This window comes from Oreochromis aureus, linkage group 9, assembly GCF_013358895.1.
Source record: "Oreochromis aureus strain Israel breed Guangdong linkage group 9, ZZ_aureus, whole genome shotgun sequence".
Taxonomy (NCBI): domain Eukaryota; kingdom Metazoa; phylum Chordata; class Actinopteri; order Cichliformes; family Cichlidae; genus Oreochromis; species Oreochromis aureus.
Window position 1 is genome coordinate 40,004,322 of NC_052950.1, and position 141,192 is coordinate 40,145,513.

General features: G+C 47.0%; 5 protein-coding genes and 2 long non-coding RNA genes across 17 annotated transcripts in view; 6 read left to right on the top strand and 1 right to left on the bottom strand.

Annotated features, from left to right (window-relative positions):
* Positions 1-10,071: 10,071 nt before the first annotated feature.
* Positions 10,072-29,453, bottom strand: LOC120441793. The gene is made up of 3 exons (XR_005614290.1): positions 29,329-29,453; positions 11,493-11,661; positions 10,072-11,144 (listed from the first exon to the last, which is right to left on the bottom strand). It is a non-coding gene; the product is annotated as an uncharacterized LOC120441793 (long non-coding RNA).
* Positions 17,785-26,660, top strand: LOC116336527. Of its 3 annotated transcripts, none has more exons than XM_031760432.2 (7): positions 17,785-18,268; positions 19,230-19,413; positions 21,294-21,584; positions 21,809-22,371; positions 22,445-23,128; positions 23,779-24,867; positions 26,014-26,660. In XM_031760432.2, exons 2-7 carry the CDS (start codon positions 19,239-19,241, stop codon positions 26,545-26,547), a joined length of 3,336 nt encoding a protein of 1,111 aa, XP_031616292.2. In that variant the 5' UTR covers positions 17,785-18,268; positions 19,230-19,238; the 3' UTR covers positions 26,548-26,660. The 3 variants fall into 3 exon arrangements, with proteins under 3 accessions (XP_031616292.2, XP_031616293.2, XP_039473139.1); XM_031760433.2 differs by having other exon boundaries at positions 17,786-18,268; positions 22,445-23,092; XM_039617205.1 differs by lacking the exons at positions 17,785-18,268; positions 19,230-19,413 and adding an exon at positions 19,423-20,161.
* Positions 27,496-30,622, top strand: xrcc2 (X-ray repair complementing defective repair in Chinese hamster cells 2). Its single transcript, XM_031760434.2, has 6 exons — positions 27,496-27,687; positions 28,825-28,906; positions 28,990-29,025; positions 29,097-29,246; positions 29,350-29,611; positions 29,973-30,622. Exons 1-6 carry the CDS (start codon positions 27,667-27,669, stop codon positions 30,304-30,306), a joined length of 885 nt encoding a protein of 294 aa, XP_031616294.1. The 5' UTR covers positions 27,496-27,666; the 3' UTR covers positions 30,307-30,622.
* Positions 30,623-30,768: 146 nt separating this feature from the next.
* kmt2ca (lysine (K)-specific methyltransferase 2Ca) lies at positions 30,769-87,006 on the top strand. 8 transcript variants are annotated; one of them, XM_031760429.2, is made up of 78 exons: positions 30,769-31,568; positions 37,782-38,012; positions 39,335-39,414; positions 42,772-43,297; positions 43,746-43,925; positions 44,052-44,074; positions 44,164-44,247; positions 44,326-44,435; positions 44,618-44,762; positions 44,832-45,006; positions 45,113-45,227; positions 45,314-45,477; positions 46,206-50,812; positions 50,895-51,065; positions 51,232-51,980; positions 52,059-52,160; positions 52,732-52,857; positions 53,503-53,619; positions 53,706-53,807; positions 53,904-54,008; positions 54,090-54,271; positions 54,550-54,714; positions 54,803-54,912; positions 54,999-55,058; positions 55,708-55,810; positions 55,886-55,986; positions 57,411-57,539; positions 57,630-57,740; positions 57,822-57,934; positions 58,042-58,216; positions 58,405-58,482; positions 58,569-58,604; positions 59,110-59,253; positions 59,341-59,373; positions 59,748-59,870; positions 60,200-60,517; positions 60,631-60,704; positions 61,130-61,336; positions 61,826-61,939; positions 63,431-64,819; positions 64,895-65,161; positions 65,257-65,630; positions 65,716-65,891; positions 65,974-66,426; positions 66,552-66,904; positions 66,995-67,106; positions 67,214-67,618; positions 67,718-67,829; positions 67,919-67,985; positions 68,070-68,133; positions 68,758-68,990; positions 69,154-69,573; positions 69,936-70,043; positions 71,805-72,725; positions 73,130-73,390; positions 73,473-73,673; positions 73,753-73,914; positions 75,314-75,449; positions 75,594-75,717; positions 75,804-75,979; positions 76,059-76,171; positions 76,252-76,389; positions 76,478-76,523; positions 76,596-76,711; positions 76,787-76,885; positions 77,136-77,348; positions 77,429-77,556; positions 79,428-79,623; positions 79,710-79,919; positions 79,999-80,378; positions 80,691-80,803; positions 80,953-81,089; positions 81,163-81,290; positions 81,452-81,653; positions 81,748-81,864; positions 82,077-82,150; positions 85,852-85,960; positions 86,031-87,006. In XM_031760429.2, the coding sequence occupies exons 2-78, from the start codon at positions 37,783-37,785 to the stop codon at positions 86,121-86,123; spliced, it is 19,413 nt and encodes a 6,470-aa protein (XP_031616289.2). In that variant the 5' UTR covers positions 30,769-31,568; position 37,782; the 3' UTR covers positions 86,124-87,006. The 8 variants fall into 8 exon arrangements, with proteins under 8 accessions (XP_031616289.2, XP_039473132.1, XP_039473134.1 ...); XM_039617198.1 differs by having other exon boundaries at positions 57,630-57,934; XM_039617200.1 differs by having other exon boundaries at positions 57,630-57,934; positions 75,317-75,449.
* A 241-nt stretch (positions 87,007-87,247) lies between these two features.
* Positions 87,248-100,876, top strand: LOC120441853. The gene is made up of 7 exons (XM_039617302.1): positions 87,248-87,741; positions 93,575-93,627; positions 93,756-94,040; positions 95,768-96,131; positions 97,026-97,210; positions 98,764-98,887; positions 100,624-100,876. Exons 2-7 carry the CDS (start codon positions 93,582-93,584, stop codon positions 100,874-100,876), a joined length of 1,257 nt encoding a protein of 418 aa, XP_039473236.1. The 5' UTR covers positions 87,248-87,741; positions 93,575-93,581.
* A 24,174-nt stretch (positions 100,877-125,050) lies between these two features.
* LOC116336534 lies at positions 125,051-130,036 on the top strand. Its single transcript, XR_004200707.2, has 3 exons — positions 125,051-125,090; positions 126,014-126,187; positions 129,837-130,036. It is a non-coding gene; the product is annotated as an uncharacterized LOC116336534 (long non-coding RNA).
* A 5,569-nt stretch (positions 130,037-135,605) lies between these two features.
* The window catches only part of galnt11 (UDP-N-acetyl-alpha-D-galactosamine:polypeptide N-acetylgalactosaminyltransferase 11 (GalNAc-T11)), an 11,228-nt gene continuing 5,641 nt past the window's right edge, over positions 135,606-141,192 (top strand). The window contains exons 1-10 of one of the 2 annotated variants that reach the window (XM_039617596.1): positions 135,606-136,131; positions 136,449-136,705; positions 136,953-137,076; positions 137,381-137,547; positions 137,628-137,753; positions 138,399-138,648; positions 138,733-138,850; positions 140,122-140,274; positions 140,365-140,580; positions 140,667-140,771. In XM_039617596.1, the coding sequence (XP_039473530.1) occupies positions 136,483-136,705; positions 136,953-137,076; positions 137,381-137,547; positions 137,628-137,753; positions 138,399-138,648; positions 138,733-138,850; positions 140,122-140,274; positions 140,365-140,580; positions 140,667-140,771 (1,482 nt within the window). In that variant the 5' untranslated portion in view covers positions 135,606-136,131; positions 136,449-136,482. The remainder of the gene's footprint in view (positions 136,132-136,448; positions 136,706-136,952; positions 137,077-137,380; positions 137,548-137,627; positions 137,754-138,398; positions 138,649-138,732; positions 138,851-140,121; positions 140,275-140,364; positions 140,581-140,666; positions 140,772-141,192) is intronic. The other variant, XM_039617594.1, reaches the window with a different exon arrangement.

The following is a 141,192-nucleotide window of genomic DNA, read 5'->3' on the forward strand; positions in this document are numbered from 1 at the left end:
TCAGTTACTGAATATGTTCAAGGCTACTTTACAGACTGAAGCAAACACAGTGACAGGAAACTCATCTTTTATTTTCACGTTGATCAGAGTTATAGAAAGAAACATGAAACAGTCTGACCCTCTGCTCTCTGACACGTTTGACAACATGAAAACAGCCAAAATCCTCATTAATCTGTTGGTTTCTTTTATTCTAATCAGCTCTAAAATGTTTCCATAAAATCTAATAAACTTCCTATTAACATCAGTGTCCAATGAAAATTCTAAAAATAAAGTCATTTTCCTGATTGTTTTGTCAGAGATCTTGGTTTCCATCCAACCTGAAGGTTTTCACAGAGCCGACTGTTCAGGTTTGACTCAAAGCCTCGTTTCTGGAACACTTTAGTCCTGAAACCTGCTGAAACTCTGACATGTTCTGCTGTTTGAACGTCTTTGTTTGTATAAAGATGCGGAGAAAATCGTCTCTGTGAAAACCTGTGATGTGAAAACCAAACCAAATAGACAAGCCAACCTTTGTGCTCGTGTTTCTGTAAGTGGATTGGAGGATTGGATATTGAACTGTATCAGCTGCTTGTGGGTGTTACAGATGATTCCTAATTTGCTCTCCTGTGAGTGCTGAACATCTGGCAGTGCGTCACATCAGCTGCAGCTCCCGTGAAAGGCACGGATCCACCTCGCAGAGAGCGGCGATCAGAGCCGAGCTGGCCTGGGATCCTTTTCTCCGCACCACGTCGATCACCTGTCGGGCTTTATCCGCCCTGCTCCTCACTCCACCTAAATCCATTTCATCATCGATGATGACGCGGCGCTCCAGGAGTTTATCCAGCAGCTTCCTCAGGACGGGTTCGGACACTCTGTCGATAAACTGAGAGCGAACGGCCGTCAGCTTCTCCTCTGCTGAGGAGTCAGCGGCGGCTTTTGTCGGCTCGGGACCTGGAAGACCTGTGAGAGAGAGGAGGATGGATTAATGCCGAGGTCAGAGTGAGCCCGAAGACCTCCAACCACGGAGCCTCAGCGTGAGCCCGAAGACCTCCAACCACGGAGCCTCAGCGTGAACCCGAACACCTCCGACCACGGGAGGCTCAGCGTGAGGCCGAAGACCTCCGACCACGGGTGGCTCAGCATGAGGCCGAAGACCTCCGACCACGGGTGGCTCAGCGTGAGGCCGAAGACCTCCGACTACGGGTGGCTCAGCATGAGGCCGAAGACCTCCGACCACGGGAGGCTCAGCGTGAGGCCGAAGACCTCCGACCACGGGTGGCTCAGCATGAGGCCAAGACCTCCGACCACGGGAGGCTCAGCGTGAGGTCAAGACCTCCGACCACGGGTGGCTCAGCATGAGGCCGAAGACCTCCGACCACGGGAGGCTCAGCGTGAGGCCGAAGACCTCCGACCACGGGTGGCTCAAGGTTTCTTAGAACATCCAACAAACATGTTTAATCCAGCAGCTCCGACTCGGGCGGCTCCTTCCATCAGCTGTTTGCTCTAAATGCACCTTAAAAGGGAGAGAGGTCCTGTCACAGCGTGACGCTGCGTGTGACCTCTGACCCTGATGATGTCACCTGACTGTCAAACGTTCAAACAGGTTAAAGGAAGTGCATGCCTGCCTACAGCCTCACTGACCTGCAGGTTGACCCATGAGCTGCAGCTCCTTCGCCAGGTCGTTCCTGTTGATCTTCTTAAAGACGCTCTCCATCACCTGCACGGCTCCGTCCATGTCATACTTCTGCACCATCAGATCCACGGCGTCGCACCTCTCCGCCTTCGACAGCTGGTTCACTTTGATGGGCTCGATGTCTCTAAACCGCTCGTTCTTCAGGTTCCACTTGAAGGTCTTGAATTCCTCATCCGTTATGTCATCCAGGATGTTGACGAGGTCCTGCTCCGTCATCTCGGCTTCCTGCTAGCATCAGAAAACACTGTGATCAGACTCTGATGCATCATGGGTAATGAGCGACGCTGGACAAAGACGCTAACGCAGATCCAGCTTTACACTGTGAGAGCACCGACGTGAAACACAGTCAGTGTTAGCAAACATCTCCAGTAATAAATCAGTGCATTACAAACACATGGACGACTATGACAGAGGCACAGAAAGAGGCGGGGTTTAGTTCAGGAAGGAGGCGTGACCTAGAAGTACCTGCCCTCATCAGTGCTGTCTGAATTCCCCACATGTTACGGACTAAAGGCACTTCAGTGCTTCCTTTATTACCTCCTTTAGCAGAGGACACACTGGAGCATCCTTTGTGAAAGGGGAGGAGCAAACGGCCTCCCCAAACGAACACGTAAATATTCATCCATGACCTGCTGATACTCTCTGAACTCTGCAATAAAAACTACTTCCTGTTGTTGCATGAACAACATGGGTTCATACAAAGTCTGTATTAAGTGATGGCAACGTGTTCTGCGTGGTCAGTTTGCATTAATGTTCTTTAAACTGGTCAGGATCATCACCCAGTTCGACTGTGGGTCAGCTGGGATACAGGATCGATGGAGGGAACTCTAAATCCCGTCCACGGCCGACAGTCCCAAACCCACAGAGAGCCTCTTCAATAAGCAGACGCCAGCAAGGCGGAGTCTAAAGGTGCCTCAACTCACACACGACTTATCTTTCACAGGCTGTTCTCGTTTACTCGGCCTGCACAAAACAGTCAAAACGCAGAAGCAGCGGACACCCCCGACACCAATCAGGAGTCGGGAATGTCAGCATGCCCCGCCCTCAGCTGTTTCCTGTCACTGCAGCTCAAACTGGTTTGAACCTGATCTCAGATTAAAGACTAAGGGACCACAAACAGCTGACTGATGATAAAGTGTGAAAGAAGGAGCAAACCCTGCAGATGTTCTCACAGCAGGTTTACAAAGATGGCCTCCAGCTGCTTTTATTCAACACCAGCGAGAGCACAGACGTCAGGCTCGCAGCAAGGAAACCTTCTGTGGCGCTCGGCCTCAAAGGCCAAACCAGAATCTCCCAGCCGACCCTGAAGCTGACGAGGAGCTTCAGGTAGAAACGTGAGACACACTCACCTTTCAGCTCAAAGACGGAGCGATGACAGAGAAAGGAGCGCTTCCACTCGCTGGCGCCTGTCAGACGGGCTTCAGGGCTGCTGCTCTCCCACTGTCAGGAGCTGCTCAGACTGACTGATGTCGGAGGTTTGGCCTCTCCTTTCATGCTTCCTGTGTTAATGTGACACAGGAAGACGACATCCGCTCACCGTCAACCTCTCTCACATCTGTCTACGTCAGGCATGTTAAACATAAGGCCTGGGGGCCCAGAATGGACCCCATAAAGATACCAGTCTGGCCCGCTGAAAATCTTTGGAAAATGTGTGTGAGGACATCGATGTGTGACTTTTGACTATCGCACAGCTTTTAGTTTTCCTCACAGATAAAGACCCCCCCCCAAGCACTCACATTAACTGTGCAGGCACCTCTACACTGACACAAAGGGCAGCTGGTTCAGCCCACTGGAGGTGGAAGTGGGCTGTATGTGGGTTAGTGAGGTTTGCACATGTGTCACTGACCTGCTTACTTTTCAGGTGCAGCAAGGACGGCCACTAAACCTGAAAGCAAACATTTGAGCTGCTGAAAGAAAATAACAGACTTTCAAAATAAAACATTTGAAATGAAATAATTTCTATTTTCAGTTTCAGTTTTATTTATACAGCGCTAAAACACAACAACAGTCGCCTCAAGGTGCTTTATACAATGATACATACAGACAATCACATGACCCCCTATGAGCAAGCACTTTGGTGACAGTGGGAAGGAAAAACTCCCTTTTAACAGGAAGAAACCTCCAGCAGAACTTAAAGAAAAGAAATAAAAGCAACAACAAAACATTTGAAGGCGTTTTCAGGAACAGCAGCCTCAGAGGGGCCGCTGTGAGGAAACGCCCTGATAAACACGGCGATGTTAGAAACGACTGACGCTGACAGGAAATGGCACAAAAGCTGAAACGAACCCTCCAATGAACTGAAAGACTGTGCAGAGCCTTGGCCCAGCAGCCTCCACGCTGCTGCTTTCACATGTCTCTCTGAGGACTTTAGCTTCGAGCTTCGGGGTTTCACAACCTGAAACATAAACAGACCTCAAGTGTTCATGAAGAAAAGTGGATGATAGTTGAAGCTAACGTGACTGGAAGCAGAGAGCTCTGCAGAGAAACCTGAGGAGGGTGATGAAGATCAGGCTGACACACCAACAGGATCAGCTGCTTTACTCACTGATCATTGAGCCTCAGCTTTCATTCATTGTTTTTTCTCCAGCTCTCGAAGGAGGCGGTCACATCTCTCTCCCTCACCTTATCTTTCCTGCTTGGTTTCTATGTCCTAGTCTAGTCTCGTCTAACTCTAACCATCATCAGTCTCCCAGTCTTGTTCTCTAAAACTAAAGAATAGATCAACTGGTGTCTCAACGCAATTGATACACTTTCTCTACGAGAAGCCTGGGCTCAGGGGAGTCCAACTGTGCTACAGGGACGTTTACTGCCGGTTACACGATGGGTGGATGGGAGAGTGGGGCGTCGTGTGCTTGGTGGCACTCTCGATGGAGGACATTGAAGACATTTGTTTATTCAGAACCATGATAACAGGGTTCTTGGTGTTCAGAGCTGGGTCAGCCCTGGTTTATCGAAGAATAAAGAAAGCAGTCACAGAAAGTGGATAAGATCTTGGAAAAGCTCACAGCTCTGCAAAGGGATATACCAGTGATGGACATGAGATCAACTGCAAAATTAAATGCAGTCTGTTCGCCCTAACCTTAAACCAAACAACCATCAACTCTTTCAGGCACCCCGTCGCCATCTGGACGGCTTCAAGGCCGAGGCTGGATGGAACGACAAATTCTTTTCCCTGATTACAGGACTGTGCTTTAAGTCTCTGTCCATGTTTGCTTAAAACTGGGTGAAAGGACACAGGATACACACACACACACACACACACAGATATACAATCACCCCCTCCACACGCCTCGGATGCACGTCCGTTATGTTGTAAGGTGTGAAGATCCATGTGTTGTCTGTGCTGACGTGTTTGTCCTCCTGTAGGAGCTCAGTCTGAGTGGAGATCTTTATTCTCCTCCTCCCTCATCTGTTGTGCATTTCATTGTTTCCAAAGCTACCTGTTCTGACCTTCTCCCCACTCTGATGTTTGTGTAATGTGTGGTCGGATGATTCGTTCATTTATTCATTCATTCACCGCTCTGATTAAAGGAAAAGATTAAAGGATAACCCTCTGCTGCAGGGTTTTCCTTTAATCGGACTGTGTGAGTGGGGCTCTGTGGGAAAACTAGTGCGTGCAGCTGCAGAGGAAGGATACGAGTGTAGAGCACATTGACTGTAGAAAACATGGACGACGCGACTCCGCCTCCTCCCATTGTGCAAAAATGAAGCCAAAATATCCCGCTTGTGGATGCTGCCATCTTGCAAATTTGGAGCCAGAGTCTGCGCAGTAGTGACTTGAGGTGGAGCGACTGTGTAACGCTCCCGCCCACACACCCGCTGGATGTGACCGCAAACACGCCCCTCTACACTTTTTACGTAGCCCGGCTGCTCCAGTTTTTTTGCTGGTTTACCGCGACTGACAACTCGTTTAATTAAGGTAAATACAACCATGTCACTGTTATAAAAAAAGACACACAGCTTATCATCTTATAGTTCTAAAATCACTCTGTTGTTAATTCGTTTGCTAGATTAGCCGCTAGCATACGCACTGTGTTGGAGGCTTGTTGTTAGCTAGTTAGCGATGCTACACACCTGCTACTCTAATAGTCTGTGTTAGTGAAGGATTCAGCACTTCTTATGTTTGTTATCCATTTTTAAGACAGCGATGAGATCATCTGCACACGCTACAGAGGCCCAGAGTTACTGTTAATATCAAAAATATAATGCTGTCCTTTGAGATTTTAACATAAGACTGTGAGTGTAATGGATCTAAAACTGTTTAAATCTTCAGAGCCCTCTACAGCCTGGTAACATGGAGACTTTAAAAACATCAGCAGAACGTTTCAGTAGTGTAGTCTAATTTCTTCTTTTCATTTAATAATAGAGTCCATATTTTATCAACCGCTACATTCACCCTGGAGAGAAACTAGTGAGGGAGACCATCAGGACCAAGCTGGGTTTCCTGGGTCCAGAGGTTTGGAGAAACTTCTTGCCTTTCTTTCATCACAGCTGTCCTGTGCCAGAAGTTCTGTTGACCCACTGAGAGAGGCTTCATTTAAGAAACACCAGGAAGACTGAAGCTCATCGCATTGATCAAGCAGGACTCATGATCTTCACCAGCAGCTCCCTCACAGGGAAATCTTCAGCACTCCTCCGTAGGCCCGATCCAGGAGATGGATAAACCCAGCATTTCATGAACACTGTGATGGAGACCTTTGCTTTGTGTAATGTTATAAATACTCGGATACTCCCCAGAGGCTCCAGACTTTTACATAAAGATATTATATTCAGTCCTGTAGAAAGTTATATATTTAAAAATATATGATCCTCTCTGGTTACTCTGGTATGAATAACTCTGAATCACTTTATGGTAAATAAGACCATCTGCAGAAAACTGTGAAAGAATTCCAGATGACAAGTTTGTAGTTCAACATACAAGTGATGACCTTTGACCTTCATCAGGTTTTATTTAATTGTGCCAGAGAAAATCTCATATGCTCTTCATGCAGCTGAGTACATCAAGTGTTTAAAACAGAAGCTGTGCAGGTCTGAGATCAGCAGCTTTGTGAAACATCAAACTGAGGTCCTGTTAATGCTGATATATAGTGACACAGTTACATGAGTGATTAATCCTTTTGTTTTTTTTGTCTTTAACTTTATCAATAAAGCTGCAGCTTTCACTACAGCACGTGTGGTACTTTAACCTTTGCACTGTTTTCATCAGTTCATTTTGCAGTTAACATGTGAACATGTTGGATGATCTGTCTGCTGTCACTGGGTGGTGCTGAGGTCTGAATCTGAGGGCAGCTCCTGTAATCACAAAGACAACAGAACCATCAAACTCAAATATAAATTTTATCCCTCAAAATTGAAATAAAGCTGATTCTTCTGTCCTCACACACTCAGGATCTGAAGTTCTTCTCTTACATTTTTTCAGTATTACAGTACACTACAGTACTTTAATCCATAGTTCCTGATTAATGAGGAGTTACTGAAGTACAAGCTTTTAAAAAAGATGTTACTGTCTTTACAGATGTGGCAAGAGACTGAAAACATGCTGTTGTTTGCATATATTTGATATTCAGCTCTGCACAGGAGCTGCAGCAGGGTGCAGCCTGTTGCTTTTACAGTATAATACTTGTAATAAAAGTACAGTAACAGTAATTAGTGACTGATTAGCCCGGAACGTTTCTCTTAATTTCTTTAGTAAATTCATTCACCTGCACTGATTAGCTAAACGAACCCTGACAGCCGAGTGCTCATTTTAGCTAGCTAGGTCTCGGGACATAGCTAAGGACAGTAGTTACGGATTAGCTTACAAATACGATTAACGAAAAAAAAAGTGCAGCGGGGCCTCGGGTCCTTCTGTCGGGTAGTCCAGTTTACTGAAGAACACCTCAGGCTGTCAGGTTAAAACACTCGGTCGTGTTTTCAGAAGCGTAAACGCTGGCCCTCCTCTCAGAGCCTACGCTCTATCTGCTATTCCCGAACACAGATACGCAAGTTTCTCCGTGACTGCAGCTGCCAGTCAAAGCTGCTATGATGACGTTTCACCCCAATTTAACATCACCGCGGTAGGAATTAGAATCAAACTTATGGGAAAGGAGACCTCTTGGACATCAATCAGCATGATGAGAACTATTGATAACAAAAGAAAGAATCTTTGGAAAAAAATTATCTAAGGAGAATAAATTTATTTTAGTCTGACCCCAGTCCCATCCGCTAACATGGAGGAGGCGGGGTTTATGACCTATACTGCAGCCAGACACCAGGGGGCGATAGAGACGTTTTGGCTTCATTTTTGGGGAGCTGTGGCGTCGTCCATGTTTTCTTCAGTCAATGGTAGAGCACCACGATTGGTCCAGACGAAGCTGACCTGTGTGATGTCACAGAGTGCCGAGACGACACGTTTCTGTGAAGAACTTAATGCAGCAGCACAGTTACAGAGCTCACTAATAAAACTGCAGTTAAAGAATATTTTGTAGAAACTGGATATGAGCGCCTCGGTGCTGACATGTTCTGTTTACACCTGTTTAAACCTGTTAGCTGTTCAGCTGGTCCCAGAGGAGGACAAGTGAAGCCAAGAGCACCTGGCTGCAGCCACTGTGGAGCTCCACAGTAACCGGATACACGTGACCTCCACAGTAGCCGGAAACACGTGACCTCCACAGTAGCCGGAAACACGTAACTTCAGTTAAATTCAGTTAAAGACTTTAGCAGCGAAAACTAAATTGTGTTTTTGCTCCTATTGATGCTGCTGAGAAATAAAAATGGTTTTAAGTGGGGGGTTTTTAACACTCTGGGTTTGTTCAAAAAAATTCAACATCCCCTAAATTGTTCGTGGCCAAAAGTGTACAGTGGTCCCTCGCTATAACGTGGCGCACCTTCCGCGACACTCGCTGTTTCGCTGATTTTTTTTTTTTTTTTTTTTTTTTTTACAGCACATCGTGTTGTGTGTTCTGATTGCTGTAGACCATTGTCAGTCAATCTAGTCCAGTGTCTCCTGTACAGGAGTGGTCCCTAATAGGCCCACGGACCGGTACCGGTCCGTGAGTCCTTTGGTACCATTCCGCGAGAGTTGAGGCTCCGGTGTGAAATGTATGGTTGTAGTTGTGTGTCTTATTTTGAAAGAACTATTTACGTGTTACCATAGCGACCAGAGAGCATTAAGAAGCAGAGAGGAGGATGTCACTGTGTTGTTGGCGCACAGCTCAAGTCACCTTTATTATTATATTTACAAAATACCACAGTTTCTTTTATTCTTTTGCTGTATTTATCCCATGACACCTTAAAGGTCGTTTCCTGAAAATATTGTCTCACATTAAAGTGGTCCGTGGTGCAAAAAAGGTTGGGGACTGCTGCTGTACAGTACAGAATGCGTTTAGCTTGTCGAATTTACATAAATCTTCAATCGCTAGCAGTGTAACTCTGAAGTGCTGTACTGTATGTTTGTAAGTTTTCTCCCAAACAAACACAACAATGCCGACGAAACGTTTTGCACCCTCAAATGCACCTTTTGGTTTCATTCCATAATACTGGACTTATGTTTCTACAAAGGTTTGAACTTTAAGAGTGTTTAAACAAAAGAGAAAAGTGTGACAATGTTCATGCCTGTCTGAGAAAAGTGTATAAAACATGTGGTGAGGGGTTTTACAGTCTTAACATCTATAATAATCTTAAAAAATAAAGTTGGCTACTTCATGAATTTCACCTACCGCGGGTTATTTTTAGAACCTAACTCCTGCGATAAATGAGGGACCGCTGTATTATTAATAGTAGAGTCTGGGACATCTAATTGATTAACATCAACATTGATTATGCACTGTTATTTTTGTTCAAGGAGAGCAAAAAATATAAAACTCTCTCAGTTTGTTCGTTGCCAAAAATGGCCACTTTTTGTGTATGTTCACAAAATGCTATAAAATGTATATTTCTTAAAACATTTATCTACTTTTACCGACGTGACTTTAAATTAGCACCAGTCCTTTTCATCAAAATCAAAATTGTATCTAAATTTTTTACTCTTTATAGCCAGTTAGGTTATATATTACCATTAACTTTTCAGATAAAACGGTGATAAAGTCCTAATGTTTTCATGAAACTTCCTTTTTTTCCCCATATGAGCATCGGGGAAAAGGCTGTCTTGCAATTGGTGAGGTCACTAGTGTGTGCCCCATTTCTTCCAGGATCACTCTCTTTATAGGTTTTAGTGGACTCCTAGTACTGTGAAGTGGTTTCATGGGACAAAGGCTTGTATTCCAAGATCTGGGAGATTGTAGAAATGAGCAGTGATGCCCTTCCTACCATCTTTCCAGAAAAATAAGTGATCTGGAAGCTGTTAGGCTTACTTACAGCAACAGCACTTTCTGCACCTGCATAAACTCCCGGACACATTTACTAACAGTATTTGTTGCTGTATGTGCTGCAGCTTTGAATTTTTTATTAATATATATTTTGTTAATATTTTGGCTATGGTGTCTTTTTATGAAATGTACAAGAGTAAAAGTGTTTTTAGCATGTGCTTCAAAGCTAAGTTTGACTGGGAAACTCAAATCTCATTAGCCAGTATCAACAAAAATTCACTGCAGCCTGTGTAATATTTGATGAGTCATTATTTATTTCAGTCTACCTTGCAAATACATATTTGCGTTGCAATGTCATGCACAAACACACAGAAGTATTAGATCCTTAAGATCAAACCTGCATCATTCTTTTGGTCCACTGCAGTGTAGCAGTCAAAAAAAAAAAAAAAAAAAAGAGAGGTCAAGCCACAAATGGCCAGGATAGAGCCCAGAGGGGTAATGCGTAAAATATATAAAAATATTATTGATTACAGGGTAATATATTAATGTTAATATCAACAAACAATGCTGTTGCATTTACACTTAATTTTTTTTACTATAACATGGAAACAAGTGAATATTTAATAATAAGCTTAACTGGAATTCTGTACACTGAAAAACAAACAACACATAAAAAACACAAACAAACAGCCAGTGCCTTCATCTGTCCATTAAATGTCAAACATCGCATTGACCCGTAGTCCCTGCTCATCAGCACAAGCTTTTAAAAAGAGCTCCATGTCCTCTGCAAACTGAAAAACAAAGAGGAAGAAGTCCCTCTACACAAAAACACTGCAGATGACAGGCCAGGCAAACATCTATTTGAATGCCTCCTCATCATGAGAGCCTTGAAGTTTTTTTTAAGAAGACTAAGACCACAGTGAGGGCGTTTCATTTTCAAGGACTTTCCACAAGCCACAGTTTCATTTAGCACAGAGGGTCGAGCACATGAATGTTCTACTGAAGATTCAGAAAATGGTTTAGATACTGGAGACAAGACATCGAGAGGGAGATGGGGCTCCTCGGAGAGTTCAGTGGGGAGCAGTCCTGAATGCTGACATGAGAAAATTTGCCTTGCCATATCCCAACGCTGTATGACTGTCATGTTACAGACAGGGCAGTGAAAGTGCACCGGTATATCATTTTGTCTGTAAGAGAGAGAAAAAAAGAAAACAAACAACAACATGTAATTTAAATGTAGTTGTATAGAATGCAATCAGTTTATCTAACAATCGGATTGTACATATTAACAAAAATATCCAAGCCATCCTCAATAATGAAAGCAAAATGGTGTGGATCACAAGAGCTGTCAAGAAATGTGGTGAACAGGAAAAAAAAAAAATTTAATGAAAACACGCTTTTTTCTCTCGCTGATGAATGCACTGAACTGTACAATGTGAAAAGCAACTTTTAAGTCAACAAAGAGACTGCAGAAGTGCTGAAAAGAAGAGCATATTTATAACTTTAACTATGAGGTATATTTAATACCAACATACCTTTGAAAGGCAAAGCATTTTTAATGTATCCATTTATTTGCTCCTCAATCTTTGCCTTGACAGTAGGGCTGAGAGTGGGGCACAGAGGGCAGTGAAAGAGTCTTCTGCAACACGTGGTGCATTCCTGCAATTCTGGCTTGGAGGCAGAATTCCAAATTGATATGTGCATCTAAAACAAATAGAAAATCAGATAAACACCATATACACATTTAAGTTCAGGTTTTAGCAGAAATAACACGTTACAGTTAGCATGTAAGAGATTTGGTGAGAAAATTCTTTACAAAAGCATAATTTACAAAACACTTTTATTTGTGGCATACGTATCTATTGACATATAACAGACAATTTAACAAAGGCTAATTAAAGTCTGGGCAATAAAAAAGCAGAACAGAATGGAATAGAGAATATTAGTATTTATACATATATAAACCTCTTTGTGACGACCTTGTTACAATGTTTTTGCAGGTGGAATGAAAGACATGAATAAAGTGCAATATGCAGTAAATGGAACAATGTGCATTGATGTTACAGATAGTGAAAAGTAGTTCAATAACAAGCAAAAAATAAATACGTTTGAAACTGACCACTAAATGCTAACCAGAGGTGTCAAAGGTACACACACTCCTTGCTAAAGTTTAGATACTTCGGAGGCATGACCGTTTTTGTAACGCTAACGAAGTGCCAAAGTAATCAGTGTAAGCAAACTAGATGATTCCTAAAATTATATAATTATTAACGGCAAAAAAAAAAAAAATTATACATGAAAGACTCTGTCCCAACCTTTAGGATCCACTTGCAAGATTTCCACAGTCGATGATCCACGCAGGAACGTATTTCTGCCTACTGTGGAGGTCACGTGTTTCCGGCTACTGTGGAGGTCACGTGTTTCCGGTTACTGTGAAGCTCCACAGTGGCGCTGGGCGTTTATCAATATGCGTACTTGTGCGTACTTGCGTTCTCGTGTACTCGTGATACGTCATCAGTCGGAGACCAAGTACTGTTCCAATTGGCACGCATCAAGCCGAGAACGCGAAAAAGTCCCGGATGTGTTCTCGATCCGCCCGCTTTATCGAGCATGCATCGGTGTGGACTTGGGACAGCTATATATCCCAGAATGCATTTCGTCCAAAACTCAACAGCGGACTCCCGGCACATCGCCCCCCCCCGCTCGCGGACTTCTCACTACTCAGGTTAAAGAAACCCCAGCAGCTGTCTATAGTATTGAGTGTCCACTAAAATAGAAATAAAAGCGTTCTAACATCTCACCTGCTTGTTTTTATTAAGGTATGTACACGTATGTACATGTACACTATTTTTATTAATAGAGGTTTCACTACTGAGGTTAAAAATGATATATAAGTCACTTAGATCACTTCTAAATGTTAATGTTTGGTTTATTTCAGTGTTTTATTTGTTCCTGAGTAAACCGGTTTGGCTGTGATTAAAGTTAAGCTTCATAACATGTTACTCACAGTTAAATTAAGAGGGGACGGCAGTAAAACCTCCAGACCTGTGACATCATCACGTACGCTGGTGTTCCGACTGTACAAATCACGAGTCCGTGCTCGCGCATTTGAGAATTGAGAAACGCCCCACGAGTCCGTGCTCGCGCGTTCTCGGCGGGTACGTACTCACCGAAAGCATGCGTACACGCGTGCGCATTTGGGCATTGATAAACGGCCGCTGTGTCCCAATTCAGGGTATGCACGCTGAAAGCGCATTTCAAGTGTGAGTACGTCACCGCCACGCCGACGACGGCTGTCCCAATTCAAAGTGTACTTCAAATGCATACTCCAAATGCGTCGTCGATTTCGCCAAATATCAAGCGTGGTCCGTGCACGCTTGCGTGGCCCCATATATCCCACAATCCATAGCGGCGGTGGGTGTGGATAATTTTGCCGCAAAATATGGCAGAAGGGAGCGGCCGAAGAGTGAACTGTCAAAAGTAAGTACTGAATAATATGTCACTTATTTATGTGTGAATGTTTAAGAACATTAAAACATTACTGTTGGCCACATGTCGGCAAAGTTATGTGACATTAGTGATGTTTGTACTTTCAGCGGTAACTTGGTTTTAAAGCCTCTACTTCTAAATATATATATAGTCGACCTTAATCTTACAGAGAATGTGATGATTTTATGGATAATTAAAGTCAGTCATATATCCACAAACACAACAAGCTGAAAGTCAGTGATGCTGCTCGGTTTGCAGTCCTGAATATGACGGCACAAGCAGGATTCACTGCACTGTTAATGTTAGCTATGTTATATTGCTGCCTCTGTTCGGTGGTGTCGAGCCAAACGGACTTTAACATGTGTTTGAACGAGCTGACGGTTCACTCGTTAAGCTGAAAGAAAGATGCTTTAATCACAGGAGTCACACATGTGTCCACTGGACCATCTGGAACTCTTCTTGTTTAGCACTCGTAATAACACAAACACTAAATCCTCCTTCTCTTGTGCTGTTTTGTAGCAGTGTGTACACCTGAGACTGTCACCTGTCTGTCTGTCCTGCACTCTCTCTCTGTTTCTTTCTTTCTGATTGTGGAATAAAAGTATGAACATGTATTTATAAGTTACACTTGTGTTTGAATCCTGCAGCTTATCACACATTTGATTTCCATGTGTGACAACTGCAAGTGTCCAGAGTGAGGACAGACTGAGGGACCCACTGCTGCACATCATCTGTGAGGCTTTGCACCCTGATGATCCACCAGGACAAACTCAGCAGTGTGTGAGGAAGAGGAGGAGGAAGAGCCAGCAGCAGCTGACAGATGGAGAGAATAGACAGACTGTTCCCTGTTTGTGAAGGACTGCTAGGAAAGTTTAACATAACTAATTGTCTGTCCTGAATCAGTCTTATTCGGTAATGTTCAAATAATGTTATCATCCCAGTGTTTTCAGTGTGGGAGAAAGTACTCAGGGCCTTCAAGTTACACACTATGAAAGGCAGCAACAAGTTTAATGTTCAGAAACCTAAAGTATGTATCAGCAGCAGGATGGAGCTAAAAATAAATGTTTGTTTCAGTTCTATGAAGCTTTGAGTATTTTGGATTAGTAGCACTGCTGTGTTTGTTGCATCATATTGCTGTAATTGTTTATATGCTTTATATATTCTGAGCTAAGTTGATCTATAGTGTTACATCATATTCTATAAGGATGTTATGTGTTTGTAGACTTTCTGCCCAGTTTGACCCATTTAGCAGAAGTCAGCCTGTTTAAGGCTCTGATATCTATTCTGTATGACTTAAAGCAGTTATGACATGGTCTGATTTTCTCCCCCAATAAAGGAATATTTCATATATCAGTCTGATCTTCATTCTATCAGAAACAGTTATCACAGCTCGTACATTTTCTTTTTACACATATATGTAAGCATTGAGCCAAATTTAGTAATGCCAACATATTGAAAGAACAATGTTTGTCTCTTATATATAATACATCTGTATTAGGGCTGGGCGATATATCAAAAATTTATCGTTACCGAAATTTATGACTCTCATCGACGTCATTTTGCCCATGTCGGTAAATTCGGTATTTAAAAAAAAAAAGAAAAGGCATGTGCAGGTTGGCGATGTTCATGTCCCTTTAAGACGCTGTGCTACGTTACAGACTTGACGGGGTGGAGTCACATGACTCTACTACCTGTCAGTGTTGCCAACTTAGCGACTTTGTCGCTATATTTAGCGAGTTTTCAGACCCCTTAGCGACTTTTTTTCTAAAAAGCGACTAGCGACAAATGTGGCGACTTTCTGGTGTTATTGGAGATTTATTCATGACGACTTTTTGACGTGAAAGTGGGTATCGCTTTTACTCTCAACAAGCAGCGGGTGCTGCCGTGGGCACCTCGCCCGTACCAAAGCGCTCACAGGCGGAGGATAGTCCTCCCCCAGCTGCTATCAGGGCAGACGATGTTCACACCTATGCGTCCGAACTGCAAATGAATCGCGCATGAGCGAAGCCGCTGCTCCCGCACTGACTGTAACGCAGTCAGTTCTTCTTTTACTGTTATGCTGTTTTGTGGATCACGAGGTTTAAAACTACTTATAAACACACACACACACAAAGTAACTCCACCAGAGTGCCTATTTCGGGTCTTTTTTGCCGGTCCAAGCCCGGATAAAGGAGCAGGGTTGGAATTCTGACTTTAAAAAAAACAATAATTGCTAAAATAAATTTAATTTGTAGTTCTAAATAAATTCTAAATGCATTTAGGACGTTTTTTACTCACTTTATGTCTCTTCCACAATGTTATTTCTCTCTCCAACAACGTAGGTTACAATTATATTAGCATGACCAATTATGCAAATTAGGCGATGATGTCATTTAGCGACTTCTGGCGACTTTTAGGACAGCCAATAGCGATTTTCCTTACTGAGGAGTTGGCAACACTGCTACCTGTAACAAGATGATACACGGGTGAACAAATGGAGGACGATTTAAATGTTGAAGCAGCAGCGACGGAGGTAGAGCTGGTGGAGGAGGAAGAGGAGACGCTTGTTAACAAAAAAAATGCATCATCAATCGTTTGGCAACATTTTGGATTCAACAAGGATGATATTGATCAAAAAATTGTTAAATGTAAACTCTGCAAAAAGACTGTTGCGTCAAGTCAAGGTAACACAACCAACCTCTTCCACCACCTGCAGCACAACCATGTGATTCGTTTGTTTCAACGTTTGTTTTTTTGGCACTTGGGGTGGTTATCGTCCATTTATCGTTATCAAGGTTAACTGCTCAATTTATCGTGATATTGATTTTAGGCCATATCGCCCAGCCCTAATCTGTATAAAGGAAATATAAATAACTGCTACTTGCATCTTTGACCCAGAGTTCAAGCTCATAGATATATATATATATATATATATATATATATATATATATATATATATATATATATATATATATATATATATATATATATATATATATATATATATATATATATATATATAAACACCCAGCACGCCCCTGCGGGCGGGTTTATCCTTCAAGCTCGGGTCCTCTACCAGAGGCCTGGGAGCTTGAGGGTCCCTCTTGCAGTATCTTAGCTGTTCCCAGGACTGCGCTCTTCTGGACAGAGATCTCGATATATATATATATATATATATATATATATATATATATATATATATATATATATATATATATATATATATATATATATACATATATATATATATATATATATATATATATATATGTATATATAATCTGACAATACATATAATATTGTCCATATTATATTAACATTACCACATTACTAACTAATCTTGAAATGACTGTTCAGTACAGAAATGAAGCCCAACTATCATGTTTTACAGTCCTGTGGTCTCAACTAATCAAAGTGATGTCATGACAAAAATGAATGACCAACAAAACATTTTTTCTCCTTCATTTCTGTCACACAAAGCTGTTTGAAACATTTTTCGCGGTTAGTATCATGGTTGCTAGGCAACCTGAACAGCGCGACGAAGGCTAGACCGTCCCATTTCACAAGCCTCTCACTTCCGCACTTCCCGTACTTGTAGTACGCACCGTACGTAGTACGCGTAGTGTGCGTACTTCAAGCGTGCAGACACGGGCCGTTTATCAATGCCCAAGTACGCGACTACGTACTCGCGTTCTCGGTGAGTACGTACTCGCCGAGAAGGCACGGGAGTACGTACCCGCCGAGAACGCGAGCACGGACTCGTGGGCCGTCTCTCAATTCTCAAGTACGCGAGCACGGACTCGTGATTTGTACCAGCGTACGTGATGATGTCACAGGTCCGGAGTTTTTACTGCCGTCCCCTCCTAATTTAACTGTGAGTAACATGTTATGAAGCTTAACTGTAATCACAGCCAAACCGGTTTACTCAGGAACAAATAAAACACTGAAATAAACCAAACATTAACATTTAGAAGTGATCTAAGTGACTTATATATCATTTTTAACCTCAGTAGTGAAACCTCTATTAATAAAAATAGTGTACATGTACATACGTGTACATACCTTAATAAAAACAAGCAGGTGAGATGTTAGAACGCTTTTATTTCTATTCTAGTGGACACTCAATACTATAGACAGCTGCTGGGGTTTCTTTAACCTCAGTAGTGAGAAGACCGCGAGCGGGGCGGGAGGGAGGGGGGGACGATGTGCCGGGAGTCCGCTGTTGAGTTTTGGACGAAATGCATTCTGGGATATATAGCTGTCCCAAGTCTACACCGATGCATGCTCGATAAAACGGGCGGATCGAGAACACATCCGGGACTTTTTCGCGTTCTCGGCGTGATGCGTACTTCGAATTGGAACAGTACTTGGTCTCCGACTGATGACGTATCACGAGTACACGAGAACGCAAGTACGCACAAGTACGCATATTGATAAACGCCCCCTGAATTGGGACACAGCCAGTGGCTGCAGCCAGACCCTCTCGGTGAAGCTGACGGTGAGAAGAACACGAAGAAGTCGGTGTTTGTTTGTCCTGGTGCGCAGGCGTCATGTGAGGGTGCAGTTCCTGCTGCGGCCTGCGGAGGCGGCAGAGCGCGGCACAGCGGCGAAGAAGAAGAAGCAGCGGCGCCAACAGCGAGCTGCTCGGTCCCACTCCTTTCTCTCCGCTTCAAGCCGCTTTAAAGACCGCAGCATGAGGCCCGGACCTCCACCCTGACCGCCACCCGGAGCAGCCCGCGGAGCTCACAGCGCCGGTGCACAGCCGCCTGTTAACAGGTCCAAGTAACGGCTAACGGCGGCTTCACGGAGGAGACGAGGCGCTGTGACGTCACTGAGAATCAAGGTTTGTTTTTGTTTTTTTGAATGAATCTTTATTGGAACAAACAACAGGGGCAGCAGCTACCTCAGTAATTAGATTAACGGAAGCCTGCTGAGAAGTAAAATCAGCCCAAACAAACAGACTGAAGTTTGTTTTCTATTGTTTGCGAGAGTAGAAGAGTGACGTCATCAGCGTGTAAGGTTGGAGGTTGATCGCGTGAGGCTGTGAGCAAATCTGCTCTCGTGTTCACAACGAAACCAAACACAGAGTTACATGAGTTCAGAGAAGAGCTGTTGAGGACGTGGTGTGGGTGGGTTGGTGTGCAGCAGGAGGCTGAGGACGCAGCCTGGGGGGTCCACAGGTGGGGGGGCGAGTCCGACTGGTTGAGGCGGGTCAGTGGGGAGGTTATCCACAGGTTGAACAATAAAGTTGTGCTCTGACGTATTTAAACTGTAAACGTTGTTTCTAAACCAAAGCCTGCTCTCCTTCTTCCTGGATCATAGAAAAGCACCTTTACTTTTCTTTATATGAAGATCGTCAGGTTTAAACAGCTCTGCGTCTCCACAGGCTGCTCCTGCAGGAGCTCCGAGACTCCCTGTGGGTTTGAGCCCATCTCATGGCTGCTGTCATTGGTGGACGGCTCCGGTCTCTGCAGTGATGTCACCGTGTTAGTATGACCCCAGCTTACACGGGGACACTTCTGTGTTTCCAACTGAGCTGAGTGAAGTCATTCCACCTTAAATCAGCTGCAGTTACAGTACTGAGGGAGGTAGCCAATCAGATCTGGTCTATTCAGGTCTATTCTGATGTCATCAGTCGCAGACCGTGGTATCGTGCTGTCACAGTGGCTCCACCCACAGATGCTGGGTGGTGCAGTCGGCTCAAAGCTGGTTTGAACTTCCTCCTGTGGCTGATTGGATGTCCAGCTGTGTGACGCCCTGTATGATGTGATTATGACGCTTGTTCTCTGTGGTGCCCCCTGCAGGTGTTCCAGATGATTGTTGACGGTCACAGGAGGGAGGAGAGGAGGAGCAAGGAGGTGGGCTGCCAGTGGGAGAGCCCCGAGGAGGACAGGAAGGAGGTGGGCTGTCAGAGCCAGGCGGTGGAGAGGAGGGACGCCGCCGTCCAGGTGGATCTGCTGACTCAGCAGCTGAGCTGGAGACACTCAGGTGAGACTCGGTGGGACGGGGCCTCCGTGGCTGAGACACTCTCTGATTTATAACTGGGCTCTCTGAAACACGGAGCTTCAAACTCAGGTCCAGTCCAACGTGTCTGTAAAGCAGCCTAAAAACAAACCAGCTGCACATGAAACACAAACTGACTCAAACACAGGAAGCCTGCCAACACACAGGCCGTTACGCTGGTCGCTATAGTGATGCGCCATAGTGCAGCTGTAATAACAGTGTGTGTGATGAAGGGCTCGACCTGAGGAAGGAGCAACCTGATTCCACAGGCTAGACCTGGGCCCAGGTCCTCTGTGGCACCCAGAGGCCACGCAGATCCACACATACACAGCAGTGAAATAAACGGCAGAGGGAAGAGAAGCAGGAAAGACTGAGCCGGCTGTCTGCTCCTGCAGCTCTGGGCCTTCCACACAAGCTTCACTTTCACGTGGAGCTGATGAAGCTGAGGGTGGAGAGTCTTTGGCTGACGCAATGTTTCTGATGGAAACTGGCTCACGGTGCGTGTCTCTATGAATGTTGGATAAAAGGGTGTGTGCCTCGTCGCCGAGCGCCGCCTTTGGGTTTAGAGCCTGTCGGCGTGCCACTCACCCGGCCACAAACGTAGAGTCATGGGTGGAGTCACAGGTGAAGTCACGGTCCACGGGCTTTGTACTGAAGCCACCTCACAGGTGAGAAGATGGTGAACTTCCTGTTCCTGTCCCACACCTGCTGATTAGAAACACCTTCTGCCCAGGTAAACACACCTAAGCAGACACGCTAGCTGTGTCCCAAAACGTCGGCTGCATCCTCCGGAGACGCATTTGAAGGCCGATTACGTCACAGCCAGGCGACGAAGGCTGTCCCAATTCGTCGACTCCTTCAAATGCGGCCGACAAATGCGTCCTTCATTTCCCCGAATTTGAAGGATGGGTCGGGTGTGTCCTTCGTGGCCCACCATATCCCAGAATTCATAGCGCGGCCCAGCCAAATTTCAGCTGCCAACAATGGCGGCCGCTACTAAGTTTTAAAATTAGTCTTATTAATCTTTCTGGGTCACAAAATAAACTTTTAACATATTTTCAGGTGAGAAAGTGGCGGTGTAAATTACAAATATCTGCTTGGTTTATCAAGACATCGCATATTTGCAAAAGTGCGCCGACGTTTTCGGAGACGTCCGTTACCCACCTGCTCGATAGCAAGCCGGGGGGTTCAATGGTCACTCCAGCCGGTGAGAGCAGCGGACTCCCGGCTTCATCGTTTTCAGACCCCCGCTCTTTCGCTACTCAGGTTAAACATGATATATAAGTCACTCGGATAACTTAAAAATGTAATTGTTTGGCTTTTTTCGGTGTTTTATTTGTTCCGGAGTAAATCTGTTTGGCTGAGATCAAAGTTATTAGATTATTAGATTAAAAAAAACTTTATTAATCCATCGGGTGGGTTCCTCCGGGATTTTCACACAGCTGAATAAACGTCAAACAGAAAACTGATTAAACTGAAGTGTGAGACGGTCGAGAATTTACGCCAGTGTCCTGTTATATTTTAGATAGCAAGGAGCAGACGGCCGAGTTTATTAAACTCCACCAAGACACAGCGGTGACGCAAATCTGAAGGCTAGACCGTCCCATTTCACAGCCTCGCACTTCCAGCCTTCTTGGTCTTCGAAGTACCCGGCCCACGTAGACCGCGAAGGCCGGGTCCTCCGAAGGATGCAGCCGACGTTTTGGGACACAGCTGCTGTTTTCTCTCTCACAGATGTCTAAATTTACCCAGAATTCATTGCAGTGCTGACATCGAGACCGTTGATGGCTTCATGGCCAGGTGCTGTCTGAGTTATTAACTGTTTGAAGCAGAACGCGCTCACAGGTACGCCTCCCCCCTCTCAGGTGTTTCCTGGCACTGCGGCGCCATCCGGGTGGATGAACCAGCAGGGGGCATTCTGCTGCAGCTCTGCAGGGGTCACACGTCACGCTGTGGGCCCTGCGCCACCGACCGCCCTGCCCTGCTACCCAGTGTGCCTCTGTTCTCCGAGCACGAGTCGTCTCCTTCAACCAGCATGCCTCCCCTGACTCCTGTGGACGTCTCGGCTGCTCCTCCTGGACTCATCGCTCCCCTGAGCCCGGGGCTGGCCGAAGACGAGGAGCAGGAAGAGGAGCAGGAGGTGCACGTACCTGAGGGTAAGTTTTGTAACAGTCAGGTTAAATGAGATGTTTGAAGATCGAGTCCTCTCGGAGCAGGAAGTCTTTAATCTGCTCAGGTGTTCTTCAACTCCCAACCTGTCATCCTTCAGCCTCCTCTCATCAGCTCTCTGCATCAGTCAGTATCTGGGTTATTGATTAGTGATCAGTTCTTTGTATTAATCAGTATTTGAACATTAACTTCCTTTTCTCTTCTCCTGCAGAGGAGCGACTCTGCTCTGAGAGCATGGCATTTAAAGAAAAGACGAAGATGGAGGGGGGGAGGTGGCCTGATGGAGGTGAAAGACAAAAGTCATCACTGGCTGACAAATCGACCAATCACATCGCAGGAAAACCACCCGGGAAGAGGAGGAGACTAAAGATGAAACTTCTGGAGAAGGATGAGGAGTCCCACACCAGCAAGCGAGGAGAGAAACAAACAACCTGGATCCAAGAGAGGAAGAAGAACGAGGGGCAGGAGGAGGAGGAGAGGGGAGGGGAGGAGACCATGAAAGAAGGGGGAAGAGTCAAATCTGTCATAATGAAGACTGAGGAGGCGGAGTGTCAGAGACCGAGGAGGAGAATGGTCGGTCCGACAGTCAGATACCTGCTGGAGTCTGAGCAGCAGTCACATGGGCCAACAGAGGCCAATCACAGCAGAGCAAGCAGAGACGTGGGGAGGAGGAAGACGGGGAGGCCGAAGAAGGAGCAGAAGGAGCTGGATGACAGCAGCACAATGGAGTCCTCAGCAGACGGAGGAGCAGAGAGATGGTGGAAGCTCTGCCAGGTCAGTCCTTCACTTGAACATCACATCACCTTCGTTTCTCTGACCTTTGACCTTCAACTTTACCTGTCTCCAGGTGTGTGGTCTGAACTTCACCAGCCAGCCGTCTCTGGATCTCCATCTGTCCGTCCACAGACCGGCTTCGAGCTGCGCACAAGCTGCTGCTGACCAACAGCAAGAACAAACCAATGACGCGAAGGGTGATGCAGAGGAGAGGGAGGAGCCTCAGAGGCCAAGGAGGACAGTCTGCCAACCAATCAGGTACCTACTGGAGTCATCACATGGTTCTGTAACAGCCAATCAGACCAATCGGGAGGCAGCTACCAAACCCACAAGAAGGAGAGGAAGATCAAAAGATGCTGTTGGGGGCAGGGCTTCAGAGGTGATTGACAGGCCTGAGACTAATGCTAAAGACACAGGTCACATGGTCACAACAGGAGGAAGAGAGGAAGGAGAGGAGGAGCCTTACAGGCCAAAGAGGACGTTGGTTGGCCTCCTGGAGTCAGAGGAAACATCAGGTGGTCTCAGAATCTCCAATCAGGACGCAGAAAACAAACCCACACAGTACAGGCGAAGATCAAAAAATGTTTTTGACTTCAATGAGGCTGGGGGCGGGGCTTCAAAGATGACTGACTGTTCTGATACTGAAGATAAAGAAATGGGTCACACGGTCTCAACGGGAGGAAGACAGGAAGAGGAGGAGCCTCAGAGACCAGGAAAGACGGTCAGTCCACCAATCAGACGCCTTCTAGAGTCAGAGGTGATAACACATATTTTAGAAACATCCAATCAGGATACAGAACACAAGCCCATGTCTTCTGACCTTTACTTGAACTTTACCTGTTACTACAGCCTCTTTTTCATTAGTACCTACTCGGATCGACTCGCCGTGGTTTTCGGGGTTGCCCATTAGGTCATAGTTCCTGGTACCGGGTGCTGTTTGGCTGGCGTTCCAAGTGATTCGAGCAAATACTAAAATTTCCCCCCAATTGGCCGGTCAGTTGCTTCCCTCGATGAGTCGTGACAGCGTCTCATTCGCAAAAAATGAAAAGCGCCATTTTTGAAGTCGGGCAGCAACAGAAATGGCTACAAAAGCAACGCTGTGTACCTGAGTCTGACGCCACAAACCGAGTAGCAGGTCCATCATCGCCTGGACATCCACCGTTATTGGAGTTGCACATTAATCACGTCAGGGGACACTCGGGCACGTTGCTATAACAACAACCACGTACATTTGGTACTTACCAGATTGTAGTGGAAAACCAGACGTGGCGAGTGGTTCCGAGTAGGTAACCATAGAAACCTCTTCTTTCCCGACCTTCAGCCAGACTTTTCTGCACCTTTTGTCTTTAGTTAGTTTTAATTAACCCAACGCTCACATGACCTTTGCCTAACCTTTCCCCTCTCCAGGCGTCTGTCTTCCACCCGTCCGTCCACAGACCAAAGCGACTGTTCGGCTGTCACCTCTGCAACAGGAAGTTCAGCCGTGCCAGCAGACTGTTCCGGCACCAATGTAATCAGCACCACAGCAATATAGGTGGTCTCTGCGGCAATGGATGTGGGTCGGCCCTGAGCAACGCCCGAGCTCCTAAAAACAAACAGGAAAAACAGACCACCCAGGATGACAAGGAGGAGCCTCAGAGGCCCAGGAAGCCCCTCTTCACAGCACCCACCGGGGCTCCTTATTGGTCAAGAGACATAAATCGTGTGAGAAAAAGTCCCAGCTGGTTGGTCGACTACTGGACCCTGAACAAGAGGAGGAATGGAAGGAGGGGGACGAAGAGGAGCAGAGTGGAGGAGGACGACGAGGAAAGGGAGGCGCAACAAGTCTGTGTGGAGAAGGAGGAGGGGCCTCAGAGGCCAAGGAGGACGACTGTTGGCCCACCAATCAGGTACCTGCTGGAGTCAGAGGTGACAACACGGGGTTCTGGAAAAGCCAATCAGACCAATCAGAAGGCAGCTAACAAACACACAAGGAGAGGAAGAGCAAAAGACTCTGTTGGTGGCGGGGCTTCAAAGATGACTGACTCTTCTGACATTGAAGATAAAGACACAGGTCACATGGTCTCAATGGGAGGAACACAGGAAGAGGAGCCTCAGAGACCAGGAACGACAGTCAGTCCACCAGTCAGGTACCTGCTGGAGTCGGAGGTAATGTCACATGATTCTGGAACAGCCAATCAGAATGATCAGGAGGCAGTTATCAAACTCACAAGAAGGAGCGGAAGATCAGATGCTGTTGGCCTCTGTGAGGCTGGGGGCGGGGCTTCAGAGATGATTGACAGGCTTGACGCTAAAGATAAAGACAGAAGTCACGTGGTTGTAAAGGGCAGAAGAAAGGAAGACGAGAAGATGGAGGAGCCTCAGAGGCCGAGGAGGACGATGGTCGGCCCACCAATCAGGTACCTGCTGGAGTCAGAAGAGCTGTCATGTGGTCAAAGAACAGCTAATCAGGACACAGAAAACAAACCCACACACAGCAGACGGAGCCCAAAAAAGGTTGGTAGCTACAGTTAACTGATCAATCTTGAGGCAGCTAACAGCACCTGCCATTAATTAATGCTTCAATCTTAAATATGATCAACCTATCTCTAATAATCAGCTATGTACCACAGGCCTTCAAGGTGGCTGTAGTTAAACCCTTACTTAAAAAGCATCTCTAGACCCAGCTGTCTTAGCTAATTATAGGCCAATCTCCAACCTTCCTTTCATATCAAACATCCTTGAAAGAGTAGTTGTCAAACAGCTAACAGATCATCTGCAGAGGAATGGCTTATTTGAAGCGTTTCAGTCAGGTTTCAGAGCTCATCACAGCACAGAAACAGCTTTAGTGAAGGTTACAAATGATCTTCTTATGGCCTCTGACAGTGGACTCATCTCTGTGCTTGTCCTGCTAGACCTCAGTGCAGCGTTTGATACTGTCGACCATAATATCCTATTAGAGCGATTAGAACATGCTGTAGGTATTACAGGTACTGCACTGCAGTGGTTTGTATCATATCTATCTAATAGACTCCAATTTGTACATGTAAATGGAGAGTCCTCTTCACACACTAAGGTCAATTATGGTGTTCCACAGGGTTCAGTGCTAGGACCAATTCTGTTTACATTATACATGCTTCCCTTAGGCAGCATCATTAGAAGACATAGCATAAATTTTCACTGCTATGCAGATGACACGCAGCTCTATCTATCCATGAAGCCAGGTAACACAGACCAATTAGTTAAACTGCCGGAATGTCTTAAAGACATAAAGACCTGGATGGCCGCTAACTTTCTGCTTCTTAATTCAGATCAAACTGAGGTTATTGTACTCGGCCCTGAAAATCTTAGAAATATGGTATCTAAGCAGATTCTTACTCTGGATGGCATTACCTTGGCCTCCAGTAACACTGTGAGGAACCTTGGAGTCATTTTTGACCAGGACATGTCCTTCAACGCACATATTAAACAAATATGTAAGACTGCTTTCTTCCATTTGTGCAACATCTCTAAAGTTAGAAATATCCTGTCTCAGAGTGATGCTGAAAAACTAGTTCATGCATTTATTACTTCCAGGCTGGACTACTGTAATTCATTATTATCAGGATGTCCTAAAAACTCCATGAAAAGCCTTCAATTAATCGTGACCTTTCCTCTCTGCAGGCGTCTGTCCTCCACAGACCGAAGCGAGTGTTCGGCTGTCACATCTGCAACAGAAAGTTCAGCCGTGCCAGCAGACTGTTCCTGCATCATTGCGATCAGCACCGCAGCATCTTAGACAGTCCCCACGGCAACAGAGTTGGCATGGCCATGAGCAGTGCTCGAGCTTCTGATAGCAAACTGAAAGAAGGAACCCAGGGTAACGACGAGAATGGGGAGGAGTCTCAGCGGCAGCGGAGGACTAGAGTTGGCCCACCAATCAGATACCTGCTGGAGTCAGAGGAGCCGTCACGTGGTCTTAGAGCAGCCAATCAGAGTGCAGCAACCAAACCCACACAAAGGAAAGGAAGAATGAAGGCTGGTGGCCTCACTAAGGCTGGGGGCGGGACTTCACAGATAATTGATAGGTTTGAGGCTGCTGTTGCCACAGAGAGACAGACAGGTGTGCACAGACAGACTTACCTGGTTCACAGAGACCTGCAGGATGGTCAGGTGACCATCTCCCCCTGCTCTGTCACAATGCAGCGCCTCCTCTGATTGGCTGATGACATTCTTGTTAACCATGTTTGTTGTAATTTTTTGGTTTGGTTTCAGTGATTTTAGGTGTGTGTCACACTCTTTGTTTTTGAACAATAAAATGAAATAATGTCCAGCTCCTTTTTTCTGTCCTGCTGTTCATGGTTTCTAATAATGAGGTCAAAGGTCAGGCTGCACCACCCATGGAACTGCATGATGTTAGAGAGGGGATATCTTTATATGGTCACGTCAGGCTCTGATTAATCTAAATCAGTGTGGGCCATGACTCCCTGGTGGACGTCGCAGGTACTGCAGGTGGTCTGTGAGCCTGGAGCCATCGCTGCGTAGTAAAAATATCACAAGTGCTACAATCAAACCGAAGTAAAAGTATTTGAGTGTATTTAGCAGTAGTTCCAGTCCTGACAGAGAAAGTCCTCCCTGGATGGCTCCTGTCAGTCCATCATCATCATCATTGTCAGTTTTCAGATTATAGAGCTTAAAGTGTCACCATGACGATCAACAGGTGAATCTTCATCCTCACAGTCAGGATCACTGGAGAACGCCGGACTGCAGGACAGGTGTGGTGCAGATAAAATCGGCCTCACTGAGCACAGAGCTGTTTATCATCTAACACAGCACATAACAGGCGAGGCACGATTGTCCAATCAGCAGCCTCCCTTGTAACACCTTTGTGTTTGTGATTATAAGCTAGACTGATGCTGCTGTCCCATCTGAGTTGTTCGGGCGTCTCCTCCACTGTCACTGCTAGCTCGCCTCACCTGTTAGTGTCACTAACCTCTGACTGCCCCGCCTCAGTAACGTGACCTCTGACCCCTCGTCTTCCTCACTAGTTCAGCCCCTCTTGGTGCCTCAGGGATCACTCACATGCTGCTGTTAGATTCACACAGGTGAAGCACACCTTCAGTTTGTGACGGGCAGCCAATTAGACAGACGCTGGCTCAAAGGGGGAGGGGCTGCACAAATTGTTCCAGTCAGAGGGGTGCAGGTCGAGTCATTCTGCTGCGCGATGTTATAAACATTACGGTAATGCTCCAGCTGCGGTCTTTACGGTGAAACGGCGGAAACCGGAAGTCAGTTCAAAACAGCCGTGGCGGCCCCGAAGAAGAAGGAGCTGCTGAGATGAGCGAGAGCGGCGCTCAGGTGAGAAACCGAAGCTCGTGTTTACCTGTGTGTCACGTGACCGCGGCGTTGTGTGAGTGCGCTGTTAGCACCGCGCAGTGTTGCCAAGTTAGCGACTTTGTCGCTATATTTAGCGAGTTTTCAGACCCCTTAGCGACTTTTTTTTTTTTCTAAAAAGCGACTAGCGACAAATCTGGCGACTTTTTCTGGTATTATTGGAAACTTATTTATGACGACGTTTTGACGTGAGAACGCGTATCGCTTTTATTCTCAACAAGCAGCGGTGCTGCCATGGGCACCTCACCCGTGCCAAAGCACTCACGGGTGGAGGATCGTCCTCCCACAGCTGCTATCAGGGCAGGAGATGTTCACACCTATGCCTCCAAACGGCAAATAAATCGCGCATGACCGAAGCCGCTGTTCCCGCACTGACTGTCAGCTCTTCTTTTACTGTTATGCTGTTTTGTGGATCACAAGGTTTAAAACTACTTATAAACACACACGCACGCACGCACGCACGCACACAAAGTAACTCCACCAGAGTGCCAATCTCGGGTCACTTCCAAACCTGGATAAAGGAGCAGGGTTGGAATTGTGACATTAAAAAAACAATAATTACTAAAAGAAATTTAATTTGTAGTTCTAAATAAATTCTAACTGCATTTAGGACGTTTTTTACTCACTTTATGTCTCTTTCACGATGTTATTTCTCTCTCCAACAACGTAGGTTACAATTACATTAGCGTGACCAATTATGCAAATTAGGCGATGACGTTATTTAGCGACTTGTAGGACAGCCAATAGCGATTTTCCTTACTGAGGAGTTGGCAACACTGGCACCGTGTGACGGTGACTGTCAGAGGTTGTGTGTCTGCTTTCAAATGATGTAGGAAGAAAACAGCCAGTTACCTGTTCGAGTTTGGTACAGGTTGTGTATAGGTGGGTTGCTGTGACCTTCACTGAGCAGAGCTCTGCACAGCTGGAGATGCTGCCGGAAAATCTGCCAGACCTCAAAACACGTGTTTAGTTTGTAGTGTGGTACAGTCTACGTGCTGGAGCAGTGTCTAATGATCTGTACAGTGTATATCCTGGAGCAGAGTGTAATCTGGTACAGTGTATATCCTGGAGCAGAGTGTAACGGTGTGTGCGTCTCCTCAGCTATTAGCTCGTCTGGAGGCGCGGCGCTGCCTGAAGGATATTGAGCCTCGTCTGTTTCCGGAAGATGGAGGACCCGACCAAGGTGACTGACCACGCCTACCCAGTCACAGCTGACACATGCTGTCAGGTGACTGTCTCACTGTATGTGTTGTTTCTCGCTCTCAGGTGCGGTGGTGGAGCTGTTCGGGCTGGAGGGCACAGGTGAGTTCACGATGCAGGAAGTGCCTCCACTTTTAACCTGCATGTAAACTCTGTGTGTGTGTGTTGCTCAGGTAAGACGGAGCTGCTGTATCACCTGCTGTGCCGGTGCGTTCTGCCGGAGGCAGCCGGGGGTCTGGAGGTGGATGTGGTGTTTGTGGACACAGACTACAGCCTAGACATGTTACACCTGGTCAGCATCCTGGACAGCAAACTGAGCGCAGGTATATGCACACGCACACACACACACACACACACACACACACACACACACACACACACACAAACAGGAAGTTACACACTAACCCTGTCTCTCCGGGTCCTTAGCGCTGTTGGCCGGAGCAGACGAGGCAGCGCTGCGCTCATGTCTGTCCCGCCTCCTGGTCGTTCACTGCTACTCCTCCTCACAGCTCCTCCTCACGCTCCACTTCCTGGAGACCACCTTGTCGTCACGGCCCGCCCTGGCGCTGATCCTCATTGACAGCATTTCCGCGTTTTATTGGGTGGATCGCTGCGAGGACGGGGTCAGCTACACCAAACAGGAGGAGAAGCTCAGCAGGTGTGCGGAGCTGCTGGGACGCCTGCTCAGGTGGGTCCATCGTATCCTAGAGTTAGACTGATTCAGGGTGCTCACAGGTCATGTGTTACAGTGCGCTGCGTGACATCACCACCACTCTGAAGGTTTCCGCTGAGCTCTGATATGATCACGGTGTGCAGCTTTTTTCTCCCAGGCACGCCAAACAAACACATGTGCAGAGTGCCCCCTGGTGGTCAAACTGTGCAGTGTTGGCACTGTAGGTCAGGGTGTTGGCTGATCAAGTGTTTGTGTAAAATGTTGGTTTGTTCGTGTTTTGCTGGGTCAAATACCGGACCTGAGTGGAGCCTGTGGTGGTTCTGTTCTGGACTCTGGCTCACTAATATTCTGATTTTTGGCTCCTCCTACTCCCCAGGGACTATAGAATCACCGTCTTCGCCACCTGTCATGCCATCAGGAGGCCCGCCGTCCCCTCCTCCTCCTCAGACTCCGAGCGGTCGTACCTCTGCCGCTCCTGGCAGAGGCTGGTGACCCACCGGCTGCTGTGCTCCAGGCAGAAGCCAGGAAACAACGTGGCTGGTGAAGGAGGAGACGACCAGGAGCAGAGGAGACATCAAATCTTCACCGTCCACTGCACCACCTCCTCCTCCATGGTCAAGGCCTCCTGGAGCAGCTCCTTCTGTGTGACGGAGGCAGGAGTGGAGTTCCTGTTGGAGTCGGAGGAGAACAAATGTGCTGCACGTCAGTAACTCAGACTCTGGTCCAATCATGGATCAGGGAGATGTCAGTCATCTGGCTGGGGGACCAATTACATTTGAGCCCTTGCCGCGGGCACGCCCCTCACAGCACAGACTCTGTTTACTTCATCTGCGTGTTTTTCTGTGTGATTTGATTCCGTGTTCTGTCTGCTCGACCCACAGTGGAAACAGGAGCAGACTGTAATGAGCTGCACAGGTGGGACTGTACAGGTACAGGGAGAAGGGAGGGGGTGGGGTCAGGATGAGGTCATCGCCAAAGGGTCAGCATAAATGTTTGTGTTCAATAAACTGGACATGTGTGTTGTGACCTGTGTGTTTGTTTCCACTCAGACCCATCAGCAGATTTTAGATTAATCTAATTAATAATAACTCTGAGGTGGGTGTGGCCTCAGCTCCAGGTGCGGCCTCAGCTCCAGGTGCTGTCAGGTATTCTGTTACTGTGGGCGGAGCTTATCTCTCCTGTGTAACATACATAATCCATGAAACAACCACCATAACCATCGATGTTATCCAAGATAGACACGCCCACCACGTCAGCATCCCTGTGATGAAGCCATATGATGATGATGAGGGTGATGACGTCACTGTCACGGACAGTTTGGCTCTTTTAAACTTCAGCGGCTAATAACCGGATCCTCTTCCTGCAGGCGTGGCGCCCTCGGGTCGACACTAACCTGACCCTTCACCCCGGCCCTCCGCTCCGTGCTCGGGCACGTGTCTGGCGCGGTCCGGATCCTCGCGCTCCGCTCCGGGACTTCCAGGTCTGCTGACAGAGCCGCTTCACCAGAGCAGTCCTCCAGCTGATCCCTCCGCGGGGTCAGACACACTTTTTACACAACACAAACAAATAATCCCGGTGCCCGCGTGGAGGCTCGCACACCGGCACTTTTCACAGGCCGACCCTCGGTGCACGCCGCCCGTGTCCGGGTCTGACGGGAGCGTGCGGCCCGGTGAGGCGGGACGTGTTTTGCGGGACCTACTTCCTCTGCTGGCGCTGACAGGCGGTGCTTCGGTCGCTCCCAAACATGGCCTCCGTGACGGAGCGACCGCTTCAACTTTAATTTTTCGCCAGTTTTCGGAGTAAAAACCGCGCTTTTCCCTTCGTGCTCCACCGGGAATGTTCCGCCGGAGACCCGGCCGTGCCAGGCGTGTCAAACGGAGGCTGAGGTTGGCAGAAGTTTGCTGTTGGCTTTGAAGTCGTCGCTCTAAGTTGGCTGAAAGCTGGAGAGGAAAAAGAGAATTGCATCGAATCAGTAAGGACGCTTCTTCCCTATTCTCTCGACACTCCCGCGGCTCGCTAAACGGCCCGCTTCCTGCCGCCGCTCCCGGCCCGCCGCTAGCGCGCGGCGGACCGGGCTGCTAACAGCTAGCCTGCACGCTAATGTTAATAGAGAAGTGATCAGTCAACTGGGCGGTCCGAGCGAGCTAACGGCTAATCGCTAGCCGCTCCGGGCCGGGGGAAAGCCTTTAAACAGCGAGTTAGAACCACCGAGCGGCTCCCGGTACCCTCACTGAGCCCGCACCGAGCGTGTGGGGCTGTGAGCGCGCTCACAGGCGGCGGTACCGGGCTCCACGGCCGCTGTGACAGGCGAGCTTATAAGCATGCTAACCAGTAGGTTACCCACACACAGCCACCCAGCGAGGCTCACTTGAAACCTTAACCTCACCAGACACAACACTGAGCTCTCACCTGGTGTCCAGCGGCACACCTCGGCAGGTACACGCTGGAACACACAGCAGCTAGAAATGAGAAAAACACAACAAAATATGCACTAGGTCCGTTTAGTCAGCACACTGTAAACACTGTGCACCTGTGCAGGTGAGCACTCTGACCCAGCTGACACCAGAGAGCTGCACCTCATCGGTCCCGGGTTAAAACAGCTGGATTACATTAATCTTGGAGATGGCACACAGAACAGAGCGATACTACCTAAACAGGCAACAGCAGCGCTCACCTGTACCAGTTCCATCCGAGATTCAAACCTAATCTGGTTCTAATAATCCCACAGGTGCTGATCGAGTCAGTCAGTTCATCTGCTGGTTAGTTTTCACTGATTGATCAGTTTGTCTGTAAACAGTCAGAATATGGAGACAGGTGTAGTTTACAGTCTCAGGTGGAGGTCCATGGGTCAGGCAGCTGTTGGTGGTGTGGATCAAAGATGAGACCGGCGTCCTTAAACAGGTCACATTCTCCTTGCACCGTGTCTGTTGCGCTTGATGGTGAATTCACCTGACCATAGATGTTTGCCTGCCCACACAGCTGATCAGCCAGTGGGATTAAAGATGAGCTCATGTTTTTGTTTACTTCCTGTGTCTGAACTAACAGCGCCGTAAATCCCACACCATGTTTCCGCACGGTGTTTGATGGTGCTCCTCCTCAGCTGCTTTTCTGCCATGCTGGCCGAGCTGAAGGGACCCCGCCGCCCGTCTGGCGGAAGCGTGGACGTTAGAGGTTAATTGTGTTTTAATGTCAGCTGTGATTTTGTGCAGATGATCACTGTGTTCGTTCCTCAGCAGAAGCTCAGACGCACTCGCTGTTTAGTTCAGGTCGAGCCAGCTGGGCTCTTCCCACCCCTGATTGGATGTTTAGAGGGCATGTGATCACAGGTCATTGAGCGGAACAGAAGCTCACAGAAATGAAGATTCAAACTTTTCAGTGAGCACCTGGATCCTGGTGACGTGAGCACCTGTGCGGCCGTTGGCTTTGACTCTCTGCAGCTCGCCATCCGGCAACAGTAACCGAGGCTGATGTGTCTCCATGGGGGGGAGGGCCCTCAGGATCAGTAACCTGGGTCGGGTTGGTGATTGGTTGGTGGCGGTGAGGCTAGTCTGGGCCTGCCGTCCTCTGCGTGTCCCCGTTTGTCCTCCCAGGTTTAATAAAGTTCAGGTGACCACGGTAAATAATCCAGATTAGGTCAGTGAGTAATGGTTTGTGCCATTGTCGAGCCGCGGCGGCATCAGACTGAAACCAGGTCTGGTTAGTGGGGTTTCCTGCAATGAGACAGAGTGGTGCTGGCCTCCACCCGACAGTGGCACAGCTGAGTGTACCTCCTCAGAATAAAAACATTTTTAATGATCGTCAAGTTTAAACAACAAAACGTCCCACGGGAGCGTCTCAGGTGGCAGCACCTGTCTCAGGGTCCTTTAACAACGCAGGACGCTGTGACACTGGCAGGCAACAGGCAGTCAGGGTCAAAGGTCGCTCGGCTTCATGTTGCCTGAGTGGCTGGATGAGCTGCTGTGAGGTGGCGGCGGCTTTGTTCTGGTCCAGGCGGGCACATCAGTTTTGGTTTCTGTTTGCACTCAGAGAGACACAATGTGGTTGCACCTCTGGAAGCTCACAGGAAGTGGTTTATAGGGGACCGTGTGGCGCCTGGCAGAGGTTCTGCGCGGCCGGCGTCACTGAGGAAGCTTTTCTTGTCGGTAACAGTCGCCTCTCGGCCCGCCTGCTGGGCGCTTTAACCTTACCTGCTGCTTCAAACACCACTTACACCTGCCGTTCTGATTTTAGGGTGAGCTGAGCGGCGCTACGTGGGTCGCATACACCCGTGTGCAATTATGGCGCCGCATCTGTTAACGGGCAGAGAAACTGACGGGTAGAGCAGGGCGACATGGCCAAAAATATTTATCACGATATATATTTGAAAATTTGCAATAACGATATAGCTGACAATATAACTGATGAGAGACAAAATACAACTCCACAACTTTACTAGCGCAAAAACCCCCCCATCCATTTATTTTCACTTAAACAAGCAGCTGTTTTTTATGTGCATTGAAACTATATAAAAATTTAACAATGCAAATGCAAATTCCTTGCTGAAAGTTTAACCAAAGGGCATTTCCAGTAGAAATGGGCTGACATATCCTCAGCATAACCATGTATAATATCCACAAAACTTAAAATGAGAGTATACACACACAATACGGTAACATTGGCCCTGTCTCAATATGCGTACTTGCGTTCTCGTGTACTCGTGATACGTCATCAGTCGGAGGCCAAGTACTGTTCCAATTCAAAGTACGCATCAAGCAGAGAACGCGAAAAAGTCCTGGATGTGTTCTCGCTCCGCCTGTTTTATCGAGCATGCATCGGTGGTGACTTGTGTGGACTTGGTACAGCTAAATATCCCAGAATGCATTTCGTCCAAAACTCAAATGCGGCAATGGCGGACGAGCAGGGCTAAAAACTTTTAAATATTACTCTTTCTGGGTCACAAAATAAACTTTTAAGTTATTTTCAAACGAGAATGTAGCTGTGTAAGCTTCAAATATCTGCTCGATTTATCAAGATATCATATATTTCCAAACGTGCTCCGACGTTTTAGGAGACGTCTGTGACCCGCTAGCTCCATAGCAGACAGCGAGGTCGAGGATCACTAAAGCCGGCGAGAACAGCGGACTCCCGGCACATCGTTTTCAACCACCTGCGGTCTTTTCGCTACTCAGGTTAAACACACCCCAAACCCCAGCAGCTGTCTATTGTATTGAGTGTCCACTAAAATAAAAATAAAAGCGTTCTAACATCTCACCTGCTTGTTTTTATTAAGACATACATGTACACTATTTTTATTAATAGAGATTTCGCTACTGAGGTTAAACATGATATATAAGTAACTTAGATCACTTCTAAATGTTAATGTTTGGTTTATTTCAGTGTTTTATTTGTTCCTGAGTAAACCGGTTTGGCTGTGATTAAAGTTAAGCTTCATAACCTATTACTCACAGTTAAATTAAGAGGGGATGACAGTAAAAACTACCTGTGACATTATCAAGTACGCTGGTGTTCCAATTGTACAAATCGCGAGTCCGTGCTCGCGTTCTCGGCAAGTCCGTACTCTCGTGCGGTCTCGGCAAGTCCGGTCTCGCCGAGAACGCGAGTACGTACTTGCGTACTTAGAATTGAGAAAGGGCCATTATGTTGAAGCAGGGTACGTATCACTCCGCGAGGCTCCTGCCTACGATAGCTGTAATGCTCCGACAATCCATCAAGCGGTGCGGCTTCGTAGCTTAGCAAAGTCGTACTGAAACGTTTGACAGATTTTCGAGCGCCGTGTACCGCATAAAATCGTTTCGAGGTCAGTAAACACAACCAGAATTCATACATAAGGCACACGGGATTAGAAGGGGCACTGTCGATTTTCAGAAAAATCAAAGGATTGATTTTAAGTGCGCGCCGTATTTTCCAAACAACACGGTAATAACGACGGCCCGCTAGCATGGGCTACCAAAAATAGTGGTTTTTTGTGTATCTGACGGACGAAAGCTAAACCAGTTCCACACCACTGAAGTTGCAGCATTTTTACAAACCAGTTCTGGTTCATCCGTTTCATTTAACGATCCGCTTTCGTCCTTCTCATTCTGCGTCGCCGCCATGTGCATATGTAAACAAAGACACTGCGCATGCGTGTTTTATCCATATTCTATCGCGATATTTCATTTTCCTATCGTTGCCCAACATTACACCGGTATTACCGTGAATGGTATGATATAGCCCAGCCCTAGTGACAGCCAAAGAAAAGCCGACCACAAAACGGAAAAGTTATGACAAATCAGACTATGAGGGAAAAAGAAAGTGCAGCTTTATGGTTTCATGGACAAAAGAATTTCTGTGGCTGGAATATGACAAGCTAAATAACCAGGGGTGCACATAAGTGGTCCGCAGGTGCGCATTCGCTGTCAAAAAAAAAAGACGCGCACCAGAAGAAGAAGTTGCAACTCGCGCCTCCAGATTTTCTGGAGGAGGACAGACATTTGTTTAGAACTCTTAAAGCTGTTGAAGAAGCTCCTTTAAGCAATTACTCTGGTGTTCCTCCACCTCCAAAGAAATGTCAGAAGGAGTCCGAATCGCAAAAGAAGCGCGTATTCTCGGAAAAGTGGTTGCAGGAGGTGAGCTGGCTTCAAAGAAATGATGAACGCACAGAGATGTGGTGCAGAATATGCCGTGAAAATCCCACTCTAGCGGAAAAAATCAGTGCCTTTTATATGTACGCAAACGCGCGTTGCAACTTCTTATCTGGTGCGCGTCTTTTTTTTTTTTTGACAGCAAATGCGCACCTGCGGACCACTTATGTGCACCCCCTGTAAATAACAATGTTCTGCCGGGTGTCTTGTTGGTTTTCCCTCGATTTCTGAGTCGACAAGCGCCTTTGTTACTGGGACCAGTAATTTTCAGAAAGACCCCATTAGAACCCATGAAAATGCAAGAAATACATTACTGCTCAGTCTGCAATGTCTTTCCCAGAACAAACACCAACTGCAAAGAACATACTAAAATAAACCTGAAAAATCTGTTTAGAACAGCGTACTGTGTTGCAAAGAGCGAACTGCCATTGGCAAAATTTAGCAGTCTTTGCAAACTTCAAAAAGCAAATGTCCTCGATCTTGGTTCCACTTACCTCTTACCTGTGACTTCAGTGGAAATTTCAAATTCAGGATCTGACACAGACTGATTCATGTTCTACACAGTTCTTACAAGTTCATAGAAATTTCTGTTCAATTAGAACCAATTATTTGAGTTGATGATTGTAATTTTTATACAATGTTGTAATTTGTGTTTCAACAATTTTTTGATTAATGTTTTGTTTCCGTTACAATATTATACTTTAATGTATAATATTGTAACGGAAACAAAGCAGGAAACAAAACATCAATCAAGAAATTGCTCTCTTTTTTATTCGGGCTACTTAAATTTATTTTGGGCTACCACAAACTGAAGAGTCCCTGCCCGAAGGGCTACCAGGGATTTTGAAATTTTGCGAGCCCTGCAGTCACCTGATCGTAAAGTTTGGTTGTGCAGCGTTTAGGAGCCGCTGAATCGTCGTAGTGGCGTCTGTGCTTCACCTGAGCTCACAGGCCGCTCAGCAGCTACGCTCACCTGGCACAGCGCGCCCTCTCTGTGTGACCTCACACACCGAGTTGCTGCTCTTCCTGGGGGAGTCCCTGCAGGTGTCCAACATCTGGCTGTGTGTGAACTGTGTGCGTGTGCGTTGTCATGCCTGAAAGTTTTGAGTCCTTTACGTCAGGTTTGTAAACTTTGTGAGGTGTGACTCGTTCTCGTGTGAAATAGCAGGTTAACTGTGGAGCGGAGCGTTTACGTGAGGAAACTTCTTTTATGCATCAGATGCGCTCATGTGTGAACACTGTACACACACAGGTGACACACCTGATGGCTGTGTGGCTGTCCTGAGTTATTCAGCTGTGTTTATAGCGTCTGTGTTCTGCAGTTCACCGCCCAAACACCAGGGGGCGGTGCAGTTTCTCTTCTCTTGTTTATTTTTTCTTTTCCAGCCGATCACTAAAGTAACAGTAGAAGAAGAAGGAGGTGGCGGGGTGCAGTCAGGTTAGGGTATAGGTTTCAGAGGGTTTGTGGGTGTGGCTTATGTGTAGTGTGGGTTTAAAGGGGGAGCATAAATCCCAGCTCCACCCTGCTCCTCACCTCTCACCCCCTCTCTTTTTTTACCCAGAATGCCATCTGAGGCTCAGCCTCAGGAGCCTCGGGACAGAGGGCCACCCCCTCCCGTCACTCGGGCCGGCCGCAGCGCTCAGCTGGCCAAGGCCGCCGTTTCTAGCCCCGCCCCTGAGAGGCGGCCCCGTGGGCGACCGCGGAAAGATGGGAGCAGCGGGCGCCCTGGACCTCCTGCCCCGCCTCCTCCACCACCTCCTCCTGCCCCTCCGCCCCCCAAATCAAGAAAGAAGTAAGTGTGTGGGTGTGATGTGAGTGTGTGCTCAGGTGTGCTCACCTGTTCATGCAGCAGCTTGATCCGTGGTCCCGCCTCCAGCTGAACAACGTGGGCTGCAGGTTAGAAGCAGCATGTTTGTTACTCCCCTGCTTCCCCTAAATGAAGCAGGGGAGTCAGAGGGAAGGATCCTGGAGTCAGAGCATGGTCAGCACTGATGTTCTAGAGCTTCACGTTCCTGATCCAACACGGTGCAGACCACCGCAGGCCACAGTCGACTTTAAACACCTGTAAGAAGGCCGAGCAGCTCGGCAACAGCTCTGTGTGGTTGCACGAGGCTAATGCCACCTGCAGCAGGGCGATGATGTAAAAGCATGACATTAACCGTGTTTAGAAACCACCATGCTCCATTTTGACTTCAGAGTAACTGAGTCCTTATTTTAGGACAGAGAAGCACATCAGAGGTCTGGAGTTTGGGTCAGAGGGTCAGAAATGTGTGGAAGCTAGCAACGAGATGGACTGAGGTGGACCCAGAATCCTCTGCTCCATCAGGGCGAGCCTGGACCTGATCCACACTCAGTGTAGGGAAAGTGATGCTGGAGGTCCTGAGACTTTGACTGTGTGTGTGTGTGTGTGTGTGTGTGTGTGTGTGTGTGTGTGTTGGAGAGGAAGTAGTTGAGTTGCATGCTGGGTAACGAGGGAGAAGTCTGACAGGAGGCACGTGCTGGACTCTGCTCCTGGTTTTACCTCCTGCCACACACACAGAGTCCAGCTCTCTGTTGTGATGTCATCATGTTTACCTGATTCAGGTGTTTCCTGATGCTCATTAGCCAACTGCTTAGAAAGAATACACACACATGTCTGTATATCTGTCTTTGTGAGGACCCTCACTGCCACAGACTGATCGGGCCTCTGCGGTTCAAGCAGTTGTGGGTCTCAGCTGTGACCTGCTGGGCTACATGCGTGTCGGTCCACTTCCTGTTTCATCAGGACCTTCAGGCAGCTCTCTGAGGAGCCAACACTGTCCTTGTTTCTGTAGGCGGAGTCAAACAGCTGTTAGAAAGCAACGTCGGGGTGTTAAATGTTGTCTTCCTGATTTCATTGACTTTTTTGGGGGGGGGGGGGATTCTGTGATGCTCGTTTCGCAGCAGCTGATCTCCTCCTGCTGTAACACACTAGTCAGGCATGGCACTCACATCGAAGGGATCCAGATGTGCTGCAATGGCTTCAATGGGGACACAGCTGGAGGAGGATCCAGAGGGTTAATGCTGCTCCTTCACTGTGTTAACCTCGAACTGCACTGTGTGTGTGTGTGTGTGTGTGTGTGTGTGTGCACGCAGGGGGCGGAGCCGAGGACGAGCTCAGGTAGAGGATGAAGAGAGCATGGACGCCACAGAGAAGAAGCCCCCCCAGAAGACAGGTGTGTAGAACTAGCTGGATGTAAAGTGTCTGTGTTTGAGGCTACGTCCACATGTACACGGCTATTTTTGAAAAGTGAGATTTTCCGTTTTACAAGAATCCTGTCCACACGTCAAGTTTTTAAAAATATCTCTGTCCACCTGTAAACGCCAAAAACGCAGTCAAATGTTGTCAAGAACATGCCAAATCCTAGCCGTGTAGAAATGTTGGCCAATCAGAAGTCTCGAAGCCTGGGAGGGAAAGAGTAAAAAGGGTTTAAGGACTTCTGAAAAGTTTTTGTTTTTCTCGAAAGGGAGATAAATTTGTGTTACTTTTCAAGTGTCTTCATCATTTCAAATGTGAGTAACCAAAAACAGTATTCTAGCTGGTGTAGACTCACAACTCAGGATTGAACAAAATGCAAACAGATAGACACGTTGTAATTTAAAAAATTTAAATTTATTCAAACCCGATGTCAGGATTTGGGCTGAGAGAGCGTCTGTGTTAGGTGGAGAAGTTCACTCTGACATCTCTGTCTGTGTAAATGGAGGGACAGTAACTGTGTTGGTGTAAGTGTGTAAAAGCTGCAGATGGTCAGATTAACAGCAACATTTTCTCTATCCACCACTGTAGAAATTCATCTCATGTAAGCAATAATGTGACCAGGGTTCGTACGGGTGCTTGAAATCCTGGAAAGTGCTTGAATTCTAATGTCCTCTTTTCAAGGTTTGGAAAGTGCTTGAATTTCAGATGTGGTGCTTAAAAGTGCTTGAAAATGTAACTGTATTTCATTCACAATAAATAGCTATCTGATTGAATAGTTTTCTTATCAGATAGAGAAATAAAAATGAGTTGCAAAAAGCAAAAGCAAAATTTCCCCGCCTGGGCTGCCTTGCGTCTGTTTCAATATGTGACCCCGCCCCTCCCTCAGACAGTCGGGGATGAGTGCGCTAACATATCTGTAGGCTGCTGTTTTAATGCTTTTAATGATGGAAAACAACAATGGCGGAGTTTGCGCTCTCTGGTCGCATGATAGGTGAGTCCTAGTAAATAATTTTCCAGTACGCCTACGTTACACATGCTATTTTTAAAAAAAAAAAAATATGATTATTGTTTTGCTAGCTGTCAAACTCGCTGCAGAAATGATTGAAATGCACTGAGTGTGATGCAGTATGGCAGCGCTATTACGGAATATTACTTAGCAATAATATGAGTTAATTTACTCAAGTGAAAGCTTTAAACATTAGCCCGATACATAACTAGCTAACTTAAGGCTTTCTGATTAACCCTCTGGGGTCGACGGACCCAGAGTCTCCATTTCAACTTGGGTCGAATGTGCGGACTTCAAGCTATATACCAGTTTTAATTGTGTTGATAGGTACAACAGTGGCGTTTACTCGGGAAGAAACGGTAAAAGCGGCGCTTTTTTATGGAGAGCGCTAGCAAAGACGCTTTGCTTGTGAGTGAAAAAAGAAAAAACACTCCTTCCCCATTGGTGGAAAAATGTACCATGTCGACCAATCAAAAAATGATACGGCAACATGTGGCATTTGGTTGTTGGGAAGACAGAGAGCGAGTGAGCGATAAAGAGAGAGAGAGAGTTTTGATACGAGATTTGTGACGTTTATCGTGTTTGTAGTCTCAAGTTAGTGTGTTATCTTGTGTCGTTAGTGTGTAGTGTAGTCGTTTTGTTTTGTGTGCCAGTTCTACTAGTGAACGTTACAGTTGCTGCAAAAAAGCCACCAAAGGCAGATTGCAGTGTAAACGCTGAGTGACACACCTGCTGTCAGACCTGCAGGATTCATCCCTGTGCTGTTCTCATCTGTGTTATAGTGGACACTAACTAGTTTTTGGAGTTGCATAAATAATTTGTGTGCCTTCTTATTTGACGAAGAGCACCTGATTGTTCTGTAAATAGTTTTGAATGGTTATATAAAAAACGTCTGAGCCTTGGCTGCATTTTTAGGTAAATAGTACCATATAACTTTGTTGTTTGCAAAACTTGTTCATATTTTTTAAAAATGTCCAATTTCTATTTGCATTTCAAGTTATGAAAATGATTCGTTAAACATGTTTGTGGGTTTTACAGTCAAAAATACCACTTTCTACTTGTATTTTAAATTTTGTCTGAATTTAGATAAATTGTGATGACACATTATGTCAAAATGAGTAAATAACAGTTTGGCAAGTAAACAGTTTTTAATGGTGAAATATAGAGGCCAAATCAAAAGTAGTCGAAAACGGCCAATTATACCCTGGAGCCCAGAGGGTTAAAGGCTAGAAGCAAAGTTGTCACCAAGTACTGTTTATATTTGTGTGTATTGCTGCAGGTTTTTGAGTATTAATTTGGTGCCTTTGGGTGAAATAATGGTAATATGAGGGACCGATCCATATGGTCACAAAGAATAGCCACTTGTTTCTTTGCTACCAAGGTTCCCCGGCTTTCATTCAAAATGTGTTTATCGCCACCTACACATTAAACTACTTAAACAGTCAGTGCTGTTCTCCATGCCTGTCTGACATGATGTTATTAGCACAAACACTTTAAAGGTGATCATTTAGGACTTTAGCAATAATACAGACAGCAATCTAGTTGGCAATAAACAGTTTTATTGGGAATTAACTTAAAAAACAAACAAACATCTGTCTCCTATCTTTTTTTGTCACACAGGAAAGAAGCATCAATATCTGATCAGAAGACTTATTTCTTTATTTTTCGTTTTTCTTTATTTTTTTTCAACAGGAGAAGAATATCTGTAGCAAGTTGATTTGTTCACATTTGCACATCTTAATTTTTAAGTGAAATGTGCATTTTGAGTTTATACACTAAGTATATAAGGTGACCGTTCCTTTTGCAGTATTTTTGTGTGGTGCGTTTTCCTATGTCTGAACAAAAGGGGAGCTAAGGTGTCTTTTCACATGGTCTTACTGAGGTGATGCGAATTGAAACAGGCATTCTTTTTTTTGGCGGGGGGGGCGTGCTGGAAAAGCTTAAAAACGGATCTTGAAAGTGCTTAAAAAGTGCTTGAATTTGACCCTGAAAAAAGCGTACGAACCCTGTGTGACGCACTGCGTGACGTCAAAAAAGACGCAAAAACAGAGTTTTTAAAAATCTCAGTTTTCAGTGATCGAAAACGCCGTGTACGTGTGGACGTAGCCTGAACCTCACCTGCTGAGGTACGCCCACACGAGGACATCTACACCTCCACCAGTGCTGTTCACCCGCTGGGACGTAAAACATGGTGTCATGCTGGAGATTAAGAACGTGTGATGATGCCTATGTTACCCACAATGCACCTCCTGTGCCCTGCATATGTTTGTGACTCTGTGTGTGTGTGTGTGTGTGTGTGTGTGTGTGTGTGTGTGTGTGTGTTCACAGAAGTGAAGGAGAAGACCACACGACGGCAGCGCTCCACCTCCAGGAGAAAATCCAAAACAAGCTCTGAACCGGCCCAGGACCAGCTCAGTCCAGATCCTGATCCTGATCCGGATCCAGGACCGGGGCCCACCGACCCTGAGCCGGCTCCCAGTGCTGAGGAGGAGGAGGGGGAGGCGGAGGACAGACTCGAGTCTGAGGCTCCGCCCCTAGCCTCTAGCCCTCTTCTCCCCCCCTCCAGCCCCCCACCCCAATCCCATCATCCTGTTCCTGATCCTGTGGAGGAAGACCGGCCCAGTCCGAGTCACAGTCCCACCCCTACGGATGTGGACTACAGCCTGATTCCCATAGAAGCAGAGGAGGCCGGCCCCGTGGAGCAGAGTCCGGCCGTCAGCTCCCACTCCAGTCCTCCGGTGTCCCCCTGTCTGCGGTCGGAGGACGAGGACTCGCTGTCCCCGCTGTTCCAGCGGTCTCTGTCGGAGGACTCCGAGGACTCGCCCACCCCTAGCCTGGGACACACCAAAAAAAGGTGAGTGCTTGTGGACTGCTCTGCACACCCACAACGGCACTCAGCAGGCAAACCAAGGAGGCTTTTATTCTCCAGATTTAATGTGTCTCCAGTCAGACGATTCAGGCTACGTTCACACGTACCCGGGTATTTTTGAAAACGCAGATTTTTCTTTGCGTTTGCACCTTTCGTCCACACGTAAACGCCGTTTTCAGTCACTGAAAAGAGATTTTTAAAAACTCCTGCCAGGGTGGAGATTTTCGAAAACTCAGTTTTTGGCTTTTACATGTGAACGGGATTTTTTTTTAAAAACTAAAGTGGAAAATCTCCGTATATGTGTGGACGTAGCCTCAGTGTTTCCAACATCTGACGTGACTTTGTGATGAACCTGACTTGTCACAAGCAAAAAAATCTCTGTCATCTGTCAGGTGACGCCTCACCTCCTGAGCGCATCGTTTTTTCTCCCCAGGCTGAAGCAGTGTGCCTTCTGTTACCACGGCGACGAGCCTCCTCTGGGCCAGGGCCGGCTGGTGGTATTTGGCCCGACGCCCGGCTACATCCCGCTCCACATCCTCAATCGCCGCACCTCCTCCGACCGAGACAACGACTGCCACGACCACTGCTACCGTGGCCGCCAAGCCCCGCCCACGTAAGTGACATCACTTCCTCTTTCCCCTCTCCTTCCAGAGACACCACAGTCACGAGCTAACCATAGATCTGTGTGTGTGTGTGTGTGCGTGTGTGCGTGTGCGTGTGTGTGTGCGTGCACGCGCAGGTGCTGCAGTCCAGAACAGTGTGGTGAGTACTCTCCGTTCACTATCTCTGACACAGTTCGACCTGATCGCTGTTATTGATGTTTGACTGTTCACTGTGTGCTGGTGTTTCAGAGTCTTCCTCAGAGTTCCTTAAGCAGCTCGGACCCATCGGCCTTCCTCATGACATCAACGTCCAGTCACTGTTTGACCCCACAGGTACCTCCGCTTCCTCTTCTGTGTGTGTGTGTTTGTGTGGGTGTGTGTTAACCCTTCTCTGTGTGTGTGCGTGTACAGGTCAGTGCTGTGCTCACCTGCAGTGTGCCACTTGGTCAGAGGGGGTGTGTCGAGGCGAGGGCCAGTCACTGCTCTACGTGGACAAAGCCATCGACTCAGGAAGCACACAGGTGGGTTTTCACGGCATCTGGTCAGTAGCCCCTCCTCCTTGTGTACCTCAGGTAGATGAATACTGAGCACCAGCTGAAGCGCTCGGTTCCTGGGTCTGAGTCAGACTGAAATAAAAATAGGAGAAGACAAAGGTTTACCCACAGTTTCCTCCCTAACCCCCATCTATCTCTCACCTGTCCAGGTGTGTGTGTTCTGCCGGCGGCTCGGAGCCTCGCTGCGTTGTCAGGAGACAGACTGTGGGCGGTGCTACCACTTCCCCTGCGCTGCTGCTGCCGGAGCCCATCTGGACTGGAACCAGAGACGCACACTGTGTACAAGACACGCAGGTAAGTGGTCCTGACCGAGGCAGGTGTGAGGTTGTGATGTCATAACGTGATGTGATCATGTCTCCTCAGGGTCCTCGCCACCCTGTGCTCTGTGCTCTGGCGGCGGTGAGCTTGGCAGCCTGTTAATGTGCTGTTGTTGTGGTAACCGTTACCATGGCAGCTGCGTGGACCCCTCTGTAGCCCCCTCCCCTTTCTGCCGGGCCGGCTGGCAGTGTCCTCGGTGTCGAGTGTGTCAGAGCTGCAGGTAACACACACGCAGAGTTATTGACTGGGGTGAGCAGGTATTTGTAGATGGAGTAAAGAGGGCGTGTCCTCAGTGTGAACCTCCACCTGTGCTCTCTGTGTGTCAGGCTGCGAGACGATGAAGCTGCGTTATTGGTGTGTGAGCGCTGCGATAAAGCCTACCACACACACTGTCTGACACCACCTCTGGATCACACGCCGAGCACCAGCTGGAGCTGCAAGGTGAGATAAACACACACGTACACACACTGCTGTGTGTTGAACTTTGGATGACCCTCATAAACCCCTCCCACCCCCATCTTCTCCAGAACTGCAGAGTCTGCCGCCGCTGTGGTGTCAGGTCATCAGGCCAGTGGGCCAATCACCCGTTTCTGTGTGAGTCGTGTGACCCAGCATTGCCCTGCCTTCTCTGTGGCCACGCCCCCGACCTCTACACACCACAGGACTGTGTGACCTGTATCTGCTGCTATAGGTACACAAGCACCACCTGTTTGACTGAGGCTGCTTCACGATAAAATCCCTGAACTGAAGAGAACCAACATGGCTTTTATTGTGAAACAGGAATCCAGTGGTTCTCATATATGAACTTTATTGTGTGAATACCGTGAGGCTAATGCCAGCTATATCTTTTGGTCCTCATAACTTTTATACTTTTTGAGATATTAAGCTTTTTATACCATTTTTTTGGCCCATTTTGCTGAATGGGACCACATTATCAGTGTGATCACCAGTTCAGCTTCCCGGGCTGAGCCATGTTTTAGCTCAGTAAAATGAGCTGCCGTTCTCAAAGCGCAAGGCCCGGGTTCGAATCCCGCTTATGACAAAAAAAAATTCAGTTAACAGTTCAACTTTTTTTTTTTTTTTTTTACTCTTTTCAACACAAATTTCAACTTCTTCACCTCTTTTCAGCAGAATTTTTAGTTTTTCAGCAAAAATTTCAGCTCTTTCACCTCTTTTCAGCTGAAAGTTCTGCTTCTTCACCTCTTTTCTGCAGATTCCACTACACGGGATTCACACTGCATTTTCGCAGGAAATGCAACTTTTTCTAGTTTACTTTTGTGCCCTCACTGCACGCCCTCTGTGGTCCTCTCTGGGGGGCTGTCCCAAAGTTTTTAAAACCACTGGTGGCAGCTTTTATTAAAACGTGCTTTTATTTTGATAGTGATGAAGAGAAAACAACAAAACTATTTTGTTTTGCAGGTTTGTCCATGCAGACTGCATCATCCAGGCTGGGGAGGGGAAGGTGGGGTCGGAAGCTTACATCTGCTCCACATGCAGACCTCAACAGGATGAGCCAAACCCACACAGTCCCACATTGGCATCAGCTCCCGCCCTTAGCTCCTCACAGACTCCACCCAGTAGCATTCCACAGCCATCAGTTTCAACGTGCACAGAGGCTCCACCGGCCAGTCCTGTTGGTCAGCTCGTCCCTGAGGAGCCACCACAGAGAACAACAAAGTCCATCAGTGCACCATCACCACCAAGTCTTACGTCATCTCACCCTGATCCCATTGAGCTCCAACAGAATCCTACACCATCTCACACTGACTCCCAGGAGCTCCTGAATAATCCACTGTCAGTTCTTCCTCAGTCTACAGGGCTCCGACAGAGTTCTACAACATCTCACCCTGAAGCCAGTGAACCCCAACAGAGTCCTCTACCATCTCATCCTGAGGGTATGGAGACACAACAGAGTCCTCCGCCAGTTCTCCCTGAGTCCACAGAGCTCCAACAGAATCCTCCATCAGTTCTCCTAGAGTCTACAGAGCTCCAAGGAAGTTCTGTAATGTCTCACCCTGAAGCCATGGAGAGATTAAAGAGTCCTCCATCCGATCTCCATGAATCCACAGAGCTCCAACAAAGTTCTCCACCAGTTCTCCCTGAATCCACAGAGCTCCAACAAAATTCTCCACCAGTTCTCCCTGAATCCACAGAGCTCCAAGGAAGTTCTGTAACATCTCATCCTGACGCCATGGAGAGATTAAAGAGTCCTCCATCCGATCTCCCTGAACCCGCAGAGCTCCAACAAAGTCCTCCATCGGGTCTCTTTGAGTCCACAAAGCTCCAAGAAAGTCCAGAAACTTCTCACCCTGAAGCCACGGAGCTCAGACAGATTTCTCCATCAGATCTTCCCGAGTCCACAGAGCTCCAAGAAAGTTCTGTATCATCTCAGCCTGAAGCCACGGCGCTCCAACAGAGTCCTCCACCAATTATCCAAAAGTCCACAGAACTCCAAGAAAGTCTGTTATGTCAGCCTGATTCTGCCAAGCTCCCAGAAACTCCCAAAGTTCTCCCACAAAGTGAATGGAGCATGGAGTTGGAACAAAGCCCTTCACAATGTCAAACTGATCCCACAGAGCTCCAACAAAGTCCTCCACCATCTCACCCGAATCCTTTGGCAGTCCAGCAAAGTTCCTCACCAGCTCTTACAGAGCTCCCTCCTTCTGCAGAGCTCCAACAGAGTTCTTTACCATCTAGCCCTGTTCTCAAGGACCTTCAGCAAAGTCCTGCATCATCTCCCATGGAGCTCCAACAAAGTTCCTCGCCTACTCCTGTAGAACACCAACAATTTTCTGCATCCTCTCCCAAAGAACTCCCAGACAGTCCTGCACCATCTCACCCTCTTTCCACAGAGCTGCAGCGAAGCCCTCAACCATCTCCCAAAGAGCTCCCATCTCAACTTGTTTCCATGGAGCTTCAACCAAATTCCTTACAAATGCTTGAAGAACTCCAAAATCCTGCACCATCATGCCCTGATTCCACAGAGCTCCAGCAAAACCCTCCACCATCTCCCAAAGAGCTCCCACCTCAGCCTATTTCCACGGAGCTTCAACCAAATTCCTTACAAATGCTTGAACTCCGAAGTCCTGCACCATCTGAAAATGCAGAGCTTCAACAAGGTCATCCATCATCTCCCATAGAACAAAGTTCCTCACCACCTTCAGCAGAGCTCCAGCACATTCTTGTGCTGTCTCACACTGATTCCACAGAGCTCCCACAGAATGCACCATCTCCCAAAGAACTACTGTCAAGTCCTGCACAATCTCACACTGATCCTTTGGCGCTTCTAAAAAGTCCGGCACCTTTAACTGCACATACCCCACAAAGTCCTCGACCATCTGTCATGGAGCTCCCACAGAGTCCTGTAATTTTCCATCCTGATCCCATGGAGCCCCAACAAAATGTTGTACCTTTGACTGCACCTTCTATCATACAATTCGAGCCATCTCCCTCTTGTCAAACAGCATCCCATGGTAATCAAGAAGAGCTCCATCCTGATGCAGCCCATGAAAGTTACTCAGCATCCCACTTGGATTCCACAGATGACCAGAAAAACTGGAACCCATTACACCTTCAGCAGAGTCCTGCACAGTCTCACTATAATCTGGCAGAACTTGTGGAAAGTACTGAGCAGAATTCCACAGAGGATCAGCTTATGGACACAGAATCTCAGCAGAGTCCAGTACAGGGTGGTCCCACTGCTTTTACCCTTGCACATTCTCTACACAGCCCTTCAGCTCACAGTCCTATCAAGTCAGGGCCAACTCCTCCCAGGGTGGAGCTGAGGACAGAGGAGCCTCGGCGCAGCCTTCCACCACACAGTCCTGCACAGGACAATGCTATGCAGCTCAGTGGATCATGTAGTCAGGAGAACATTGTCATCTCACAGCCTCAGCAGAGTGCTCTACAAATGGACTGTAGTCCTATGCCACATAGTCCTGTGCAAGTTGGCATATCACGTCCTTGGAACCCCTCACAGGACACTGAATCTACACTGGACCAGGAGAGCCCTGGATTGAGCAGCCCTACTCTGCAGTATGGGGCTGCACAGGACACGTCTACACTGGACCAGGACCTCTCATCGCCAGCAAGATACGCCTCAGCTCCATGTAGCCCATCGTCACCACCACTCAGACCTAGACGGCGTAGTCTGTCCCAACCTGCCAGCCCTGCTCAGGCTCTCAGGTCTTCACAGCTTAGCTTACATACTTTAGAACTTGCTGCACATTCAACAGTCACACAGAAGTCCACCCATGCCACACAACCTGTCTCCTTGAAACATTGCCCTTTGCAAAAGAGTTCTAACCCTGATGGCCAAACACTGGAAAATAACCCTCCTCCCCTAAACCCCACCTCTGGCCTGGCCACAGTGCCCCCTGAAAGTAGCACGCTCAGTCCCGATCATTCCAGTCCCCCTCATGTCCCAGATTTCCAGACACCAGAAAGCCTTTTTCACATTAGCACTTCAGCCAAACACAGTAGCCTAGCTTGTTCACCTTGTGCTGGTGAAATGGAGGAAGCTCCTCCCCCAGCTAGCCAAATTCATCAGAATCCTCACAACACCCCATCACTCTGCATGGAAGTTGTGGAGGGAGCTAGCCCCACACATATCCAGGCCAGCCCAGCTTGTGCTAGCTCCACTCATGCTTACCAGATGCCTACAAGCCCAACCATGTGTCTTGAAGGCCATCCTAGCCCTGTGCCAGGGGAGAGTAGCCCATCAGCAGCGCTGGCTGGACTCATCTACCTTGTTTCCTGTCAGGATGAGGAGATGCAGGTAGCTACCATCCAGCCAAGTAATGGTGTTCAGTCAGAACATAGTCCCAGTCAACCAGACAGTCCTCAGCCTGACCTTGCTTACTCAGAAGCCACCGGTGGCATTATTTTGTCAGGTCACCAGCATGCTCAGGAGACAGAAAGTCCCCCTGGTCAGTCAAGTCGGCCACATATCCAGATTTCCTTCAGTACTTCACACCTGGCTGCAGTACAGCCGTCAAGCCCTCGACCAGCTTCTGGTAGTTCAAGTCCTCCACACTGTACACTGAGTGATACCGGCCCAGAGAGGAGTCCTATTAGTGCTGAAACATATCCCTGCTCTGCTAGTGTAGCTGATGTTCACACCAGTCATAGCCCAGTTAGTCCTGCTGGTCAGGCTAGTCCTGCTCATGTAGTAGTAGCTCACTCAGGCCCAGTGCAGACAAAAACTTCCTCATTAGCTAGCACAACTCACAGCAGCCCTGCACATGCTGCTTTTGCCAGTGTTAGCCCACCTCACAGTCCAGCTCCTGACACTGAAAGTAGTACTAGCCTTACTGGGGCATCACTGAGCCCCACTAGTCCTGATGTGGACACAGTTGCTCTTTCCGGTGGGGCTCAGCCTGATATTGGTGCTGATGAACCTGCAGACTGTGTCAAACAAACAAGTCCTGCTGCCTCTGTACCCGACGACTCAGCTGCTGTTAGCCCCAGCCAGACTAGTCAGAACCAAGTCAGCCAGTCCCCAGCTGGTACTGCAGTGATCCCCAAAGAAAACCACCAATGCACTGCCTCGCCAAGCTCCCTGTATCAAAGCCCACTCATCCCCACTGATGCTACTTACACTCAGGCCAGTCTGAGTCCTGCTAGCCCTGTCCATGCTAGTCCCACTCAGGATAACACTGCGATGCCTAGCTCAACCTCTCCCAGTGAGGCACCTCTTAGTCCCACATGCCCCGCCCCCTCACAGATAGATCCAGGTTTTAAACAGATCACCACAAGTCCAGGCCCCATGAGTCCTGTGCAGGCGGAGCCTGGTCCCGGTCCCAAGAGTCCTGTGCAGGCGGAGCCTGGTCCATGTCCCGAGAGTCCTGTGCAGGCGGAGCCTGGTGTCAGACCTGCTTCTGCCAGCCCATTCCACTGTGAAGCCAGTCCTGCTTGTGATTCAGTTAACCCTGCTCCCTCAATAACCAGCGCAAGTCCTGGTCCTGCTAGTCCCGTGAAGCCAGAACAAGGTCCTGGACCTGAAGGGATGTCTGATGGCACCATGGGTAAGTATGAGGGTGAGCGACTCAAGGTTCCCGATTAACACACCATCTGTTCTGAGGATATCTGCTCTTTTTGTTCACCCAGACACGCTGAGCACAGAGGAGCAGCAGAAGAAGACTGACGAAGAGCAGCAGGAGGAGCAGCCTGAACACACATCACAGGAGAGCCTAGCGGAGGAGAAGCCTGTGGAGAGGAGCGAGGGAGGAGAAGAACAAAACCTGAAGGGCCTGCCCAGTTGCTCCAGCTGTCCTAAAGGTTTGCTTTGCAAACATGGAAACATAACCAATCTAAACTCTTAAATGTTTACATTTTTCCGTGACTTACCCTTTACCTGCTCCGGCTGCTCCATCGCTGTGACTGTAACCAGGAAGATCCTGAACCTCCATCAGTATCCAATGTGTCCGTGTTTGTGTCTCTGCAGGAGTCCAGGAGACTCAGTGCCCCGCCTCCCCCATTCCCACGCAGCAACCTGTGTCCTTCCCTTTGCCCTCATCACCTCCATCTGTGGGAGCCAGCTCCCTGGAGGTCTCCCCCCATTGTCACTCCCAGCCCACCGTTGTAGAGGGCCTCCCACAGGAGGAAAAGCCTCCCAGTGACTTTGGAACTATGGTGGGGCAAAAAGACCAATCACCTCTTTGTCACATGACATCAGAGTGTGATGGGGGTCAGTCACAGAGCCTATATGAACCTGTTGCTTTGGTAACAGAACCCACCAAAGACGAGCACCAATCACAAGCTGAGCCTTCACAGGAGGAGGAGGAGGAGGAGCTTTCTGAAACAGTTCAGCCGTCAGACGGTCAGCCAATCACTGAGGAGCACTCAGACATGGAGGAGGAGCCAGTGAGCCCCGTGCTAGACTTGGACCCCTCTTTAGACAGAGAGGTGATGGAGCTGATGACATCATCGCCTCCCCCATCCCTCCTGCACCTGTCCTCACCATCCTCATCGCCACTCCTGCACAGAGGGAAGGGTCGCACCCTGAGGCCTCCTCCCTGCTGCCCCCGGCTGTCTGATGACCTCTCCATCCGCCTCAGACAGTCTCCCTTCTCCACTGAGGCCTCCCCAGAGACCTCCCCTGCAAGAGTGCCCATCACGCCGCCGCCGCTCACCCCACCTTCGCCTTCTCTCAGGACTTCCCCCCCAGCTAGAGAGTGTCCACCTCTCTCTAAGGTAAGCAGCAGCCGCCTCCTCCTCCTCGCTCACCCTTGCTCCTCTTCACCACTACTTTTGTTCTGTGTGCAACCTCAGGCTCCTCCCACCACTGTGCTCCCCCTCACCCCAAAAATCGGCATGGGGAAGCCTGCCATTTCTAAGAGGAAGTTCTCTCCTGGCAGAGCCCGGGTGAAACAGGTTGGTGACCTTTGACCTGTGTGTGTGTGTTTCCTTTACATATCGATTGTTGAAAAGGAAAAGCTGGAGGTGAATAAATTCAACAAACCTTGCACCTCTTGTCCGTAACAAGCTCCTCCTGCTGAGTGACACATTATACCAAAGTTCTGTAGCCAGTTAAAAGACACAGGAGCGTTCTCAACGCTGCTGCTGGTTATTCCTGCCTCCATCAGCTTGGGCCTCCCAGGGCATGATGGGAAGCAGGTTACCATCAATGTGCTTCATACTCACCTTCATCCTCATCCTCACCCGTCAGCCCGGCAGGGCATGCCTGACTGACACACACACACACACACACACACACAGACGTGCACACATTAACACACGTGCCATTGACCGCTGCGTGTTTGTTCTGTGTACATCGAGGTTGTTCAATTGGCACGTCAGCTACCGTCAATACCCAGTGCATGTGGTTGCCATGGTAACATTGTGTCGTCATGAGTTCTTTTTTCATTTTGTGGCCGCTGCATTTATGTTACTGCATTTTGTCCCCACCTCCCCCTCTCTCCTCCTCCTCCTCCCCCTCACTCAGGGCACGTGTTGGAGTAGTCGCAGGGCGGTCAGCCCCCTCTCGTCCTCCCAGGATTCCACAGGGGAGGGAGGGTGGGACAGCCCTAAGCCCCGCCTGCAGGACTCCCCGCTCTGGAGCATGAGAGTGGTAAAAAAGTGCACCCTAACTGTCACCGGCTGTGACTAACAGCAGCTTACTAATGCTGTCTCTGCTGTGGGTGTGGGGAAACGAGCACACAGTGTGCTGGCTGTGTGTGTGCGTGTGAGAGTGTTAGAGAATGTGTGCTTCCACCCTGCTGTGCTGCAAAGGTCGCCAATCAAACCCTCCTCCGGGTCTGATCGTTCTGTCATGTTTGCTTTCCGTGAATCCTCAGAAGGATGCCATGGCGGCTGCAGCTGCCTTTAAGACACGATTGTGTTGCTTTTTCCCGCCATTTTAATGATGTCACACAGATGTTGCAGCAGTTTCAAACTTGACTTCTGGTTTTGACGACTCAGCACTCGTGTGGCTGTACTGTGTGAGTGGCGGCACCTTTAGCGGCGGGTGTAAATACAAGTGACTAACACAGAGGCTATACTGGCGCAGTGAGGAGTAACACCAGCGTGAGGCTTTTAGGGACTAAATTGAGCGTGGGATGTTCAGGGACTAATGGAACAGCTCTGATTCCTTGGACGTTTTGAAATTGAGCTTGTGTTTTTGCCTTACCAGTGTTTCCAGTGTGACAGCTTTGTGACATCATGGATTTCCTCCTAATTCTCCTCCTTCCTTCCCCCGTCTGTCTTGTCTCCTCAGGGTCGTGGTTCTGGGTTCCCGGGCAGGAGGAGGTCCAGAGGAGGCGGCATCGGAGGAAGAGGAGGGAGAGGAAGAAGCCGACTGAAGACTCAGGACAGCGTGACTGTGTCACCGGGAGTAAGAGCACACCTGCACACTGATTGGTCCATGATAAATGATCACAGATTACTGATTGGCTGTGTGTGTGTGTGTGTGTGTGTCAGGCTGGGTATGTGGAGGTGTTCACAGCAAAGGAGGACGAGGACAACTCGATGCACAACACCGTGGTGATGTTCTCCACATCGGACCACTTCACCCTCAGACAGGTGTGCTCACCTGTGTGTGACATCACGTGTGTAAGCAGTGATCATGTGACATGCAGCAGTTAACCTGTGTGTGTGTGTGTGTGTGTGTGTGTGTAGGACATGTGTGTGGTGTGTGGCAGTTTCGGGCAGGGCGCTGAAGGTCGGCTGTTGGCGTGCTCTCAGTGTGGACAGTGTTACCATCCTTACTGCGTCAACGTAAAGGTCAGTACTCACCTACCTGTAATCTGATTACTCTGATTACTTCCTGACCCCTGGCTCACTGTTTGAGTGTGCTTTCTGCAGATCACTCGGGTGATTCTGACCAAAGGGTGGCGCTGTTTGGAGTGCACGGTGTGCGAAGCATGTGGTGAGGCCAGCGATCCCGGGCGACTGTTGCTATGTGACGACTGCGATATCAGTTACCATACCTACTGCCTGGACCCGCCCCTCCTCACGGTGCCTAAAGGAGCCTGGAAGTGCAAATGGTGGGTCTACCTGTCGCTCACCTGTGTGCACGTGGAGGCATCGGTCAGATCACCTGATCAGCCCTCCCTCGTGACTAAACGTCTCTCCTCATGTGAGTGAGACGACATCACCATAGCAACCAAGAAACACATTGGCTGAGAGCGTTTCCTCATGTTTGATGTCACATGACAGGACACGAGGTTCCACCAACCCTCAGCCAGTTAGAGCTCAGACTCTAATCACATGACGCATAACACGAAAACTAAGAGCTGACGGGTGCTGATTGCTCTCCCCTCAGGTGTGTGTGGTGCGTGCAGTGTGGCTCCGCCTCTCCTGGGCTGCGCTGCGAGTGGCAGAGTAACTACAGCCTGTGCGGGCCGTGCTGCAGCCTGAGCCGCTGTCCCGTCTGCCAGCGAGCGTACCTGCAGGATGACCTCATCCTGCAGTGCCAGCAGTGCGACAGGTAACACCCGCTCAGGTGTGGGGTCCCGGCGGGGTCATCGGTCCGGCCCGGGTTCATCATCGGCTAATGTGTGTGTGTGTGCGCGCAGGTGGGTCCACGCTGTGTGTCAGGGTCTGACCACTGAGGAGGACGTGGAGGTCGCTGCTGACGAAGGATTTGACTGTTCACTGTGCAGGACGCACGGACGCAGCCCCTACGGTGATCACACACACACACACACACACACACACATACACACACTTGTTTGTTGTGAAGCTTGAGGCTGACGTGTGTGTCTGTTTCAGGGAGGACGGAGTCGTTGGCGCCCTTCATGGCTCAGATCGTCTCCAGGATCAGGGAACCCGGTCAGTGCCCCACCCCACTACTGTGGTAGTCAAACAGCGGCCCGTGGTCCTAATCCAAGTCTCCCAGCCTGGAGGCTTAGATTCTCCTCTAATAAGAAACGACCACTGAGGTGGATCCAGGGTCACGTCGTAGTCCTGATGGTCTCCTGTCTGTGGATATATTCAATCTGTAGACACTAGGGGCGATCCAAACAGGCTCCCTCATGGGAGCTTTCTTCATGTGTCAAACATACAGCTTGGGGGCTAGAAGCGGCCCTCCTAGGGTCCAGTCCAGCCCTGTGGATGGCAGTAAAGCTCACGTATGAACCTTTCATTGATGTTAGTGTCTCAGAGCTCTGAAGGAACCTGATGTGATGATGTCAGTTTTTGGTTTGTTTCATGTCTCCAAACATCCAAAGCATTGAGTTTTCTCCCATCTAAAACAAACTGAAGCACCTTAAAATTCAGCCCATCACAAACGAGTGAAGTGGATCACACTGGGAGTCCTGGGATGGGCAAACAAATGTGCAGGAGGTCATGAAAGTTTGGTGTTTTCTGATCAAAACGGTCAGACGGCGGTCGTTCGTGCTCCTGGAGAACGTTTCCGTCTGAGCGCTTTAATCCAAGTGAAGCTGTTTGATGGTGAAGTGAAAATCGTGTCTGTTTGCAGACTCAAAGACGTACACTCAGGACGGGGTCTGCCTGACCGAGTCGGGCCTGTCTCACCTGCAGTCTCTGGTTGAACCTCTGACGTCACCGCGCAGGTGGCGCAGGTAAGGCCGCCGCCCTCTCGTGCCACACCGTCGAGTCGATGAGGGCGGGCGTGACGCTCTGCTTTCTGTCTGCAGGTGTAAACCCAAACTGAAGCTGAGAATCATCAACCAGAACAGCGTGTCCGTCCTGCAAACCCCGGTGGACGCCGACCCCGCTGAGCCGGACCACGGCAGAGGTCAGTCGCGCTCACCATTACGCTCTTCAGGTTCATGTTTCTTCTCTGACGTTACAGCATCAGATCAAAGGAGGTCATTCAGTCTGCGCAGAGGCTCTTATTTTGAAAGTGATTCTGTCTGACTTCCTGTCCTCCTTGTTAATAGACTGTGTTATTGGTCAGGTTAGGACTGGGCAATATGAACCAAAATTCATATCTCGATATTTTTTAGCTGGATGGCGATATACAATATATATCTCAATATTTTTTAATTAGTTGAATAAATAAATAAACTTTCCTTATTAAATCCAATAAACTTACTGGAGTGTATTTGTGCTTGTATTTGAGGATTGTGACACTAAATGAGGACCCCAGCTGAGACAAGACATGGATACATTTTTAAATACATAGTGAGATTGAAAAGATGTAAAAATATACATGTTCTAATCATTTGCTGGTGATTTTACCAAGATAGTTTAACTAGAACCGTTTCTAGGTTATACATTACACGACACATTTTGCAAATATTGTTAAGTCTAGGTAACTGGTATCTTTGGTCAAGAGGTTTTAGCAGCTGTCTAAAGCCCTCTTGTTCCACAGTTGAGATGGGGACCATGTCTTTAGCGATATGATTGGCCACTGCTTTAGTAATTTCCCCCCCACTTCTCACTTTTTCTATCATATGGCACAGCACGAGTATTTGAGTGTTGTAAGGTGGTCTGTTTCGCAGCAGGAACCTGGGAAGTCTGGGATACAGCACGCAGTTTCACACACTCTTCATACTGCACTTTATGGTGCTGTTGTAAACGGTGGAAAAGATTAGTAGTGCTCGAACCTTTCTACAGAATACATTATTCTGCTGCTCATCTGACACTTTGAACCCGAACCATCTCCAAATAATTGAGCCGTTGGTTTTCTTTTTGCCGACAAGCTCCTCTTCGCTAGCTGCCGTGTCCATCTTGTCGCCAACTGCAGGTGTAGCGATGGGGGAGGGGGTGTTGTGTTCAGTGAAGGAGAGAGGCGGGGCAGACAAACTCAGACGAGAGAGAGGCAAAATAGCGGCTCCATAAGTGTAATTATAACGCAACATAGACTATGTCGATATAAATGATATTGTCACATCTTATGTCTCGTATAAAAGTATATCGATATTTTTTTAAAAACTCGATATGTCGCCCAATCCTAGGTCAGGTGGTTTAAAGTCACATGATGCTAAAGCTTCCTGTTAGCAGGTGTACTGACGCTCTTCAGAGTCTACGTACGTAACCAAAGTTACCTTGTTTGTTTGGATTTAGGATTGTGGGCGGAGTCGTCGTGTTCTGTGACCTCGTGAACAAACATGTTCTCCGTGGTTGTAAATGTGACATCGTTTCAGCGTTAGCGCCACCGTCGTAAACTTTATTTAAACAGGGCTGAAAACGACGCTAATGATGTTTTCACTGCAGCTCTTCTCGACTGCGAGATGAAATCTGACTCCAGCCCCGAACGAGATCATGTTCAAGACGATGACATCACCAAGGAGCCCGATGTCGCTGACAGCAACAAGAAGAAGAAACGAAAACCCTACAGGCCAGGTGAAGAGGGGGCGGGGCCTGGGATACGTCAGAGCAGGGTTCTGTGCGGACATGTCTCCATGCCAACCTGTCTGTGTGTGTGCGTTTCAGGTATTGGTGGGTTCATGGTGCGTCAGCGTGGCGCCAAGGCAGGGGCGGGGCCAAGCCGCATCAAGCTGTGCAGGAAGGATTCGACGGAGATGCTGCCAGGCCGGGATGAAGGTGAGACGCCTGTCGCCTGTGGACACACCCACCTTTTACCCACTGCTGCAGTCAGAAACAAACTCTGTGTTTTGATTGCAGACGTTGCCATGGAGATGGCGCCCACAATCACTGACCAGACGTCAGAGAAGTCGAAGAAGAGGTACAGGAAGAAGAAAACGAAGCTGGAGGAGACCTTTCCCTCTTACCTGCAGGTAGCGCGCGCACACACACACACACACACACACACACACACACACACACACACACACACACACTGAGAATACCTGCTCTCTCAATGACTGATTCCTCCTCTCTCCAGGAGGCATTTTTTGGTCGAGATCTTCTCGATCGGAGCCGACAGGTGGACAGGGGGGTGGGGCCGGAAGCAGCAGCCATTAGTCAATCAAGACCAGCAACAGGTAACCTGAAAGGCCCAACTCCTGGATTTCAGGCCCCTCCCCTCTCTGGCGCCAGCAGGAAGGCAGCAGCGCTGCGTGAGTTACTGCTTTGTTTATGTTTTTTATCAGCATTTCATCCTCATTCGTCATTGGCTGAGGAGCTTGGTAGAGGATGATGCCACTTCCTGTTAAGGGACAGAAAGTGGTATAACCTTTACTCTGGCTTCTGAATTGTGAGTGAATCGTGTGTGTGTGTGTGTGTGTGTGTGTGTGTGACCATCCAGCCGGGTCGGATGGCGGTCTTGTGGATCTGTCTGACGTCCTGAACACCGACCCTCACATCCTCGCCACCGGACACCCAGGTATTCCCATCAGCCCCTTCACCCTCTGCCCACTCAGGGACCACACCAACGAAGCTCACACCATAACTGTGTGTATTTGTTTCCAGGTCAGTTCCAGGTGGAGTGCTCCCCGTCTCCATTTGGTAAGACTCCCCAGGAAGACCTCCTCCTCCTTTTTCTCCTCCTCCTCCTCAGTCTCACTTTAACTCAGTTTTGTGTTTCTGGACGGCCAAAATAAATTTAATAAACTACAAAATGAAACGGCTGCAGTTCCTCTGACATCCAGCAGAGGCAGCAGTGAGTCAGGCCCTATACAAACTGTCTCTGGAGATGATTTCCTTCTTCCCTTATTAGGGGCGTGGCCTCTTTGACTGACAGGTGGTTGTAGCTGTCTGCTAGCTTTACCTGAACTCAACCTGTGGGCCACATTTGTGCTGCTGGAGCCTTCCAAAACTTTTCTTCCTCTTCTGCTCCTGTTTGTTCTCCTTCTCCTCCTCTTCCTGCTCCTCCTGTCCTGTGATATAACAGCCTGAATCACCTTCTTCTCCTGCAGAGATCAGACTCATTCTTCTTCTGCTGCTTCCTGCTGACCTCCAGTCTGTCCATGTATCTGTCTCTCTTATTTACCCCTCTCTCTCTCTCTCTCAGCAGGTCTGGACATCAGCTCTGTGGCAGATGACGCCTCTTTGACTTCTGAGCCAACAGGAAGCGGTGGGCGTGTCCAGAGGGCGATGCAGGAAGAGCCTCTGGACGCCATCTTGAGTCCTGAGCTTGATAAGATGGTCACTGATGGTGAGTTGAAGAGGGTCTGGGAGGCAGGAAACAGGAAGTGCTCACAGATTCTAGAGCAGCTGATTGACGAGTGTTCTTCTGTTACAGGCGCCATCCTCAGCAAGCTCTACAAGATCCCAGGTAAGACCGAGCACCTGTGTGGGCGTCAGCGCCGTAAGTCAGCCAAGGGTTTATTAATGATGATTGACCAATCAGAAACAGGGACAGGTCAGCTGACGGCAGAGCTGAAACAGGAAGTTGGCACTTGGCTTCAAACATATTCGCTATCAAATGTTGAGCAGCTGCTTCCTCACAGACAGCATCGCATGGATACAGGTGACACTGTCATCCATGACCTCGTTAGTCCTGTTGATGAGTCGGTGCTCATCACCATCACGCTGTCATTGAAAGCTGATGTCACGTCATCCACGCCGAGCGATGCTGGAGGAAACCTGAATTGTGTGTGTGTGTGTGTGTGTGTGTGTGTGTGTGTGTGCGTGTGTGTGTGCGCGCAGAGTTGGAGGGAAAGGACGTGGAGGAGGTGTTCACTGCTGTTCTCAGTCCAGACAGCAGCAACAGCCAATCAGAGCAGAGTCAGCACACACATGCTGCCGCTGGGAGCAAGACGCACAACACAGGTACACACACACACACACACACACACACACACACACACACACACAGGTACACACACATTCAGGTACAGACACACAGGTACACAGTACTAAGTACTAAGTTTCCTTTGTTCTGCTCGATGTTTGAGTGAGATACAAACTCAAGACTAACTTTAAAAGTTTATTTCTGGCCCGCTTCGCTTTGACCGTCCAGCATTTTTTTTCCCAAACATTTCTTCGACCTGCAGCTATCTCGCCATCGTTTTTGTTGATAAGTCTGAACCTAAAAACAGTTTGTGAGGGTTCAGCTGAGCTCTGTTTGAACTTTCCAATCACCACTGATCACCTCTCAGGTGCCGCGCCGTTTCCTCGCCTCCCGCTGATGAACGGCCTCTCACCAGCTGCTCCTCCCATGATGCCCGGTGTCCAGGGTCCAGTCAGCTTTAGGGTCCTCCCTACCGAAAACCCGGCCCCCATCCAGGGCCCCACCTCTGCATTGGTTCCAGCCAATCAGCAGGGTCCGGCCGGCGAGGGCGAGCAGGACGTGCTGTCGACGGCTCAGAGGAGCACACTGAAGTGGGAGAAGGAGGAGAGTCTGGGAGAGATGGCCACTGTCGCTCCGGTGCTCTACTGCAACACCAACTTCCCCCAGCTGAAGCAGCAGTACCCAGGTACACACACACACACACACACACACACACACACACACACACACACACACACACACACACACACACAGTGTGTTCAGTGTGTTGACAAAGCTGACGGCTGTTTCCTGTGTCAGACTGGCCCACCAGAGTGAAGCAGATCACCAAGCTGTGGAGAAAGGCCAGTGCTCAGGACAGAGCACCCTATGTGGTGAGTTCCTCCTCCTCCTCTTCACTGTGTGAAGGACTCTGAGAGCTGAGGAAACGTTATAAAAGCATATAAGAGCCTGTTCATAGGACCTTAGTCCTGTGAACAGGCTCTTAGGACCTTAGTCCTGTGAACAGGCTCTTGAGTCCTTTTGAGTCATTTCCAGATTGTTGATCAAAGGTGTCCGTTTAAAGCAGCAGGGTCATCTTCCAGCTCCAGACCCTTCAAGGACTCAGACAAACGTCTTCAGTTGTCTGAGTGCGATCAGTGTCCACACTGTCACAGTGTCCATGTTCTGTAACAGTGTGGACACTGATTACAGTGGATTTGATCCCAGTACTGTAAAGATTAAGAACTTTGAGCCACGTGCCTGCTCATCATAACCCACGATGGCGTTCGTTTGACCGCATGCCGTTTTCTCTCTGCAGCAAAAAGCTAGGGACAATCGAGCGGCTCAGCGCATCAACAAAGTGCAGCTGTCCAACGACCCGCTCAAACGCCACCCGCCATCACAGCAGCAGCTGCCTGCGCCGCTGGGACCCTTTGACACTGTTTCCATGGAAATGGAGATGCCATTCAAGGACCCGCTGAGGCCCAAAGAGTCGGAGCAGGAGCAGGAGTGGAAGTTCAGACAGGTGAGCAGAGCCCGAGAGCTCCACACGTCCAGGTGTCTGTCATGGTGACGTAGCAGCAGAGTGAGAAACCAACAACCAGACTCAAGTCAGAAAACACCCGATTTAACAGAAACACAGTTTAGTGATGCAAACAGCAGTGCAATGCATGATGGGACACAGAGCCCTGCCTGCTGGTTGTAGACACACTTTGAGCGCGCTCTGTAAAATTAGTTATGCAAGTGTTTCTGCACAACAAATCAAAGGCAGCGCTCCCGGGTCGTCAGGCTGCACGCCACCGCTTCAACCTTGAGACTGTCGCGCAGACTAAATCGCCATAGAAATGACCCGTACTCGTTCCAAGGCTGGCGTTGGTTTCCCGCTCTCAGTAGTAACCATGGTAACCAGAAGGCAGCATGCCGTGGGGTGTATTTGTGATGAAGATGATGCTGTGATGTGCATGCCCGCTGAGCCGCCCTCCCTCACACTAACGTCTCTGATTTCATTGAAAAGGGAGGGGTTAAAGACAGAGGGGGAGCCAGTAAGAAGAGGCAGGAAATCCCCCCCCAAAGCAAAAAATCTCCAACAGATACAGATTGTCCCTGCCAGGCATCCGTAGCAGCTCCGGTAAGACCTCAAGGCCAACCTGTCGGAGGCAGACTTCCTGGATCCACGAGCCTCTGAAACCCTCTGACCTCACCTCAGGATTCACTGTGGAGCTCCACAAACCGTCAGAAACTCGTCAATTGGCCTTTAAACGAGCCAATGGGGCGTCAGTCAGAGCCGCCATCAAACTTCAACAGTTTAAATAAAGAGTGACGGAGCTCAAGGCCCGGAGCTGAGCAAGGGTTTCAGAGCTGTGGACCCGGCCTCAGCCTCGTCCTCCTCTCTGGGCCAAAGGACGGCTTAAATTTGAAGGAGGGAGGGAGGAAGAGGAGGGGTCAGCTCTGATCTGACTCAAAGTCTCAAGTCTGTGCTGGCCCAGAGCCGGAGGCCGCGGCCTGAGTCTGCCTGCGAGCTGACTGCTTTTATTCTGAAGGGGTGCGCCTGGCTCTGAATGTCTGCTGAGAACGGCTCAGGAAACTTCTGCTCTGCTTCCTCCAGACTCCCCCCTTACAGCACCTCCACACAAACACACTCTGTCCGGCCTCCTCCATCCATGCATGTGAGGGAGGAGACCTCGGGTCCAGACCTGCTCCACACTTACGCTATTAAAGTGTGTTTCCACACACAGCTGCTTTTTTCACTCGGCTTTATGGTTAAATCATGTTTAAGGGTTGGAAGAGTTATGGGGACGTGACTCCTGGGATTTTATTCTGAAAGTCAGAACAAACTGGAGCCTCAAAAACGTCCAGCAGAGGCAGCAGTGAGGCAGTCCCCATACACTCCCATCTTAATCAGACATATTTACAGCTTTGTTCTCTGTAGGGTTTCCCCTTTTGTAACGCCTGGTGTTATATCTCACAGTCGTTCAGCGTAGCTGTGCCTGTCAGACCTCAGTGTTTCTGGCGTCTATGCAAAGTCTCTGCTGGTTTGGCCTGTTTGTACTTCACAGATGGTTCTGTTTGTTCAGTGACGGCTGATGACAGGTGGAAACCACCGCCTGTAGTCAGGGGTTACTTACAGCCACCAGACATTGGTTGGTAAAAACACAGCAAACTTTACCCTTCGTGTTTCAGTCAGTTACAGTTGGAGCTACTATAATCTTATATTTAGTCACTTGTTTTCTACTTGAAGCCAGGCGTTACGTTAGTCCGGTTAGTATGATCCATTTTAGGACCTGTCCCAGAGGAAAGAAGAGACTGTGTGATGGCCTTCAGTCTGCGGGCCTTCGTGTACCTGCAGGGCTAAAGCCCACAGTCACTGCTGCTCTTGCAGACACTGCCCTCTGGTGGTGTTTAAGTGTGTAACACACTGAAAACCAGCCCAATCAGGATTTACACACCTGTAAACTCATAATACCTGACACCGCCCACATGTGGTCGCGGTGTTTCTAAAGAGAGGGTCAGCTAGCGTTAGCCGCCATGTTGACGTATTTGAGCTCCACCTGTCGTCCTCACGCCTGTCGCTCTGTGTCCGCCTGTCTCCCCGCCTGTCCCTTCTGTTTTTCTCTCTCAGCAAATGCGTCAGAAGAGCAAGCAGCTCGCCAAGATGGAGGCCACCCAGAAGCTGGAGCAGGTGAAGAACGAGCAGCGGCAGCAGCAGCAGCTCCTGGCCAGCCAGCGCCTCTCGGGCCCCCAGTCGCCTGAAACCGGCAGCTACAGCCCCGTGCCCCCAGGAGGAAGCGCCTCCCCTCAGCTCCACCCAGGTCTCAGGGAGGGTCAGCCCAGGCAGCACCTCCTGCAGGGAAGTTCTGGACCGGCGGACGACGTCTTCCTCCGGCCTCAAGCACCACCCCCTTCTGGCTTTTCCTCGCTCCCTCAATCCCCACATCCCACCTCTCCCCTTTACCAGCCACCATCTTCCCCCCAGATGTTCTCTCCCCCCTCCTCCCGCCCTTCCTCACCCTGGGATCCCTACAATAAGGTTATAGGCACTCCTCGGCCCTCCTCTTCCCAGCCTGGAGGCCCCGCAGCCTCCCAGCAGCAGCATCACAGCTCCCTTAGCACCTCCCCAGCCCATGATGTCGTAGGCTCTCCTGCTCCATCCCCCGACTCCAAAACACCTGACGTCTCCAGAAGCCTCGGGCCACAACCAGGTAACCCCACCCCCGACCCTTCAGTCAGACATGCCGGCATCCGAGTGGCTGAAGTCTACCAGAGGACGAACGTGCGAGTCCCTGCGCCCGAATCATGCAGTCGTCAACTGGTCCAGGGTGTTGTGTTTAAGGCCCCCATGCCCCCTCAGCAGGAGGCATTTGGTGGAGGAGGGAGGAGGGACCTGTCCAGGCTTACAGACCCAGGTTTTGCCCCCCCTCCATCACAGGAGCCTCCCTTCCCCTCCAGTCCACTGTCAGGTCTGGGCTCCCCCCACCGCAGCCCCTACGCCCAAGCGCCAGGCACGCCCAGACCAGATTACGCTCAGCAGATCTCTGACCCCTTCACCCAGCAGTCACCCAGGACCTCCCGGCCCTCTCCGGATCCCTACACCAACCCTCAGACCCCTGGCACGCCGCGCCCCCACTCTGACCCCACATACCTCACCACACCCCCTGCACTGAGACCGGACCAGTACAACCAGCAGTCCATGAGCTGCCGTCCCTCCCCCTCTCACCCAACCCTCGATCCCTACGCCTCCAACCCGGGCACACCCCGTCCAGCTGTCACTGACCGCTTCCCCCGATCACCAGGAAGTCAGCGGACCGGCGACCCCTACGCACAGCCCACAGGTACACCGCGACCCTCGCTGGATCCCTACGCCCAGCAGCCCTCTACACCGCGACCCCAGAAGGCCCACGAGCCATTCAGCCAAACCCCAGTCGAGAGCTTAGCTGCGCAGCCTGCAGCTTCCGTTTCATCCCCTCTGGCTCCAGGAGACCCAGGGACCTTCACCCCAACGCCCCACCAGGTAACATCACAGCCCACGTCCTCTATTTTCTGTCACAGAGTCGTGTCTTCTTCTACTCATCTTTTCTCTGGTCAGTTACAGCAGTCACCAGGAAGACAGCAACAGCAGGACTCATTTCCCAGAACCCCCAGCAGCCACACCTCAAAGCACCCTGGGATGTCAGAAGAGAGCGGCTTCTCTGCTTTGGCCAGTCACACTCCAGGTCATGATCCATTTGAGCAGGGTCACATGACACCAGGCCTATCACAAACTGACAAGATGGCAACCACTGAAATATCTCCTTTAGACGGGCCAATGAGCGTGATGCCTCAGCTTGGTGACTCAGGGGAGAAGCTGAGACAGGTGAGACAGGTGTTTTAAGTCCATGTTTGTCTGGTTGAGTGTTGCTGGTTCTCATGTGTTTAGCGAGTTCATCTGTCCTCCTGTTTTCTCTGCAGCGTCAGCGGCTTCGGGAGCTCATCCTGAGGCAGCAACAGCAGAAGAGCACGTTACGGCAGGAGAAGGGTCTGCAGGAACCGGCTCCTGGACTTGCTGCACCCCCCGCTGCTCCAACAGGATCCTCCGCTGGTTCTAACAGCTGGTCCCAGGAAGACTCCTCCAGCTCCAACTCCACCACTTCTCCTGTCCAGACAGACCCATTTGGGCGCCCTCCGCCCCCGTATCCTGGTACAATACGGTCTGCCGGGGCTCCAGCCCTGAGGTTCCCTGGAGTGTTCCCAAGAGAGCAGCAGAGGGGTTTCGCGCCCATCGAGGCTTCTTTCCCCAGACAGAGCCTCCCCAGAGAGCTGGGTGTCCGAGGACCAGGATTGAGGTGAGAGGAGCAGAAGAGTCCTGGTTGAGATCTGATGGCTTTTACTTTTTGTGTGTTTGTGACTTACACTTGCTCCCCTCTACAGGTTTGGAGCTCCAGCTGGCCTCCATGAGACTTTCCTGCGTGCACCCCTAGGATCAACGCCTGCCTCTGGGCTCGGTGCTGTGGAGGTTCCCGTTCAGATGAGGAGGCCAGTGCCCGGGGACTTCACCGCCATCCGTCCCCACGGGACTCCAAACCCTCACCCGCACATGATGCAAGGTCACCACAACTCCTCTGATTGGTGGATGAATCAAAAATGTTGAAAATGAACTTGATTGATAAAAAAATTCTTTCCCCTCAGGTGTCCCCCAGCCCTTCCTCCCTCGCTCCCTCTCTATCCAGCAGCACAGCATCATGGGACAGCCCTACATTGAGCTTCGACATCGCACTCCAGAGAACCGCCTGAGGCTGCCCTTCTCTCTTCCTTCAGCCACGGAACCCGAGGCCCCTCTCCTGCACCCCAGAGACCCCCACCCACCTGCCATCAGATCTGGTCCTGGGACCAGGATGGGTGAGACGCTGATGGCTCAGCAGATGATCACAGCGGGTGCCGTGGAGCAGCTGAACCAGCAGGGTCCTCAGCAGCAGCACCTTGGCCACACAGCGGCTCTGACTCAGCCCGGCGAGCCGGCACTCTCGGGAGCCGATGGAATCGAGGAGCACCTGGAAGGGGAGGACTCGGCTGTGAAGGACCTGGAGGATGTAGAAGTGAAGGATCTGGTTGATCTGAACCTAAACCTCGACCCTGAAGATGGTATGAGCGTTCGAGTCCGGGTCCAGTTTATTTCACCTTCGCTAAATCCAGAAATTACACCTGATCTGAAGCAAGTTATCGATACTTCTTCACCTTGACTGACTTCTCCTCTAACTGTGTTTCAGGTAAAGAAGACCTGGACCTGGGTCCCAATGACCTCCATCTCGATGACTTCCTGCTGTCGGGGAAGTTTGACCTGATCGCCTATGCCGACCCTGAGCTCAACCTGGAGGACAAGAAGGACATGTTCAACGAGGAGCTGGATCTGGGAGAACCAGCAGAGGAGAAGGAGAGCGGAGAGAGGAAGGATGGAGTTGGTGGTTCTAGAAAGACTGACAGCAGCTCCCACCTGGTCGGACAGATCAAACAGGAAGTGAGGGACGACAGCAAGACAGAGGTGGCTCCACCTGGGGTCATCGCCACCAGCAAACCCCTGGGAGCTCTAGGACTTGAGGTTTCCTCTGTCCATCACATCAAGGTGGGACATTTTCAATTTATCAATAATAAATATTAAGCAATAATCAGTTCAATAAGGAGAACATAATAAATAACCCACCACTGCCTCCAGGAAAAGCTGGAGGACTCTGGTTCTGTTTCAGGGCCCTTGTCATCCCTCCAGCCCCAGGAGCAGGTACCATCCATGGGCATGGTATCCAGAGTTCAGCCCCCTGTGACCACAGGTAAACAAACACGAGCCTGAGCTGCCCCCTCGTGTTATTGACCAATCATTGATCTAATCAGCAGATTTGAAATGAAGAACTGTTTCTGGTTGCTCTTCCTCTCCCAGGACAACAGCCTGTCTTCCAGCAGCAGCAGAGGCCTTTTGGGCCCCCCTCATCCTCGCCTCAACTCACCCCTCACCCTCAGGCTGTCTCAGTGTCTCCTCACACCAGTCTGCCTGCTCAGGACCCGCAAGGCCCGCCTCACCCGCTGCCTCTCCAGCCTCCTCACCTCCTCACCACTCAGACCCAATCTCCACATATGGGGACCTCCACGCAGAGCCAGACCCAGGGTACCTTTGCTCAGACCCAGGTCCAGAACCAAAATAAACAAAGGCCTCTGCTTCTGGAGGAGCAGCCGCTTCTTCTGCAGGACCTCCTGGACCAAGAGCGCCAGGAGCAGCAGCAACAGAAACAGATGCAGGCCCTGATCAGACAACGCTCCACCACAGACTCTGCGTTCCCTGGTGTGGGTAAGTCCAGAACCTCTGAAACTCCCCCCTGAAGCACCATTGGACTGTTGTTCTCATGAAGCACCTTCTGAACTCATGTGTTCTTGTTTTGTCCTGCAGACTTTGACTCCATTACCGACCCCATTATGAAGGCAAAGATGGTGGCTTTGAAAGGCATAAACAAAGTGATGTCTCAGGGAAACCTGGGTCTGAATCCCATGGTCATCAACAGGTATGACCTTCTGACCTCTGACTTCAGTGTTCTCTGTGAACGTTCCCTCTCCCAGCTTTATTTGAAGTCTTTGTCTGTGTCTGCGTCAGGTTCCAGCAGCCTCCAGGAGCCCCGGGTCCTGAGGTCCCCCCTCAGCCTCCACACCTGGTAGGACAGGTATGTTGAAGGACTCGGACACAGTAACTGAACACACAGGACAGAGCTTTTCTCTAACATGTCTGCGGTCTTTCTCTGTGTCAGGAGGGGAAGGTGAACCCTCAGCTGGTGCGACCCACCCCCCCAAGCTTTGGCCCCGGGTTCAGCAGTGAGTATCAGAAACCAATCAGAGCAGCATGAACAGGTTATTGTACATGCAGAGCAGTGGTTCTAACACAAAGCCCGGTGAGAGCCTTATACAGTCACATAGAATCTGAAGGAGACCAACTGGTTTCTGTTTGGTTCCATTAAAAATGACTGGAGTGACTGAACGTGTGTTTTACCTGGGTGGCTGTAGCTGAGTAGAGAGAGCAGAGCCTAACCCTAACCCCGAGTTGTTCTTGAATGTTAGGTAGAAACGTGTGCTTGTAGGAACGATGAATGAGGCAAGTTGTATAAAGTGCTTTGGGTGCTCAGAGTAGAAATGTGCCAATTCAGTTTAAATGTCCTATAATAACCTTCAGATCCACACTTTCTAATCTCTAACTAAAACACAACCAACACGATGAAGAGGATCTTCCTCAGGCACAGAGGAGAAAGATCAGGCACTCGTTTACAACGTGTAAACGTTCAAAGTTCAGTTCTTTCTGGAGCCTGTGCAGACAGCAGAAACAGCAGCATGCGATCAAAGAGAAACTTTGATCGCATGCTGCTGTTTCTTCTCAGCCACATGTGAGCGAGGTCAGATTCCTTCTTGTCCTCATCACTAAACTCTGAGTCCTTCTTTTCCCAGATGAGCCCAAGCGGCCGCAGTACGAGGACTGGCTCGGAGAGACACAGCAGCTCCTGCAGATGCAGCAGCGCCTCCTGGAGGATCAGATCGCTGCCCACCGCAAGACCAAGAAGGCTCTGTCAGCCAAACAGAGAACTGCCAAGAAGGCGGGCCGTGTCTTCGCAGAGGAGGACGCCGCCCAGCTACGCTACATCAGCGAGCAGCAGGGAGTGGTCCAGAAACAGCTAGAGCAGGTAACGCAGCTGATCCCAGTGCAGAATAAATCCAGATTATCAGATCAGACTGTGAACTCAAGGTAGAGGCCGGCCGGGGGCAGCTATTGAGGCAGTGAAATCTGTAAGCGACTATTTTCAGTGGCGGATTGATCCACAGTGAGTGCTTCTTGTCTGTGTTCAGATCCGGAAGCAGCAGAAGGACCATGCAGAGCTCATCGAGGACTACCGGACAAAACATCCTCAGAGGGGTCTACAGCAGCAACCGGCACCCTCCCTCCCTCAGAAGCTGCTCTCACAGCCCATCGTGCCCCTGCAACCCCACCCGGGCGGCCCCGCACCGGCCCATCTCCCAAACGTACCTCCCGCCTGGACTCCAGGGGGTGGGGCTCCAGGGGTGATGGGGCAGAGGATGCCGCCTCATCTACCCCTTCAACTCCCTGCCGGCCTACCCAACACCCCCCAAGTACCCCCACACACTCAGGCGCCCTCTGCCATGGTGCCGGGCCTTGCAGCTCAGACGGCAGGCTTTACTGCCGCCTCCCGGGGCCCCGCTGGAGGTCCCAATGGAGCCACAGTGGACGGAGCTGGCCCCGCCCCTCAGGTAACAAACATGGCTGCTGCACACCACTATGATCTAGACCTGATCCAGAACCAGACTTGCATCGTAAATCAGTAGATGGGGAGGGGGGATTATCTCCCTATGTTTGAGCCCTCATACCTTCGTCAGCACAGGAGACCCCACAGGAAGTTCAGTCTAACGGCGGTCAACATCTGGATTTGTCAGTTCATCTTTTCTGTATGTCTGAACATCTGTATTAGGGAAGCGAATGAGGGTGGGTGGGGCTTTTTAACAGCTGGAGGAACCCTGCAGTAACACTGGTTCATGTGAGCTTACACTCTAAAACAAAAGTAAAGGCGGTTCCTGGGCGCTGGTTAACCCCTCTGACTCCGCCTCCTCTGCAGGTCAAGTTTGACGACAACAACCCGTTCAGCGAGGGTTTCCAGGAGAGGGAGAGGAGGGAGAGGCTGAGGGAGCAGCAGGAGAGGCAGCGGGTTCAGCTCATGCAGGAGGTAAAACATCACGGAGGAGGAGGAGCAGAGCGAGCTGGGTCAGGCCTCAGTCAGCAGAGCTCCTCCTCATAAAGCACGTCTCCTCTGACACCACACGTTCTGTTTAACCACAACAGGAAGACGTTCATGCTCTCACACCTGGAGCACGTCCTGGTTAAGAACCACGAAGAGTTAAACGTAAAGATGAGTGAGACGGAGTGCAGTGTGCTTCCTAAAACACACTGAGAGCATTAGACCGGAGTCGGTGTTAAAGAGTAAACCAGTTTAAGCAGATGGGTTTAGACTCTAATAAGGGAAGAGAGACGGTATTGCTGATGTCAGGAGGAAGTGAATCCCAAAGTTGGGGAGCAAAGCAGCTGAAAGCTCTGTTCCTCTTAGTGGTGAGACGGGAGCAATGAGGTGACGACCAGGCCAGGTTATGGATACCTGTGAAAGTGAAGGAGACTCGAGCATCTTCAGGCAGTGGAGCTGATGAAGAACAGGGTGATGTGCTTTCTGGAGGCTGTGCGAGTTATGATTGCGAGAAATCAGAATTACAGTATCTGAGAAATGACAAGGATAGCAGCAGCATGTGGGGCGAGGAAAGGAAGAAGTCTAAGTATGCAGACCAGGAGGAACGACAAAGTGCTGTGGAGGAGGACACCCAGACTGTTACCCTGAGGGAAGGGGGGGGGGGGGTCGTCGAGGAGTTGTCAGTAATAATGGAAAACCTGTAACCTGTGCTGACAAGCTTCAGTTTTGTTACTACTGAGTGTGAGACAGTTGGAGGAGAGCCATGATTTAACCTCAATGGAGAGAGGGGCATGGGTGGAAGGGTGAGATTGGGTTTGGAAGGAATATACAGCTGAGTGTCAGCTGTGTAACAGTGAAAGCTAATTTTTATGTGGAAGCACGTAAGTGGTGAATAACAGAGGCCCCAACACTGAACCCTGGGGAACACCGGCAGAAACAGGAAATGAACTTAAAGAGTGAGCTTTAAGTTGAATGAACTGAGAGATGTGAGGTGAAGCAGGCAGGGAGGACAGTCTTTCAAGAGGATGCTGTGGGAAATCAAAGGCTCAGCTCGAGAAGGATGAGGATGGCGAGGAAACTGCAGTCAGCTGCCATCAGGAGGCCATTGGTCATTTTTATAAGTTGTTTCCTGTGAAGTGGACGGAAACCAGACTGGAATTGTTCATAGAGAATTATTGTTGTTACTGAGACGTGTGTGAAGCTGAGAGGAGATAGCTTTCTCAAGAGTTTTAGAAACAAAGAGAAGGTCGGATATCTAAATAAATTTGTCTGTACCAGGCTTTTTGAGAATGGGAGTAACGGAGGCAGGTTTCAATAATGATGGAACAAGTCCAGTACTGAGGGAAGACTGAATAATAGTGATAATAATGGGGGGACCAATGAGGTATGACGGCCTTTAACGAGGACAGTGGGAAGAGGGTGGAGCTGACAGACAGATTGAATCATTATTGGTACATCCGATTCTCGGGGGAGAGTCAAACTTGAAGATGGTTGAATGGTAGACAAAGAGGGCAGCAGGGAGTCTGTTTCAAAGACTACTGCTCCAGCAGAGTTGTTGGTCAGTATTAGAAATGTGGGTTAGGGTGAGAGGGAAAAGAGTCTGGAGGCCTGGTTACATCCACGAGAACAGATTAAACCACATGAGTATGTCGTGGTTGTGTGTATGAATAAAGCGTGGTTGTCAGGGGTTAAAGGTCAGAGGTGTCTGCAGCCTCCTCCTGGTCATGAATTCTGTTGATGTGCTTCCAGGTGGAGCGTCACCGTGTCCTGCAGCAGAGACTGGAGCTGGAGCAGCAGAGCCTCCTGGGGGCCTCCGTGCCTCCTGCCGCAACTAAGTTGGGCCCTCAGGTGGGACCGACAGCAGGGCCGGGTCCTGCCCCCGGAGTGGACGGTCTGTCTCAGATGCCCTTTTTCAGCGCCGAGCTGCCCCAGGACTTCCTCCAGTCTCCCCAGACCTCCAGGCCTCGACCTCAGCACCAGAGCCAGGTGGAAGCGCCCTTTCCCCTGCAGGCGGGCCTCCGCCAGGGCTTCACAGCAAGGCTTCTGCTCCCTGGAGCGTCCCCTGTTCCAACAGGTGAACCCCCCATGAACGTGGCTCCTTCCAGCCTCCTGACCAGGCCGAGGCTCCCCGGCCTCACAGGACCCTCAGCCCCGGGGCAGGCACACCCAGCTGGGGTAGGAGCAGCAGGAATGCCCTCCTCCCATCCAGCAGGGCAGGGACATCTATTCGGACACGACTCCTCCTCTTCCTCCCCCTCCACCCCTCTGGCCACTTCCTTCCCCTGCTCCTCCTCTGGTGGCCCCGCCTCCCTCATCCAGCTGTATTCTGACGTCATCCCGGATGATAAACCGAATAAGAAGAGGAGTAGGAAGAAGGACGGGGAGGAAGCCACAGGAGGAGGGGGGGCCAGGACGCCACTGTCCTCGCAATCTGATGACCTCACTGCCCCTCCCACCCCTGCTGTCTCTGACACGGCGTGCTCCACACCCACCTTTGGCAGCATGGACCAATCAGAGCTGTCTTTCCCTCAGAGCTCCTCCCTCTCTGGTCTGGCCCCATCATCAGAGCTGGAGAGGCAGCTGTCCATCATCTCTGCAGCCCAGCAGAGAGCCGGGCTGGGCTCAGAGTGCCAGAGAGGGCCCCTGTCTGCAGCTCGGCTGGAGGTCAAGGTGTGGTTGTTTTCACACTTCATCCCACTTTTACTGCAGTGGTACTGTAGTAATCCTGTGATACTGTAGTAGTAGTAATAATAATAATGTATACTTTAATTTCCCCACGGGGATCAATGCTCTCTCTGTATTTGACTCCTTCACTTAGTGGGCAGCCACTAAGCAGGCGCACCGCGGAGCAGTGTTTAGGGACGGTACCTTGCTCAGGGGTACCTCAGGGTAGCCGTTAAGTGGATTCGAACCCCCGACCTTCCGATCATGGGGTGACCGCTCTACCCCTACTGAACTATCCCTGCCCTAGTAATACTGTGATAGTGGATGAACTATGGTATTGTGTGTACTGCAGCAGTACTGCATTGGTGTGTGTACTGCCGTAGCAGTCACTTTCCTGGGTCTCTCTGCAGGAGGAGCGTGAGGAGGGCAGAGCCTGTGGAGCTGGTGTGGTGAAGATGGAGGAGGGCGGGGCTGAGCCATTCTCCCCCACCTCTCCTCATCAGGGAGGCGACGCAGGGAAGGAGCTGCTCAGACACCTGCTAAGGGACAAGACCTCCCCTGCCAATACACCATTGCCCATCACTCAAGCTCCGCCCATCGCCCGACGACAGCTGTCCAGCGATGGCTGTCGATCTGAAGAGGAAGATGTGCCTGGTTCCCATGGCAACATGGTGAGGAGCTGGCCAGGGCAGACAAATGGAATGTCATGTGACCCTTTTAGTTGAAAAAGCTGATCACGTGCTCCTCCTCCAGGTGGCGACGGACGGTCCCGCCTCAGAGCTGCTGGACACCTTCGGCAGGAAGAAGACGCAACGCTGCAAGAGATCCGCCCGGCCCGACAAAGACCGAGCTCCTCCCAAGTACAAAAGGAAGAAGAAGGAGGAGGAGGAGAAGGCACTCCAATCCCGCTCCACCTCTCCCTCCTCTGACCCGGTGGTGACACACCTCAGACAGGTAGAGCCCCGCCTCCTCCTGTTTACTGAGCAGGAAGTAGATGTGTCTGAAAGTTTAAACCTCTCACCTCCATCCACAGCTGGCAGTGCTGCCCCTCATGGAGCCGGTCCTAGGGGTGGATCTCGGTCTGTTCCCCCCCTTCGGCAGCTCCTCTCTGGGCCGAGACTCCAGGCTGAGCGGATCCTTCGGCAATGCCTGCCTGGATGGAGTCACTGACTACTACTCCCAGCTCATATACAAGGTACTAGAGATGGACCGATCCGATATTACGTATCGGTATCGGTCCGATACTGACGTAAATTACTGGATCGGATATCGGAGGGAAATAAAAAATGTAATCAGATCCATTAAATATCAAAAAAGCACCTCACAAAACTTGCGACACGGCGTAACTCGGCTCATAACCGTAGCACGTCGGAGCAGTGTGCATCATGTGTTAGAGCGGCTGTGTGTATTTGTAGCCTCGCTACCAAACCAGCATTTCATCTCCGAGGAAGTTATCCCAGAGAGAAGTAAAGCAAGTGTGTAAGTTCATCTCTGAATGTTTGTAAAGCATTCCCACGTTAAGTTTAACAACCGATATATGGAGCGACTGCCTCTCTCTCTCTCTCTCTCTCTCCTTCTCTTGTTGCTACTTCAATCATGAAAGAGGAAACCAGCGGCTGAACAACAGCAGCACGTTTAAGCTTGATAAGCTGTTGTTAGAATGTATTTAATATTACTTTCTACACCAGGATCCTTTTCTACGTAGCTGACGGCTGGTAACTGTGCAGGGGCGGATCTAGCAAAGTGCAGCCAGGGCGGCCGATAGGGCATGAACAGGGAAAAGGGGGCACAAAGACATACTTTTCTTTCTTATTCTTATTTAAAATGTCGAGCTTTTAATAAATAATTATCTGAATCTTACACCCAAAGTTTTAATCTGATGTAAAATGTTTAGAAGTCCATTACTGTATATAGTAACTGTTAAGTCTAATATACCCTAGTAAGCTATAGTACTTTGTCCTTTGGGAAGGTACCATCTGTGCAGTCTGCAATTCTGTAGAAGAAAGATGTTGAATCCATTTAATTATTCTTGAAAAATAATTTATTTCTGTGGATTTTTTTTCACACTGCATCAAATTAAAGTTGATTACGTCGATTAAGCATCATGAGGTGGAGGGTGGGGGGTGGTTCCCTATTTTTCTTTTGCTGGGAGTTTGCAACCCTATTAATTAGGTTGTTTAATATTTCTGCTAAGTACTCTTTAAAATACCAGAATAGGGAGGATGGAGCAGGTTTAAGTTTATTAGATTGATCAGTGTTGCTGAACTATGAAATATTTTGGGTGCAGTGTATTTTTTACATACAGGTATAACAGAATAGTTTTAGTGTTGTTGTTTATTTAAACTTGAGTATGAACTTATACAAAAAGCAGCAAGATATTAAAAAAACAGTTTTATTGATTAAAAAACACACTATATCGGATTCATATCGGTATCGGCAGATATCCAAATTTATGATATCGGTATCGGACATAAAAAAGTGGTATCGTGCCATCTCTACAAGGTACCACTGCACGGGTACTGCAGTAATACTTCAGTAATGGTGTAGTACTGCTGTTTGAGTTTGCTCACATCACTTCCTGTCTGCTCTTCCAGCAGAACAACCTCAGTAACCCCCCCACGCCTCCGGCCTCCCTGCCCCCGACGCCGCCTCCTGTTGCCAGGCAGAAACTGGTGAACGGCTTCGCCACGACGGAGGAGCTGACCAGGAAGGAGCTTGGCGAGCAGGACGGTGAGAGAGGCTTATTTCACGCACTGCTTTGTCTGACAGGCACAGGTTAGCCTGTGCAGACGTGACAGTGTGGCTGTAAGTATGTGGACACCTGACAGCTGCACGAGAGCAACAGCTGATCTGTTCCTCCTGTTTGTACCTCAGTGAAAGGTGTGTCGGTTCTGAAGCTGAAAGGGGAGGAGCTTCTCAGTTTAAACCATCCCTCCAAAACAGTAGATGTGCCTGCCTCCCTCCCAACCCCACCCCACAACAACCAGGAGGAGCTCAGGTAAGCCCCGCCCCTCAGAGGTGTGCCAAATGCCTCGTTGTCATCTTGAGTCGCGCTGACTCTTTTTCGTGATTTCTCATCCTCAGGGTCCAGGACTCGTCAGAGCGAGATGAACCTGACAGCTACGTTCCATCGTCGTCCCCGGAGAGCGTGGCGGACATAGAGGTCAGCCGGTACCCCGACCTGTCCTTCATCAAGCTGGAGCCTCCCTCACCCTGCCCGTCGCCTACACTACCCATGATCCCCTGTGCTTGGGGGAAAGGTGAGTCAGCCACAGCATGACTGGAAGATGTCTCCTGACTGTTCCGACTGATGCTCACCTGTTGCTCACCTGTGTGTAGGCTCTGCAGTCAAACAGGAAGTGAAGACGGAGATAAACCATCAGGGACTTCCTTCCTGCTCGAACACAGACCTGGTTACCATAGCAATAACCCTGAACCCCACTGCAGCCCAGGTAAACATTTCTTTCTATTAATGTTGATGTATCAGTAGCCCCTCCCCCTGGTCATCATCGCTGTGACCCTGTGTTTCCAGAACGTTCCAGGAGTGATGGCGGCGGTGGCGGAGCTGCTGCAGGTTCCCGTCCCTGTGAACTACCAGCTGAGCCGAGCATCCGGTCCCGAGCAGAGCTCTCTGGCCCTGCTGGCGAGCGTGCAGGTGCCGCTGACGCAGGTGAGAATGCTGCACCCCACGGCATTGTTTCATCACTGTCTGTGCTGAGAGTCTCCAGGTGACTGACAGCTGTTTGATGTGTTTACAGGGTTCAACCACCACAAAACAGAGAGCTGCCGCCACAGGAAACACAGGTCTGCACACACACTCACACACACTCACGCACCCACGCACCTGTGCGTCTGTTCATATCTGTGTGTCTGCAGGTGTCAGAATGGACTTCAGCCAGCAGGGCGGCGCTGCCACCACCAGGCCTCAGTGCTGCAGCTACTGCAAGGTGTTGCTGGGAAACGGAGTCCGCATTGTCAGGGAGCTCAAACAGGTTAGACGCCTCAGAGGAGACGGTCAGAGTGACCTGACAGTGGACAGGAAGTCACCCTCTGTGTGTGTGTTACAGGAGGGTCAGTCCGGACCCGGCTCCAGCCTGCTCTTCTGCAGCCCCAACTGCTCCACCCTCTACACCAGCGACCTCCAGACCAGGTCTGCAGGCACCAAGGTGAGGCCCCGCCCACACTGCAGGAGTCACAGCCTTCATTTGGCTGATGTGTTTGGCGCTGAGATTAGGCACAGACGATGGTTTAGATACAATTATAGTGGTAGTTGTTACGATTGGCTGCTGTGGGGGGTGGGGGCGTGTTTTCTTGTTTTCTTCTTCTTTGGTTGTTCCCCTGGTACAGTTTAGTCTGGGGTCAGGAGTTCAGGTAGATTTCCCACAATGCACCGCTGTGACTCTGTGCCTCTGTCAGTCTGCAGTCCCTGTCCTGCTCTCGGGCTCCGAGTGCCCCCCTTCCACCAGGGTGCAGCACCAGTACACCAACAACATGTCCTCCATTGCCGTCCACTCCCTCCCCCGTGCTCCCTCCTCACCTCCCCCGACATCCTCCTCCTCCCCACCTCTCTTCTTCCCATCTGCCTCTGCCATTACCATGGAGACCAGGCCTCGCATGGACAGCCTCAAGGTGGGTGTGGTTACCTGTGAACTAACATTGTACTGAGTCGGGTCATTGATTTGAAGACTGACTATTTGACCGGCTTACAGGTGAAGGTAAAGTTGAAGCCCCGCCCCCGGGCGGTCCCAGGTGGGGAGGACTCACTGTCATCGCGCCACGGAAAGAGGATGAAGAGTTCCCGCTGGCGACGCTGGAGTGTTAACATCACACTGAGCAGGTATGTTAGGGACCTCATTTGAACCTCACCTACTGGTGTTCAGCGCCTGTGGGGGCCACTGTGTTTGAGGATAACGGCATGTGCGAGTGCACGTGGCACCACGCCGCCGTCAGCCATGGGCAGGGCTCTAGAGTGTGAATTTTTCAATGGTGCGACTAAAAAAAATATTTGGTCGCACCTGTGTGACCAACTGTTCGGGTAACCAAAAAAAAAAAAAAAAAAAATCTCTGCAACTCTCCGTCTGGTCAACAACAGACACACATTATGCCCCTATCGTGGACTAAACCAATCAGAAATAGTCAGGGGCGGGACCTCTCTGGCCGTGGTCCAGTTGAAAGTGCAGTTGGAAGAGGGAGGTGAGTAGCTTGAATAAGGCGATATCGATTCATTAAATCCTGAATTGACTTTTAAATATAAATGTGTTTTGCCAGAAACGCCAGATTCTCAGATTAAAGCTCACAAAACTATTTCAACAACCACCAAACAGTAAATGAGAGCAGGTACACGGATTCCACACAAAGACGTAAACACAGACCCGACGCATCAGAATCAGCTTTGTCTTTCTCGGCTTTCTCACCCCACGGCCCGAACACGGACACGCTGATGGAGCTCAGTGATTCTGATGCGTCGGGTCCGCGCTGTGTTTACGTCTTTTTGTGCTGATTCTGAGCTGCAGGTTTTGTCTCTCCAACCAAAATTCGCCGAGCCAGCAGCAAAAGAAGCAGCAAACTACGCTTCACATGTGATCAATATCGTCATGAATTCCCTCTGACTTTTGCTGTTTTGCTTCCACCACGATAAAATCACACTTCATGCACAGCTCTCTCTCTCTCTCTCTCTCTCTCTCTCTCTCTCTCTGTACTTCAAGAACAGTTTCCCGTCTCAAATCTCTGTTTTCTGCATTATTCATTGGCTTATTACCCACCAGTCTACCGTTGTTTACAGCGCTGTGGGCCGCTGTCTTTTTCTTTTCTTTTTCTTTTTTTCACGTAAATGACCTCGGACAAGAAAGCCTAATTTCTGCTGTTCAATACTGAAGAAATTTAAACTTCTTAAAATTATGCAAAATTGCAGAATATTGCAGAATATTTTTAAGGTTATCTGCTATAAAAATCCAGACCAGGAAAATCTCCTTCATGTTTTTCTGTGTTTTATTCTCAGTTACTTTGACACAAAGGCATCTGCTGTGATGTTCACAATTCTGATGAAGTCTCACATGTATCAGTGCTGATAAATGATCAGAATTATAATATTTCTGACTGTCTGAGCCTAAATTGAATCAAATCAGGACTTTGAGAACCTGAATCAAATGGATTATAGAAATCAGTGATGATGCCCAGCCCTAGTGAGCAGCCTAGGCCCCACAGAAGTGGATGTAGCTGTGGGTAATAAGAAAAGATGAAAAGAACTATTGACAATTTTTGTGTTAAGTTAAGGCCTGATCCGTCTGAAATTCATAGCCAGCTCTGACACGGTGCCATCAATCTTTGCATGCTGAAAAAACAGCAGTGTATCCAGAAAACACACTTTCTGCTGCAATAAATGCACTGCCCAAGTGTCCCCTCTCCCCACTGCCTTTCAGCAGCAGGCAGCAGCAAACAGGTCGTCAGAGGAGCCGAGACGATGATTAAGTTTAACATTTTCTACAATATTGACAAAGCACTTTAAGCACAAGATTGTTAGTTAATAATTTAGAAATGAATATTGTCTGTATGGACTGCAATTCCCCCCCCCCAAAAAAAGTGCACATGTAAAACTGCGGTGAAAAATTTGAGTGCGCCTAACTTGGCAAAAAGTTAGTCTAGAGCCCTGCACGGGTCATCAGACCTAGACGTTGTGTGATCAGTAATCTTTGTGTCTTTTTCACGCAGGGGTACTTGCATCTCTAATGAGGCGGTTGCCTTGCCAACAGAGGAGGAAGTGGATGAGCTGTTGAAGAACCTGGGGGCGTGTCTTCGTCCAGACACGTTACCCAGAGACCAGCGGAGGTGCTGCTTCTGTCACCAGCAGGGCGATGGCCAGACAGACGGACCAGCCAGGCTCCTGAACCTGGACCTGGATCTGTGGGTGAGTGCGCCGGTCTCTGCTCTGTGAGTCTCCGGAGGCGGCGCGGAGCGGCCCATTCACCTGTCGTCCATGTGGTTGTGTTCCAGGTGCACCTTAACTGCGCCCTGTGGTCCAGCGAGGTGTACGAGACTCAGGCGGGCGCGCTCATCAACGTGGAGCTGGCTTTGAGGCGAGGACTGACTGTACGCTGTGCTCACTGCCAGCAGACCGGCGCCACGAGCGGCTGCAACCGCCTCCGCTGCACCAACACCTACCACTTCACCTGTGCCCTGCAGGCCCAGTGCACCTTCTTCAAGGTAAGTGCGAGGCCAAGTTACACCTGAGGTCACGCCCACCGTGCACTCCTCCTCACCCTGCTCCTCCTCTGTCCTGCAGGATAAAACCATGCTCTGCCACCTCCATAAACCCAGGATGGTTCCTCTCAGCGGGGACAGGTCCTGTGGCGGCTCACCCTCCTCCACTCCTGGCTCCGCCCCTGACCCGGCGGCTGTGGCGGCCTCTGACCCGTACGACTCAGAGCTGCGGTGCTTCGCGGTGTTTCGCCGAGTGTTCGTGCAGCGGGACGAGGCGCGCCAGATCGCAGCCGTGGTGCAGCGCGGCGAGAGGCAGCACACCTTCAGGGTCGGCAACCTGCTGTTCCGCGCCGTCGGCAGGCTCCTCCCACAGCAGATGAGAACCTTCCACAACGAGACGGCCATCTTCCCTGTCGGTTACCATGCCAACCGTATCTACTGGAGCATGCGCCACAGCAACAGGTAAGAGCAGCAGCGTGCAGATTATCAATCAGAATCAGTGTGCGGTAGCCACGCCCACCGCTGTGCTACGTCACACTGCCCACTTTTCTTTGGTGGAAGACAAACTTTATATCTGCAGGAAAATGTTTATGTTAGGAGCTTTTACTGTGAAAGGTTGTAACAGGAAGAAGGCCGTCTGAAACGGGGTAGTGATGGAGGCGTCGGATTATGAACCGCAGTATGAGAGGGTGTTTAGCTCCCTCTGCAGTGATTGGTCTGATCACAGGTAGACATCAGCAGTGATTCTGATGGCTCTCTGCTCGTGCTCCACAGACGCTGTAAGTACATGTGCTACATCGAGGAGGAGGAGGGGCAGCCGCTGTTCAAGGTAAAGGTGGTGGAGAAAGGACACGATGACCTCATTCTGACCGGACCCACACCCAAAGGTAACCATCAACTGTGTGTCTGCACCGACTGTCATCAGCAGCACTGCTGCTCCTCAGGAACACGGCGATGAACCAAACTCTGTGTGTGTGTGTGTGTGTGTGTGTGTGTGTGTGTGCGTGTGTGTGTGTGTGTGCGCGCGCGCGCCCAGCTGTGTGGGATCAGATCCTGGATCCCGTCTCCCAGATGAGGACCTCCAGTGGGACTCTGAAGCTGTTCCCAGTTTACCTGAAAGGAGAAGATCTGTTTGGTCTGACCACGTCTGCGGTGACCCGGATCATCGAGTCTGTACGTCCAGAGCACACCCACACACCCCTTCAAACAGGAACCCAGACTCACCTGCTCTCTGTGTGTGTTTCAGTTACCTGGCGTGGAGGCCTGTGAGCGTTACACCTTTCGTTACGGCAGGAACCCCCTCATGGAGTGGCCTCTGGCCTTTAACCCGTCAGGCTCCGCCCGCTCCGAACCCAAAGCCTGTCAGGCCAAAAGGTATGTGCTCTGAAGCGATGATGTCACTTCCTGTCCAGCTGCTGATGGAAGTGGCGGGCGGTTTGGGCAAAGTGCACCTGCTCTGCGTTGTGTTGTGACATCATCAGTGTGGCTGGGACAGAGATCTGCTCAGGCCTGACGCCCTCCTCTCCCCCCCTCAGACCCTACCTGCTGACCAGCATCGCTCCCAGGTGTCAGGGCTCGGTGGGCTCCATCGTGGGCCTCGTCCCCGGCGTCATCTCTCTGTCTCCGGGCGAGTCCGTGGCCGGCGCTCACCAGGGACGCCACTCCAAGTCCTCGCAGTACCGCCGCATGAAGGCTGAGTGGAAGAGCAACGTGTACCTGGCACGCTCCCGCATCCAGGTGGGTCACCTGCAGCACAGCCCAAACACCTGACCGCCAACGCAGGACAGGAAGCTGACTTTGTGTGTGTGTGTGTGTGTGTGTGTGTTTGCAGGGTCTCGGTCTGTACGCTGCCAGAGACATCGAGAAGTGCACCATGGTCATCGAGTACATCGGCACCATCATCAGGAGTGAAGTAGCCAATCGCAAGGAGAGGCTGTACGAGTCACAGGTAACACACACACACACACACACACACACACACAGGTCTGCGAGTTCTGACGTTCAGATCCGAGTCATGTCGACTGAAAGCTGTCGTCTGATTTGTTCACTTATCACACAAACATAAACAGTCAGTGACATCAGTGTGAAAGGGGTGGGGCCTGCACGTCCCGCGTCCTCAGAGGGTCGTGGCTCTCATTCGTGTTCTGTGTCTGTGTGCAGAATCGCGGCGTGTACATGTTCCGGATCGATAACGACTACGTGATCGACGCCACCATCACCGGAGGACCCGCCAGGTGAGTCCAGCTCAGACCGGTTCAGTGCTGATCTCAGACCTGCACACACCTGACCCGGTGAGCCCTTCCTGTGCAGACGCTCAGGTGAGCGCCCTCTGCTGTTTCAGCAAGGTGGTGATCAAACAGTCCTGATGGTCAGATGTAGTAAGAGGCCATCTTAAAGAAGTGTGTGTGTCCACCTGGGGTCTCTGCCCAGTTGGACACCTCACCTGCGACGCATCAGGTGTTTAAAGATGTGGGGGAGCAGCAGCTCAGTTTGAGCTCCTCACCTGTCAGTGAGCGCTCAGACACTCCTCAGAGGAAACTTTCCTTTCAGCTCGTGCTCACAGGTGCGACCTTTCCACAGCCCCGCCCTCACTCTGAGCACTCATCGGCTGTGTCCCAATTCAGGGACGCTTCACGCTTGAAGTACGCGCGCTACGCGTACTACGTACGGTGCGTACTATAAGTACGAGAAGTGTGGAAGTGAGAGGCTTGTGAAATGGGACGGTCTAGCCTTCGTCGTGCTGCTCAGGTTGCCTAGCAACCATGATACTAACTGCGAGAAACGTTACATACAGCTTTGTGTGACAGAAATGAAGGAGAAAAAATGTTTTGTTGTTCATTCATTTTTGTCATGACATCACTTTGATTAGTTGAGACCACAGGACTGTAAAACATGATTGTTGGGCTTCATTTCTGTACTGAACAGTCATTTAAGATTAGTTAGTAAATAACAATTAGCTAATGTTGTTCATGAGACTAAAATCATTATTATGAGATATCTATATATATGTGTGTGTGTGAATGTGAATGTGTATATATATATATATATATATATATATAACAGCAGTGAGCTTGAACTCTGGGTCAAAGATGCAAGTAGCAGTTATTTATATTTCCTATCACCTTAAATCTTCACTCAAAGACAAGTATCTCTGACAGTGTATATACAGATGTATTATATATAAGAGACAAATATTGTTCGTTTAATATGTTGGCATTATTACATTTGGCTCAATGCTTATATATATGTGTAAAAAGAAAATGTACGAGCTGTGATACCTGTTTCTGATAGAATGAAGACCAGACTGATATATGAAATATTCCTTTATCGGGTGAGAAAATCAGACCATGTCATAACTACTTTAAGTCATACAGAATAGATATCAGAGCCTTAAACAGGCTGACTTCTGCTAAATGGGTCAAACTGGGCAGAAAGTATACAAACACATAACATCCTTATAGAATATGATGTAACACTATAGATCAACTTACCTCAGAATATATAAAGCATATAAACAATTACAGCAATATGATGCAACAAACACAGCAGTGCTACTAATCCAAATACAAACCGGATTCCAAAAAAGTTGGGACACTAAACAAATTGTGAATAAAAACTGAATGCAATGATGTGGAGATGGCAAATGTCAATATTTTATTCAGAATAGAACGTAAATCACGGAACAAAAGTTGAAACTGAGAAAATTTATCATCTTAAGGGAAAAATATCGTGATTCAAAATGTCAGGGTGTCAACAAATCCCAAAAAAGTTGGGACAAGGCCATTGTCACCACTGTGTGGCATCTCCCCTTCTTACAACACTCAACAGACGTCTGGGGACCGAGGAGACCAGTTTCTCAAGTTTAGAAATAGGAATGCTCTCCCATTCGTGTCCAATACAGGCCTCTAACTGTTCAATCGTCTTGGGCCTTCTTTGTCGCACCTTCCTCTTTATGATGCGCCAAATGTTCTCTATAGGTGAAAGATCTGGACTGCAGACTGGCCATTTCAGTACCCGGATCCTTCTCCTACGCAGCCATGATGTTGTGATTGATGCAGAATGTGGTCTGGCATTATCTTGTTGAAAAATGCAGGGTCTTCCCTGAAAGAGATGACGTCTGGATGGGAGCATATGTTGTTCTAGAACCTGAATATATTTTTCTGCATTGATGGTGCCTTTCCAGACATGCAAGCTGCCCATGCCACACGCACTCATGCAACCCCATACCATCAGAGACGCAGGCTTCTGAACTGAGCGTTGATAACAACTTGGGTTGTCCTTGTCCTCTTTGGTCCGGATGACATGGCGTCCCACATTTCCGAAAAGAACTTCGAATCGTGACTCGTCTGACCACAGAACAGTCTTCCATTTTGCCACACTCCATTTTACATGATCCCTGGCCCAGTGAAAACGCCTGAGCTTGTGGATCTTGCTTAGAAATGGCTTCTTCTTTGCACTGTAGAGTTTCAGCTGGCAACGGCGGATGGCACGGTGGATTGTGTTCACTGACAATGGTTTCTGGAAGTATTCCTGAGCCCATTCTGTGATTTCCTTTACAGTAGCATTCCTGTTTGTGGTGCAGTGTCGTTTAAGGGCCCGGAGATCACGGCATCCAGTATGGGTTTACGCCCTTGACCCTTACGCACAGAGATTGTTCCAGATTCTCTGAATCTTTGGATGATTTTATGCACAGTTGATGATGATAACTGCAAAGTCTTTGCAATTTTTCGCTGGGTAACACCTTTCTGATATTGCTCCACTATCTTTCTGCGCAACATTGTGGGAATTGGTGATCCTCTACCCATCTTGGCTTCTGAGAGACACTGCCACTCTGAGAAGATCTTTTTATACCCAGTCATGTTGCCAGTTAACCTAATTAGTGTTAATGGGTCTTCCAGCTCTTCGTTATGCTCAAATTTACTTTTTCCAGCCTCTTATTGCTACTTGTCCCAACTTTTTTGGGATTTGTTGACACCGTGAAATTTTGAATCAACATATTTTTCCTTTAAACTGATACATTTTCTCGGATTAAACTTTTGATCTGTCACCTACGTTCTATTCTGAATGGAATATTGACATTTGCCATCTCCACATCATTGCATTCAGTTTTTATTCACAATTTGTTTAGTGTCCCAACTTTTTTGGAATCCGGCTTGTACTCAAAGCTTCATAGAACTGAAACAAACATTTATTTTTAGCTCCATTCTGCTGCTGATACATACTTTAGGTTTCTGAATATTAAACTTGTTGCTGCCTTTCATAGTGTGTAACTTGAAGGCCCTGAGTACTTTCTCCCAACTTTGCCGACATGTGGCCAACAGTAATGTTTTAATGTTCTTCGTTATTAAACATTCGCACATAAATAAGTGACATCATATTCAGTACTTACTTTTGACAGTTCACTCTTCGGTTGCTCCCTTCTGCCGTATTTTGCGGCAAAATTATCCACACCCACCGCCACGCTATGAATTGTGGGATATATGGGACCACGAAGCGTGCACCGGACCACGCTTGATATTTGGGGAAATCGACAGCGCATTTGGAGTATGCATTCGAAGTACACTTCGAATTGGGACAGCCGTCGTCGCGTGGCGGTGACGTAATCCCACTTAAAATGCGTACTTCAAGCGTGCAGACCCTGAGTTGGGAAAACGCACCTGAAAGTCTCCTCGCTCCAGGACACAAACCACTGAGGCGTGACGTGATGACATCACTGCTCAGCTCCAGTGTTTTTACTCCCCCTCTGAATTTAACTGATTCATATTTGCAGTGGAAATCACCTGATATAATTATCCAAACCAGCCGAGTTCTGATCAACTCTGAGAGTTCAAAGTGAAAACCTGATGAAAGATCCCAGCAGGGGGCAGGAAGTTTTAATAGTGTGTTGATTGGTCTGTTGACCTGTGAATGACCCACCTCGGTCTGTGATTGGCAGGTACATCAACCACTCATGTGCTCCCAACTGCATCACTGAGGTGGTGACTGTGGAGAAGGAGAACAAGATCATCATCAGCTCCTGCAGACGCATCCAGAGAGGAGAAGAGGTAAGGCCCGCCCTCCATCAGTCAGCACCTCAGAGCGTGTGGTTACTGATTATTGCCCCTCCCCCTCCAGCTGTGCTACGACTACAAGTTTGACCTGGAGGACGATCAGCATAAGATCCCGTGTCACTGCGGAGCCGTCAACTGCCGCAAATGGATGAACTGAGCACACGAGAACGCACACACACACATACACACACACACACACACACACACACAGGCAGCTCGCTCTCTGTTAGTCGCCTCCCCTGTGGGCGGAGCTTAACTTCATATCAACACAGTGATAATAATGAAAGTTGATTGCTTTAATCACAGAGGTAATGATAATAATATTGATGATGGGGATAACAGGTCAGGGTGGGGGTTATATATGCGTGTGGGTGGGGTCAGAAGCTTGTGTCTGAGGGCGTGGCTGTGTCAGAGAGTGGGCGGGGCTTAAAGAGGCTGGTCCTCTGTGTATATTGTGTGTAAAAATGAGCACAGATGTAAATGTGAGATCAGAGAATGTGTCGTCTTTAACTTGCACTAAAACACAAAAACAACAAAAATACAGACTTTATTCCCCGGCCCCGCTCACCCCACTCCGGCCCCGCCCACTTCCATTTGTTAATTTCCTGTAAAATAAGAGTTTTTTTGTATTTATTACTCAATGAAGCTATTTTCTAAACGTGCGGTGCGTTCGAGGTCCGGCATTGTGTAAATACGTGTACCATAGATGAGAGAATCGCACACAGAGTTTAAGAAGCCCTCCACCATCCTCGCCGCCGCCGATCAGCTGCAGCGTTTCAAGTACAATTTGTGTTGCCCACCCGGTGCCACGTCCCTATTGGACGGACTGTGAAGCGAGTCGGGCAGGCGTCACCGCAGCCTTCAGGCGCAGAGTCCCCCTGCCGTGTACATAGGAGACTTTGCTGAAGTGTACAGAGACGTCAACAAAGCCTTTTTTATTATTACTGGACGTAACCGTGACGATGAAGATGTTTGTTTTTGGGAAATATGGTGACTCTGATTTAGAATCATTTACAGAAAATAAAATATTTTACATGTTGCTCTCGCCTCATTCTATTCTATTCTATTCTGTGTGCATAGCAACAGTCACTTGGCGTGACGTTCTCAGTGTTTCAGTGTAGTGCTGTGTGAGCTGTCGTTGGGACTTCATGTTTTTTGTAACGACTGGCTCTGTTTCCTGTGATGCCTGGTTGTGTAAGCGGGCTTCACGCCCTCCTGTGATGAAAGCTGGAGTTGTTTGTACAGACCGAGTGGGGGGTGGGTGGGTGCAGCAGTGTGGAAACATGAAAGGCGTCAGGAAAGTGAAGTGGCAGCTCCGCCTTTAGAGCCACGAAGTTTGAGCAGAAATCGGCACCTCTGGTTCTGTAAGATTCTCTGTCACATCAGCGCCATATTTCCTGTTTCCTCACTTCCTCTGAGTCATCACCTGGTTTACTGTAGCCTGGGTGGATCCAGGGGGCGTTTCATGGTCTGTGACGGTGAGCAGGAGCTCTGAGGTCGTGGGCTGAAGCAGGAGTCAGAGAAACAGTTTTTACAGGTTTGATGATCAAATACAGCTCAGACATCGTAACCTGAGAGTGCTCGTGTCTCCAAGACACACACTTCCTGTTATGTAGTCATGTGACTCCTGTAAATGGAGAGGGGAGTAGCACAGATCCAGGTACCGACAGCAGCTGACGACCAAGACGAGGAAATCAGGATCTACTTCTCTCTGAGACGGAGGCACGGCTGGGTTTATCCCACCAACACGCTGCACATAGTCTGCTCCTGACCAGGTGAGCTGTTCAGCATCCGTTACCATTTTGAATAGGATAGTTGTATTGTGAACATGTAAATATAACTCAAAAGTAAAGGCGTTGCATGAACCTCTGTATGTGCACAGCATTTATGTGTGAAGGCTACACCTCACTGACACATTAACCTCACTCACACCCCTTAGGATACAACAAGTCATAAAACCTGTGGGCTCCACCCACTGGTCAGGTTAATAACACATGCTGATAAAGACTCCGCCCTTCTAGAAGCAGCTGAATAGACCTGAAGTCTCTGCAGCCACGGATGGAGCCGTTTGAATTCTCAGAAACTAAAGGAAGGAGCTTCAGTGCTCCCTTTATTGCCTCCATTAGCAGAGGAGACACTGAAGTGTCCTTTACAGGACATGTTCAATAATGCTGTGTTTTCCATCCAGTGCAGTGACCTGCTGATGTGAGTGAATCAACATCAAAGCTCTCTAGATAAAGATGACGAGCTTTGTCAAAGTGACTTCTGTGTGTGTGTGTGTGTGTGGCACGCTTCGGGATGTTAGAGACGAACTTCAGTCACAGGAGCTCTGAATAAAGGAGAAGTTACTGTGGATCAGCAGCAGAGACACACACGTCACTTCCCCCCCTGAGGTTCTTCTTTATCTGACACACTGATGTGTGAACGATGTAACAGCCTGTGTCTGCAGTCCGTTTTCAGGCTGCTGAAGAGCAGATGAACGTCACCAACGTCCAGCCTCACACTGTGAAACAGTCCAACTGTCCAAGCTTCACCTCCACATCAGGCTGTTTTCTGCCAACGTCGTGGAAAAGCCTTCTAAAATTTTCACCCACAGCTCGGGTCTTGTTATCCTGCCTTTAGCATTTAGAGCAAAGCTAAGTGGAAACATCCGTCCCATAAAACTAAAGTCGAAACGAGAAGTTTGATTAAAATATTTTCTCAAATGGGAAGAAACACAAACTCAACTGACAATAACTGAAACTCACTGTGAGTTTGATTTAGGTTTCTGAGTCACAACAGGACAGATGTCCAAATATGAGAGCAGAGATGATTCAAAGCAAGCAGCTGATGCTGAAAGCCTTTTGTCCTCGAGCAGGTTGTTCCAGAGTTCAGTGCTGACAGCAAAACCTTCAGATTTAAACTCACAAAGAGTCGAATGAGACTCTGAGTTGCCTTGTGTGACACAAATCTTATATTTTAGGTTGAGGGTTAGATCAAGATGTGCTCATTAAAATCTGAAAGTTTCAATTCAGTTTTTATAAATTAAATACAAATATCCATCCCTCCATTTTCCATCACTTTTCCTGTTGCTGACCCAATTTAGCTGTAGGACAGATGACCTTGCCTTAGACTGCAGAATACTTTGCTGTACAGAGGAGTTCATGGTCCACTCAGTGACTGCAAATCATTTTCAATTCAGTTCTATTTATAAAGCCTGAAATAACAAGAACAACAGTCGCCTCAAAGCGCTTTATATTGTAAGGTAGACCCTACAATAATACATACAGAGAAAAACCCAACAATCATATGACCCCCTATGAGCAAGCACTTTGGCGACAGTGGGAAGGAAAAACTCCCTTTTAACAGGAAGAAACCTCCAGCAGAACCAGGCTCGGAGGGGCGGGGCCATCTGCTGTGATTGGTTGGGGTGAGAGAAGGAAAACAGGATAAAGACATGCTGTGGACGAGAGACAGAGATTAATAACAGATATGATTCAATGCAGAGAGGTCTGTTAACATATAGTGAGTGAAGTAGAAACACCCAATGCATCATGGGAATCCCCCGGCAGCCTACACCTATTGCAGCATAACTAAGGGAGGATTCAGGGTCACCTGGTCCAGCCCTAACTATATGCTTTAGCAAAAAGGGAAGTTTGAGCCTAATCTTGAAAGTAGAGATAGTGTCTGTCTCCTGAATCCAAACTGGAAGCTGGTTCCACAGAAGAGGGGCCTGAAAACTGAAGGCTCTGCCTCCCATTCTACTTTTAGTCCCCAAAAGATGATTGTGTTCATCTGGACAAAGTGTTTGCAGTCAGCTGAGACGGAAGAAGTCACCTGGATGATGATGAAATGTTTCTCCCACTGAAAACATCCAGATGAACACAATCAGTCTTTTGGGATTTACTTACCTCAATGATTGAGCGTGCATCAAGACAAGTCTCTTCAATAACTTCTAAATGTTAATGTTTGATGTATTTCAGTGTTGTTGTTGTTTTGTTCCTGAGTAAATCAGTTCAGCTTCATAACTGAACCGTTTTATTTAATACAGGGAGTGCAGAATTATTAGGCAAATGAGTATTTTGTCCACATCATCCTCTTCATGCATGTTGTCTTACTCCAAGCTGTATAGGCTCGAAAGCCTACTACCAATTAAGCATATTAGGTGATGTGCATCTCTGTAATGAGAAGGGGTGTGGTCTAATGACATCAACACCCTATATCAGGTGTGCATAATTATTAGGCACCTTCCTTTCCTTTGGCAAAATGGGTCAAAAGAAGGACTTGACAGGCTCAGAAAAGTCAAAAATAGTGAGATATCTTGCAGAGGGATGCAGCAGTCTTAAATTTGCAAAGCTTCTGAAGCGTGATCATCGAACAATCAAGCGTTTCATTCAAAATAGTCAACAGGGTCGCAAGAAGCGTGTGGAAAAACCAAGGCGCAAAATAACTGCCCATGAACTGAGAAAAGTCAAGCGTGCAGCTGCCAAGATGCCACTTGCCACCAGTTTGGCCATATTTCAGAGCTGCAACATCACTGAGTGCCCAAAAGCACAAGGTGTGCAATACTCAGAGACATGGCCAAGGTAAGAAAGGCTGAAAGACAACCACCACTGAACAAGACACACAAGCTGAAACGTCAAGACTGGGCCAAGAAATATCTCAAGACTGATTTTTCTAAGGTTTTATGGACTGATGAAATGAGAGTGAGTCTTGATGGGCCAGATGGATGGGCCCGTGGCTGGATTGGCAAAGGGCAGAGAGCCCCAGTCCGACTCAGACGCCAGCAAGGTGGAGGTGGAGTACTGGTTTGGGCTGGTATCATCAAAGATGAGCTTGTGGGGCCTTTTCGGGTTGAGGATGGAGTCAAGCTCAACTCCCAGTCCTACTGCCAGTTTCTGGAAGACACCTTCTTCAAGCAGTGGTACAGGAAGAAGTCTGCATCCTTCAAGAAAAACATGATTTTCATGCAGGACAATGCTCCATCACGCGCGTCCAAGTACTCCACAGCGTGGCTGGCAAGAAAGGGTATAAAAGAAGAAAAACTAATGACATGGCCTCCTTGTTCACCTGATCTGAACCCCATTGAGAACCTGTGGTCCATCATCAAATGTGAGATTTACAAGGAGGGAAAACAGTACACCTCTCTGAACAGTGTCTGGGAGGCTGTGGTTGCTGCTGCACGCAATGTTGATGGTGAACAGATCAAAACACTGACAGAATCCATGGATGGCAGGCTTTTGAGTGTCCTTGCAAAGAAAGGTGGCTATATTGGTCGCTGATTTGTTTTTGTTTTGTTTTTGAATGTCAGAAATGTATATTTGTGAATGTGGAGATGTTATATTGGTTTCACTGGTAAAAATAAATAATTGAAATGGGTATATATTTGTTTTTTGTTAAGTTGCCTAATAATTATGCACAGTAATAGTCACCTGCACACACAGATATCCCCCTAAAATAGCTAAAACTAAAAACTACTTCCAAAAACATTCAGCTTTGATATTAATGAGTTTTTTGGGTTCATTGAGAACATGGTTGTTGTTCAATAATAAAATTATTCCTCAAAAATACAACTTGCCTAATAATTCTGCACTACCTGTATTGACGTCTTACTTGGAGAGCTGTCAGTATATTTTAAACCTGTCATATCCCCTGATGTAAAATGTTTTTGTTGGGTCTGCGCTTTCACAGGCCCCGCTGGTTTAGAGACTTATTCCTGTTAATGAAGCAAGGTGAACAGCTTAACCGGTTCTTCACTTGCTATAGCAAGGGATGGATCTCAGAGCAGCCCTTCTGCCCTCGGTGTCCGACCAATTCGAAGAACCAGCTTCCACTGCAGCCTTTTATTTCTGTGACACACAGTTTACACAAACACCCATTGTAACCCCCCCCCCCTATGGTGCGTCATAAACCCTAAGGCATTGAGTGTATGTGTGTGTGTGTGTTTATGTGACCACCTGCTCACCAAAGGGCAATCTCCCCCACCCTGTATATGGCTTAACCCCTGTAAGGGTCTCACATACACAAACACAGGTGAGGTCATAAAGGCAGGAAGTTTACTAAACAAGAAAACAGAACCCTCACATAGGATGTGCCTATAATAAAACACTACAGCCTCCCCCACCATTCAACAGGCTGGGTAGGGCAATGGAAACAGGAGAATGTCTTTGATCCTATAGTTTGAACCAAGACTTACAAATTTAAGTATAATAATGGTAACTTTTAACAATTTGACTCCAACAGTTCTGTTCTTATTTAAACAGCTGACTCTGAATTAAATCTAACATTAAAAATATTTAAATTCAGGAGGAAACATTTTCCCTGGGAACAAAAACAGCATGTTAATACGTGGAGATCCTGAAAACTGCTCCAACAATGATTACTTTATATTTTAAATACTTGTTCAGTTCTCTTCCAAACCCCAGCATCTGTCTGCTGTAGGTTCGAGTGTTTACTAAAATAAAAATAAAAGCATTCTAACATCTCACCTGTTTGTTTTTATTCAGGCATACATGTGTACTATGTTTATTAAGAGAGATTAAGCTTGTGTTTCAGTCATGTAGTGATTGTGTTTAACTGTATGAAGTTTATTAGACATTACAAAACAGACAATACAGAAAAGCCAATTTTGTCAAAGTGGTTAAAATACTTTTAAAAAACGATTTAACTACATTATGTGTAATTTCCATTCCAAATATTAATCACAGTTCAGAGTGGATGGCAGTAAAAACTCTGGAGCTGTGATGTCATCAAGTACACCGCCGTTCCAATTGTAGAATGATTATGCTGCGTTCTCGGGAAGCCTGGACTCCCGTGTGAACTTATGAAGAACGGACTTGCATACTTGAGTATTGAGAAACGGCCCCGGTTAGATACCACATTTGAAAGATGGTACATCAGGATTCAGTGTCCCTAAACTCCCTTAAAATGCTGTTAAAGCTTGGAGCTCTTCCAGACTGGGACCTCTGCCAGATGCTCCCAGTGCACGCTCATTGTATGTTTGAATGGGCCAGGCCTTCTCCACCATCTGGTCCATCTCACCCCTAGGGTAGCAAGTGTAAACCAAGCTTCACTTGCTGAGTGTATAAGGTGTAGAGCTGCAGGTCTGGTGATACAATTACAAATACCTGAACACCAGTTGGGTTCACATCAGGCGGATCGTTCTTCCCAAACACCTTCCAGGGACTCCAAGATGGCTGAGTATTCTGAACTATTGTCTGTGGTACAAAGCAAAAACAACAATGAGGACCTGTTAATTGGTCCAGGGAAACAACTTCCTCATCCTCTGGAGAAACCCTCAATATCCAGACACTGAGCTGGGGCCATACAAGTATATATAAAAGTATACCCACCCCTGCTCACTGCCTCTCAACAAGAGAAACTTCAAAGTAGAACAGAGTCCAGCCTTAATCCAAGAAAATGCTTCTAACGGGAGCTGTTTGTTGAGGTGAACCCAAATATTTCTAGCCAGTACTGGTAATTCTACATCAGCCGCAGGTTTTCTCAGTACTATAACTTCACTGCAGCGTGTAAACAGATTCCATTAGAAACGGGGGTGCTGTGATGTGTTGCAATAAGTGATATGAGACCAGCTGATCCTGATTCACTCTGTACCTCATTCTGTCATAGATCAAAGATGGAGTCTGAACCAGACCGGCCAGCTTTATCAGCTCCATCCGCAGGTAGGAGCTCAGTATTTTAGGACTTTAACACAGAAACACACAAAGCTCAAACTGACCAATCGTAGCTCTCATTTCCTTCTCAAAGAGCGAGGTAGGATGCATGCTTATTATGTCTCTTTTTTCCTTAGAGGATGAGCTCGGCAGGGTACGGTGCAGCTTTGTTTGGAGGGTTTCAAAAGAAATCCTCACACAGCTCCTGGAGGCTCTGGTAACGGACCGTGTCCTGAATGATCTGGAGAAAGCATCCATAGTGGAGGGGAACTCGGTCACAGCAGATAAGGCTCGTGACTTGATTGACACAGTAAAGAAAAAAGGAGGCACAGCCTCCAGGATAATGATCAGACATCTTCAGACCATAGATCCGACTCTCTCCTCTGAGCTACATTTGTCCTTTGAGCCATCTGCGCAGCCAGGTGAGCTCTGTTTGTTGTTATGCTGGTTTTATTGCTCAGTTTACTTCAGTTCTGAGAGATTTAACTGTGTGTGTGTGTTTGATTTAACTGTAAATAAAGGTTTTTTTTCTGTTGTGAATATATTGAACCCTTTACTTAATATTTAATTACAAATCCTCTTTTCTCTTCAGAGCTACATTTCTCTGGACATTTCTGTATCTCATTTAAAGTTTGTTGCTTTTTGATTGGTCCACATTTGTTATCTGCAAAGACACTAATGTGAAAATTGTGTCTTTGTGGTTGGTGAAAACACGTGAACCTCCTCATGAATGAGCTGAAAAATGTGGAATCATGAAGCCAGTAGTTTCCCTGTAGTTTCCTCGTTTCAGACACTGTAACTGGATTATTTCCATTTGATGGTTAGAGGGTTAATTCCATGTCCCAATCACTAATTTTGGTAATCGGGGCTCAGTCCACCAGGGTCTCCGCTCCTGGCCCCTGCCCAACACACATTGCACCTGACCCCTACAGCGCCTCCTGCAGGTGGTTAGCTCTCAGGAGGATGGGCCCATCTCCCTTTTTTGGGCTTGTCCCCAGGGACTAAGGCCTGGCCACCAGACGCTCACCCTCGGGCACCCTCCCAGGACCTGGCTCCAGTGGGGGGAACCCGGTAACCCTATCCCAGGCAGGGTGAACGGTTCCCTCGATGTTCTTTTCATAGGGGTGTTGTGAATCGCTCCTTCAATGCCTTGGTGTTCCCCCTGGACAAGCTGGAGGAGAGGAGAGGGAGGTCTGGGCTTCTCTGCTTAGGCTGCTGCCCCCACGACTTGGCCCCAGATAAATGGAAGACGGTGGATGGATCGTTAGAGTGTTAGAGAGTTTACTTTGTGTGGTTTGTGACATAACTAATTTGTTAATGGTAAAAAATTCATTGTCAGGAGAGAGACCTGACTCACCTCGAGAGGAAGGATTTACTCCATCAGACCCTGAAGACCTAAACAAACTGTCACAGTGTCGTATGTGGGAACGTGTGCTGAATGACCACCTTCCTCTGCTTTTACTAGTCTCTCATTCTAATTGCTAACATGATAGCTGTATCTGGTATGAGTGAATGACAAGGTCTTAAAAGAATAAGCAACCCTGGTTGGGGGCTGTTGAACTCGAGCTGTTTGTTGGCCAGACTGCCAACCTTGTTTTGGTTCCCGTGTCTCTGCTAATAATAAAGGGAGGGCCTGGGGTCCTAGCTTGTCCTCTGTGCTGATGTGTAAAGGAAGAATCATCCTGATTCCCTTATTTAACAGCTTTTACCAACTGTAAAGTGTAATCTCTATACTGAGAAAATACTAAATGCATTAAAAGCCCCTAAAAATAATAAACTGAAAATGTTTGAGCATATTTCTTTGTTTGATAATACACAGCAGCTCTAACCAATGCAGCCATCTGGCTTTGTTGTCTGGACTACAGCTTTTTAACTGTTGACTGAAGTTTTTGTTGGTTCATGAACTTCTAACCTACACTGAGTTTTGTTTGAATGACTCCAGGGACAAGTGTGTCACAGTGATTTGTGATTTGATTTGAGTTATAATAAATCGGTTTAGCTCGAAGTCATAGCTTCATAACCGTAGACTTAAAGATATGACTGGGTTTAAGTCACATTCACATATAGATGCAGTTGAATAACTTTTTCCTCATACTGTGCAGACCACTCTACAGACAATGATCTTATTGACAGTTTTTGTTTCATGCAGAGACTCTTCAGACCTGTCACCTCAAACTCAAGTCAAACCTGAAGCAGAAGTTCCAGTGTGTGTTCGAGGGGATCGCTAAAGCAGGAAACCCAACCCTTCTGAATCAGATCTACACAGAGCTCTACATCACAGAGGGAGGGACTGCAGAGGTCAATGATGAACATGAGGTCAGACAGATTGAAACAGCATCCAGGAAACCAGACAGACCAGAAACAACCATCAGACAAGAAGACATCTTTAAACTCCCACCTGGAAGAAAAGCACCAATCAGAACAGTGCTGACAATGGGAGTGGCTGGCATTGGGAAAACAGTCCTAACACAGAAGTTCACTCTGGACTGGGCTGAAGGCAAAGCCAACCAGGACATCCAGTTCATGTTTCCATTCACTTTCAGAGAGCTGAATCTGCTGAAAGAGGAAAAGTTCAGCTTGGTGGGACTTGTTCATCACTTCTTTACTGAAACCAAAGAAGAACGAATCTGCAGCTTTGAAGACTTCCAGGTTGTGTTCATCTTTGATGGTCTGGATGAGTGTCGACCTCCTCTGGACTTCAACAAAACTACAATCCTGACTGACCCTAGAAAGTCCACCTCAGTGGATGTGCTGCTGATAAACCTCATCAGGGGGAAACTGCTTCCCTCTGCTCGCCTCTGGATAACCACACGACCTGCAGCAGCCAATCAGATCCCTCCTGACTGTGTTGGCGTGGTGACAGAGGTCAGAGGGTTCACTGACCCACAGAAGGAGGAGTACTTCAGGAAGAGATTCAGAGATGAGGAGCAGGCCAGCAGGATCATCTCGCACATCAAGACATCACGAAGCCTCCACATCATGTGCCACATCCCAGTCTTCTGCTGGATCACTGCTACAGTTCTGGAGTTTGTCATGAAGAACAAAGAGAGTGAAGATCTGCCTAAGACTCTCACAGAGCTGTACCTACGCCTTGTGCTATTTCACCTAAAAACAAAGGACATCAAGTATGATGGAGGAGCTGAGACAGATTCATGCAGGAAGATGATGGAGTCTCTGGGAAAACTGGCTTTTGATCAGCTGCAGAAAGGAAACCTGATCTTCTATGAATCAGACCTGACAGAGTGTGGCATCGATATCAGAGCAGCCTCAGTTTACTCAGGAGTGTTCACACAGATCTTTACAGCTGATGAGTATGACATGTTCTCAGAAACGGTCTACTGCTTTGTTCATCTGAGTGTTCAGGAGTTTCTGGCTGCAGTCTACATGTTCCACTGTTTCACCAACAGGAAGATGGAGGTGCTGGAAGAGTTCCTGGGAAAAGACTGGGAACATAAAACAGAGGTGCTGGCGAACTTTGTGGGGAAAGACTGTAAGGATTATCTATTTGACTCTTCATCTGATGATGATGATGACGATGAAGTTTCATCCGAGTGTGTGTTTCTCAAGAGAGTCATGGAGAAATCCCTCCAAAGTAAAAATGGTCACCTGGACCTGTTTGTTCGCTTCCTTCATGGCCTCTGTCTGGAGTCCAACCAGAGACTCTTAGGAGGTCTGCTGGGTCAGACAGAGAACAGTCCAGAAACCATCCAGAGAGTCATTAAGAGCCTGAAGAAGATGAACAGTGATAAAATCTCTCCTGACAGAAGCATCAACATCTTCCACTGTCTGATGGAGATGAACGACCTCTCAGTACATCAGGAGATCCAAGAGTTCCTGAAGTCAGAGAACAGATCAGAGAAACTCTCTGAGATCCACTGCTCAGCTCTGGCCCACATATTGCAGATATCAGAGGAGGTTCTGGATGAGTTGGACCTGAAGAAGTACAACACATCGGTGGATGGACAACGCAGATTAATTCCGGCTGTGAGGAACTGCAGAAAGGCTCGGTAAATGCAGCTCTCTGTCTCTATGCACATGTGTGTTCCTGCGTTGTGTCTGACAATGAAAGGTAAAAAGAAAGACCTCCAAGTAAATCCAAGGCCTCCAAGGACCTCCAGGGCTTGGAGGTCCTAAAAGTCAGGTATACCAACAACAGTTTGGGGTTTAGAACACATTTTGTGTAATTATAACAATATGTCATTTATGACCTGGTTACATGCAGTACAAGTCAGACTGTTAACATGCTTGAGAGTGTAAAGGCCAACCCCAGCTCCTGAATTGTGTCATAGAAAAACAGTTTCTAAATCAGTCCTCCTCTTTTTTTTTATTACAAAGCCTGCTTGAATTGGTTTGTGTTCACAAGCTTTTCAGAAGGTAGAAGACAATGTTGGAGACTAAAGTTCACACAATCATCTGTCCTTACCTGCAAATATTGAATTCTTTTAATAGTGGATTATGGTCAGGTCTGACTGTCGAGTCCTTCATTTCATTTGTGACACTAAATGTTCCACAGATGTTCCACAGACAGAGGACTGTTCGGATGAGGTGTGGAGATGACCAAACACAGGACTAAAAGAAAAAATTGAGGAAAATTATTTTTTTATTGTCACAAACAGACCAAAATGAGCCAAAATCCAACTGTAAACAGGGACAGAGTACAAAGACGTGAGAAAAGTGATTATGAAAGTAAAACAGGAAATAGGAAAAGAAATAAACAGGGAGACATGAAGCTCGACAGAAACATGATAAGAGTCAGAGGGGAACACTGAAGGTATCACAGAGAAGACGGGGGGGATGAGAACATCCGGACCACAAGAAAGAACATCAATAAAATTAAAGAAGGAACCAAAAGTTCACAAACTGTTCACTGAGCTGAACTCAGTCAAATATCCTGAGTCACAGTAAATATGTTTTTCTGATGGAGATGGCCTCAGGAGTCTGTGGAGTCAGGCGTGGGGTTAGAGCACACCGACAGACTGAGGAGGATTCCTGTTTCATGTCAGTCAGATCAGCTGAAGCACTGATGTCCAGAGCACAATATCCAACAGGAAGTGTCCAGCTGGGTTATTTTGTTGTAATGTTTGTGTCATCACAGGTTAAGGTTTTGTGGACTCTCAGAGTCTCACTTTCAATGTGTGACCTCAGCTCTGAAGTCCAACACCTCCATACTGATTCAGCTGGACCTGAGTGGAAACATCCTGGATGCTTCAGGACTGAAGCTTCTGTGTGCTGGACTGAAGAGTCCAAACTGTAAACTGGAGGCTCTGAGGTCAGTTCACTGCCTGCACCTGTTAGTTACTATCAGACTTTACAGGTTTGTTTGTTTTTTTTTTAATTTAAAATCAGTTTCAACCTTGTGTTCAAATGTTCAGTAATATATTTGGTTACTGGTTTGGTTTTTCTCTATCTGGAGCTTGCCTTGGACACACCGAATCCAACATTTTCAGCTTGGCCATCACAGTTCACCCCCGTGTTGTTTGTTTGTTTGGTGGTGTCCATCTCAGAGCAGTTTTTTTGCTTGTGGTCTAGTCTGTACACATGTCCAAGTATGTGTAGGCATCGCCATATGATTTGTTGTAGTACGACGGGTGCCTTTAAGTATTTCTGCATGGATAACTGGAATGACCAAGCCAAAGTCCAGACCGTGACCCATTTGGAATGGTGAGACCGCCATGGTTCTGGGTCTTTGACACTGAATGATTTTAATCACAAAAGTTAATCTTTTAATTTTATTCAGATTGGAGCTCTGTGGTTTGTCCGAGATCAGCTCTTTGGTCTCAGCTCTGAAGTCTAAACCCACCCACCTGAGAGAGCTGGACCTGAGTAACAACGACCTGCAGGATTCAGGAGTGAAGCAGCTGTGTGGTTTTCTGGAGAGTCCACATTGTACACTGGAGTATCTGAGGTCAGACACCATGTGTTAGTTGTGCTGAGATGTGAAAGTTGAGGTGTCAGTAAATGCATATATATCCTGGTAATATAGACCAGATCAACATGGTCTGTGCAGTGTCTAGGTTGTATGTCTGTGAACGTTCTCAGTCATCCAGGTCATTGTAGTCTGAGGAGCTTGGATTGAAAAGCGTCTGGACTTCGTCTAGGTTAGTTGGGTCACAGGCGTTTTCTCAACATGTAGACCAGAAGCTAGAAAAAAGTGAGGTAGACTTTATAAAACAGCTCTCAGTTACTTGTTTAAGCTCACAGCCAACAGAAAATGGTAATTTAAAAGAAATTATGTTCATTCAGAGATTCAGCCTTGTGCTTAGCAAGTCATTAGACAGTCAGAGCTGCCCCTTTCTCACCACAACCATTTTTCAAAAACCAAGATGGTGACAATGAAAATGCTCAGGCTTCAGGTAAACGTGAAGGTTAATCATAACTCTGCTAACTCTTTCTGGTTGTTTGTTCATGATTAAGAGCATCAGTAGATGCAAAACTGTGAGCTTTAAATCACTATGTTCCACACCTGAAGTCCCACACCCACTCCTTTGTCAAAGACAAAAAAATGACCTACACCAAATCTTCCTTGTTAAAAAAAACTAGGACTTCCGGTGAAGATGGTTGGCTAGAAGACGTGCTTTCACTGTGCTCCCGCGCTCACCTGTATTTATTACAGTGTAATGCACGGTACTGTCTATATTTTTATCGAAACTACTGACTGAGAGTTTTGGGAATACCCAACAGCCCTAAATACGCTTTTTGGACGACAAGTAATGTCGAAACAGACAAAGATACAGACTCGAAAGACGACGGCCGCCATGATGACCAGTGCTAGCCAAACTGACATGCTAGTAGCAATAGGCAACCAGCCCTCACCCCCGGTGGACACCGCAGCTCTCATCCGTGAGGTGACTAATAGCATCAGTGAGGTAATTGTCCAAAAACTGTCTACACTGTCTGTGACACTGGAGAAAATTTCGTCCTCGCTGGAAAACGTCTCCAAATGCATCACGGAGGCAAAGCAGAGAGTCTCAGATGTGGAAGACGGGGTGACTGACCTCGTGGAAGACTGGCTGAAGCTGAGGAGAAGATTAAGATCATGGCAAAAAGCTTGGATGATTTAGAGAACCGCAGCAGGCGTGACAACATCCGCATTATTAATCTGAAAGAAGGCGCGGAGGGTGAGAGTCCTATTCAGTTTTTTGAAGCCTGGCTGCCTGCTATGCTCGGGCTGGGGAACAGCTGCACGGGTAAAGCCCGCATTAAATTGACCGTGCACACCGGGGCCTCGGCCCGCGGGGTGCTCACCCCAGGCCGGTGATTATTAAGCTCCACAACTCCAGAGACAAACTGCGGATTATGGCAACAGTGAGAGCGGCCCCAGAACTTTACTATGACGGACAGTGGATCTTTATACACCAGGATTTTTCCTACGCGACCTGTGAGAAACGACAGGGATTTAATGCTTCTTGTTGTGCCTTAATTGACAAGGGCATCCGCTTCAGAATGCGCTACCCAGCGACGCTCGTGTTGAATCACAATGGCACTGAACACAAGTTTGATTCGCCTAAAGATGCACAAAGTTTCATCAATGCGCTGGATTAAAAGACAACTGATGCTTGTCCCGTACAAACTTTGGCACTGTTGGATTTAACTTAGAACATGACATTGGTTCAGCTCGCCATAGGATGCGTAAGTCCACTGTGTTTAATGCAGCTTGAGGGAAAAGAGACAGTTTAAAGGGAAAATAGAGATTTGTTCATTCTTTGTACCTAAAGTGGCTTTAGGGCCAATATCTAGTATACAGTACTTTTGTTTCACAACTGACAGTAACCCGATTTTATTCAGGTTTGGGAAGCGGGGGTGGGTTGTTGTTGTTGTTGTTTGTTTTTTTTTCTTTTCTCCCGTGGAGTGAAACTTCTTTTGGCTACACTGGTCTTGTAATACCACCCAGTGGGTGGCTTTTTCGTTTTCGTTTTCGTTTTTTGTTTTTGTTTTTGTTTTGTTTGTTTCTGGTTTGTGATATTTTGACGTTTATCCTAATTCCTATATTCTTATGCAGTTTGTTGTGTGTGTAAGGGTTCCTTTGCCATTAGTTTATGATGGTTTTGTTCATGTCAGCACGGCCAGTCCAGGCCATGGGTTAAATCTTCTACAGTGTGTTTATTATGATGGGTCTTTTTGTTTGCTTCGGGTTGACAATCTTTGTCCAATGACTGACAACTTTTACAATGAGTAAGATAAAAATTATAACTCTCAATGTCAAGGGAATTAATCACGTTATTAAGAGACGTAAAATATTTTCCTCACTCAAAAAAGAGTGCAGATTGCATTACTGCAAGAGACTCACCTAACAGATTCTGAACACTTAAAACTCAAGCGTGATTGGGTGGGACAAATTTACTATTCCTCTTTTAACTCTAAAAGTAGAGGTGTTGCAATATTGATCCATAAAAATCTACCGTTCACTCTAAATACTATTGTAAGGGATACAGATGGACGATTTATTCTGATTACTGGGCTTTTATATGGGGAACAAATTCTATTAGGAAGTGTTTATGCACCAAATACTTTTGATAGATTGTTTTATTCAAACCTTCTGGCAAAAACCTCCTCTGTGTGTCCGAATCATGTAATAATTGGTGGGGATTTTAACTGTGGTTTGAGTCTTGAAGCTGATTATAATCCACCAAAATCTCAACCACCTTCAAAAATGGCAAAGGCTACAATGGACTTATGCTCAGATCTTGGCCTTTTTGATGCCTGGAGAGTTTGTAATCCACATGTGAAAGACTACATTTTTCTCACGCCCCCATTTTTCTTTTTCCAGAATTGATTATATATTTGTTTCCAGATCTGTCCTTGACAGAACTCAGGGTTGTTCGATCAACACATGCGCTCTCTCAGACCACTCATCAGTCTCAATGGAATTATTACCACCTTATTATGATGCCTTGTCTAGACACTGGACCAACTACTAACTCAGAAAGCAGAAACTGCAATATTCTATGCAAAACATAAGTTATTTGAATCAGGCAACAAACCTGGACGCTTACTTGCCCGACTTGCCCAGGGGAAAAAGGGCTCTTATGCAATACCCTCTCTAAAAGATAAGAAAGGTGTTTTACAATTCGAGGCTTAACTTATCAGCAAAATAATGAAGGAGTTCTATCAGGACTTATATTCCATTCCATGTCAAAATACTGTAGACACTAGAAATTGTTTCTTGATAATGTTAATCTCCCTATACAGGGAGTGCAGAATTATTAGGCAAATGAGTATTTTGTCCACATCATCCTCTTCATGCATGTTGTCTTACTCCAAGCTGTATAGGCTCGAAAGCCTACTACCAATTAAGCATATTAGGTGATGTGCATCTCTGTAATGAGAAGGGTGTGGTCTAATGACATCAACACCCTATATCAGGTGTGCATAATTATTAGGCAACTTCCTTTCCTTTGGCAAAATGGGTCAAAAGAAGGACTTGACAGGCTCAGAAAAGTCAAAAATAGTGAGATATCTTGCAGAGGGATGCAGCAGTCTTAAATTTGCAAAGCTTCTGAAGCGTGATCATCGAACAATCAAGCGTTTCATTCAAAATAGTCAACAGGGTCGCAAGAAGCGTGTGGAAAAACCAAGGCGCAAAATAACTGCCCATGAACTGAGAAAAGTCAAGCGTGCAGCTGCCAAGATGCCACTTGCCACCAGTTTGGCCATATTTCAGAGCTGCAACATCACTGGAGTGCCCAAAAGCACAAGGTGTGCAATACTCAGAGACATGGCCAAGGTAAGAAAGGCTGAAAGGCGACCACCACTGAACAAGACACACAAGCTGAAATGTCAAGACTGGGCCAAGAAATATCTCAAGACTGATTTTCTAAGGTTTTTGGACTGATGAAATGAGAGTGAGTCTTGATGGGCCAGATGGATGGGCCCGTGGCTGGATTGGTAAAGGGCAGAGAGCTCCAGTCCGACTCAGACGCCAGCAAGGTGGAGGTGGAGTACTGGTTTGGGCTGGTATCATCAAAGATGAGCTTGTGGGGCCTTTTTCGGGTTGAGGATGGAGTCAAGCTCAACTCCCAGTCCTACTGCCAGTTTCTGGAATACACCTTCTTCAAGCAGTGGTACAGGAAGAAGTCTGCATCCTTCAAGAAAAACATGATTTTCATGCAGGACAATGCTCCATCACACACGTCCAAGTACTCCACAGCGTGGCTGGCAAGAAAGGGTATAAAGAAGAAAAACTAATGACATGGCCTCCTTGTTCACCTGATCTGAACCCCATTGAGAACCTGTGGTCCATCATCAAATGTGAGATTTACAAGGAGGGAAAACAGTACACCTCTCTGAACAGTGTCTGGGAGGCTGTGGTTGCTGCTGCACGCAATGTTGATGGTGAACAGATCAAAACACTGACAGAATCCATGGATGGCAGGCTTTTGAGTGTCCTTGCAAAGAAAGGTGGCTATATTGGTCGCTGATTTGTTTTGTTTTGTTTTGAATGTCAGAAATGTATATTTGTGAATGTGGAGATGTTATATTGGTTTCACTGGTAAAATAAATCATTGAAATGGGTATATATTTGTTTTTGTTAAGTTGCCTAATAATTATGCACAGTAATAGTCACCTGCACACACAGATATCCCCTAAAATAGCTAAAACTAAAAACAAACTAAAAACTACTTCCAAAAACATTCAGCTTTGATATTAATGAGTTTTTCGGGTTCATTGAGAACATGGTTGTTGTTCAATAATAAAATTATTCCTCAAAAATACAACTCTCCTAATAATTCTGCACTCCCTGTACTATCAGAGGAAAGTCAATTAGATCTTTGCAGTCCTATTAGGGCGCAGGAAATCTTGGATGCAATCAAATCCTTACAGAGTGGAAAAGCTCCAGGCCCTGATGGGTTTGGGCCAGAGTTTTACAAAAAAATGGCTAAACACATGGTGGGTCCTTTATTAAAAATGTATGTAGAATCTCTTGAGAGGGGCACACTTCCACCCACCTTAAACCTTGCCCATATATCCCTGATCTTAAAGAAGGATAAACCTGCAGATCTGTGTACATCTTACAGACCTATAAGTTTACTCGGTGTAGATTGCAAGATTCTGTCCAAAATCTTATCTAGACGATTGGAGGAGGTTCTGCCAGTTCTGATAAAGCCCGAACAAATGGGTTTTGTCAAGAATAGATGCTTCCGCTCCAATCTACGCCGACTCATAAATGTTGTGCAGTTCTCTCAGAACACTAATTATTGGGCTCTTGCAATTTCATTGGATGCTGAGAAAGCGTTTGATCGGGTGGGGTGGGAGTATCTATTTGATGTTTTGGACACATTTGGTTTGGGATCTGAATTTGTCAAGTGGGTCAAACTGTTGTATGGGGCCCCAGCTGCAAGGGTATTGGTTAACGGCTCGGTGTCAGATGTTTTTCCACTTGATAGAGGAACGCGTCAGGGATGCCCCCTTTCTCCCCTACTGTTTGCACTTGCATTGGAGCCACTGGCAGAGGCTATAAGAACTGACCCTGAGATCTGTGGGGTAACCTTGTTGAATACTGAATATAGAATTTCCCTTTACGCGGATGACTTGTTGCTCTTTGTGACTAAGCCAGAAACATCTATTCCTGCACTGACACATATCATTAATCAATTTGGCCTTTTTTCAGGGTATAAAGTAAATTATGATAAATCTGAAGCTTTGCCACTGGGTGATGGGGGGAGGTGGGACACTCCTCCTAATTTTCCTTCCAGGTGGTCGACCACAGGTTTTACATATTTAGGTATTAGGGTGTCCACAGACACAACAGAGTTGTATAAGTTGAACTTTAAACCAATTGTGGCCTCAATCAAGAATGACCTCAGGGGGAGGTGTGGAGAAGGGAGTAGTATGTTTTGTCATTTTGATTTATTATTTTGTTATTATTGGTATTACTGTCATTACTGTTGCATCATAAACATATAGCAAGCATATGTATACAAGAAGTATTGATACAAGAGGTATTGATATTGCATTCAAATGTTCAAATATATTGGTATCATATTAGTCTTTATTACAGGTCCAGTAAGAACCACTTTAAACTGTTGAGTTGAATCTATAAACCGAAATGAGACAGGAAGTTATAGGCTTTTGAAGTTGCAGGTTTTGCAGAAGTGAAACCGAAAGCAGAGTGAGTGCAAGCCAAAGAGTAGGGTGTTTATTATGCATTTATCTTTGATTTAAGCTTTTAGTAGAGGCTTTTGATCAAAACATTAATTCAGTAGAGTACACATACATAGTCTTGGTTCGGACATACACGTAACCACACACACACTTAGTTAGAGGGATCACTGATAGGGGAAAGTTCAAATTGTTTTGCTTGGGGTTGCTGTTAGACTATATTAGGAGGAGCAAACATATTGGCAGATCTGAGAAGGAAAACCTGTGTTATGAAAATGATTTTAATCTTTTACACATGATTGCATTGGAGCGTATTAAAGAGCTGTGGCTCCTGGTCAAGTGAAGGTCAGAAACTCTTGGCAGGCGTTAAGGATCAGCCAATACACGGAGAGGAGGACAGGAGCTCTGAAAGGAATTGCAACACACCTGCTTACATGACATATGCCTGGAGTTATATCCTTATATCCTTATATTCTTTAGAGCTAAGAGTTAAGTTTTTATCATTTACACCTTATATCCTTTTGAGTAAGTTTCCTTCATGGTTTGAGTATCATCATTCGAGTGTGACATTTAGCCTAGAAATTACACAGAGTTCAGCTGTGTATGTGCACAGGCCTTATGTCTGGCTAGGACGAGGGGTGTGAGGTGAGCCAGAGTGCAGGAGAGGTCATGACACATACATAGCATACACTGCAGACACACACACACACATGCACACCATAATAGATCTATTTTGGTAGGGCAGAAGTGAAGATGTGTTTTTGCTGCAAATGCAGAATTGTGCCAAAGTACTTAGAGGAAGTGCAACAGATGTCCCAGGGAAGCGACAGCGAAGACGAGCTGAGGGGAAGCACCGACCCGAAGACAATGTTCTTTAAAACTATGTTAAAGGTTGTTGACAGAACATTTGTGGTTTTGAGCTGACGTATGCTGTATTAAATCTGCCTAGCAACAGAAAAGGGGGCTGTACTATCTTAACCCTATAAAACCGTTGTCTGAATATGGTAAAGACAGTTCAATACTGATTGGGTTGTTGGACTCACACATGTGTTCATTAAAATGTCGTCTAATTGCACACTGGACCGGATCTGTGGTTATTTATGGATTCCTTCTCTCAACATTGAACCCTTAACAGAGGTCAAACCACCTATTATCTTGGATGGGTAAGGCAAGGCAAGGCAAGGCAAGTTAATTTATATAGCACAATTCAACAACAAGGTGATTCAAAGTGCTTTGCAGAGACATTAAAAACAAAAACAAATAAAAAGCATGATTCAAATTTGATTAAAACAAGCAAACAAAACAGTATATAAAATCAAATATCAAAACAGTAGATAAAATCAGAACAGTAGATAAAATCAGTAGTTAAAAAGTAGGTTTTGAAATTTAAACTTAAGTGTGGATTTGGTGCTTTATTCAAATGCAGCTGAGAACAGGTGAGTCTTCAACCTGGATTTAAATAAACTGAGTGTTTCAGCTGATCTGAGGCTTTCTGGAAGTTTGTTCCAGATATAAGGAGCATAAAAGCTGAATGCAGCTTCTCCGTGTCTGGTTCTGACTCTGGGGACTGATAACAGACCGGATCCAGATGACCTGAGAGATCTGGAAGGTTCATACTGGGTCAGGAGGTCACTGATGTATTTTGGTCCTAAACCATTCAGAACTTTATAGACCAGCATCAGAACTTTAAAGTCTATCCTCTGACGGACAGGCAGCCAGTGTAAAGACCTCAGAGCTGGACTGATGTGGTCCACTTTTTTGGTCTTAGTGGGGACTCGAGCAGCAGAGTTCTGGATGAGCTGTAGTTGTTTGACTGATTTTTTAGTTAGACCTGTAAAGATGCTGTTACAGTAATCAAGCCTACTAAAGATGAATGCATGGACTAGTTTTTCCAGGTCCTGTTGAGACATCAGATCTTTTATCCTTGAAATATTCTTGAGGTGATAGTAAGCTGATTTTGTTATTGTCTTAATGTGTTTTTCTAAGTTTAGGTCTGCATCCATCACTACACCCAAATTTCTCGCCTGGTTTGTGGTTTTTAGGTGTATAGATTGAAGTTCTCTGGTGACCTGTAATCGTTTTTCTTTTGCACCAAAGACTATTACTTCAGTTTTATTTTTGTTTAGCTGGAGAAAATTGTGGCACAACCAGTCATTAATTTCCTCAATGCATTTACCAAGAGCCTGTACAGGGCCTCGGTCTCCTGGTGACATTGTGATATATATTTGTGTGTCATCTGCAGTGTTGGGCAAGTTACTTTGAAATAGTAATTCAATTATAGTTACTAGTTACTTCTTCAAAAAAGTAACTGAGTTAGTAACTGAGTTACAATATTCTAAAAGTAATTAATTACTTGGAAAAGTAACTATTGCGTTACTTAAAAACAAAACAAAGAACGTTTAATCCTCCGGCGTCCAGGGTATAATTGGCCATTTTTTTTACTACTCTTGATTTTCTCTCCACATTTTCCCTTTAAAAACTATTTGCTTTGCCTTGTTTGGTATCATTCTTTTTAGCGCAACCTCACGTGCCTGAATTTACAGTTATGTTCTCATTTTGTCATACTGTATAACCAGAATTGATCTAAAATCAGACAAAAAACATAAAATCACAGTAGAAAAAGTTAATTTTTACTGTAACAACCATAAACATGTTTAATGAATCATATTTCATAACTTCAAATGCAAATATTAATTGTCAATTTTAAAATCCTATGAACAAGTTTTGCAAACAACAAAGTTATTTGCATCCATTTACTTTTTACCCCTTTTTAAAATAACCATTTCAAATTATTTACAGAACAATCAGCTGTTCTTCAATAAGATGCCACACAAATTATTTGTGCCACTCCAAAAAAATAATTTCTGTCCACTATAAAGGAGAACATCACAGCCTGATACCTGCAGGTCTGACAGCAGCAGGTGTATCACTGCTGTTTCTACCTGGAGACAGCAGTCGCCTCATTGTTCTGACACACAACACAAAACTATCCACAACACTACACACTAACTACACAAGACAACACATTAACTACACACTCCAAACACGCTAAACGTCACAAATCTCACATCTCAAAACTCTCTCTCTCTCTTTTCCTGCTCTCTCTCTCTTTCTCTCTCTCTCTTTCTCTCTCTCCCTCTCTCTTTCTCTCTCTCTCTTTCTCTCTCTCCCTCTCTCTTTCTCTCTCTCTCTTTCTCTCTCTCTCTCTCTCTCGCCGTCACTCCTAAAACTTTGTTTTGTTTTGTTGCTCATAAGCAGAGAGTGCTTGCTAGCGCTAACGTGGCGAAACTATTGAGGAAAAAACGCTGCGTATATATTGTTGATCATGACTCTGGTTTTACGTGGCCTATCGACACAATTTAAAAACTGGCACCTTGTTGCTTTGTCTTTAAGTGGTCATGTGATTGACTTACCACGATTACTTTATTCTTCCTCAGTCAAACAGCAGCACTCACGCGATTGTTTTGCCTCCTTAGCTCCAGGTGTTGTGCTAGACAGTGATCATGATTACCGTCCGCGGGAGCGCGCAGCTGCTTAAAGCTGTAGCGCCCAGATTACTTACAGCTACTTCCTGCAGCTGATATAAGATGCGGTAAGCTGAACACAGCTTCAACCGTCTGTTTGTTGAAAAATAGTAACGGACCGCGTTTCCTTGTTAGTAACTGTAACGCCATTGTAACGATAGGAATAGTAATTAGTTAGATTACTCGTTACTGAAAAAAGTAACGCCGTTAGTAACGCCGTTATTTGTAACGCCGTTATTCCCATCACTGGTCATCTGCGTAGCTATGATAGTTTATTTTGTTGTTCTTTATAATCTGTGCCAGTGGGAGCATGTAAATGTTAAACAGAAGGGGTCCCAAGATGGAACCTTGGGGAACTCCGCATGTGATACTTGTCTGCTCAGATGTGAAGTTACCTATTGATACAAAATATTTCCTGTTTTCTAAGTATGTTTTGAACCAGTTTAGTACAGTTCCTGAAAGACCTGCCCAGTTCTCCAGTCGTTTGAGTAATATGTTGTGGTCAACTGTGTCAAATGCTGCACTGAGATCCAGTAAAACTAAGACTGACATTTTTCCACTGTCTGTATTCAGACATATGTCATTAAACACTTTGGTCAGAGCGGTTTCAGTGCTGTGGTTCTGTCTAAAACCTGACTGGAAGGCATCATAACAGTTATTCTGTTTTAAGAAGTAATTGAGCTGTTGAGAAACTGCTTTTTCAATAATCTTACTTAAAAATGGGAGATTTGAGATCGGCCTGTAGTTGTTCATTTGTCTTGTCAAGATTGTCCTTTTTCAGTATAGGTTTAATTACAGCAGTTTTTAGTGATTCTGGAAACACACCTGACATTAAAGAAAAGTTGACGATCTGTTACAGGTCTGACTCCAAAGTCTTTGAGACCTTTTTGAAAAAACTTGTTGGCAGGACATCTAAACAGCAAGAGGAGTTCAGTTGACCTAAGATGTCCTCCAGGTCTTTGCTGTTAATAGGATGAAACTGTTTGATGGTGTTTAAACAGTTTTTCGGTGGACACAGTACATATCCTGGATCTGCTGTTGATGTATTAATTGCTTGTCTAATCTTTTGGATTTTTTCTGTGAAGAATTTGGCAAAGTCATTGCAGGCCATGGTCAAATGAAGTTCAGCTGCCACTGACACAGGAGGGTTTGTTAGCCTGTCAACTGTAGAAAATAAGACCCGAGCGTTATGACTGTTTTTGGTGATGATGTCAGAGAAGTAGGACCTCCTTGCACTCCTCAGTTGTAAATTATAATTGTGAAGTTTCTCTTTATAGATGTCATAATGAACCTGGAGGTTTGTTTTTCTCCATCTGCGCTCAGCTTTCCTACACTCTCTTTTTTCATTTTTCACCAGTGTGGGGTTTCTCCATGTAGACTTCTTCCTTTCAGAGATAACCTTCACCTTAATGGGAGCAACAGTGTCCATTACATTTAACATTTTAGCATTGAAGCTATTGACGAGCTCATTGACTGAACCTCTGGACAGGTCAGGTGTTAATGGGAAGACCTGGTTAAAGATCTCACTACTGTGTTCAGTTATACACCGTTTTGTGATCACTGCTGTTGATATATTTGTGTGGGCTGAGATTTTACTTCCAAAGAAAACACAGTAATGATCAGACAGGCCCACATCAGACACAGTAACCTTTGAAATGCTCAGGCCCTTGGAGATCAGTAGGTCAAGAGTGTGTCCTCTATTATGTGTGGCCTCTGTTACATGCTGAGTCAGCCCAAAGTTGCCCAGAGTGTTACTCAGGTCTTTGGTCCCTTTGTCCTGAGGGTTGTCCACATGGATGTTAAAATCCCCAACAATAATTACACAGTCGAAATCAACACAGATCACAGACAGCAGTTCACTGGGGTCATTAAAAAAGTCTGTGCAGTATTTGGGAGGCCTGTAAACATTAAGAAACACAACTTTGGATGGGGCCTTCAGCTGTAAAGCCACATATTCAAAAGACTGAAAACTTCCAGGAGATAGCTGCTTACATTGAAATGATTCATTAAATAAGACAGCAACCCCTAGAATAAGTTTAATCAAAATGCATGTTTTACCCAGAATATTATATCCCATACAAATGTTGCCTCTCAGGATCAACAGAAAAACATTCTCAGAGATTGAGGGATATATTTCTAAATTTATATGGCATGGGAAGAAATCTAGACTAAAGATACAGATTTTACAGCTGCCTACAGGGGGGGGGGGCAGGCACTTCCTAACCTTTTATGTTATTACTGGGCTTGCCATGCACAAATAATCTCAGGGTGGTTACATTCCTTTCTATACCAAGGCAAGACACCAGACACCACTTGATGCTGTGACCCTCTTTCGCCTCTTAGTCTTTTATCTATTGATCTGGCTGACCTTCCTCTTGGTGTCAGAAATAATTTTATTTTGATGCCTACACTTAAGGTTTGGCATAATATTGCTGCCCACGTTGGAAGAAGAGGTTTTTCTAGTGCACTGCAGCCTCTAATTAGGAATAAAGCTTTCCTTCCAGGTATTGGCATTAGTATATTTGATGATTGGCATTCTAAAAATATACGATTTATTTGTGATCTGTTTGAGAGGGGTAGTTTCATGGCCTTTAATCAAATTCAAATTAAATATAATTTACCACAGAAACACTTCTTTGGGTTCCTGCAAGTAAGGCATTTTGTAAATTCCCTTAAATTTCCAGCCAATCAACCTGTTTTGAATCCTATTGAAAGCTTTCTTCTTAAATTTAATGAGGAAATAATCACAAAAAAGAAATTTATCTCTCTTTGTTATGGGAAATTATTGTCTTTGAATTTTGTAACCACTGATAAGGCCAGGATTCGGTGGGAAACCGACCTCGAAGTTCAGCTTAGTGCAGAAGCACGGTCCAAAACTTTTAGATCTGCCAAGAAATTGTTTTCCTGTAACTGACTCCAGGAAAGCTGTTACAGAATCACACATAGACTGCAGAGTTTTTAAATAAAATTCATCCTCAGATTTCTCCTCTTTGTGTAAAGTGCAGTATGGATGTGGGGACTTACTACCATTGCATATGGCAATGTCCTTTAATTATTAGATTTTGGAAAAATTTTGCTATAGAGCTTCGCTCAATCTTTCACCAGACGATCCCACTGAACCCTGTGCTGTTTGTTCTGGGTCTATCTATAGAAGGGCTCTCTCCATCTTCTGTACAGATGCGTTTGTTAGGTAAACTTTTACATTTAGCGAGGTGATGTGTACTGTTTCAATGGATTCAGAGACAGCCCCCCACTGTTACACAATGGTACAGAGAAACGTTCAAGGTGCTGCCAATGGAGCACCTCAGTGCCATTATAAAGGGCAACTGTGATGCATTCTGTAAGATATGGCAGCCTTTGGTTGATCACCTACCTCGTGACCTTGCTGTCCTATTACATAAAGGGGGATCACATTTTGTTTTTAAACACAATAATTAATGTCTGTATTTTTTTTTCTCTCCCCCTTTTTTTCCTTTTTTCTTTCCATTGACTTCAAATGTGAAACACTGTACATATTTTGACCCAGACATGTACATCTGTAACTCATGTACGTGTATTTGTGTTTTTCTTCTCTTTTTCTTATTTCTATTTGGCTGTGCTGATTTGTTGCTGTTTGTGTTGTTCCAAAAAATCAATAAATCATTGTTTAAAAAACCCCCCAAATAACCCCACACAAACAAAATAATTTCAATAAAAATTGCTGCAGTTAATTTCTTGGTGTTCCACAAGTCCACTTCACACAAAAGTCAAGTATGACCTCTCCCTCCTTCTTCTTTTTAGCTGAGACTCTGATATTTCTGGAAAAATACATTTATATTTTAAAAGATTTTGATAGTTAGAATGACTCGGGGGGTGTTGATTCATTTAAACTAACATAACCAACTGTAACCAGGTTTCTGTAAGGCAGAGTAAATCAGGATGTTGATCAGATATTAAGTCATTGGCTAACAGGAACTTAGAAGAGAAAACTTAATGTTTAATAGTTTTAGTCCTTTCTTTGGTGCTGTTGGTGATACTGTATTGTTTTTTCTTTGTAATTTTTTTTTTTATGTTTAAGTCGTTTTTTGCTGGTTTTTAGTTTGTTTTTTGTCTGTTTGGGAGCTGACACAGTCTCAATGGAGATGGGTTTTGGGGGGGTAGCAGGAGGAGAGAAGCTGCAGAGAGGCGTGTAAGACTGCAACTCTGCTTCCTGGTCCCAACTCTGGATAGTCATATTTTGGGGGGTTTAATAAATTGGTCCATATTTCTAGAAATGAGAGCTGCTCCATCCAAAGTGGGATGGATGCCGTCTCTCCTAACAAGACCAGGTTTCCTCCAGAAGGTTTGCCAATTATCTATGAAGCCCACATCGTTTCTGGGACACCACTCAGACAGCCAGCAATTTAAGGAGAACATGCGGCTAAACATGTCACTCCTGGTCTGATTGGGGAGGGGACCAGAGAAAACTACAGAGTCCCACATTGTTTTGGCAAAGTTACACACCGATTCAATATTGATTTTAGTGACCTCCGATTGATGTAACCAGGTATCATAACTATGATTACAGTCCTACTATATCTACACTTAGTATTAGCCAGCAGTAGTCACCTCTGGCCCCTGGAATCAGCTGTGGTTGCTGGTGTATCTAGCTTCATATTTCTAAGAACAGAACCAGAATGTTCTCACTGGTGGAACTACTAAGCTTGAAAGCAGAACTAGGACAAGACTGGCTTCTGTTCACCCAATGGCTGGCTTTTTCCCCCTGAACAATGTAAACCTTTTTTTTTTTTGTCTGATCAACAGTGCAAAATACATAACATATTGACTTAACAGTCATGTAAAAAAAAAAAAAAAAAAAAAAAAAAAAGTATAGAGATTATTACGATATCAAATACCAAACCACTAGTTTTCTTAACACAAATATAAAAAAATGTTTTATTTGTTTGTTCAAGGTTCTTTAGGAATGGTTCAAGCTGCTCCCTTTTGGCTTGAGCTGTTTGGAGTTTCCATTTCCTTTTTTCTTTTTCAGTTTAGAAGACTGTACATTGTCAGAAATCAGCTGTCTGGTCTCAGCACTGAAGTCCAACCCCTCCCATCTGAAACATCTGGACCTGAGCCGCAACAAGCTGCACAATTCAGGAGTGAAGCAGCTGTGTGGTTTTCTGGAGAATCCACAATGTGGACTTGAAACTCTGAGGTCAGTCACAATGTTCTAGTTGTGAGAATCTGGGTCTAATTCTGTTTTCTCCTTCTCGGATTCAGTCCATTAGCTGATGCAAAGTAATGCTGTGCTACATATTTAAAACCTACATAGTGAAAAAATCTTCTACTGGTAATTCACTTTGAGACTTGATTTACATGTTCAGTTTCTCCTTGTATTTGTCTTCAGTTCAAATTCAAAGCAGAAATGAAACTGCTGTGATTTCCATTGATTAAGCTCTCAGTTATTGAAATCTACAAAGTCTTAAAAAACTTTAATTCTGCATGAGGACTACTAGGGGATAAAAACAATCAAGGATCTTCAGAGGAATAACTCACTGGCCACTTTATTATTTTAACATTGTTTACTCATGGTATGTTTTGCACACAGAAGTTGAATAGGTCAAAAGTTCAAAGTAGTTATACTTGTGAAATACTCAACAGGACAATTCTAAATATATATCTTTGGACAAATGAAATAAAGATGTGGAAAAACAGGAATCGCTAATGATCTGAAGCATACCACATTATCAGTCAAACATGGTGGAGGCAGTGATATGGCATAAACATGTATGGATGCAAATGGGACTGGGTCACTAATGCTTATTGATAATGTGACTGCTGATTGTAGTAGCAGGATGAATTGTGAAGTGTACAGGGCAATCTTCTGCTCAGATTCTGCCCAATGTACCAAAACTGACTGGACAGAGATTCACAGTGCAAATGGCCAGTGGCTCAAAGCATACTGCAAACAAACCCCAAGAGTTTCCCCGAGCAAAGACATGGGATACTCTTAAATAGCTAACTCAGTCACCTGGTCTTTACCCAGCAGAGCAACTTTTTGGTTATTAAATACGAAACTGAAGGCAGAAAGACTCAAAACCAAAGAGCAACTGAAGATGTCTGCAGTAAAGTGCAAACAGAGCACTGGGTGATATCCATGGTCCTAGACCTAAGACACACTGACTGAAAAGTTTTATCTTCAAAGTTTTAACAGTGCTTGGATATATTAAGGCACAAGGCCATTTAGGTAAAGCCATGTCAACATTCAAGCAAAAACCTTAAATTGTTTAACCCACTGATCAAAGGTAACTTTTTCAAATGATGTTTTCATCTGAACAGCAGTCTGGAAAACAAAAAGACAAAATAAGAAAGAAAAATAATCAATTTATAGGGATTAATTTATCTGCTAAATCGCTATAATCTGAACTAGTAGCTTGGCTTCTTAAGGACATCATCTTAAGTAATAGTTTGTAGGTCTAGTTAGTAACTACGTTACAATATTATAAAAGTAACTGATTACTAGTAAAAGTAACTATTGCGTTACTTAAAAAAAAACGTTTAACCCTCTGGGGTCCAGGGTATAATGGATGTTTTTGACTACTTTTGATTTTACTTCTAGATTTCACCTTTAAAAACTGTTTATCTCGCCTTGTTTGGTGTCATTCTTTTCAGCACAACCTCACGCCTGAATTTACTCTTATTTTTTCATTTTGACATAGTTGATCTAAAATCAGATAAAAAATATAAAATCTGAGTAGAGAAAAGTTATATTTTTTACTGTAACAACCACAAACATGTTTAATGAATCATTTTCATAACTTAAATGCAAATAAAAATTGTAATTTTTAAAAAACTATGTACAAGTTTTGCAAACAAGTTATTTAGTTATTTACAACTATTTATCTAAAAATGTTCTGCATCAAATAAGTGTCACGATCGATTGCAGGGACTCAAGCGCAGAGCAGGTTGACGTTTCCAAACACAGAGTTTATTTACAACACCAGTGCAGAATATATATTTTTCTCACTGTACTTACTCCCCCTTGGTGCGATTTTTCGTAAACACGGAGTGTCATTTCATTTGTATGCCGATGACTGTCAGCTTTATTTACCTTTTAGTCATTTGGATACCTCCCCATGTCAATCTGCTTGACTGTCTTAGCGATATTAAATTATGGATGGCAAATAATTTTTTGAATTTTAATGGTTGCAAAACGGAAGCAATTTTATATGGCCCGCATCATTCTACTGATACCCCAGATGTTGATTTTGGTGATTTGACCTCTCATCTGAAAAGTTCAATCACTAATCTTGGTGTTAAACTTGATTCCGCGCTTACTTTTGAAGGTCATGTAAATGGGGTGGTAAAATCAGCTTTTTATCACCTCAGACGCCTGTCGAAGGTTAAGCCTTTCCTTTCCAAACCCAATTTGGAAACTCTTATTCATGCTTTTATCACCTCACGTCTGGACTATTGTAATTCCCTTTTAATAGGGGTCGGGTCGGTCACCTTGTCATGCCTGCAGTTAGTGCAAAATGCAGCGGCGCAATTTTTAACCGGTAGTAGAAATTCGATCACATCACTCCGGTTCTGGCTTCCTTGCATTGGCTTCCCATTGAATTTAGGGTTTGTTTTAAAGTCCTTCTATTGGTTTTTAAATCTTTAAATGGTCTGGCTCCTGTCTACTTATCTGATTTGCTGAAGCCACATGTTCCTCCTCGCTCGCTCCGTTCAGCTGAGCAGCTGCTGCTGTCGGTCCCTAAGTCGCAGCTGAAATGCAGAGGAGACCGAGCTTTTTCAGTTGCGGCTCCGATGCTCTGGAATAACCTTCCCCTCCAAATTAGACAAGCGTCATCAGTGCAGGTCTTTAAGTCCAGATTGAAAACCTATTTTTATTCCCTGGCTTTTAACTCTGTAGGAAATTGACACCACCTTATTTATTTTATTGTATGTAATGATTTTATGGTATTTTTAATTTGGTAGTTGTTTTGATCTGTGTTGTTCAGCACTTTGGTCTGCCTGGTGTGTTCTTAAAGTGCTATACAAATAAACGATGACGATATACAGTGAGGGGGAAAATCCGGGGTTCCAAGGGTCCTAGAGAAAACTCTCTCGCACTTGTTGTCGTCTCCACGTCCAAACACACACACACGTCCACACAGCAGGGAGGTCACAGGTCCGGGGAGGAAAACTATCACACAGGAGAGGGAAATTACTCAAAGTCTCAAAATACATAAGCACAAATTCACAGGAGCTGAGAGGATCACTAACGTGTCTCACACAATCATCCGGGTCTGCGTCCCGGCCTTAAATGGTGGACAGGTAATGGCAATTAATCGCGAACAGGTGTGTTTGCCAAGGGCGGGAGCCCGCAGTGAGCTCCGCCCAGGCAGAGCGGTGAAGGAGAGAGAGAGAAAGAACACAAAACACATGTAGCCTTGCGGGGCCGGCTGGGCAGGCACGGGGACCATGACCCATGACCATGACAATAAGATGCTACACAAATTATTTGTGCCTCTCCAAAAACAGTTTCTGTCCACTATAAGGTAAAGGAGAACATGACAGCCTGATACCTGCAGGCCTGACAGCAGCAGATGTATCACTGCTCCAGAGTGTTTACACTGTAATCTGCCTTTGATGGCTTTTTGGCAGAACTGTTCTCACACACACAACAAAATTATCAGCTACACTACACACTAACTTCACAACACACTAACTGCACAAGACAACACACTAACTTTAAACTCCAAACACGCTAAACATCACAAATCTCTCACATCTCAAAACTCTCTCTCTCTCTCTTTTGCTCTCTCGCCACCATCACTCCTAAAGCTTCCCCCTCTTCCTAACCAACCAAATCCCATGTTGCCATATTATTTTTTTTGATTGGTCGACATGGTACATTTTGTCACCAATAAGAAAAGTTGGGGGGTTTTTTGTTTTTGTTTTTGCTCAGGCAGAGAGGGCTTTTGAACGCTTTCCTCAGAAAGCGCAGTTTCTTCCTGCAGTAAATATAAGTAAACTCTAGTTTTACGTGGCCGATCAACACAATTTGAAAACTGGTATATAGTTTGAAGTCAACACTTTTAACACAAAAATGGAGACTCAGAGTTGTCTTGGGCTGATATAAGATCTTTTTGCTGTGTTGCTGTCCAGTGTTGTCCCACATAGCAGACAGGTCTGGCCCGGATCTGGTGTCAAGCCGGCACTGCTGGCTGACTTCTGGCATGGTAAGTGGTATGTCATGCATATATGGGTCAGGCCTGGTGTATATAACACTGTTTATGTGATGGCATGCCACATCTGGCCCGATTGTGGTTTGGTTTATGTGGCCCAGGCTCACAGAAAACAGGTCTGGCCCAGATCCAGCATCAAGCTGGCACTTCTGACTGACTTGTGTCATGACAGGGTGTGTGTCAACCAGATGCGGGCCAGGTCGGCAATGATGGGACTGTTTATGTGATGGCATGCCACATCTGGCCCAATTATGGTTTGGTTTATGTGGCCCAAGTGAATGTGGCATGTTGTATAGAGCACTTTGAGTAGTGCAGGAGAGTAGAAAAGCGTTATATAAGGATCAGTCCATTCACTCTCTGAACAGAGTTTCATCATTTTACTTTTGCACTATTATGTTCCGGCACATGTTGTTATTACATGGCTTGATTAAGGTACAAATTAGGCTGACATCTGGGATCAGAGCTGAAACTGGTCTGGGCCAGCACAGGGCCAGCAGTGTGTCTGCAACTGGCCCGTGGCTGCACACAATTTACACATGGCCCACATACTGCAAAGAATGACAGCCCTTTGGTGGCCCAGATCAGGTTTGCCAGCACACACATGGGCCACCACAGGACCACCAGTGTGTCTGCAACTGGCCTTGTGCTGGCCCATGTCTGGGCCACCTCTGGCAAACCAGATCTGGGCCACTAAAGGGCCGTCATTCTTTGCACTATGTGGGCCATGTGTAAGCACATTGGGTGGGCCAGATCTGGGCCATACCAATTTTGCTATGTGAGATAATGATAGAAATAGTAATTCGTTAGATTACTAGTAACTGGAAAAAGTAACAGTGTTAGGAGCACCCTTACTTTTGATTGATTGATTGATAATACTTTATTCATCCCGAGGGAAATTGGGTTAAGGCTGCCAGCCGTGCCAGTGCCATCTTACCCTTCTGACCATACATACATTACACAAACATCACATGGGTTGACAGGTCAGAGAGGTATAACAATGGAAAATGCACAACATGAGGAAAGATGAGGAGAAAAAAGAACTCCCCCCAGACTGAGCTCCAACAGGGAGATGAGTTTGAGAAAAGAAAAAAACACCTCAGCACATGAATCATCACATCTCACAACATAGAAGACATAAGCTTCGAAGGCGTTTGGAGAGGGGGGGGAGTGTAGGTCTGTGTCAGTGTACATGCGTATGTGTACGTGTGTGTGTGTTCCGTGTTCAACCGAGAGAAAGTGTCCCTTCACCCGGTTAAGCAAAAGTCAACAATCTTCGATCAACGCGGATGGCCTTGAAGGAGGGACAAAGAGTTCTGACAACAATCCTGTTATCATGGAAGAATTTTTGTTGTTCCAGTCAGCTTCGACCTTGGCAGGCCTTCAGCTGGCGCCAGTGGGATAGCCGCATGAGTGAAGATGGGGAATGTTTGGGTTTAGTGCGAACAACTGCATCCAATTTTACAGTTGGCCTAATGTCCATCACTGGTCACCAGTTCTCTCAGTTCCCATTGTTCTTCTCCAAGATGTTATCCATATTGCAGAGCCATGAGCTTCTCCAAGATCTTATCCATTTGGCGTTCAAAACACAGTCTGAGTACTCACAGCCCTGCCAATAGTCTATCATGTCGGCCAGCCTTATGGGATTTTGAACAGCTGTAGCCGCTTCTTGTACTTCGATAAGCCAGGTCCGAGCCAGCTCCAATCAGCCAGAACTCTGTTATCGTGGTTCCGAATTGGTAGATGTCGTTCATTGTCCTCCATCAAGAGTGTCGCCAGACACACGACGCAACCGACCATCGAGTATCAAGCAGCAAATGTCTCCGCAGGACAATCAGGGTCTCCCAAGCCCAGGAAGGTGTCAATTCCGTTATGGGACCAGTTGATCAAATCCATAATTCTTTAGGTTTTAGAGAACAAGACTGAGAAACTCTTTGAGGTTTAGAGAATAAGCGAGACTATACAAAAGACATGAGAAGCCAAGCAGGAAAGATAAGGGAGAGGGAGAAGGAGAAAAGTGCGACCGCCTCCGTGCCAAGAGAGAAAGGGTGTTAACGGTGTTATTCCCATCACTGACCATAGATATAAATCTAAGAAAAATGCATTTTCTATAACTTTGTTGAAGATTTTTGAAGACTGCATCTGTCACAGTCTGGCTGAGGCAGACTGTATGTATTGTGAAAAGGACTCAAATGCAGACCAAAACAGAATGTGAAACGTGACGTGGACTAACAAAAACAAGCCGCTTATTGAGGCTGGCAAAAATAGATACAAACAAAGGGCATGGGAGAAACTAAACAAAAACCTAAACTGGGTGAACTAAAACTAAAACATGAAAAAATCTTAAACATGGAGAACTGACACGGATACCTGGGGACACAACATGGACTAGTAGACGACCAGACAAGGAATGACTGAAAACACACGGACACACAGGAGGATAATGAGGGAAGTGGAAACACATGGGGAAACAGCTGAAACAAATGAACATAACAACGTCACAGGGGAAGTGTAAAACTAAACACAATGAACACAGGAACACAGGATCTCTTCAAAATAAAACAGGAAACATAATGAAACACAGACATGACTACATGAACTTAACAACAAAAGACATGCAGACATGAAACACATAAAGGACAAGGAAGACTTAACACAGGGGTTGAGAACACAAGGGAATCCAATAAACTAATGAACTTAGATAACCTAATGAACTTAATATGAACCATAAACACCAAAATAAACTAAAACTCAAAACTCTGGGTCAAAAGACCCAGGATCGTGACTGTATCCTTTTAGCTTCAGCTGTTTGGAGTTTCTATTTTCTCCAAAAGTTGAATCTGTTCATCTGGACGTAGCATTTTGTGGGAGAAACGTTTCATCACTCATCCAAGTGACTTCTTCAGTCTCAGCTGTTTCCCCAATCTTATAAACAGTGCATTTGCATAATGACTGAAACCAGCCCACTGAAGGAACAATGGGCTGGGAGGTCAGTCCCTTCATCATAATTATGCAAATTCTCATGACCATTGATCAACAACTACTGATCAAAGCCCACTGATCAATGTCCATGAGTCCCATTCACAGAGAGTTGGGGAATGGCTGCAATCACAGCATTGTAAGATGGCAACAGATGTACCCTTAGGCCCCCTCCTCGATTCAGAGATGGTCTTTCCCTTTTCACGTAAATGGCCTCCTTGACTCCGCGCTCAAACCAGCGTTCCTCCCTGTCCAGGATGTGTACATCCTCATCATTGAAAGAGTGTCCACTGGCCTGTAGATGTAAATAAACTGCAGAGTCCTGGCCTGACGAGGTAGCTCTTCTGTGTTGTGCCATCCGCTTCGCCAGAGGTTGTTTGGTTTCCCCGATGTATAAATCCTGGCAATCCTCCTGGCACTTAACAGCGTACACTATGTTACTCTGTTTGTGTCGGGGAACCCGATCCTTGGGGTGGACCAATTTTTGCCGCAGTGTGTTTTGGGGTTTAAAAGCCACAGAGACCCGGTGTTTAGGAAAAATGCGTCTCAGCTGTTCTGATACTCCAATCAATCAATCAAGGCTTTATTCGCCACATGCAGGTTGCCCTGCAGTGAAATGGGACCCTCCCCCCAACCTTACACATACAACACAGACATTGCATGGGGATACAAGTCGGAGATCGGTAGCGTTACAGAAAAAACACTGAAATGTACACTACAATGGGAAAGTACAAGAGGAAAAAAAGAGACCTCTACTCATGCTGGGCTCCCATGGGGGGACAGCATGAGAACAGGAAACAAAAAAAACTCCTCAGCACAACATTATGAAACACATGACAAGCCACAGGGTTGGGTGGGGGGTGAGGAGTAATCCGAAGTGAACACAGCAGCCGCCCTGCCCAGCGCTACCATTCCAGCGCGGGCTCAGACCCGCCGTGTTCCCCAGCAGGAAACAAGCATCGAAGGCGTTGGAAAGGGAGGGGGGATGAGTGTGTGCATATCAGTGTATATGTTTGTGTGTGCGTGTCCAGGGTTCAGCTGAGACGGTGTCCTTCGCCCTGCCAGGCTAAGTAAACAGTCTTCCAGCCAACCCAGGTGGCCTTGCATAGAATGGGAAGAACAGTCTAAACACAGTCCATTATCAGGGTGTTGTTGTTCAGCTCCAGCCTTGAGACCGCAGCTGGCGCCAAAGGGGTATCCGTATGAAGTGATGGTGGTTTTTACTTTAGTGCGAACAACAATTTATATGAATTTCAAAGCTGTTCTAACAGTCCAACACTGGTCTCTCAATCTCCCGTTGGAGAGCCATGAGGTTCTCCATGATGTTATCAAACTTACGCTCCGTGACGTTGTCATTCTTGTGCTCAAAGAGCAGATTCTGAGAACTCACGACCGCAGTGCACTTCTCCAAGATGTGATCCAATTTGCGCTCAGAGGTCTTATTCCGAGTGAGCCCCTCCAGATGAAATCCAGTTTGCACTCAGAGGTCTTATTCTGAGTATTCATGGCAGCCGTAAGCTTCTCCAAGATCTTATCCGTGCTGCACTCAATGAGCCCATTTTGAGAAACTCACGCCTCGGCCGATCGTTTCAATCCCAGCGGGCAGCCTTGTGGGGGTTTGAACAGCTGGTTCCGCTCCTTAATTCTTCGATAAGCCAGGGCCAAGCCAGCTCCGATCAGCAAGAACCCTGTTATCATGGTTCCGAATGGGTAGATATCTTCAACACTCAGGCTCACCCAAGCCCAGACTTCTCGTTGAGAAAGGGGTGTCAATTGCATTCAGGGACCAGTTGATCAAATCCATAATTCTCTTTTTGGTTTTAGAGAACAGACTGTGACAGAGTGTTCCAGGGAAAAGTAATACAAAAAACAGGAGACAAGACAAGGACAGAAGAAGCTAAGCAGGGAAGATAAGGGAGAGGAGAGGAGAAAAGTGCGACCGCCTTCGCTGAGAGCCAAACAATTGTTTGGCTCTCCTGACACATACAGGATCATTAAGGGTTTTCGCTTAGGCAGCAGTTGTCCTTCTCTCCTGGATCGACTGGAGCTTTCTTTAGGCGCCTTCCCAGCTTTGACAAAAGTCCAGCTGGGATAACCACATTTACTCAGGGCCTTCTTGATGTGATGTTCTTTTGCTTCCCTGGCCGCTGTGTCAGTGGGGATGGTGTTCGCTCTGTGTTGTAGCGTCCTGATGACACCCAGTTTATGCTTCAGTGGATGATGAGAGTCAAACATTAAATATTGATCCGTATGCGTAGGTTTACGGTATTCGTCAGCTTTTAGATGTCCCCCAATACTGATGGAAATCTCAGTCTAAGAAGGCTAACCTGCAACTTTTCATATCCTCCCTGGTGAATTTGATGTGCCGGTCCACTGAGTTAATGTCATCCATGAAATGCGCTACATCCTGAGATTTGATTTTCACCCAGGTGTCATCCACATACATGAACCAATGATTTGGTGGTGTTCCAGGGTAGGATAGCAAAGCCCTCTTTTCCGCTTCTTCCATGTACAAATTGGCCACGATGGGTTAAACTGGGGAGCCCATGGCACACCCATGTTTCTGCCTCTAGAACTGACCCTTTTATGTGAAGTAGGTGGAATGAAGACACACTTCAAACACACTTGGTCGATGCTGAGAGTGGTCCTGTTCCTGAGGTTGGGGTCATCCTGTAATCTCTTACGGACTACCTCCAACGCTTCCGTGACTGGGATGCAAGTGAAGAGAGATGTAACATCGTACGAGACCATGGTTTCATCTGCCTCCATAATGACATCTCTCACCTTCTCTACAAAATCCAAAGTGATCTGGATGTGGTGTTCAGAGCTGCTTACCAGTGGGTTGAGGATCGAAGCCAGAAACTTGGAGATTTTATAGGTGACCGAGTTGATCATGCAGACAATCGGCCTTAAAGGTGCACCCTGTTTGTGTATCTTCGGTAAACCATACAGACTTGGTGTAGATTTCCCTGGGTATAGCCTGTGGTATGAGGCCCGATCAATAGCGTTGTCCTGTTCTAACGCTTCAGACAGTCTATGACCCTCTCCCTGTAACCACTTCCTTGGTCTCATTTCAGGGGCTCATAAGTATTTTTGTCACTGAGCAGTGACAAAATTTTCTCATGATAGTCTTTCTGGTTTAGCAATACTGTGCACCTACCCTTGTCTGCCGGAAGCATGATAATGTTGTTGTCATTACTAAGTGATGTGAGTGCTTTCCTCTCCTCCATGGTGATGTTGGATGCTGGGGGCTTTGCATTGCTGAGACAGGCTGAAACTTTCGTCCGTAGTTGCTCTGCTTCCACGTCTGCAATATTGTTGTTTCGAATTGCTGTTTCTGTGGCTGTGATCAGCTCCACTAGCGGGATTTGTCTGTGTGACAGCAAAATTCAACCCTATTTTCATGTTCAGAACTTCTACTTTCTGAATTTTCTTTATCTCTGGTGAAGTTGTAAAGTTATTTTATGCACAAAACTGAAATAAACTTCCTTTTTTATTCTTTATTCAGATTTGATTACTGTGGTTTGTCAGACATCAGCTCTTTGGTCTCAGCACTGAAGTCCAAACCCACCCACCTGAGAGAGCTGGACCTGAGTAGCAACGACGTCCAGGATTCAGGAGTGAAGCATCTGTGTGGTTTCCTGGAGAGTCCAGGATGTGGACTTGAAACTCTGAGGTCAGTCACCATGTTTTAGTTGTGTGGAGATGAATATGATGTGAAAGTTGTGCTGACACCAAACTACAGACATAAGGCTGATATTATACTGATCCACACTGAAGATCTTCATGGTAAAGTCTGTTTTCTTCTTCTCTGGTTTAGTCCATTGACTGCAACAGAACAATGTGCACATTTCAAACGTTCAACAAAGAAGAAAAATCCACAGTCGATTTTCACCTTCAGTTTCTCCTCATGGTTTTTGTTTCTTTTCTTTTCTTTTCTTTTCTTTTCTTTTCATCCATTAACATCTGAGTCACTGTAATATTTTTATTTATAAAATTGTGAATTTAAGGGTCACCACATTTTTTTCACTGTGTGTGTGAACAGGAGTCATGAGGTCTTAATTTGATAGTTTAGAAAATAGACAGCCAACCCTGTCAGAGGGATTGTGGGGTCACACTAATTGATATTATACTATCGTGTTTTTGCAAAAATGAAAATGCCCCTCATTCTTTCATGTTCTTATCTGCGAGACAATGCGTGAGTTATAAATTTAGTCCTCACATGGAAGTTTGAGCCCACTTGGTTTCTCACTCTCTGCTGAAAACATGAAGGCACATGGTCTTCTCTGTGTTTCCTACTGTACAGTAATTTGGTTTTGTGTTGTAGGGATGACTCCTCTGTTAAATGGTAGCATACCAGTAGTTTAGCTGGTTTGTAACAGCATGAATATAATCCATTGTTTCAACATTGTTTGTTTTTAATTTACATTTTTATGGGTTTTTTTTTAAAGCATCCATTTATATTTTTAAAATGGATAAGGAATTGGGAATTGTGGAAAAAATGTATTTTCTATAACTTTGTTGAAGTTTCCTGAAGACTGTATGAAGCTGCTGTTTGAAGTTTGTCTAATAAACTTACATCTTTCATTCTTTATACAGATTGTTGAGCTGTGGTTTGTCAAAGATCAGCTGTGATTATCTGGCAGCAGCTCTGAAGTCCAACCCCTCCCATCTGAGAGAGCTGGACCTGTGCTACAATGACCTGCAGGATCCAGATTTGTCTGAGCTGGTTGATCTTCAGGAGAGTCTAGACTACAGACTGGAGACTCTGGAGTAAGTAAACTGTTGGAGTGAGTGGGTGGTGCTGTCAGCAGTAATGTACTAAACAGTCAGTATGAAACAAAGATCCAGTGTTTCCTGTAAAGTTGCAGCCTTCTCAGTGAAGCCTTATAAAAAGTAATCATCATTCATAAAACTGTGAGAGCAGCATCAAATCTGATCTCATACTGTTTGTTCTCTCATTTCATGCCTTAACAGCTGATCAGTTTTAACGTTGTCACAGTATGACTCAAGACTGTGACAACAATTGACAAGATTGCAAATCACTGGCTCTTATTCCAGAGAACCACCCTTACATTTAGTAACCTTGTGGTCGTCATACAGACCACCCACATAGCAGACGGGTCTGGCCCGGATCTGGTGTCAAGCTGGCACTTCTGACTGACTGGTGTCATGGCAGGGTGTATGTCAACCAGATGTGGGCCAGGTCTGGCAATGATGGCACTATTTATGTTCCTATTTTCCTATTGTAGTTAGAAGACCCAAATGCCATGTTGTAATACTATACTGCTATGGTAGCCAACGTTTCAAATGCAGGCTTGACAGGTTTGTGAGTGTAGACTTTATTCAAAACCTAGTGAGGATTTACTCATGTTTACCACTGGGTGACTGTAGCTCAGGAGGTAGAGTAATCCACACATGGGCCAGCACAGGACCACCAGTGTGTCTGCAACTGGCCTTGTGCCGGCCCATGTCTGGGCCACCTCTGGCAAACCAGATCGGGGCCACCAAAGGGCCGTCATTCTTTGCTGTATGTCGGCCATGTGTAAACACCAATTTTGCTATGTGGGCAGAAGCTCTGCTGAAGTCTACGAATCACGTTTAAGTCTGTGTCCTTCTGTCAGTGATGTTCAGTGACAGCCTCCATGTTGATCAAACAATTCAATTGGAGGAAGTAATTATTGAAGTTAACTCAGAAAGATCAAGAAAGAGTCTAACTTAACATCAATGGTACTAAAAGTAGCTGTAGATAATATTACATCTGTGGGATGATTATTGGTCATTTTTTCTCTAATGATAAAAATTTTATTTGTGAAGAAGTTCATGAAGTCATTACTAGTTAACGTTAAAGGGATGGTTGGCTCAGTAGAGCTCTGACTGTTTGTCAGCCTGGCTACAGTGCTGAAGAGAAACCTGGGGTTGTTCTTATTTTCTTCAATCAGTGATGAATAGTAAGATGTTCTGGCTTTGCGGAGGGCTTTCTTATAAAGCAGCAAACTATTTCTCCAGGCTAAATGATGATCCTCTAGATTTGTGACACGCCATTTCCTCTCCAGCTTACGAGTTATCTGCTTTAGGCTACGTGTTTGAGAATTATACCACGGAGTCAGGTACTTTGGATTTGAGACCTTAGTTTTCACAGGAGCTACAGTATCCAGAGTCGTACGTAGTGAGGAGGTAAAATTATTAACAAGATAATCGACCTCTGTTGGGGTAGCGTTCAGATAGCTGCTCTGCTCTATGTTGGTACAGGGCATTGAAGATGATAACAGTGGGTGGATTATATTCTTAAACTTAGTTACAGCACTTTCAGAAAGACATCTACTGTGATAAAGTCTACTCTCCACTGCTGTGTAATCAATTATTGTAAATGTAAATGTTATCAGGAAATGATCAGACAGCAGAGGGTTTTCAGGAAACACTGTTAAATGTTCAGTTTCTATGCCATATGTTAAAACAAGATCTAGAGTGTGATTAAAGTGGTGGGTTCTTTTGGGATAGTTTTTGGGTAGTTTGAATGTCTCGGTGGTGTTGATTCATTTAAACTAACATAATCATCCAGCTGCAACCAGGTTTCTGTAAGGCAGAGTAAATCGATTTGTTGATCAATTATTAAGTCATGTACTAACAGAGACTTGGAGAGAGACCTAATATTTAATAATCCACATTTTTACTCTTTGGTTCAGATGTGGATACTGTATTGTTCTTTCTTTGTGATTTTTTATGTTTACGTTGTTTGTTGCTGGTTTTAGTTTGTTTTTGTCTGTTTGGGAGCTGACACAGTCTCAATGGAGATGGGTTTTGGGGGTAGCAGGAGGAGAGAAGCTGCAGAGAGGCGTGTAAGACTGCAACTCTGCTTCCTGGTCCCAACTCTGGATAGTCATATTTTGGGGGTTTAATAAATTGGTCCATATTTCTAGAAATGAGAGCTGCTCCATCCAAAGTGGGATGGATGCCGTCCTCCTAACAAGACCAGGTTTCCTCCAGAAGGTTTGCCAATTATCTATGAAGCCCACATCGTTTCTGGGACACCACTCAGACAGCCAGCAATTTAAGGAGAACATGCGGCTAAACATGTCACTCCTGGTCTGATTGGGGAGGGGACCAGAGAAAACTACAGAGTCCAACATTGTTTTGGCAAAGTTACACACCGATTCAATATTGATTTTAGTGACCTCCGATTGGCGTAACCGGGTGTCATTACTGCCGACGTGAATTATGATCTTACTGAATTTACGTTTACCCTTAGCCAGCAGTTTTACATTTCCTTCAATGTCGCCTGCTCTGGCCCCTGGAAGACAATTGACTATGGTTGCGGTGTCTCTAGCTTCACATGTCTGAGAACAGAATCACCAATTACCAGAGTTTGACCCCCGGCGGGTGTGTCGCCGAGTGGGGAAAAACGGTTAGACACATGAACAGGTTGGTGGTGTACCTGGGGCTTCTGTTTAGGACTATGCTTCCTCCTCACCGTCACCCAGCCGCCCTCTTTCCCCAGCTGCTTGGGGTCTGCTGGGGAACAGCTAGTGGGGTGTCAGGAGTTTTCCTGTTTTGCAACTCAGGTCAGAATAAAAACGCTCAGACAGGTTTAACGTGTACACGGGTGAGACTCAGGGAGAGACTCGCACCCTGCAGTAAAAAGAAAGAGTCTTTATTCAGAGAGAAAATAGAACTGCAGGCTTCCTGTGTAACTTCCCCATTTAGGAGTCTGCACAGAGTTGCAGAGTTTAAGCTGAATACTGAAAAGAGCAAACACATTTAGATAATGAAACGTACTTTTAAGCATAACATAATAAAAATCCCAAAATCCTAAAAAATCTCTTAACACGGGGCCTACGCTATCTTTGGCTGCACCAGCTACAGGGGCCTGGCTAGCTACGGGTGAATGAAGGGTGCGAAGCCGAGTCTCCAATTCAGTAATCCTGGAGCTGCAAATATGCTACATTTGTTACAGGTATCATTACTGCTAAAGGAGGCCGAGGAGTAACTAAACATCTGACACAATGAGCAGGAAAGTGCAGGAGGGACAGGTGAAGTAGCCATGGTGCTAACGAGTCGGCTACAAGCTGAGCTAAGCTAGTGAAACAGTAAAGAGACAGTGAGTGAATACTTTGGCTATAAATTAGGGAGTGAGTACAAAGAGACTGTGCTTTGGATGAAGCACGTGAAGATTATACTATGAAAAAAGAATGTATCTAAAAGTTTTTAATTAAATCTCTAAGCAGATCAGCTACTCAAAAACACCACTGTGTGTTTGAGCAGGAACAGGAAGTGATACTCTACCACAGAGAGAGCGAACAGCAAGTGACAGTCCCACCAAGAGCTTCCTGACTGGAAGCTCTTGGTGGGACTGACTGACAGCTGATGAAGAGTCTCTGGAAACACTCATTTATCTCCTCTGCTCTTCCTTCTTCTCTTGCAGGTGGGGGTATCCATAGACTGGCTCGCTGAGAGAGGATGAGCTGTGTCCTGTTTAGAGCCCTGTAATAGTGACGTGTCCTGACATGGACCCTGTCTCTCACCACTGCTCCAGGCCCAAACACTGAGCTAGTGAAGCAGAAGAAAATAGGTGGTATAAAAATTCAGAATAAAAATGTCAATAAACGTTATTCATAAATTTAACATGAATCAAATTGTGATCTTTTGAATCTCACGTCATGAGTGTACCTGTTGAAACAGGGAAGCTCTGTTTAAAGCCATAACATCATCTCTGATGGGGTCCACATGCTCAAATGTGAGGTCACATGTACTCAGGAAGGCATTTCCCATGATCCCCTCTGATTCCTCTGTGTCAAACCATATCACAGAAGAATAGGAAAAAAGGTTTGGTCGCCAGTCTAACATAGAGAGACAGACGACCATGGGTTCTCTCCAAGTACCGGAGAGAACCAACACAAACATGGGGAGAACATGCAAACTCCACACAGAAAGGCCTCGGCCAGGACCTTCTTGCTTCTTGGTGGTGTTAATCACTGCGCCACCGTACTGACCTGAAAATGTCTTGAAAATAAAATAGTTACACCTGTGACTGAAGCACCGATCAGTTCATAAATGAATTAGCGAATCCAACATGATTGTAAAACGTTTACATATTTCATTTCTTAAGAACGTGGAAAGGACGCAACCTCACCAACCTCCTACCAGAAACTGCCTGATTATAAATCATCATAACATAAATGTGATGAAGCCTGTGACCTACAGCTAACAGTTTTAATCTAACAACAAGCAGGTGAGTACCTGAAACAGCCGTTCAGGCGGGGCTGGACTGGCAGCCCACCATGATCGCTCATGCATATACATATATTTCATTTAGTTTGATTATTGATTGGAAGCAGGTTTTAATTAGGCTGGTACACGTGTTGATGGGTTGGTGCTTAACTGCACTGCAGCATGTAACAACAATTAAAAGCTACATGGTAGCTGTTAGCAGCGGCTTGTAGTGAAAGCAGACATTCATTCCTTCCTGACGGTGAACCTCCATCTCGTTCATTACCACAATCATTTAACCTCCCTCACTTCTTCACTGAAGGTGCAGCAGCAGCCTGCTGGGACCCTGAGGCCTGGTTACTGCTTGTTACTAGTTGTTGCTGACAGTGTTGGGAAGGTTACTTTTAAAATGTATTCCATTACAGATTACATGCCCCAAAATGTATTTTGTAACGTGTTCTGTTACGTTACTCAATGAGAGTAACGTATTCTGAATACTTTGGATTACTTAATATATTATCAAGCTTTTTACAACTACATGAATGTACTATTGCTGTGTGATTTATTACTATTTCTGAAGGATACTCACCATACCAATACCAACTAGACGTTTAAATCTTAATATAAAATGAGTAACAGTAGGTGGACATCAGGTAAGGCTGCACTTTTTGCAGCGATCTCTTATAGAAAACTATTCTGCGCGTATATAAAACAGGTCCGCGGCTCCGAACTGTAGTAAAGGGACCTCTGGCTGATACGTCGGGTTCGTGTTGGGCTCGTAGCGGAAAATTTGCTTTACTTTGAGGCCATGAGGCTACATTCTTTAGGGCGATGCCTGTAACACTCTGCCTATTGCCTTCATATTAAATCATTTTTTGAATAATTTTTAAAAATATTTCTTCATGTCATTATGCAACTAGGGGTGACATGAGCCGTGAGATTGAGACACAGGCACTAGAGCCTCTTAATGCGTGTTTTGTTTGGGTTTCCACCGGCGTGGAATTACCAAAAATAGAGAGGGGACAGCCTAACATATGAAACAGGAAAAGACCACCATGTAATCCGAAGTAACTGTATTCTGAATAACACCCTTTCAAACGGTAACTGTAACGGAATACAGTTACTCGTGTTTTGTATTTTAAATATGTAACGCCGGTATATTTATTCCGTTACTCCCCAACACTGGTTGCTGATTGTTGTTACTAGTAGTTACTAGTTGTTCTTACTAGTCATTGCTGGTTGTTGTTGCTAGTAGTTACTCGTTGTTGTGACTAGTTGTCATGTGGGACGATGTGGGACGGAGAGATTTCGCAGGTCTTTCCTCCCCACTTCTGTCAGACTCCACAACAAAGACTTCAACAGATCAAACACACACATTCACACATGTGCAATAAGGCTAAGTGCAATACTCTTTTTCTGACAAAGTTGTAGTTTTACTCAGCTGTACAGGGAGTGCAGAATTATTAGGCAAGTTGTATTTTTGAGGAATAATTTTATTATTGAACAACAACCATGTTCTCAATGAATCCAAAAAACTCATTAATATCAAAGCTGAATGTTTTGGAAGTAGTTTTAGTTTGTTTTAGTTTTAGCTATTTTAGGGGGATATCTGTGTGTGCAGGTGACTATTACTGTGCATAATTATTAGGCAACTTAACAAAAACAAATATATACCCATTTCAATTATTTATTTTTACCAGTGAAACCAATATAACATCTCCACATTCACAAATATACATTTCTGACATTCAAAACAAAACAAAAACAAATCAGCGACCAATATAGCCACCTTTCTTTGCAAGGACACTCAAAAGCCTGCCATCCATGGATTCTGTCAGTGTTTTGATCTGTTCACCATCAACATTGCGTGCAGCAGCAACCACAGCCTCCCAGACACTGTTCAGAGAGGTGTACTGTTTTCCCTCCTGGAAATCTCACATTTGATGATGGACCACAGGTTCTCAATGGGGTTCAGATCAGGTGAACAAGGAGGCCATGTCATTAGTTTCTCTTCTTTTATACCCTTTCTTGCCAGCCACGCTGTGGAGTACTTGGGACGCGTGTGATGGAGCACTGTCCTGCATGAAAATCATGTTTTTCTTGAAGGATGCAGACTTCTTCCTGTACCACTGCTTGAAGAAGGTGTCTTCCAGAAACTGGCAGTAGGACTGGGAGTTGAGCTTGACTCCATCCTCAACCCGAAAAGGCCCCACAAGCTCATCTTTGATGATACCAGCCCAAACCAGTACTCCACCTCCACCTTGCTGGCGTCTGAGTGGGACTGGAGCTCTCTGCCCTTTACCAATCCAGCCACGGGCCCATCCATCTGGCCCATCAAGACTCACTCTCATTTCATCAGTCCATAAAACCTTAGAAAAATCAGTCTTGAGATATTTCTTGGCCCAGTCTTGACGTTTCAGCTTGTGTGTCTTGTTCAGTGGTGGTCGTCTTTCAGCCTTTCTTACCTTGGCCATGTCTCTGAGTATTGCACACCTTGTGCTTTTGGGCACTCCAGTGATGTTGCAGCTCTGAAATATGGCCAAACTGGTGGCAAGTGGCATCTTGGCAGCTGCACGCTTGACTTTTCTCAGTTCATGGGCAGTTATTTTGCGCCTTGGTTTTTCCACATGCTTCTTGCGACCCTGTTGACTATTTTGAATGAAACGCTTGATTGTTCGATGATCACGCTTCAGAAGCTTTGCAATTTTAAGACTGCTGCATCCCTCTGCAAGATATCTCACTATTTTTGACTTTTCTGAGCCTGTCAAGTCCTTCTTTTGACCCATTTTGCCAAAGGAAAGGAAGTTGCCTAATAATTATGCACACCTGATATAGGGTGTTGATGTCATTAGACCACACCCTTCTCATTACAGAGATGCACATCACCTAATATGCTTAATTGGTAGTAGGCTTTCGAGCCTATACAGCTTGGAGTAAGACAACATGCATGAAGAGGATGATGTGGACAAAATACTCATTTGCCTAATAATTCTGCACTCCCTGTATATTTGTATTCTATTTTTATCCTATTGTATATATTATTTTATTTCATTTTATTCTATTCTGTACAGTTGTGTACAGTATCTTATTGTTATTGTATTCCAGTGTTCTCTGATTTTTGCTATGTAACTCTGCACTGTCCACTTTCTGCTGTACCAAAACAAATTTCCCACGTGTGGGACTAATAAAGGTTATCTTATCTTATCTTGTCGCTAGTTGTTGTTACTTGTTGTTACTAGTAGTTACTAGTTGTTCTTACTAGTCGTCACTGGTTGTTGTTACTTGTTACTAGTAATTACTTGTAGTTACTAGTATGTACTAGTTGTTTTTACTAGTCGTCACTGGTTGTTGTTACTTGTTACTAGTAATTACTTGTAGTTACTAGTATGTACTAGTTGTTTTTACTAGTAGTTACTAGTTGTTGTTGGTATTACTGTTGACGGTGTAGCTAACATGTCGTTAATTCGCATTTTTCTGTATCTACTTTTAATTTTAATTTTTTTCTCTCAGATTTCAGCTCCACCTGTGAGTGCACAGCAAAGAAAGGGGAGGGGCAGGTCACATTAAGAGATTTGATTGGACAATCCAGTGTCAGTAATGTGTCAGTAATTAGGGATGGGTACCGGTGTCCGGTGCCATGATGTCACCGGTTCTGACATAAACGGTAGTAACCAGACCGAAAAGCAGCGCACATTTCGGTGCTTTTTTTTTCCTCAGCCAATTCTAGCCAATCATTTTACGTTTCCGAGGATAGTAGGCGGGCCCAGGTACGTACGTTCTTTTAGAGCAGAGCTACAGATTAAAAATGCCCAAGGCGAAGTGGTCAGAAGTCTGGCTGTACTTCGCAGCAAAAGATGCAAACTCAGCAGCCTGCAACAAGTGCTTTAAGCTGATACTGTGATACTGTCAAAGGAGGTAACACCTCAAATCTGATGAAACACCTGGCAACGCATAGCGTTTTTTTAAAAGCCGAGAAATGCGCCGTGTTTGATAGCTTGCTGTGAGACCTCACACCGAACACATCTACTGTGGGTGTGGTGCCTGTTATCGGACCTGGAGTTAGCAACATCCCCCAAGAACCCGAAGAATAGAGTCCTGGCCCCTAGCCCTGCCAGCGTAGCAGAAATGATGATGGATGATGGTGGAAGCAGCAGCCGTTCTTCTCTGCGTGAGTAGCTTCATGTTGTTCGTGTGTAATTAACGTTGAGTACGCTAACCACATTATTACATTAATGCATGTAAGGTGAACTAGCAAACACCGTCGTAGCTACATGCGGCTGTCTTCTTGTTTGATGGCAGATACTCCCTTCACCCTGGCCAAAAAGGCTAAAATGACCAAAGAAAAAGTGGAAAACAGTTAAACATGAGAGGTTTTTGGACAAAGTTTGTGTTTTTTCCATTGATTAAGCACTGCTTCCAGCCAAGAGTGAGACCATATATGCCCTATAGCTGCAGAAAAGGCTAACATTGTTATCTTTTTACAAAAAAAAACACCTAAACATGGTTTAGGTTTTTGGACAAAGTTTGTGTTCTCCATTCTTTAAGCACTAGTTTGAGCACCGTTTAAGCACCGGCACCGTTTCAAAAGTACTGGTTTGGCACCGGTATCGGATAAAACCTAAACGATACCCATCCCTATCAGTAATGAAATGAACCAATGGGCTGCTGTCTTGCGAGTACAGACGTGGGTAGCGGCCCAAGAAAGCGTTCAGGTGAGACAATTGGAGCTCACTCACAGCCTTCAGTTACACGTCAGTTACACTCGTGATAAATGAGCTGCCATGGCTACACCGGGAGCTTTGAATGCAGCGCAGTGAGACGCTGTGGAGGTTCCTGCTTTACCCCAGCAGAGTCCTCTGGGCTGAATGTTCCTGTCAATCAATCATTTTATTTTGATAGTGCTAAATACTCATTTCCGCTTTCATCAGCAGCACAAACTCCGCAGCTCTGTTTTATTTTGAAAGCTTTCACAGCCTTCCCTTTAGCAGTGGTGTGTCTTATTGTGAAGGAGCAGAGCGGAAGTCACGTGTCTGTTTTCTCTGCGGCTCACGGCTCACTTTAGCCTCAGCGGCTAACTGACCAGTAGGCTGACCGTCGGCCAGAGTGCCGCCGAGCAAGCAGCTCAGTGTGCCGGTGAGTGTACCGCGTGGGACGCCGTGTAAAATCCACGGAGAGAACTTCAGGATCACAGCGAGCTGCTAACGCTGCTCTTAACCTCCATGCTCGGCTAGCAGGGCTAAGAGAGCGGCTTCCATTATCGGACGGTCCTGGTGACGGGGCTGAAGCTGTAAGGAGGAGGAGGAGGTGGTCAGGGTGCTGCTGACGGAGCTGTGAGGAGGAGGAGGAGGAGCAGAAAACATGGCAGCTGAGGCTTGCGGTAGGAGCCGCTGCACCTCCTGCTGTTGAAGCCCGGAGAGCCGCACGGCCAGATGGAGCCTCTGTGAAGCAGCAGGATGACTGAAGGTGAGCTCGGATCAGCTACTTCTCACTGTGCGCGCGCGCAGTAACAGGTGAGCTGAAGCCGAACTTTCAGAGTGTGTGTTTGAGCCCCTTAAATCAGAGGATTTCTTAATGTACCCTGGTCGGAGCTGCTCTTCTGTCTGTGTCAGTCACGAGTTCAGGTGAATGATTGAGCTGCTGACACAGGACACCTGTCCTCAGGTGTGTGCTGACGCCAGCAGCAGTTCCTGGTTACTCATTGATAATAGATTAACCCTGTGATCAGTCGACCTGAGAGCTGATTGGAAGTTTAGGCCAATGCTGTGACCTCTGACCCCTCAGTGAGTGCAGAGTGTGACTGATGAACTCTCTCTCTCTCTCACTGCAGCAGTGTAATGTAAGGCCATGCTCGCTCGCCCACCATGACCAGTGTCACGCTGCGGTACTTCTGTTATGGCTGCCTCATCACCTCGGCCACCTGGTCCTTCCTGCTCTTCCTGTATTTCTCCATGGGGGCGGAGCCTGACCGCGGCAGGATCCCCGTGAGGCAACGCGGGCAGCCGATCACTGAAGGTGTGGCCGATCGTAGAGGGGGGCGTCGGCCTCTGCTGCCCAGTAAGGGAGTGGAGCTTTCACCAGAGATGGGTGAGTGTCTGCGGCGCGTTCAGGTACTGCTTGGAGAGCAGCAGTGATGGTGGAGTAAGGAGGAGGGGGCTGAGAGAGTGTCAGTGATGACCTGTTTTCAGATTCTTTGTAAACCAGAGGTCTGTTGGACTACATGAGTAATAACTGGCAAATGGGGCGGGGCCAAGTCTCTGATGATGTCATGATTAACGCCTCTGTGTGTGTGTGTGAGATGATGTGATGTGTCAGCCTCTGTGTCTGTCTGCAGGGATGATCTTCAACGAGGCGGATCAGGAGGTTCGGGACAGCGGCTACCACCGCCACGCCTTCAACGTCCTCATCTCCAACAGGCTGGGCTTCCACCGCCAGCTGCCCGAAACCAGAGACGCCCAGTAAGAAGCTGATACTGGACACACTGGGGCCTTTGTGTGTCTGTCTTCCAGTAAATCTGAGTTAACTTTGTGGTTTCTGTAGAGCGAGCTCTGTCAGGTGTAACGACCATAAAAACGTGAAGCGCCCCGTAGCTGCGTGCAGGTGTCGGCGGTGACCCGGCGACTGTTCTCAGGTCTGCCGCGTCACTGTCCGGATCACCTGAAGCCGACCATAGTCACGTGTAGCTGCAACTTGCTGTGACGTCACGCGATGTGTCAGCGTGCAGACGAGCCCGGCTGTTTACCCATGATGCCTCTCTCTCAGGTGTCGCGAGAAGTCCTATCCCGTGGCTCTACCTTCTGCCAGCGTCGTAATCTGTTTCTTCAACGAGGCGCTCTCTGCCCTGCTCAGGACCGTGCACAGCGTGCTGGACCGCACGCCGGCCTACCTGCTGCACGAGATCATCCTGGTGGACGACCACAGCGAGCTGGGTAATGGCGAGCCCGTTGCTGCGATTCGATTGGTGCGGGGCTCGGCCCGTGGCTCATGGCGGATGTTTGTTTGTGTGCAGAGGAGCTGAAGGACGAGCTGGACCGCTACGTCAGGGCGGAGCTTCAGGGGAAAGTCCAGCTGGTGAGGAACCAGAGGAGGGAAGGACTCATCAGAGGACGCATGATTGGAGCCTCACATGCTACAGGTGCGTCCTCGTCACCTGCTTTCCTTACTCTATCCTTGTTTCCTGGAGGATGAAGAACCCTGCTTTACCTCTTTAGGCCTCTCTCTCTTCCTCCATTAACCGTTTGAAAGCCAGAGTCTGGCGTTGTACGTGCACAGCTCTGAGCAAAAGTCTTGAGCCCCCTCCCTCATGTTTTTAAATGAGACAAAAGTGCAGCAATTTATTGAAATGTGTAAACGTGCGTGTAAATCAGTCAGAATCAGGGTCTGCACATACACGTGTAAAACAAGTGTTTGGGGGGAAGACCTTCATCCTTCAGAACAGCTCTGTTTCATCTCTGGACCCTCAGGAATAGCTTTTCGAACTTCCTGAAGGATGCTCCGGTACAAGGACTGGATTGGAAAAGCAGCCAAAGATGAGAAAGAGCTCTAGAAAGCCAGAGATCTGTTGCTCAAGAGCACTTCAAAAATACAGAAAACTATAAGGAAATGACAGCCGGCTCAAGACTTTTGCACAGCACTGCAACCATGTGGACAGAAGTATTTGGTCTCACCTGTTAAGCTTTGAATTCAGGTGTTTTTAGGAGGCTTTACAAGCATCTGAGGGGGCGGGCCTTCTGATCAGGTCAGGTAGATCACAGTCTGACTGACCTGTGTGCGCGTCCAGGTGAGGTGCTTGTGTTTCTGGACAGCCACTGCGAGGTGAACCAGGCGTGGCTGCAGCCGCTGCTGGCGCCCATCCAGAAGGACCACCGCACTGTCGTCTGCCCCGTCATCGACATCATCTCCGCCGACACGCTCGCCTACTCGCCCTCCCCCATCGTCAGGGGTGGCTTCAACTGGGGGCTGCACTTCAAGTGGGACCCTGTGCCCCCCTCCGAGCTCAGCGGGCCTGAGGGAGCATCCGGACCCATCAGGTGACTCACTGACGCTTTAACAGCCACGAGGTACAGTTTGGGTCTGACCTCTAACTCCTCCCCCCTCCCTCTGCTCCCCCTCAGGTCCCCCACCATGGCAGGTGGGCTGTTCGCTATGAACAGGAAGTACTTTAACGAGCTCGGCCAATACGACGCCGGCATGGACATCTGGGGGGGAGAGAACCTGGAAATCTCCTTCAGGGTGAGACTGTTTTACTGAGGGTCAGTGAAGGCGTCGTTAAAGGAGCAGTCACACATTTCTCTCAGTTGTCTAAGGAGCTTGGAAAGAAAAGCGTCTGGACTTCTTTAAGTTGCTTGAAGACGTTTCACCTCTCATCCGAGAAGCTTCTTCAGTTCTAAGGGTCAAATGGTGGAGAGTCCCAGATTTAAACCTAGTGGGAGTTTCCCCCCAAAGAGGGACAAAGGACCCCCTGATGATCCTCTACCTAATCACATGAGCCAAGGTGTGAAAGTGGGCGTGGGTCCCAATCAGCCGGGGTTTCGGGTGAGCTCATTGTTAAACCTGGCCCCACCCTATCATGTGATTTCCTGAGGTCAGATGGCCCAGGGTGTGAGTGGGCGTTAAGGCGTCTGGGGAGGGATCTCAAGTTGGTGTCGTAAACCACCGCCTCTGTTCAAAGATGGTCGCTCACAGTGGACATAGATGGCCTCTTTCACTCCTCTTTCAAACCATCTGTCCTCTCTGTCCAAAATGTGAACGTTGGCATCCTCGAAAGAGTGACCTTTGTCCTTTAGATGCAGATGAACTGCCGAGTCTTGTCCCGTCTAGAAGAGCCACCTCCACGGGACAAGACTCAGCAGTTCATCTGCATCTTAAGGATAAAGGTCACTCTTTCGAGGATGCCAACGTTCACATTTGGGACAGAGAGGACAGATGGTTTGAAAGAGGAGTAAAAGAAGCCATTTACGTCCACTGTGAGCGACCATCTTTGAACAGAGGCGGTGGTTTACGACACCAACTGTCTGCCATCTATAATCCAGTTTTGAGATCCCTTCCCAGACGCCTTAACGCCCACTCACATCCTGGGCCATCTGACCTCAGGAAATCACGTGATAGGGTGGGGCCAGGTTTCACAATGAGCTCACCTGAAACCCCGGCTGATTGGGACCCACACCCGCTTTCACACTTTGGCTCATGTGATTAGGTAGAGGATCATCAGGGGGTCCTTTGTCCCTCTCTGGGGGGATACTCCCACTGGGTTTAAATCTGGGACTCTCCACCATTGACCCTTAGAACTGAAGAAGCTTCTCGGATGAGAGGTGAAACGTCTTCAAGCAACTTAAAGAAGTCCAGACGCTTTTCTTTCCAAGCTCCTTAGACTACGATGACCTGGATGACTGAGAACCTTCACAGACATTTCTCTCAGTTAGCAGTTAGCTTAGTGCACAGACAGGAAGTGGTGGGAGGAGGGGAGAGCAGATGCTGCTACACCTTCTCGCTGTCTCGCTCAGATCTGGATGTGCGGTGGTCAGCTGTTCATCATCCCGTGCTCCAGAGTCGGCCATATCTTCAGGAAACGGCGGCCCTACGGCTCGCCGGGCGGCCACGACACCATGGCCCATAATTCCCTGCGGCTGGCACACGTGTGGATGGACGGGTACAAGGTAAACACACACACACAGAAACACGTGCTCACTCTCTGGATGGCAGCACAGCCTCTGACCTCACTTCCTGTGCCTCTCTCATCCAATCAGGAGCAGTATCTCTCTTTGCGTCCAGAGCTGCGCAACCGGAGTTATGGCGACATCGGCGAGCGCGTGGCGTTGAGGAAGCGGCTGCAGTGCCATTCATTCCGCTGGTACCTGGATACGGTCTACCCTGAGATGCAGACTGCGGCCAACGGCAACAAGCAGCAGCCCCTGTTCATCAACAAGGGCCTGAAGCGGCCCAAAGTCCTGCAGCGAGGACGGGTACCTGAACTCACCACTCATTCGTGTCTGTCCCTGTCACATGACCTTCCTTCATGTTTCCGTCCTCTGTGTCCGCCATCTTCCAGCTACGGAACCTCGCCATCAGACGCTGTCTGGTTGCCCAGGGCCGGGCCAGTCAGAAGGGCGGCGCTGTCGTTCTGCGACCGTGTGACCCCCGAGACCCTGATCAGGTGATCCGATCACATGACCACACGCACCATCGGTGTACCGAATCACCGCAGAGATTTGTGATTCCTGGCGGCAGCAGGGGTGGAGCTAAAGTACACGTTTACACAAACGTAAAATATAGACATAACCATGGTAACATCTTCAAAGCAAACGTGACAGTAAAGGCTCGCACTCATTGGCTAACGACCTATGATTGACAAGTCATTACCCAATGAAAAGCCTGTGACTCTAACGATGTGTTCACACCGAACGCGATAGACGCGAGCGAAAACGCCCCAAACGCCCCTAATTTGACGCGTGCACATTCGCACCTCGACGCGTGTCCAACACAAATCCATCGCGCCTCAAAATTGCATATTTTGACGCGCGTGAACCGGAAATGTGGGAGGAAGTTGTGCCAGATGGTATCTTTGCTAGATGGCA

Coding starts and splice junctions, on each gene's coding strand:
- LOC116336527 (XM_031760432.2), top strand. CDS start 19,239: ATGATTGTTGACGGTCACAGGAGGGAGGAGAGGAGGAGCAAGGAGGTG. Junction 22,372..22,444: donor GATGGTGGAAGCTCTGCCAG/GTCAGTCCTTCA, acceptor ACCTGTCTCCAG/GTGTGTGGTCTGAACTTCAC. Junction 24,868..26,013: donor GCAGACGGAGCCCAAAAAAG/GTTGGTAGCTAC, acceptor TCCTCTCTGCAG/GCGTCTGTCCTCCACAGACC.
- xrcc2 (XM_031760434.2), top strand. CDS start 27,667: ATGAGCGAGAGCGGCGCTCAG. Junction 29,026..29,096: donor GTTCGGGCTGGAGGGCACAG/GTGAGTTCACGA, acceptor TGTGTTGCTCAG/GTAAGACGGAGCTGCTGTAT. Junction 29,612..29,972: donor CTGCTGGGACGCCTGCTCAG/GTGGGTCCATCG, acceptor CCTACTCCCCAG/GGACTATAGAATCACCGTCT.
- kmt2ca (XM_039617198.1), top strand. CDS start 37,783: ATGCCATCTGAGGCTCAGCCTCAGGAGCCTCGGGACAGAGGGCCACCC. Junction 44,436..44,617: donor TCGACTCAGGAAGCACACAG/GTGGGTTTTCAC, acceptor TCACCTGTCCAG/GTGTGTGTGTTCTGCCGGCG. Junction 76,886..77,135: donor CCAGGTCTGCAGGCACCAAG/GTGAGGCCCCGC, acceptor TGCCTCTGTCAG/TCTGCAGTCCCTGTCCTGCT.
- LOC120441853 (XM_039617302.1), top strand. CDS start 93,582: ATGGAGTCTGAACCAGACCGGCCAGCTTTATCAGCTCCATCCGCAG. Junction 94,041..95,767: donor TGAGCCATCTGCGCAGCCAG/GTGAGCTCTGTT, acceptor TGTTTCATGCAG/AGACTCTTCAGACCTGTCAC. Junction 98,888..100,623: donor TGTAAACTGGAGGCTCTGAG/GTCAGTTCACTG, acceptor ACCTCGTGGAAG/ACTGGCTGAAGCTGAGGAGA.